The sequence below is a fragment of the Conger conger genome, chromosome 3 (genome assembly GCF_963514075.1).
Source record: "Conger conger chromosome 3, fConCon1.1, whole genome shotgun sequence".
In the NCBI taxonomy this organism is placed as follows: Eukaryota; Metazoa; Chordata; class Actinopteri; order Anguilliformes; family Congridae; genus Conger; species Conger conger.
Window position 1 is genome coordinate 14,029,517 of NC_083762.1, and position 144,179 is coordinate 14,173,695.

The following is a 144,179-nucleotide window of genomic DNA, read 5'->3' on the forward strand; positions in this document are numbered from 1 at the left end:
TTTACCTTTGTAAACTACCGCACTACATTTTACATTTTACATTTTTGTCATTTGGCAGACGCTTTTAATCCAAAGCGACTTAAAAGTGCATAGGTTCTACCACAAGTCAAAGCATCACATCCATAACGAGGAAAATACACATGGAATGCTGTGCTAAACATATCGTCGTCATCATAAGTGCCACTACCTCTTGCCTCATCTGTGCCACGTGTCCATAGCGCTGCATGACACACACACACACACACACACACACACACATATGCACAAATGTGCACACCCACACACATACACACACACACGCACAAACGTGCACACACAAACACACACACACACACACACACACAAACACATGCACAAATGTGCACACACACACACACACACACACACATGCACAAACGTGCACACACACACACATACACACACACATGCAAAAACGTGCCCACACACACACACATACACACACACATGCACAAATGTGCCCACACACACACACACACACACACATGCACAAACGTGCACACACACACACACACACACAAACACACACACATACACACAGATTATGTCTGATCAGGGCTCATATGAGGAAGCCCAGCTTTGGGGGATGTGGAGCTGTTGGTTCAGTGAAAGACACACTTCTCCCTCCTCTAATCCAGTCAAAATCTATGTGCAGCACAGGGAGACCACACTGGAGCTGATGATGCCCTTTTTACAGTTAAAAGGCTGAACCAACAGCCACTCTCATTACCATGTTAATTTTAATTCATAGTATTATCGTAAAGTATTAACTGTGTATTTTCACAAATAATCACAATAATCAAACTGGAAATAACATTTTCTCTTGTTGCACTGAGAGTGTTTGTACGCAGAACTTTGTCACCCAAAACATTACCTGTTTGAACAGCCAATTATATCTGCCCCTGACTTGTGACCTCCTACTGGAAAATGATCAGCTCAAGTCCTCCTACTCTGTACACTTTGAGTTTTACAGTGCAGGGTACAACAGGGTCTCAACCAGAGGAGAGACTCAAGGACAGAAGAGCTCAGATACAGCGATGGCAGTCCTCTGTGTTATTCTTGTGTTTTTCAGCAAACTGTGTAAGTGCATACTTGTTTCTGACTTATTGACCAAAATCATTTTACAATCATTTTAAGTAGTGTACAGAGAGTACACAGAGAATGGTGGATGTTTTTGCTTTGTTATTTGCCCCCATTGTCAGTGAAGTTGATATATTTCTTTCTGTTGGATTCCAGGTGGTCTGCTTGGGCAAATTGCAGTTCAGCCCAACGCTGTGGTGACAGCTCAGCTTGGAGACACCGTGACTCTCCCGTGTTTCTTTTCTGATATGGAAGGAGCGGCCACGATCAGATGGATAAAGCACCCACTTGGACAGAAGCCTCAGGATGTCGCAAAGATGGTGAACTATCAATCAGATGCTGTGTTTTTCAATGAGTTTAAAAACAGTGCACGTCTCAGAGCTAAGAAAGCAAAGGGAACCTTTAACCTGACTGTCTCACATGTAGAGCCATCAGATTCAGCAACATACTACTGCGCTTTTATTCACCTCTTCAATGAGATCAGCTTTGGAAATGGAAGTACCTTAATGGTGACGGGTAAGTATGAAACATATTTTATTTTTCCATAGCCTAACTTGTTGAAATTTTAATTTGTCATTCTACATTATAAAATGAAGTTATGCTTCTTTTTTCCTATATTTAAGTATTGATTCAATTAATCAGACAAAAACACTTTAAAGTCCCTTGCCATAAAATTGATATTTACAGTATGAACTGTTTATGGTGGTGCTTTCACCAGAAGCAGAGCTGCCATTTGCTGTACATCTTAAAGGCTACGTTTATATACTCACTGAGCACTTGACTAGACTTTTTTTAGACTTAATACGTCTTCTGCTGGTGTAGCCTGTCCATTTGGAGGATTGACATGTTATCGTTCAGCAATAAATCCATGAAACGTCACAATGAGAAAATATGAAATAAATATATAAATATAAAATCTCGTCGAGTCCGCTCGTATTTCCGGTTGGTTCTCCACATTGTTCTTTGCTGCTGCATCAGCTGCAGCCCTTTGTTTCTTTGCACATGAAATCAATCACTCAATATGCATTCACTGAAATTGCCCTAGTGATGAAGATGTTGAAGATTTGTGGGATTAATTATTGTGACTAAAATATAATTGGACGACTGATTACTCTTATTTTGTGATGTACATTGAATAATGATGTATGATGATTTGCATGATGTATATTACAAAGAAGTTTGAGAAAATTAGAAATTTTTACATTTTTTAAATAAAAAAAGAAAGCATTCAAAACTGATTGTAGAAATTGCATTTCTTTCTTGTTTATCTTATTAAGTTGCAGTGTGTCCCTGTCATCTTTTGTAGAGATATTAACCATTTCTGCTCTAGTGGAAAACATTGAAGCATTAAAAATTAATTGCTTCATTTTGTTATGTTTGCATGTGTAAAGACTGAACTAAAGTTAGGCTACTGTAGATACATAAATGAATGAATAAACAGACACGGTTAATTCACACGGGTAATTCATTCTCCATTTTATCTCTTCTCCAACTCTCACTCTCCTTCTGGACATTACATATTTACTATGCATATTGCGTTCTCGCCACCTACTGGCGAGTATTCAGAACACAACATTCCCCCCTTACGTAAACAATATTACCAGTAACTAGCATGGGGTTAACAACAGTGTATATCACCAGCAATAAGAATGATTAGGAGAGAATAGTGCATAACCTTAGCACTCAGAATATTAGTAGTAATACGTAGCAAAATGCATGACCTTTCGTTTTAAACATTTCACATGCATGTTTTTTTACATTATTGGCATTTGGCAGACGCTCTTATCCAGAGCGACGTACAGTTGATTAGACTAAGCCGGAGACAAACCTGCCCTGGAGCAATGCAGGGTTAAGGGCCTTGCTCAAGGGCCCAACGGCTGTGCGGATTTTATTGTGACAACACCGGGATTAGAACCACCGTCCTTGCGTGTCCCAGTCATTTATCTTAACCACTACGCTACAGGCCACCCTGTTTCAAAGCATCAACCAGTTATTACTAGGAATATCAAGAAGTAGAAAATGGAGCATGAAATAGAACTCTCTTCAGTATCATAACAAGACTGAAAATAGTGGTAAAACATCAGCAGAAGTCTCAGAATTTGTATCGGTATATATAGAATGATATCCATAGCCAAGGAACATTCGAACAGGCTATATGAACGCTTAGGTGTGTAAGTGTGTGCTTAAGTCACATCGTCCTCAAGCCAGCTCGGAGGCCATCTGACACGAGCAGGGGCCGTATGAGAGTCCATGGCCCCCGGGAGGTCAGACTCGGAAACTGTGGAGTCGTCACTCACTGCATCGTGTGGAGAGCGAGCAAACGTCTCAGGTGAAGCAGAAGCATGGTATCTAGCCAGCCGTGATGCATGCCATTTCCTACCATCTGACAGAAGAAAAGTGCTCTGACCAACTTGCCTCCTTATCACCAGTGGCTTGGAGTAGCGTGGATGCGCCTTTGGAACATGAAAGGGCTTCCGGACACGCACTCTGTCCCCTTCTTTGAAAACTGTACTGTGTGCTCCACGACGGGAGTCAGTGTATGACTTCATTTTAGCTTGTCGGGATGATACTCTCTGACGAAGCACATCCGTATCAATGCTTGTCAGTGGTGGGGCAAGGACATGGAGGTGTGTGCGCATTTTTCTTCCATGCAGTAACTCAAATGGAGAGAGTCCAGTGGTTGCATGTGGAGTGGCACGGTACACCTGTAAGGAGTCTGTAACTGTAGCTTTCCATGGCTTCTGTTGTAGGATAGCGGACTGTATGGATGCTCTCAGGACAGGGTGAAAGCGTTCAACTGCTCCATTTGCTGCAGGGTGGTAAACTGCTGTATGTATGTGCTTAATGTCACGCTCTTTCAAGAATGTAGCAAACTCTTTCGACGGGAATTGAGGCCCATTGTCTGATACAATGGTTCTCGGGTTACCTAATCTGCTGAACACTGAAGCCAGAAAAATAATGATGTTGGCTGAGGTCGCAGAAGGCGTGAAAGCAACCTCAGGCTACTTGGTGTGGTAGTCAGTCAGTGTGAGGGCAAAACGGCAGTCCGGAGTAGCAGTCTCAAACGGATCAACCACGTCAACGCCTAGCTTCTCCCACGGCTCTGCTGGAAAATGTACTGGTTGTAATGGTGCAGCAGAGGGCGCAGCAGACTTATCTGAAGACTGACATAGATAGCAGTTCTTAATCTGAGTGTTGACAAATTCATCCATACCTGGCCACCAGTAGATTTCACGGAAGCGTTGCTTGGTTCTCACAATACCTTGGTGGCCTTCGTGAGCCAGGCCGACCAGGGTGTGACGCAGGGTGACAGGAGCAATGAGCCGTAAGCCTCGGAAAGTGTAGTCGTTTTGCACAGACAGTTCATGGCGGAGCTTGTAGTATGGACGTATGATTGAACTTAAAGCGGCAGGAGAGGGAGGCCACAGATCAGCAATCTGTGCACGCAACGCACAGAGCTCAGGGCAGGAGGTAGACGCAGCAGCAAACTCACCAGTGGAGACAGCAGACAGGTGATCAGCCGACAGCATGGCCACAAACTCAGGTTCAGCCTCTGGTTCATCAGCAGCAGCAGGCAGAGGCAGACGGGAGAGGCAGTCAGCAGTATTGTTCTTTGAACCAGGCAGGTATGCAACATCATAACAGAAGCACAGCAGGCGTGCTGCCCAGCGTGCAATACGCATGCCAGCACAGTCAGCTCCTTTGGTAGTCAGGAGAGCGGTCAGTGCCTGGTGATCTGTACACAGGGTAAATCGCCGTCCCCACAAGTAGGTTCTCCATTTCTCTACAGCGCAAATGCATCCAAGGGCTTCTTTCTCAACTGTTGAGTATTTGCGTTCAGCAGGAGTCAGAGTCCTGGAAGCAAATGCAACAGTGCGCTCAGTGTGGTCAGACTGAATCTGACGGGGAACAGCACTGTGAGGGCCGACGGTCCAAGGCTAAAGTTAACTACTCGCGCACAGTAACGTTCCGTTCTTGTTAGCAAGGAAAAACCTCCACGGGACTCCGGTGTAAAAAGATGACAAACGAATATTTATTCACGATCCACCGCGAAATCTTCATACAGGAGTATTCAAAATAGGAATTTCCAAAACTATAACTTAGGCTGGCTCTTTATGCCACGTTACTAACAGCTACGGTAAGAAAACTGTTTAGCTTCAGTCTCCCAAGTCCCCGCCGACTCTACACTGACAAACTTAGCCGCTCCTGAACATGATTACAGAAAGGTGCGTTCTTCTTAAAGTGACGGTAGCCCTAATATTCTATTATGAGCTCTGAGCGAAATAAAACGTTTTCATATGCTTACCTAATTCAAAACACATCTTACCTTGGCTCCTATAAGCACCAAGGCCGTAGTCAGAGGCATCAGTGGAGACAATAGTAGGGAGGTCAGGGTTGAACAGTCTGGAAGCTGCGCTGTGCATCTTCTGACCAGCTAAACTCACTGGGTCTCATTCATGAAACGTTAGTAAATCAAGTAGTAAACGTCCACGCTACTAAAAACCTACTCCGGATTCATGAACGCCGCGGGAAACTCAGATCTGATCGTAAACACGTGTGTATGATCATGAATGCCAATCCATCGGAAAGTGAAAGCGCGCTCCCGGTAATCAGCAATTAGCATAAATCCCCGCCCATGAATAGACAATGATTACCATATAAGGAGGTGTAGACGCATCCAGTCGACCTGTCAGTCATCATGGCGCAAACAAGGAAAGGGAAAAAAAAAAATACTTTTCCGAAGCGGAGATCGAAATCATCTTGGGTGAAGTGGAGTCAAGAAAAAATATTTTATTTTCTTCTATCAGTAGTGGTGTTGTGACAGGGACAGGCAAAGCGAAGGCCTGGAAGGAGGTGACAGATGCTGTTAATGTTGCCTCTGTAGACAATAGAACCATATCCAAGGTTAAACGTAAATGGTTTGACATGAAACTGGAGACAAAGAAACGCATAAGCGCACAAAAAAAACATGCATCAGCCACAGGAGGAGGAGGCTCACAGGCACAAATATCACCTGCTGACGAGCGCATCGCTGGCATTATTGGGGAGACCTCTCTGTCAGGAATTATACCTGACGGAGACACCGACATGCCTCCACTGGAGACAACATCAAACCCAGATGGTAAGGTGATAATTGTTGTATCATAATACATTTTGAAAACCATCACTGATAGCTTAGTGGTTAGTATAGTTTAACCTAGGTCGTACAGTCCCACCAAACGAACAGAACATTTGTGGGGGTTTCTCTTCGGATTGAATGAAGTGGAAACGGGAAACCAGTAATGTTATATTGTGCGTAATGGTGCGTAATGGATATCAGTGTCGGAATGTTGAGCTATTTAACTTTCATTTCAAAAAGGATACGGATAACATTCAATTCTTCAAATTATTTGAATCTTAATAGCCTAAAGCTCTGTTTTATACTGCACAGCTCCAAATAAGTCAGTCTGCAGCCAACGTAAATTAAACATTTTTCAAATAAGATTTATTTAATGTTTCTTTCAAATGAAAAAAGAGCCACACATAAAACAAAAAAAAACAAACGTTGTCTCATATTTCCAGCTGGCGAATGCTCCTCCCATGATGTGGCTCCACCACCTGCTGCTGCTGCTCCTGCTGCACCCAGGTACCGAGGCCGAAGAGGTGATCCGGCTGTCCTTATGGATGAGGCTGTCCTTACGGATGAGGTCCTGAGGAATCAAGAAAGTCTACTTACAGCAGTCAACCAAATCAACACGTCCCTCATTAAGGAATTAACACCAGCTTGAAGGAAATCTGCAAGGCACTTTTGCGTCCGCAACAATAAAGTGTTATGTTGTCAGTATTGTGTGATGTCTGTGTTTATCCTGGGAAAATACTTATTTACTACAAGATAATCAAGCTACTCTCTTTTACTCTGATAATTAAATATAGCCTATTTGTATACATTTTAAAGAGCATGACATGAAAATGAACTGAGGTAGCCTACTGAAACAGGATGTTGTATATGAATATAAAATACAAATGAAACTAACTTTTAGCAAAGCTTGTCGGCCTAAAATGTGCACAGTTTATTCAGTCTTAGCAACACTTACCTTAAAATTGCTCTACAAGTCGCTGGCGTGTCTGTATAGCAGCCGCATTTCGAGGCCCAAGAGCTGGTTCCGGAGGCAGTCGTTCCTCTGCATTGGGGACTTCAGGCAGGGGAAGGCCCTGTTTAATGGCCACATTGTGCAGAACACAGCAGGCTAATATTACTTTGCACACCATCCCAGGTGCATAAGGAAGGGTACCACCTTTATTGTCCAGGCAGATCCATCTTGCCTTCAAGACCCTGTTTGTGCGCTCCACAACGGCCTGAATAGCAGCGTGTGCCTCATTGTATGCCAGCTCCTGTGGTGTCTGCGGGTTGGTCAGTGGGGTCATAAGCCACGGCGTCAGTGGGTAACCCCTATCCCCTATGGATATAGAAGGGTAAGTCCATATATAAAACACACATGCAACTGTATAGGCAGGCTATATTCTTACCAATGAGCCAGCCGTTCCTCACAGCTCCATCCTCCAAACGCGTGCCAACTGCGCTATTATGCAGGATAAATGCATCATGCGTCCCACCAGGCCACCGTGCCACAACGTTTAACAACATACACTTTGCATCACAGATCAGTTGCACATTAACGGAATGAAAGTTTTTCTGGTTTATGTAAGCAAATGCATCACAAAGAATGTGTAATCTATTGAGTCGATTTACATAGATAATTCACAATCATGAACCTAATCTGGATCTTAAACCTGCTAATTGCCAAATAATTTAACTAAATGTGTTATATTTTTAATTGTTTGTCATGTTCATATCACGTATTTCAAAGGCATCTGCGTATTGTTTACATAACAGAGCGCAATATGAATTAAAATGTAAATTTCCAATAATGATTTATGTGCATTCTTGAATTTACACAAGCACTACACATGGTCAGCAGCAGGTGTAGATTTTGTTAGTAGCAAAAAGATCGGAGCTACTAAAATATTTATGAATGCGAAAAACCCGTAAATTTCCCTCTACTCACATTTTACACACAAATTCGTTCTGCTCACGTTTCATGAATGAGACCCACTGTCCTGACGAATGCAGTTATGCAGTGGCTCCACAGCAGTAGCAAAGTTGGGAATAAACTTGTTGTACCATGATAAATGTCCCAAAAATGACCTTAACTTGCCTGCATCAGTAGGAGTTGGGGCATGTAGAACAGCCTTGATGTGGTCCTCGTCTGGCTGAATGCCTTGAGCAGTCACTGTATGTCCAAGGAAACGCAGACTTGACCTGTTGAAGTGGCACTTTGATGTATTCAGTTGTAGCCGGGCATCTTTAATCTGTTGTAGCACAGCTTCCAGTGTCTCATCATGACTGGCTGGTGTATGACCCCACAGAATCACATCATCCAAGTAATTAGCAATGTTAGGCAGGCCTTTAAGAATGGTGGCCAGCATCTACTGAAAGGCAGAGGGTGCAGAGGCCAGTCCATATGGGACGCGGCAAAATCTGAAAAGTCCTTCGTGAGTAATGAAGGCGGTCATGTCACGGCTTTCCTCGTGCAATGGCAACTGGAAGTAGGCACTTTCCAAGTCAATGGTGGAGCTAAGTGCAGCAGGCCCAGCATTTCGTCTATGTGTGGAAGAGGAAAGGAGTCCACAATCACAGCCTTGTTGGGCTCACGCAGGTCCACACACATTTGGACCTGATTTCTTTTGTACAACCACTATCGGGGAGACCCAGGAAGAAGCATCTACTCTCTCAATCAGACGCTGGATTTCACTACTCACAGCATTCCACACAGATAGGGGCAAGTGACGTAATTTCTGACGTACAGGTGTGACAGTCTGTGATACTTTCACTTCATGCACAAACCCTTTTGCGCAGCCAAGAGTGGCTGCAGACAGAGGAGCAGTGGCCATCACAGAAGCAGAGGTCATCAGGGTGGCAGGTTGGACAGTAGAGCCTTTAATGCACAGACTCAGGCCATTGGTCAAGTCCATGCCAAGCAGAGGAGTCCCAGACTCCACAATGAAGAAGGATGTTTTGCATGTAGCATTATTCCAGAACACAGTAACAGGTAAACAGCCAATACCTGGAATAGGAGCACGGGAGTAGGTCACTAACTTAGCAGTTGGAGGTAGTAGTTCTCCACCTTTTAAGTGCTTTTGGGAAAGGCATTTGGGCAGAATAGACACTGAGGAGCCTGAGTCTACAATCAGCTCCACTGGCACTGTAGTAGCAGTTGCAGCCTTAATGTTAACTGTGCATCGAATTTTATCAGACGCATTGTAATCATGTAAGTAAAGAATCTGAACCTCTGGCACATCAATTTCGCGCACAGAGAGAGTCTGTGTTGAACGGCACACTCTGGCAAAGTGTCCAATCTTATTACAGTTCTTACACTTAGCTGAGGCAGCAGGGCAGGATGGGTCATTTGCAAGATGTCTTTCAGTTCCGTAGCGGTAGCAGGTTCGGCTGGATGTATGACGAGAAGGAGCGGTAGACGGTGATGAAGACGGTGCAGACGAAAAAAGCGGGTTGCGGCGTGCAGATGTTGCAGCAGACACAGCTTGCACAGGCGCTGAGCGATCGCCAGCGATGAACCTAGCTTGCTCACTAGCAGCTTCTATCTGTGCAGCTAATGTGATGGCTCTCTGCAAGGTTAAGTCTGTTTCAAAAAGAAGTCGCTCACGTATGCGAGGATTGTTTACGTTTTCCACTAACTGATCACGCAGCATTTAATGGAAGGTCTCGCAAAGCTGCAATGTACTGTAGCGCTGATTCATGTGGAGCTTGTGCACGTTTTCGGAAAGCATGGCGCTCAGCCACTATGTTCCGACGTGGAATAAAGTATGTTTCTAGCAACAGCCTGCTCCAATGTCTCACCTTGATCAGGCAGTGTGTAAAAGATTATCTGTCCCGCTGTCCCAAGGCAGTGTAGAAGAAGTGCACGTTTACGAACGTCCGGCCATGCCTTTGTATTCGTTGCTACCACTAGCAAGTAGTTGTTGAACATTTTCATCCATGTATGGAAAGGCAGAGCAGGTTCTCCAGGGCATTGCAAAAACGGTGTAGAAAAAGGTGTAGAAAGAGCCATGCTTCGTAGTAGTGGGGAAGAACTCGTCATCAATTTGTTATGTTTGCACGTGTAAAGACTGAACTAAAGTTAGGCTACTGTAGATACATTAACTAATGAATAAACAGACAAGGTTAATTTACACGGGTAATTCATTCTCCATTTTATCTCTTCTCCAACTCTCACTCTCCTTCTGCACATTACATATTTACTATGCATATTGCGTTCTCGCCACCTACTGGCGAGTATTCAGAACACAACACATTTTAATATAATTTTTAAAATGTATTTAATACAATGGTTTTAGTTTCTAGTATAGTAAAAATTTCTAGTGCACAAACTGCATCTGAATCACACATATGTGCAAAAACATGCTGCACTTTATATTATAATAGTCATCTTCAGCTCTCTGTATAACCTACAATAATACAAAGCCATACTGCATTTATATGTAAACCTTACACAGTTGAATCCAAAGGACAATTCTGTATTGAGTGTAATGACTGCTAACTTTTGACAGGGCCAGAGTCCCAGAGCAGGACAGTAGTGCTGCAGCAGCCCGAGTCTGAGTCAGTGCAGCCAGGAGACTCTGTGACTCTGCAGTGTACAGTACACACTGAGACCTGTGCAGGAGAACACAGAGTGCACTTGTTCAGACCGGGCTCAGGAGAGTCCCCTCCAGGAATCATTCACACCCATGGACACAGGAGAGATGAGTGCCAGAGGAGCTCTGGGACTGTGTCTCCCACACAGAGCTGTGTCTACAACTTCCCCAAGAGGAACCTCAGCCTCTCTGATGCTGGGACATACTACTGTGCTGTGGCCACCTGTGGGGAGATCCTGTTTGGGAACGGGACCAAGCTGGATGTTGAGGGTAAGCCTTAAATATTAATTAATTCATTCATTCATTATCCTAACCCGCTTATCCTGAACAGGGTTGCAGGGGGGCTGGAGCCTATCCCAGCATACATTGGGCGAAAGGCAGCAATACACACTGGACAGGTCGCGAGTCCATTGCAGGGCACATACACCATTCACTCACACACTCATACCTACGGGCAATTTAGACTCTCCCATCAGCTAGACCTGCATGTCTTTGGACTGTGGGAGGAAACCGAAGTACCCGGAGCAAACCCACACGCAAACACGGGGAGAACATGTAAACTCCACACAGAGAGGCCCCGACCAACCGGGATTCGAACCCAAGACATCCTTGCTGTGTGGCGGCAGTGCTGCCCACGGCACCATCCGTGCCGCCCAGCTTTAAATATACAGTATTTAAATCCAGTATACAGTTTTTACAGTAATCCTACTTCAAAAAGTGCATATGCATTGGTTAATGCTATTTCACCCAGGAGGTGTGACCATCCTTTCCTGGCTGTCCATCCTGAGGACGGGGGTTCTTTTTGGCGTTGTGACAATATGTGTCATCATCTACCGTTTCAGAAGGCCAAGCTAAGATCAGAACGTAAGCTGCATACATACTTAAACAGTGTACAACTGCAAGCCCATGAACTGTTTTTAGTGCATACTGCATTGTATTACAAGGGGCTAACACAGTAGGGTCAGGCTGTATGATATTCCTGTGTTCAACATTTGCCTTGGGGACCTCTGCACAGTAGTATGGACTGTTAAATCAACTCCATTCTCAGATTTTGACTCGATTTGAGTAACATTGAATAATATTGACCCCATTTGCACACATTTTCACGCCTAACAATTACAAAAGGAAAATAATAAAACTAATAATAATAATAATAATAATAATAATAATAATACTCATCATCATCATTTCTCATTTAAAAAATCACTGCATTAATTATTTTGTATTTTTACTTTTTATTTTACTCAAACAGGGGCTGCATCAAAACCTAAAATAAAAAAATTCTCCTGTGAATATACTGTAATCATATGTGCTGAAATCATAAGTGCGTTTCCTTTTAGCATCAAGATGAAGCCATGAATTACGCTGCTTTGACTTTCACCACCAAGAAACCCAAAGTGAGGAGGAAGAAGAGGGAGGAAGAGAGAGAAACGGTTTATTCAGGTGTGACATTTAAAGACCACGAGTGAAGCTTTCCATCAAAATTCATCTTCGTTTGGGAGGGGCCATAAGCACTGGGGCCTCTGGTTTGGGAGGGGCCATAAGCACTGGGGCCCATGATTTAGGAGGGCCCATGGGCACTGGGGCCCCTGGTTTGGGAGGGCCCATGGGGACAGGGGCCACTGGTTTGGGAGGGCCCATGGGCACTGGGACTCATCTTACCTGTACATGTCACTGCTGAAGAAATTATGTTTAGGCTTCAGAACATCATTTCTGCCCAAGTTAAACATGAGAAGATTGAGGATCAGTTCAACTAATTAACTTTACCGATTATAGAAGCCCAACCCATGTCCCCCCTTTCATGCCAAAGCCCAGTCATGTGCCTTATGCACCCACATAAATCTCAGGTCATGACTAGGGTTGTGCTCCCAGGTCAAATGACACAGGTTTCCTCATTCACAGCAATGGCAAACACAGGTTCCTCATTCATTGCTTTAGTGTGAAAGAGGTATTAGATAATACCAGTTTGCCTCCCAGAGAGGCAGTTCTTGAACTCAGTTTCAGAACTTGCCTCCCCCTCACAGACAGAGAAGCCTAACAGACTCATGGGCATGACAGCACGCTGGCTCTGCTTCCACCATGCAGCACACCTCTCTGTATACCTTTCTACCACAACTGTTTCCACTTTTTACCTTTGTTGTAAAATTAAACTTTTTTTTTCCCACTACAACCGCACTACCTCTTGCCTCATCTGTGCCATGTGTCCATAGTGCTGCATGACATACAAATACACACGTTCACACACACAGACACATGCACAAACGTGCACAGACACACACATGCACATATACTTACACACACAAGCCCACACACATATTTACACACACATACACACACAGACGCACAAACTTGCACACACACATACACACACATGCATAAACATCCACAAAGATATACACATATACACACACATACACACAGACACACACTACACACTCACACACATATATTCACACACATACACAGAAACATGCAGAGAAACATGCACAGACACACACCACACACACACACACACACACACACACACCACACACACACCACACACACACACACACACACACACACACACACACTGTGTATTTTCACAAAGAAAAGAGATAGTGTGGTCAAGAGATCACCTGGTTGCTTTGCCTGAATGAATCTCCACCCCCTGAAGTGTCAATAGATTTTGAGGCTCAGTGTGCGTTTATTCTCAAAGTAATTTGAGACTTCCACACAACTCCAGTATGTAAATAACACATACCTATAATCAAACTGGAAATAACATTTTCTCTTGTTGCACTGAGAGTGTTCATACGCGGAACTTTGTCACCCAATACATTACCTCTTTGAACAGCCAATAATATCTGCCCCTGACTTGTGACCTCCTACTGGAAAATGATCAGTTGAAGTCCTCCTACTCTGTACACTTTGAGTTTTACAGTGCAGGGTACAACAGGGTCTCAACCAGAGGAGAGACTCAAGGACAGAAGAGCTCAGATACAGCGATGGCATCCCTCTGTGTTATTCTTGTGTTTTTCAGCAAACTGTGTAAGTGTTTACTTGTTTCTGACTTTTTGACCAAAATCATTTTACAATCATTTTAAGTAGTGTACAGAGATTACACAGAGATTGGTGGGTGTTTTTGCTTTGTTTTTTCCCCCATTGTCAGTGAAGTTGAAATATTGCTTTCTGTTGGATTCCAGGTGGTCTGCTTGGGCAGAGTGTAGTTCAGCCCAACGCTGTGGTGACAGCTCAGCTTGGAGACACCGTGACTCTCCCGTGTTTCTATCCGGATGATGGAGTGTCTAGAATCAGCTGGTTAAAGCAACCACTTGGACAGAAGCCTCAGCCTGTCGCAAGGATGCTGAATTATCAATCAGATGCTGTGTTTTTGAATGAGTTTAAAAACAGTACACGTCTCAGAGCTAAGAGAGCAAACGGAAGCTTTAACCTGACTGTCTCACATGTAGAGCCATCAGATTCAGCGACATACTACTGCGCTTTTATATTCTACCATGAGATCAGCTTTGGAGATGGGAGTACCTTAATGGTGACGGGTAAGTAAGAATTTTATTTTTCCATCGCTTAACTTGCCTAAATTGTAATTTGTCATTCTACATTATAAATTGAAGCAATGGTTTTGCTTCTTTTTTCCAATACTTTTACGAAAATTAAGTATTGATTCAATTTATCCGAGAAAAACACTTTGAAGTCCCTTGCCATGACATTTACAGTATGAACTGTTTATGGTGATGCTTTCACCAAAAGCAGAGCTGCCATTTGCTGTACATCTTAAAGGCTACGTTTATATATTCAGTGAGCACTTGACTAGACTTTTTTTAGACTTAATATGTCTTCTGCTACTGTAGCCTGTCCATTTAGAGGATTGACATGTTGTGTTCAGAGATGCTCTTCTGCATACCACTGTTGTAATGTGTGGTTATTAATGTGAGACCAAGGGGGTAACATCGTGCAGTGCTCAGTTTTACAGAATACTTACAAAAACTGTGTTTGATTCGATTTTGGTCAAAAATGAGATAAACGCAGATTTGGAATATTCAAACACTCATCTATCTTTCAACTATGAATCCCTAAAACGTCACAATGAGAAAATATGAAAAAATTAAAAGAAAAGAGTTGAAATATAAAATCTACCCGGGTCCGGTCGGGTCGTGTTGGTTCTCCACATTGTTCTTTGCTGGTGCATCAGCTGTAGCCCATTGTTTCTTTGAACAAGAAATCAATCACTCAAAATGCATTCACTGAAATTGCCCTAGTGACGAAGATGTTGAAGCTTTGTTAATAGCTTTTACATTTTTTGAATAAAAAAAGAAAGCATTCAAAACTGATTGAAGAAATTTAATTTTTTTCTTGTTTATCTTATTAAGTTTCAGTGTGTGCAGTGTGTCCCTGTCATCTTTTGTAGAGATATTAACCATTTCTGCTCTAGTGGAAAACATTGAAGCATTAAAAATGAATTGCTTCATTTGAATAAAATTTTAAAAATGTATTTAATACAATGGTTTTAGTTTCTAGGATAGTAAAATGCATGTAGTTAATCAATAGTGGTTTTAACATAACATTGCTGATCGACGTGATCATTTCTAGTGCACAAACTGCATCTGAATCACACATATGTGCAAAAACATGCTGCACTTTATATTATAATCGGTGGAGTCATCTTCAGCTCTCTGTATAAACTACAAAAATACAAAGCCATACTGCATTTATATGTAAACCTTACACAGTGGAATCCAAAGGACAATTCTGTATTGAGTGTAATGAGTGCTAACTTTTGACAGGGCCAGAGTCCCAGAGCAGGACAGTAGTGCTGCAGCAGCCCGAGTCTGAGTCAGTGCAGCCAGGAGACTCTGTGACTCTGCAGTGTACAGTACACACTGAGACCTGTGCAGGAGAACACAGTGTGCACTGGTTCAGACCGGGATCAGGAGAGTCCCCTCCAGGAATCATTCACACCCATGGACACAGGAGTGATGAGTGCCAGAGGAGCTCTGGGACTGTGTCTCCCACACAGAGCTGTGTCTACAACTTCCCCAAGAGGATCCTCAGCCTCTCTGATGCTGGGACTTACTACTGTGCTGTGGCCACCTGTGGGGAGATCTTGTTTGGGAACGGGACCAAGCTGGATGTTGAGGGTAGGAACAAAACAGGCACATTGTGAAATTTTGTTTTTAAAAGACATTGAAGACAAAGGAGTTATTGTGCATCTACTGTACATTACAATGTTCACTTAAGGACATTCTAATCAGGTATTTGTGATCTCCTATCTTGAAAGGTTAATGCTACTTGTGAAGAATTCTAAAATAAAATTTTGCTTCTAAAGCGTCAGGAAATGAAGCGTTCCTTTATTGCTTGGCGGGAGCTTTGGCGTTGAGTGTGATCCTACATATTGTCCTCGCTCTGAGCAGGAGAAAAAACGGTGAGAGCTGCAAAGGTAAGAGACCAAGGTATCAATGTGTGGTACATGTAATATGGATTATTTAACAGCTTATACACAATGAAATTTGTGTTGCATCAAAATGCATGATGCATAGACAATATTACAAATACTCAATAAGAGAGAATTTAGAAAATACAGTATGTTAAGTGTTTGTGTAAAATAGTTGAAGAAAATTGAGTACAATATTGTCAGGCCATTTTGTGAATAGCATGCAGTAATATTTATATGCAGTTCCTGTACAGTTCTGCAAAACAACAAGTAAAGCTACTCCATCAGTTCAGATTACTGTCTCACACTACTTGTGCTGTAGGTATGTGCACATCTAGTCATGCAGTATCACATGTAATGTAAAAGCCAAATCTCACTTGAATTTATGAAACTTCAGCTTCTGATATGGGCCCCAATATATACCAGCTGGCTTGAACTAAAGTATAGCCACTTGATATGTGAGGCAGCTGTGATGTGACAGTCCCTCATTGTGAAAATAAAATGGCTCTTGAGCGAAAGGTATGAAGAGAGTGCAGAATATTCTGACCACCAAAAAGTTTTTCTCCCTACTGTGGTGAATATGATGCTCAATATGAAAACAAATTGCTCTTATTGTTATGAATAAAATGACATACTGTAAGTTAAAATAATAACTGCATTACATGAATTGAATTTGGCTGACGCTCTTATCCAGAGCGATGTACCATTGATTAGACTAAGCAGGAGACAATCCTTCCCTGGATCAATGCAGAGTTAAGGGCCTTGCTCAAGGGCCCAACGGCAGTGAGGATCTTATTGTGGCTACACCGGGGATCGAACCACCGACCTTGCGTGTCCCAGTCATGTACCTTAACGACTATGCTACAGGCCACCCCTACAATAATCACAATAATAATAATAATAATAATAATAATAATAATAATAATAAAAAAAAGGAGAGGAAATATTTCTTACATATTTGATTACACATCATTAAAGTAGTTACAATTATATTAAGACTCTAGTGGTTTATATTTATTTGTAATTTGTTGTCATGCATTGTAATTTGTTGTAGCAAATGTTTCAGGAACTTTTGACTGGCTGCTGCCTATTTTGGCCAGGTTGCTCTTGAAAAAAGTGATTCTTAATCTCAATGAGCCTATCCTGGTTAAATATAGAATAAATTAAATAAATGAATAATTAATAAATTAATTAATAATTTTACTCAAACAGGGGCTGCATCAAACAACCAAGTGTCCTTGTCGGGCGAACAGGTACAAATATTATATTACATATTTTTAATAAACTAAAGCATAAATATCCTGCTAAAATGATCATCGGAATGAGGAGTAACCGTATGTGTTGTCGCATGCGTTTCCTTTTAGCATAAAGATGAAGCGATGAATTACGCTGCTTTGACTTTCACCACCAAGAAACCCAAAGTGAGGAGGAAGAAGAGGGAGGAAGAGAGAGAAACGGTTTATTCAGGTGTGACATTTAAAGACCATGAGTGAAGCTTTCCATCAAAATTAATCTTCGTCACAAGAATGATCACAATTTATGTCCTCCTTCGCAGTATCTGTAAACTGTAAATTTGCCATAAAAAACTAAAAGAGTCTCTTGGAGCGGTGCTTATTCTTAAATGTTTTTTCAAATAAACAAATTAAAACTTCTAAAATTGTGAACTGATGTGCTTGCATTTTAAGCATTGTGCAGTCTTTAGATTCTGCATACTCCCCTTGTCCTAAGGCAAAAATGGCCCCCTTTCACTCAACCCCTCAACCCCGAATGTATTTTGCATTAAGAAATGCCCCCTGACGAGGGGCGGAGGAAACTGAGTCTTCCACGCGGTGGCAAAGCAACGGGCTTTAGTAAAGTATTTACCTTAGAGAGCTGAGCATGATTATAACGTCTTTTGACTCTTACTCTACATGTGCAAAATTACTGGTATAAGACTGGTATAATGGCCATCACACAGAAATAAGATGACAAACATTTCAATTGCATGTGATTTTAGTGTTAACACATTGTTTTTGAACATACTCTTAATTGCATTTCATACATTGAACTATAACACACAAAGAAATGTCACAGAGTCAGAGTCATTAGACTGAATAAACAAGCACATACTGTTCTCAGCTAAGCCAACGGGTCTTTCACTCCAGGTTAACTTATACCAGTTCTATATGAGATTGTGAAAGAGTGTGTCTGCCATTGAGGTAACTTTGATTCCAGATATGTGTGACACTTTAAAAATAAATCCTGCTTCTAGCTACCTCATAGAAACTGCAACAAAATGTTTAAATTCACACATTTAAAAAAACTCTGACCTAAACCCCCATAAGAGGAAGTCTAGGGCACCAGTGAGTTCATCCCAAGGAACTTGATTCTGGTTGCTTGGATGGATCCAGACTGAAGGGGGAGCCCATCCTCCCCAGTCCTTCTGCTGACTGTCTTCTCTTGACCTAAATTCATATTATTTTCAGAAAATCTCCCAAAAATACATTTTTGTGTTTTTTTAGGATGATCTGGAGAGAAAATCAAACTTTTTGACTAAAGGCCACCCAAGTAAAATGGTGACAGTAAAAAAAAGCAGGCAGTAAATGTCACATGGACATACCTATTGCTGATACACTGCCTGTGATCAGATGTACTCTTTATTGAATTTGATACATTGAAGCATAACAGCTTCAAAAATGCTTCAAACAAGCACCAGCACAAGCAGTTATAAGAGACTATGCTATCAAGAAAGAGTGTGTCAGCCATTGGGGTAAGTTTGTAGGCAAAAATTAACTTGTTTCTAAAAAGCTCATAGAAACTGACAGAAATCTTTTACACACAGCTCTCTTTTTCATCAGTAGCACAATGCGTTTGTCCGTTTCAGGCTGTTCTGTTGTGGTGACAGGGGAGGTTCACTTATTTTCCACCCACAGCCTTATATATTCAGCTTTACTCAGACCAGAGCTACACAGGAAGACTGACCTGCAGTAGAGAGCTGTGTTCACACCTCCCTCTCTCAGCACTGGAACCACACTGGCACTCCCCCCCATGCCTCAGACCACCTTTCCATTTTTCAACTGTCTAGAAAAGAGCGGCTTTAAAACACTGCACAAACAACGTTTCAAAATACAAATAATGAAAAATCTGTTCCTGCATAAATTGTGCTTAAATTCTAGTGACAAAAGATTGGTATTGCCCTCTATAATTAAAGAGGGCTTTTAACTGTAATATTCTGTATTCATCATCATTCACATGTTTTCTTCTAAAACATGTGCAGTGCAAAACTTTTCAGAATGACACTATTTTGGTCTGATTATGCTGTTTTAGACATATGTTTTAAGCTTCCTTCATATTTCTGATATACTGCTTGCAATGATGAATATCATTTTCAATATCACAATAAAACCATTTTCAGGGCATTGTCAATATTAAGAGACCTGCTTGCTTGTCTCTCTGGCCATTGACTCAAAACAAAACCCTTGTGCTGCGCCGTGGTTTAGCATCTCTCTCTCTCTCTCTCTCTCTCTCTCTCTCTCTCTCTCTCTCTCTCTCTCTCTCTCTCTCTCTCTCTCTCTCTCTCTCTCTCTCTCTCTCTCTCTCTCTCTCTCTCTCTCTCTCTGCAATCAACTGTAATTGTAAATCTTAGACATCCTTATGGATTTTATAATGACTGTTATCAAGATTATTATTTTAGTGTCTACCTGGTGCTTCATTGAAACAGGGCGAGTGAGATGAAAGAGGAAGTCGCCATGATGGCGGCCATTGTGATGTCATCAAGGGTCAGACCCTCAGGTCTCTGATGATGACACATGTGCTTTGTCATGGACAAAATCCTGAAACTACTGACACCTCACCCTGGTTTCAGTGTAAAATTACAGCCTGAGCAATGTTTTTGCCAAATGAGGGACGTACACACAGTGATCACTTTAGGCAGACCTGTAAATCAGCGCTTTAATGCAAATATTTAATCAGCCAATCATGTGGCAGCAACTAAATGCATAAAAGCATGCATCGAATGGTGCGAAAAACAAAAAACATCCAGTGAGCAGCAGTTCTGCGGGCTGAAACTTACACATTGTTAATGAGAGAGGTCAGTGGAGAAAGGCCAGGAAGGTCCAAGCTGACAGGAAGATGACAGTAATGAAAATAACCACACTTTACAACAGTGCTATCTCTGAACACACAACGCATTATAACTGGACAGTCTACAGCAGCAGAAGACTTAAGTCTTAAATGCCGAACAAACTGCTAACTGTGTGTATATTCAATGTCAGTGTTAATTCCAGTGTTCATTGTTCATTGAAATTGAAATGTAATTTCAATTGTAATAGGGTTGCCCAGGCCCTAGTTTTGTCTTTTAGAATTTGGAAAGAGGAACCTGCAGTCCTCTCCCAGCAAACTCATGACATCCTGCATGATCCTTTATAGTGAATAGGATCATCAACATTACTCTGATCTACTCTTATACAGAACTGCTATAAAATTCACCCCTGGGCAACTGCAGCAGGATGTGAAATGAAATACCCTGGAAAACCTCACTTCCTGTTCCAGCAAAGTAGGTCTACTAGGGCCAACATGCTCTGCAAGGCCTTTTTGTCCTCGGCCATCAACTGTGAGACAGAATCAATATTTCATATCAAACTCTTTATTTAAATCAGTAGGTTTTTCAAAGGCATCTGATGAAGGAGGTGCCAACAACACATATGGCTTCCTCCTCTTCCTTTCCACAGCAGGGAAATTCAGAACCACGGATAGTGCCTGCAGGACCAGGAGAAACTTCAGCACCCTGCTCCTCAAGCCGGGACAGCCCACTTTCAGACACAAAAGCCAGGGATCACATGAGGTACCGAAACATGCGTTTGTCCCATTTAAACTCTTGTGTTCTATGGGCTCCTTACCATTCACTCAAGACCCAGGAGCCCAAAGTGAACTTTCATACATGTCCAGTGGCGGTGAGGGGCCATAAGCACTGGGGCCCCTGGTTTGGGAGGGGTCATAAGCACTGGGCTCCCTGGTTTGGGAGGGGCCATAAGCACTGGAGCCCCTGGTATGGGAGGGCCCATGGGCAGTGGGGCCCCTGGTTTGGGAGGGACCATAAGCACTGGAGCCCCTGATTTGGGAGGGGCCATAAGCACTGGGCCCCCTGGTTTGGGAGGGGCCATAAGCACTGGGGCCCCTGGTTTGGGAGGGGCCATAAGCACTGGGGCCCCTGGTTTGGGAGGGCCCATGGGCACCGGGGCCCCTGGTTTGGGAGGGCCCATGGGGACAGGGGCCACTGGTTTGGGAGGGCCCATGGGGACCGGGGCCCCTGGTTTTGGAGGGCCCATGGGGACAGGGGGCCCTGGCTTGGGAGGGCCCATGGGCACTGGGACTCATCTTAACTGAACATGTCACTGCTGAAGAAATTATGTTTAGGCTTCAGAACATCATTTCTGCCCAAGTTAAACACGAGAAGATTGAGGATCAGTTCAACTAACTAACTTTACTGAGTATAGTAGCCCAACCCATGTCCCCCCTTTCATGCCAAAGCCCAGTCATGTGCCTTATGCACCCATAAAAATCTCAGGTCATGACTAGGGTTGTGCTCCCAGGTCAAATGACACAGGTTTCCTCATTCACAGCAATGGCAAACACAGGCTCCTCATTCATTGCTTTAGTGTGAAAGAGGTATTAGATACCAGTTTGCCTCCCAGAGAGGCAGTTCTTGAACTCAGTTTCAGAACTTGCCTCCCCCTCACAGACAGAGAAGCCTAACAGACTCATGGGCATGACAGCACGCTGGCTCTGCTTCCACCATGCAGCACACCTCTCTGTATACCTTTCTACCACAACTGTTTCCACTTTTTACCTTTGTTGTAAAATTAAACATTTTTTTTCCCACTACAACCGCACTACCTCTTGCCTCATCTGTGCCATGTGTCCATAGTGCTGCATGACATACAAATACACACGCACACACACACACACACACACACATGCACAAACGTGCACAGACACACACATGCACATATACTTACACACACAAGCCCACACACATATTTACACACACATACACACACAGACGCACAAACTTGCACACACACATACACACACATGCATAAACATCCACAAAGATATACACATATTTACACACACATACACACAGACACACACTACACACTCACACACATATATTCACACACATACACAGAAACATGCACAGAAACATGCACAGACACACACCACGCACACACACACACACACACCACACACACCACACACACACACACACACACACACACACACACTGTGTATTTTCACAAAGAAAAGAGATAGTGTGGTCAAGAGATCACCTGGTTGCTTTGCCTGAATGAATCTCCACCCCCTGAAGTGTCAATAGATTTTGAGGCTCAGTGTGCGTTTATTCTCAAAGTAATTTGAGACTTCCACACAACTCCAGTATGTAAATAACACATACCTATAATCAAACTGGAAATAACATTTTCTCTTGTTGCACTGAGAGTGTTCATACGCGGAACTTTGTCACCCAATACATTACCTGTTTGAACAGCCAATAATATCTGCCCCTGACTTGTGACCTCCTACTGGAAAATGATCAGTTGAAGTCCTCCTACTCTGTACACTTTGAGTTTTACAGTGCAGGGTACAACAGGGTCTCAACCAGAGGAGAGACTCAAGGACAGAAGAGCTCAGATACAGCGATGGCATCCCTCTGTGTTATTCTTGTGTTTTTCAGCAAACTGTGTAAGTGTTTACTTGTTTCTGACTTTTTGACCAAAATCATTTTACAATCATTTTAAGTAGTGTACAGAGATTACACAGAGATTGGTGGGTGTTTTTGCTTTGTTTTTTCTCCCATTGTCAGTGAAGTTGAAATATTGCTTTCTGTTGGATTCCAGGTGGTCTGCTTGGGCAGAGTGTAGTTCAGCCCAACGCTGTGGTGACAGCTCAGCTTGGAGACACCGTGACTCTCCCGTGTTTCTATCCGCATGATGGAGTGCCTAGAATCAGCTGGTTAAAGCAACCACTTGGACAGAAGCCTCAGCCTGTCGCAAGGATGCTGAACTATCAATCAGATGCTGTGTTTTTGAATGAGTTTAAAAACAGTACACGTCTCAGTGCTAAGACAGCAAAGGGAACTTTTAACTTGACTGTCTCACATGTAGAGCCATCAGATTCAGCGACATACTACTGCACTTTTATATTCTACGATGAGATCAGCTTTGGAGATGGGAGTACCTTAATGGTGACGGGTAAGTAAGAATTTTATTTTTCCATCGCTTAACTTGCCTAAATTGTAATTTGTCATTCTACATTATAAATTGAAGCAATGGTTTTGCTTCTTTTTTCCAATACTTTTACGAAAATTAAGTATTGATTCAATTTATCCGAGAAAAACACTTTGAAGTCCCTTGCCATGACATTTACAGTATGAACTGTTTATGGTGATGCTTTCACCAAAAGCAGAGCTGCCATTTGCTGTACATCTTAAAGGCTACGTTTATATACTCACTGAGCACTTGACTAGACTTTTTTTAGACTTAATATGTCTTCTGCTAGTGTAGCCTGTCCATTTAGAGTCTTTACATGTTGTGTTCAGAGATGCTCTTCTGCATACCACTGTTGTAATGTGTGGTTATTAATGTGAGACCAAGGGGGTAACATCGTGCAGTTCTCAGTTTTACAGAATACTTACAAAAACTGTGTTCGATTCGATTTTGGTCAAAAATGAGATAAACGCAGATTTGGAATATTCAAATACTCATCTATCGTTCAGCTATGAATCCCTAAAACGTTACAATGAGAAAATATGAAAAAATAAAAAGAAAAGAGTTGAAATATAAAATCTACCCGGGTCCGGTCGGGTCCTGTTGGTTCTCCACATTGTTCTTTGCTGGTGCGTCAGCTGTAGCCCATTGTTTCCTTTAACATGAAATCAATCACTCAAAATGCATTCACTGAAATTGCCCTAGTGACGAAGATGTTGAAGCTTTGTTGATAGCTTTTACAATTTTTGACTAAAAAAAGAAAGCATTCAAAACTGATTGAAGAAATTTAATTTTTTTCTTGTTTATCTTATTAAGTTTCAGTGTGTGCAGTGTGTCCCTGTCATCTTTTGTAGAGATATTAACCATTTCTGCTCTAGTGGAAAACATTGAAGCATTAAAAATGAATTGCTTCATTTGAATAAAATTTTAAAAATGTATTTAATACAATGGTTTTAGTTTCTAGTATAGTAAAATGCATGTAGTTAATCAATAGTGGTTTTAACATAACATTGCTGATCGATGTGATCATTTCTAGTGCACAAACTGCATCTGAATCACACATATGTGCAAAAACATGCTGCACTTTATATTATAATTGGTGGAGTCATCTTCAGCTGTCTGTATAACGTACAATAATACAAAGCCATACTGTATTTCTATGTAAACCTTACACAGTGGAATCCAAAGGACAGTTCTGTATTGATTGTAATGAGTGCTAACTTTTGACAGGGCCAGAGTCCCAGAGCAGGACAGTAGTGCTGCAGCAGCCCGAGTCTGAGTCAGTGCAGCCAGGAGACTCTGTGACTCTGCAGTGTACAGTACACACTGAGACCTGTGCAGGAGAACACAGTGTGCACTGGTTCAGACCGGGCTCAGGAGAGTCCCCTCCAGGAATCATTCACACCCATGGACACAGGAGTGATGAGTGCCAGAGGAGCTCTGGGACTGTGTCTCCCACACAGAGCTGTGTCTACAACTTCCCCAAGAGGATCCTCAGCCTCTCTGATGCTGGGACTTACTACTGTGCTGTGGCCACCTGTGGGGAGATCCTGTTTGGGAACGGGACCAAGCTGGACTTTAAGGGTAGGAACAAAACAGGCACATTGTGAAATTTTGTTTTTAAAAGACATTGAAGACAAAGGAGTTATTGTGCATCTACTGTACATTACAATGTTCACTTAAGGACATTCTAATCAGGTATTTGTGATCTCCTATCTTGAAAGGTTAATGCTACTTGTGAAGAATTCTAAAATAAAATTTTGCTTCTAAAGCGTCAGGAAATGAAGCGTTCCTTTATTGCTTGGCGGGAGCTTTGGCGTTGAGTGTGATCCTACATATTGTCCTCGCTCTGAGCAGGAGAAAAAACTGTGAGAGCTGCAAAGGTAAGAGACCAAGGTATCAATGTGTGGTACATGTAATATGGATTATTTAACAGCTTATACACAATGAAATTTGTGTTGCATCAAAATGCATGATGCATAGACAATATTACAAATACTCAATAAGAGAGAATTTAGAAAATACAGTATGTTAAGTGTTTGTGTAAAATAGTTGAAGAAAATTGAGTACAATATTGTAGCATGCAGTAATATTTATATGCAGTTCCTGTACAGTTCTGCAAAACAACAAGTAAAGCTACTCCATCAGTTCAGATTACTGTCTCACACTACTTGTGCTGTAGGTATGTGCACATCTAGTCATGCAGTATCACATGTAATGTAAAAGCCAAATCTCACTTGAATTTATGAAATTTCAGCTTCTGATATGGGCCCCAATATATACCAGCTGGCATGAACTAAAGTATAGCCACTTGATATGTGAGGCAGCTGTGATGTGACAGTCCCTCATTGTGAAAATAAAATGGCTCTTGAGCGAAAGGTATGAAGAGAGTGCAGAATATTCTGACCACCAAAAAGTTTTTCTCCCTACTGTGGTGAATATGATGCTCAATATGAAAACAAATTGCTCTTATTGTTATGAATAAAATGACATACTGTAAGTTAAAATAATAACTGCATTACATGAATTGAATTTGGCTGACGCTCTTATCCAGAGCGATGTACCATTGATTAGACTAAGCAGGAGACAATCCTTCCCTGGATCAATGCAGAGTTAAGGGCCTTGCTCAAGGGCCCAACGGCAGTGAGGATCTTATTGTGGCTACACCGGGGATCGAACCACCGACCTTGCGTGTCCCAGTCATGTACCTTAACGACTATGCTACAGGCCACCCCTACAATAATCACAATCATAATAATAATAATAATAATAATAATAATAAAAAAAAGGAGAGGAAATATTTCTTACATATTTGATTACACATCATTAAAGTAGTTACAATTATATTAAGACTCTAGTGGTTTATATTTATTTGTAATTTGTTGTCATGCATTGTAATTTGTTGTAGCAAATGTTTCAGTAACTTTTGACTGGCTGCTGCCTATTTTGGCCAGGTTGCTCTTGAAAAAAGTGATTCTTAATCTCAATGAGCCTATCCTGGTTAAATATAGAATAAATTAAATAAATGAATAATTAATAAATTAATTAATAATTTTACTCAAACAGGGGCTGCATCAAACAACCAAGTGTCCTTGTCGGGCGAACAGGTACAAATATTATATTACATATTTTTAATAAACTAAAGCATAAATATCCTGCTAAAATGATCATCGGAATGAGGAGTAACCGTATGTGTTGTCGCATGCGTTTCCTTTTAGCATAAAGATGAAGCGATGAATTACGCTGCTTTGACTTTCACCACCAAGAAACCCAAAGTGAGGAGGAAGAAGAGGGAGGAAGAGAGAGAAACGGTTTATTCAGGTGTGACATTTAAAGACCATGAGTGAAGCTTTCCATCAAAATTAATCTTCGTCACAAGAATGATCACAATTTATGTCCTCCTTCGCAGTATCTGTAAACTGTAAATTTGCCATAAAAAACTAAAAGAGTCTCTTGGAGCGGTGCTTATTCTTAAATGTTTTTTCAAATAAACAAATTAAAACTTCTAAAATTGTGAACTGATGTGCTTGCATTTTAAGCATTGTGCAGTCTTTAGATTCTGCATACTCCCCTTGTCCTAAGGCAAAAATGGCCCCCTTTCACTCAACCCCTCAACCCCGAATGTATTTTGCATTAAGAAATGCCCCCTGACGAGGGGCGGAGGAAACTGAGTCTTCCACGCGGAGGCAAAGCAACGGGCTTTAGTAAAGTATTTACCTTAGAGAGCTGAGCATGATTATAACGTCTTTTGACTCTTACTCTACATGTGCAAAATTACTGGTATAAGACTGGTATAATGACCATCACACAGAAATAAGATGACAAACATTTCAATTGCATGTGATTTTAGTGTTAACACATTGTTTTTGAACATACTCTTAATTGCATTTCATACATTGAACTATAACACACAAAGAAATGTCACAGAGTCAGAGTCATTAGACTGAATAAACAAGCACATACTGTTCTCAGCTAAGCCAACGGGTCTTTCACTCCAGGCTAACTTATACCAGTTCTATATGAGATTGTGAAAGAGTGTGTCTGCCATTGAGGTAACTTTGATTCCAGATATGTGTGACACTTTAAAAATAAATCCTGCTTCTAGCTACCTCATAGAAACTGCAACAAAATGTTTAAATTCACACATTTAAAAAAACTCTGACCTAAACCCCCATAAGAGGAAGTCTAGGGCACCAGTGAGTTCATCCCAAGGAACTTGATTCTGGTTGCTTGGATGGATCCAGACTGAAGGGGGAGCCCATCCTCCCCAGTCCTTCTGCTGACTGTCTTCTCTTGACCTAAATTCATATTATTTTCAGAAAATCTCCCAAAAATACATTTTTGTGTTTTTTTAGGATGATCTGGAGAGAAAATCAAACTTTTTGACTAAAGGCCACCCAAGTAAAATGGTGACAGTAAAAAAAGCAGGCAGTAAATGTCACATGGACATACCTATTGCTGATACACTGCCTGTGATCAGATGTACTCTTTATTGAATTTGATACATTGAAGCATAACAGCTTCAAAAATGCTTCAAACAAGCACCAGCACAAGCAGTTATAAGAGACTATGCTATCAAGAAAGAGTGTGTCAGCCATTGGGGTAAGTTTGTAGGCAAAAATTAACTTGTTTCTAAAAAGCTCATAGAAACTGACAGAAATCTTTTACACACAGCTCTCTTTTTCATCAGTAGCACAATGCGTTTGTCCGTTTCAGGCTGTTCTGTTGTGGTGACAGGGGAGGTTCACTTATTTTCCACCCACAGCCTTATATATTCAGCTTTACTCAGACCAGAGCTACACAGGAAGACTGACCTGCAGTAGAGAGCTGTGTTCACACCTCCCTCTCTCAGCACTGGAACCACACTGGCACTCCCCCCCATGCCTCAGACCACCTTTCCATTTTTCAACTGTCTAGAAAAGAGCGGCTTTAAAACACTGCACAAACAACGTTTCAAAATACAAATAATGAAAAATCTGTTCCTGCATAAATTGTGCTTAAATTCTAGTGACAAAAGATTGGTATTGCCCTCTATAATTAAAGAGGGCTTTTAACTGTAATATTCTGTATTCATCATCATTAAAAATGTTTTCTTCTAAAACATGTGCAGTGCAAAACTTTTCAGAATGACACTATTTTGGTCTGATTATGCTGTTTTAGACACATGTTTTAAGCTTCCTTCATATTTCTGATATACTGCTTGCAATGATGAATATCATTTTCAATATCACAATAAAACCATTTTCAGGGCATTGTCAGTATTAAGAGACCTGCTTGCTTGTCTCTCTGGCCATTGACTCAATACAAAACCCTTTTGCTCCGCCTTTGTGATTTCCATAGTATGCATCTCTCTCTCTCTCTCTCTCTCTCTCTCTCTCTCTCTCTCTCTCTCTCTCTCTCTCTCTCTCTCTCTCTCTCTCTCTCTCTCTCTCTCTGCAATCAACTGTAATTGTAAATCTTAGACATCCTTATGGATTTTATAATGACTGTTATTAAGATTATTATTTTAGTGTCTACCTGGTGCTTCATTGAAACAGGGCGAGTGAGATGAAAGAGGAAGTCGCCATGATGGCGGCCATTGTGATGTCATCAAGGGTCAGACCCTCAGGTCTCTGATGATGACACATGTGCTTTGTCATGGACAAAATCCTGAAACTACTGACACCTCACCCTGGTTTCAGTGTAAAATTACAGCCTGAGCAATGTTTTTGCCAAATGAGGGACGTACACACAGTGATCACTTTAGGCAGACCTGTAAATCAGCGCTTTAATGCAAATATTTAATCAGCCAATCATGTGGCAGCAACTAAATGCATAAAAGCATGCATTGAATGGTGCGAAAAACAAAAAACATCCAGTGAGCAGCAGTTCTGTGGGCTGAAACTTACACATTGTTAATGAGAGAGGTCAGTGGAGAAAGGCCAGGAAGGTCCAAGCTGACAGGAAGATGACAGTAATGAAAATAACCACACTTTACAACAGTGCTATCTCTGAACACACAACGCATTATAACTGGACAGTCTACAGCAGCAGAAGACTTAAGTCTTAAATGCCGAACAAACTGCTAACTGTGTGTATATTCAATGTCAGTGTTAATTCCAGTGTTCATTGTTCATTGAAATTGAAATGTAATTTCAATTGTAATAGGGTTGCCCAGGCCCTAGTTTTGTCTTTTAGAATTTGGAAAGAGGAACCTGCAGTCCTCTCCCAGCAAACTCATGACATCCTGCATGATCCTTTATAGTGAATAGGATCATCAACATTACTCTGATCTACTCTTATACAGAACTGCTATAAAATTCACCCCTGGGCAACTGCAGCAGGATGTGAAATGAAATACCCTGGAAAACCTCACTTCCTGTTCCAGCAAAGTAGGTCTACTAGGGCCAACATGCTCTGCAAGGCCTTTTTGTCCTCGGCCATCAACTGTGAGACAGAATCAATATTTCATATCAAACTCTTTATTTAAATGAGTAGGTTTTTCAAAGGCATCTGATTAAGGAGGTGCCAACAACACATATGGCTTCCTCCTCTTCCTTTCCACAGCAGGGACATTCAGAAACACGGATAGTGCCTGCAGGACCAGGAGAAACTTCAGCACCCTGCTCCTCAAGCCGGGACAGCCCACTTTCAGACACAAAACCCAGGGATCACATGAGGTACCGAAACATGCGTTTGTCCCATTTAAACTCTTGTGTTCTATGGGCTCCTTACCATTCACTCAAGACCCAGGAGCCCAAAGTGAACTTTCATACATGTCCAGTGGCGGTGAGGGGCCATAAGCACTGGGGCCCCTGGTTTGGGAGGGGTCATAAGCACTGGGCTCCCTGGTTTGGGAGGGGCCATAAGCACTGGAGCCCCTGGTTTGGGAGGGGCCATAAGCACTGGAGCCCCTGGTATGGGAGGGCCCATGGGCAGTGGGGCCCCTGGTTTGGGAGGGACCATAAGCACTGGAGCCCCTGATTTGGGAGGGGCCATAAGCACTGGGCCCCCTGGTTTGGGAGGGGCCATAAGCACTGGGGCCCCTGGTTTGGGAGGGCCCATGGGCACCGGGGCCCCTGGTTTGGGAGGGCCCATGGGGACAGGGGCCACTGGTTTGGGAGGGCCCATGGGGACCGGGGCCCCTGGTTTTGGAGGGCCCATGGGGACAGGGGGCCCTGGCTTGGGAGGGCCCATGGGCACTGGGACTCATCTTAACTGAACATGTCACTGCTGAAGAAATTATGTTTAGGCTTCAGAACATCATTTCTGCCCAAGTTAAACACGAGAAGATTGAGGATCAGTTCAACTAACTAACTTTACTGAGTATAGTAGCCCAACCCATGTCCCCCCTTTCATGCCAAAGCCCAGTCATGTGCCTTATGCACCCATAAAAATCTCAGGTCATGACTAGGGTTGTGCTCCCAGGTCAAATGACACAGGTTTCCTCATTCACAGCAATGGCAAACACAGGCTCCTCATTCATTGCTTTAGTGTGAAAGAGGTATTAGATACCAGTTTGCCTCCCAGAGAGGCAGTTCTTGAACTCAGTTTCAGAACTTGCCTCCCCCTCACAGACAGAGAAGCCTAACAGACTCATGGGCATGACAGCACGCTGGCTCTGCTTCCACCATGCAGCACACCTCTCTGTATACCTTTCTACCACAACTGTTTCCACTTTTTACCTTTGTTGTAAAATTAAACATTTTTTTCCCACTACAACCGCACTACCTCTTGCCTCATCTGTGCCATGTGTCCATAGTGCTGCATGACATACAAATACACACACACACACGCACGCACACACACACGCACACACATGCACAAACGTGCACAGACACACACATGCACATATACTTACACACACAAGCCCACACACATATTTACACACACATACACACACAGACGCACAAACTTGCACACACACATACACACACATGCATAAACATCCACAAAGATATACACATATACACACACATACACACAGACACACACTACACACTCACACACATATATTCACACACATACACAGAAACATGCAGAGAAACATGCACAGACACACACCACACACACACACACACACACAGACACCACACACACACCACACACACACACACACACACACACACACACACACACTGTGTATTTTCACAAAGAAAAGAGATAGTGTGGTCAAGAGATCACCTGGTTGCTTTGCCTGAATGAATCTCCACCCCCTGAAGTGTCAATAGATTTTGAGGCTCAGTGTGCGTTTATTCTCAAAGTAATTTGAGACTTCCACACAACTCCAGTATGTAAATAACACATACCTATAATCAAACTGGAAATAACATTTTCTCTTGTTGCACTGAGAGTGTTCATACGCGGAACTTTGTCACCCAATACATTACCTGTTTGAACAGCCAATAATATCTGCCCCTGACTTGTGACCTCCTACTGGAAAATGATCAGTTGAAGTCCTCCTACTCTGTACACTTTGAGTTTTACAGTGCAGGGTACAACAGGGTCTCAACCAGAGGAGAGACTCAAGGACAGAAGAGCTCAGATACAGCGATGGCATCCCTCTGTGTTATTCTTGTGTTTTTCAGCAAACTGTGTAAGTGTTTACTTGTTTCTGACTTTTTGACCAAAATCATTTTACAATCATTTTAAGTAGTGTACAGAGATTACACAGAGATTGGTGGGTGTTTTTGCTTTGTTTTTTCTCCCATTGTCAGTGAAGTTGAAATATTGCTTTCTGTTGGATTCCAGGTGGTCTGCTTGGGCAGAGTGTAGTTCAGCCCAACGCTGTGGTGACAGCTCAGCTTGGAGACACCGTGACTCTCCCGTGTTTCTATCCGCATGATGGAGTGCCTAGAATCAGCTGGTTAAAGCAACCACTTGGACAGAAGCCTCAGCCTGTCGCAAGGATGCTGAACTATCAATCAGATGCTGTGTTTTTGAATGAGTTTAAAAACAGTACACGTCTCAGTGCTAAGACAGCAAAGGGAACTTTTAACTTGACTGTCTCACATGTAGAGCCATCAGATTCAGCGACATACTACTGCACTTTTATATTCTACGATGAGATCAGCTTTGGAGATGGGAGTACCTTAATGGTGACGGGTAAGTAAGAATTTTATTTTTCCATCGCTTAACTTGCCTAAATTGTAATTTGTCATTCTACATTATAAATTGAAGCAATGGTTTTGCTTCTTTTTTCCAATACTTTTACGAAAATTAAGTATTGATTCAATTTATCCGAGAAAAACACTTTGAAGTCCCTTGCCATGACATTTACAGTATGAACTGTTTATGGTGATGCTTTCACCAAAAGCAGAGCTGCCATTTGCTGTACATCTTAAAGGCTACGTTTATATACTCACTGAGCACTTGACTAGACTTTTTTTAGACTTAATATGTCTTCTGCTAGTGTAGCCTGTCCATTTAGAGGATTGACATGTTGTGTTCAGAGACGCTCTTCTGCACACCACTGTTGTAATGTGTGGTTATTAATGTGAGACCAAGGGGGTAACATCGTGCAGTGCTCAGTTTTACAGAATACTTACAAAAACTGTGTTTGATTCGATTTTGGTCAAAAATGAGATAAACGCAGATTTGGAATATTCAAACACTCATCTATCTTTCAGCTATGAATCCCTAAAACATCACAATGAGAAAATATGAAAAAATTAAAAGAAAAGAGTTGAAATATAAAATCTACCCGGGTCCGGTCGGGTCCTGTTGGTTCTCCACATTGTTCTTTGCTGGTGCATCAGCTGTAGCCCATTGTTTCTTTGAACAAGAAATCAATCACTCAAAATGCATTCACTGAAATTGCCCTAGTGACGAAGATGTTGAAGCTTTGTTAATAGCTTTTACATTTTTTGAATAAAAAAAGAAAGCATTCAAAACTGATTGAAGAAATTTAATTTTTTTCTTGTTTATCTTATTAAGTTTCAGTGTGTGCAGTGTGTCCCTGTCATCTTTTGTAGAGATATTAACCATTTCTGCTCTAGTGGAAAACATTGAAGCATTAAAAATGAATTGCTTCATTTGAATAAAATTTTAAAAATGTATTTAATACAATGGTTTTAGTTTCTAGGATAGTAAAATGCATGTAGTTAATCAATAGTGGTTTTAACATAACATTGCTGATCGACGTGATCATTTCTAGTGCACAAACTGCATCTGAATCACACATATGTGCAAAAACATGCTGCACTTTATATTATAATCGGTGGAGTCATCTTCAGCTCTCTGTATAAACTACAAAAATACAAAGCCATACTGCATTTATATGTAAACCTTACACAGTGGAATCCAAAGGACAATTCTGTATTGAGTGTAATGAGTGCTAACTTTTGACAGGGCCAGAGTCCCAGAGCAGGACAGTAGTGCTGCAGCAGCCCGAGTCTGAGTCAGTGCAGCCAGGAGACTCTGTGACTCTGCAGTGTACAGTACACACTGAGACCTGTGCAGGAGAACACAGTGTGCACTGGTTCAGACCGGGATCAGGAGAGTCCCCTCCAGGAATCATTCACACCCATGGACACAGGAGTGATGAGTGCCAGAGGAGCTCTGGGACTGTGTCTCCCACACAGAGCTGTGTCTACAACTTCCCCAAGAGGATCCTCAGCCTCTCTGATGCTGGGACTTACTACTGTGCTGTGGCCACCTGTGGGGAGATCCTGTTTGGGAATGGGACCAAGCTGGACTTTAAGGGTAGGAACAACACAGTCACATCGTGAAACATTGTTTTTGTACATTTAATTTTTAGTCATACTAAATTTCACAAACTGTTTTATGTTTAACAATTTTAGTTACAATGTAATCTCAATACAAATCCTTATTTGCTGCCCTCAATTTCTGAAATAATGGCTGGCAGGTTACCCAGAAGTTGTGAGCATCCTTTCCTGGCTGTCCATCCTGAGGACGGGGGTTCTTTTTGGCGTTGTGACAATATGTGTCATCATCTCCCGTTTCAGAAGGCCAAGCTAAGATCAGAACGTAAGCTGCATACATACTTAAACAGTGTACAACTGCATGCCCATGAACTGTTTTTAGTGCATACTGCATTGTATTACAAGGGGCTAACACAGTAGGGTCAGGCAGTATGATATTCCTGTTTTCAACATTTGCCTTGGGGACCTCTGCACAGTAATATGGACTGTTAAATCAACTCCAATGTCAGATTTTGACTTGATTAGAGTAACATTGAGTAATATTACAAAAGAATAATAATATAATAATAATAATAATAATAATAATAATAATAATAATACTCCTCATCATTTCTCATTTGAAAAATCACTGCATTAATTATTTTGTTATGAATTTCCTTTTTATTTTACTCAAACAGGGACTGCGTCAAAACGTAAAATAGACCATTTCTCCGGAAAATATACTGTAATCACATGTGCTGTAATCATATGTGCGTTTCCTTTTAGCACCAAGATGAAGCCATGAATTACGCTGCTTTGACTTTCACCACCAAGAAACCCAAAGTGAGGAGGAAGAAGAGGGAGGAGGAGAGAGAAACGTTTTTTTCAGGTGTGAGATTTAAAGACCACGAGTGAAGCTTTCCATCAAAATTAATCTTTGTCACAAGAATGATCACAATTTATCAAACATGTCCTCCTTCGCATCGGTGCACATTACAGGATATGAGCTGTAAACTGTAAATTTGCCTTTAAAAACAAAAAGAGTCTCTTGGAGCTGTGCTTATTCTTAAATGTTTTTTCAAATAAATTAATTAAAACTTCAACCTTAGTGTAGTCTTACGATTCTGCATACTCCCCTTGTCCTTAGGGTCACAAATGGCCCACTTTCACTCAACCCCTCAACCCCAAATGTATTTTGCATGAAGAAACAATCTGTCACTCATCACAAACGTCATCAAATTTAAAGTTGAAAAAAGAACAGTTAGGGAGTTTTCTCTGCTATTAAATACAGTGGTGGGTCATTTTTCACCCTTAAGACAACACAAGGTTTAAATGTCGTTCAATGTTGCTAAATCTGACACAGTTTAGGGCGGCAGTGTATTGCAGTGGTTAGGGAAGAATAGGTGACTTTCATTCAGGCCATGTTTTGCAAGAAGGCTGTTAACTTGAATGACTTCAGTGTATATTTAATATAAATTGTAGAATTGTGTAAGTCACTCTCGGTAAAAGAGCCTACTAAACGCCAGTAATGTGATATTAAACAGAGATGGAAAAGTGAAACATTAGGATGTCAGGGTTGGGAGGTAGTACCAGGCTTTATTATTTTCACCTGGCCCTCATTAGTGCCAAGGGTACCTTACCTCCTGAAGCTGTATATAAAGCACTCGCGGACAATCGGTCGACGCTTTGGTGTCACTGTTCGCTCTGTCACCAAGCTGGTAAAGCACACGGTAGACTCAGTGATTACATGAGTCAGGTATTGTGCTGGTTTTGGGTTTTTGCATTCATTTAAAAGGAAATAAGGTAAGGAAGGTGTTCTGCTCGCTAGTCTGTGTACACTGCGAACGCCTTCCTATAGGTTCTTTTGTTTTTCTCTTTTGTTTTCAAGCTCGGGTGAGCCTGTGGGTGAGGGACGTTGTCCCCGGTATGTATTTTTGTTTGTGCGTTTTCCTGAGCTGCGACTCACGGCTCTTTATTTTGCTTACCTAGTCTTTTATACTGGGTTGTACTTTTATTTTGGGATCCCCGGTCCGGGGTTGCAGTGCTCGCCTTTTAGCACTCATTTTGGTTGGGTTATTCGTTTTTGGGGCTATTTCCTTTATTTGGTCGGAGCTGCCCTAGTTACGGGGGGGGGGGGGGGGGTGTCCTTTTCTGGCTCCACTGCAAAGTTTTTTTGAAAATCTTTATGAAAACGCCTCTTTAAAATGCTCTAAACAAATAAAATACGATATATTTTTATGAAGTTTAATGCAGAATTATTTCTTATGGTAAATATTGTTCATGCCTTTTTGTTTGATGTTTCCATAGATCAGACAGTCAGGGTACATACGTAATTCCTATCACAATCCACCTTTCTGTATAAATACTGTCATTTGAAGTTTTACAGGGATATTTACTCCACATACAGCAGAGAGGCATGTGGAGATAATGTATCTTTGCACATCCACACCAGCGGTGCGTCTGGCATACAGTGCAAAATCTGCCACTTCTAAGCCAGGGTCACTGTGAATCTGTGTACTCTTCTGCATGTTTTACTGAACATGCTTTCTGAAGACAAGGCCTCCTGCAGCCAGAGCCCTCTCTGTACCTTCAATAGCCAAAGCACTTCCTGTATGCACAGCGACAGCTTTATTGCGTTGTCAGTTATTGATGATGCACAGTGTGTTTGAGGAGAACTGGACGCATTTTCTGACTGAATGACTCAGTGGCAGATACCTTCCTGTGTTCACAGGGTCTTATAATCTAGAGAACAAAGAGAGAGTAACGCCCTTACCCAGAATGGACTTTAGTAAAGTATTTACCTTAGAGAGCTGAGCATGATTATAACGTCTTTTGACTCTTATTCTACATGTGCAAAATTACTGGTATAAGACTGGTATAATGGCCATCACACATAAATAAGATGGTAAACATTTCAATTGCATGTTAATTAAATGTTATTACATTTCTACATGTTTTTGAACATACTCTTGATTGCATTTCATACATTGAACTATAACACATAAAGAAATGTCACAGAGTCAAACTCATTAGACTGAATAAACAAGCACATACTGTTCTCAGCTGAGCCAACTGGTCTTTCACTCCAGGTTAACTTATACCAGTGCTATACGAGATTGTGAAAGAGGGTGTCTGCCATTGGGGTAACTTTGATTCCAGATGTGTGCGACATTTTAAAAATAAATCCTGCTTCTAGCTACCTCATAGAAACTGCAACAAAATGTTTAAATTCACACATTCAAAAAACTCTTAAAAAAGCTTAGGGCACCAGTGACAAGAAAAAACTCCCTGGTGACAGAAGTTCATCCCAAGGAACTTGATTCTGGTTGCTTGGATGGATCCAGACTGTAGGGGGAGCCCATCCTCCTCAGTCCTTCTGCTGACTGTCTGCTCTTCACCTAAATTCATATTATTTTCAGAAAATCTCCCAAAAATACACAGTACATTTTTGTGGTTTTTAGGATGATCTGGAGAGAAAATCGGACTTTTTGAATAAAGGCCACCCTAGAAAAATGGTGACAGTAAAAAAAGCAGGCAATAAATGTCACATGGAGATACCTATTGCTGATACACTGCCTGTGTTGAGATCAAGTGTACTCTTGATTGAATTTGATACATTGAAGCATAGCAGCTTCAAAAATACTTCAAACAAGTTTTTAGGCAAAAATGAACTTGTTTCTAAAAAGCTCATAGAAACTGACAGAAATCTTTTACACACAGCTCTCTTTTTCATCAGTAGTACAATGCGTTTGTCCGTTTCAGACTGTTCTGTTGTGGTGGCAGGGGAGGTTCACTTATTTTCCACCCACAGCCTTATATATTCAGCTTTACTCAGACCAGAGCTACACAGGAAGACTGACCTGCAGTACAGAGCTGTGTTCACACCTCCCTCTCTCAGCACTGAAACCACACTGGCACTCCCCCCCCATGCCTCAGACCACCTTTCCATTTTTCAACTGTCTAGAAAAGAGCGGCTTTAAAACACTGCACAAACAACATTTCAAAATACAAATAATGAAAAATCTGTTACTGCATAAATTGTGCTTAAATTCTAGTGACAAAAGATTGGTATTGCCCTCTATAATTAAAGAGGGCTTTTTACTGTAATATTCGGTGTTCATCATCATTCACATGTTTTCTTCTAAAACGTGTGCAGTGCAAAACTTTTCAGAATGACACTATTTTGGTCTGATTATGCTGTTTTAGACATATGTTTTCAGCTTGTGTGCATCCTTCAGATTTCTGATATACTGCTTGCAATGATGAATATCATTTTCAATATCACAATAAAACCATTTTCAGTGCATTGTCAGTATTAATTATAGGCTGTTTCTAACTTTATAACATCCTGAGACCTGCTTGCTGGAAGAATGTTTGGCTCCGTGGTTTGGTCTCTCTGGCCATTGACTCAAAACAAAACCCTTGTTCTGCTCCTTTGTGGCTTAGCATGTATCTCTCTCTCTCTCTCTCTCTCTCTCTCTCTGTGTGTCTCTCTCTCTCTCTCTCTCTCTCTCTCTCTCTCTCTGCAATCAACTGCAATCGTAAATCTTAGACATCCTTATGGATTTTATAATGACTGTTATTAAGATTATTATTTTAGTGTCTACCTGGTGCTTCATTGAAACAGGGCCAGCGAGATGAAAGAGGAAGTCGCCATGATGGCGGCCATTGTGAAAATGTAATTTCAATTGTAATAGGGTTGTAATAGGGTTGCCCAGGCCCTAGTTTTGTCTTTTAGAATTTGGAAAGAGGAACCTGCAGTCCTCTCCCAGTAAACTCATGACATCCTGCATGATCCTTTATAGTGAATAGGATCATCAACATTACTCTGATCTACTCTTATTCAGAACTGCAAGAAAATTCACCCCTGGGCAACTGCAGCAGGATGTGAAATGAAATACCCTGGAAAACCTCACTTCCTGTTCCAGCAAAGTAGGTCTACTAGGGCCAACATGCTCTACAAGGCCTTTTTTGTCCTCGGCCATCAACCGTGAGACAGAATCAATATTTCATATCAAACTCTTTATTTAAATGAGTAGGTTTTTCAAAGGCATCTGATGAAGGAGGTGCCAATAACACATATGGCTTCCTCCTCTTCCTTTCCACAGCAGGGACATTCAGAACCATGGAAAGTGCCTGCAGGACCAGGAGAAACTTCAGCACCCTGCTCCTCAAGCCGGGACAGCCCACTTTCAGACACAAAACCCAGGGATCACATGAGGTACCGAAACATGCGTTTGTCCCATTTAAACTCTTGTGTTCTTGGGAAAGAATGGGCTCCTTACCATTTACTCAAGACCCAGGAGCCCAAAGTATACTTTCATACATGTCCAGTGGAGGTGATATAGGCGCAGCGCCACCTGGGCCCCTGGTTTGGGAGGGCCCGCGGGCACCGGGGCCCCTGGTTTGGGAGGGGCCATAAGCACTGGAGCCCCTGGTTTGGGAGGGGCCATAAGCACTGGGGCCTCTGGTTTGGGAGGGCCCATAAGCACTGGGGCCCATGATTTAGGAGGGCCCATGGGCACTGGGGCCCTTGGTTTGGGAGGGCCCATGGGGACAGGGGCCACTGGTTTGGGAGGGCCCATGGGCACTGGGACTCATCTTACCTGTACATGTCACTGCTGAAGAAATTATGTTTAGGCTTCAGAACATCATTTCTGCCCAAGTTAAACATGAGAAGATTGAGGATCAGTTCAACTAATTAACTTTACCGATTATAGAAGCCCAACCCATGTCCCCCCTTTCATGCCAAAGCCCAGTCATGTGCCTTATGCACCCACATAAATCTCAGGTCATGACTAGGGTTGTGCTCCCAGGTCAAATGACGCTGGTTTCCTCATTCACAGAGATGGCAAACACAGGTTCCTCATTCATTGCTTTAGTGTGAAAGAGGTATGAGATAATACCAGTTTGCCTCCCAGAGAGGCAGTTCTTGAACTCAGTTTCAGAACTTGCCTCCCCCTCACAGACAGAGAAGCCTAACAGACTCATGGGCATGACAGCACGCTGGCTCTGCTTCCACCATGCAGCACACCTCTCTGTATACCTTTCTACCACAACTGTTTCCACCTTTTACCTTTGTTGTAAAATTAAACAGTTTTTTTCCCACTACAACCGCACTACCTCTTCCCTCATCTGTGCTACGTGCCCATAGTGCTGCATGACATACAAACACACACACAAATGCACAAATGTGCACACACACACACAAACACATGCACAAACGTGCACAGACACACACATGCTGAGACGGGTGCGTGGGGGTTGGACCCAAAATGGACGACTCAGAAACAATAGTAATATAAAGACCCCTCAGGGCTTTATTCGGGACGAATCCCAGGAGAGTAGTCAACACAAGCAAAGTCCATACACGTAGATCCAGCCAAACAAAAAGTAAACAAACAAAAAGCACGGTGCCGAGGGAAGAGGCAAACTCGTAGTCGGTAGACGTGCAGGGAGGTCCGGTAGCAGGAGAGCTGTCAGCGGGGCAGATGAACAGACGGACGGCAGGCAGAGGCGTAGTCGTGGACGAAGCGGGAGTCGAAACCATGAAACAATCAGCGAAGCAAAAGTACAAAAACGGTAGGCAAGGACAAAGTCAAAAAACAAACGATGGTCACAAAACAGAAATCAATAAACAATGGTCGGTAAACAGGCGTGGATCGTAACGTGTAATCAAACAGTAAATAATGCTCAAGCGTTGCGTGGTAAACAGAGGCAGACAATTTCGCAGTGAACAGTTGCGCGACTGGGCTATAAATGCAGGTGTAGACAGGTGTAGACAATTAGTTAGAGCGTAGCAAGGAAATGGAAAACAGGTGCGATGGATGACAAGTTTAACAAGGAGATTAGTAATCGTTAGTAATAAACCTATCCTGCCCTAGCATTAGTAAATTAGTAAATGACATGCACGAGAAACGTAAGGTAACATGAACACATGATTAGTCTTGTTAGTTTCTACCCAATCCTGATCTAGCGTTAGTAGTTTTAGTAAATAGACAAATAGAAACACTAGGGGAGTGAAGGACAGAACGAGAGAGAGAGAGAGAGAGAGAAAAGGCGGAACGCAAGGTTTGCGGAAACACATGTAAAAGTGTATGCATAGCAACGACCAGTTAACGTAACAATAAACATGCATGGAAACATAACACAAAGCGAAACTAAGACGATAATCACTCAACATAACCAGGTAATATAATCGTAACGAAACATAACTAGACATGACGAGAAAATAAATCGTAACAAGAAATAAACTAAACAACATGACGAACCTAGACTAACATAATACATGATAAGACACTACGTGACTAAGACAACATGAAAAAACATAAATCAACATAAAACATGGTGAGACAGACCTGAAACGTGACACATGCACACATAATTACACACACAAGCCCACACTCATATTTACACACACATACACACACACATGCACAAACGTTCACACACACACATACACACACAGAAGCACAAACTTGCACACACACATACACACACATGTATAAACATCCACACAGATATACACATACACACACACACACACAGACACACACTACACACTCACACATATATTCGCACACATACACAGAAACATGCACACAAACATGCACAGACACACACTACACCCACACACACATATTTACACACACACACACACACACACACACACATACACAGAGGTTATGTCTGATCAGGGCTCATATGAGCTGTTCGAGGAAGCCCAGCTTTGGTGGATGTGGAGCTGTTGGTTCAGTGAAAGACACACTTCTCCCTCCTCTAATCCAGTAAAAATCTATGTGCAGCACAGGGAGAAAACACTGGAGCTGCCCTTTTAACAGTTAAAAGGCTGAACCAACAGCCACTCTCATTACCATGTTAATCGTAATTAATAGTATTATAGTGCAGTATTTACTGTGTATTTTCACAAAGAAAAGAGATAGTGTGGTCAAGAGATCGCCTTGTTGCTTTTCCTGAATGAATCTCCACCCCCTGAAGTCTCAATAGATTTTGAGGCTCAGTGTGTGTTTATTCTCAAAGTAATTTTTTTCAGACTTGCACACGACTCCAGTATGTAAATAACACATACCAATAATCAGACTGTAAATAACGTTTTCTCTTGTTGCACTGAGAGTGTTCGTACACGGAACTTTGTCACCCAATACATTACCTGTTTGAACAGCCAATAATATCTGCCCCTGACTTGTGACCTCCTACTGGAAAATGATCAGCTCAAGTCCTCCTACTCTGTCCACTTTGAGTTTTACAGTGCAGGGTACAACAGGGTCTCAACCAGAGGAGAGACTCAAGGACAGAAGAGCTCAGATACAGCGATGGCAGCCCTCTGTGTTATTCTTGTGTTTTTCAGCAAACTGTGTAAGTGTTTACTTGTTTCTGACTTTTTGACCAAAATCATTTTACAATCATTTTAAGTAGTGTACAGAGATTACACAGAGATTGGTGGATGTTTTTGCTTTGTTTTTTCCCCCATTGTCAGTGAAGTTGAAATATTGCTTTCTGTTGGATTCCAGGTGGTCTGCTTGGGCAGAGTGTAGTTCAGCCCAAGGCTCTGGTGACAGCTCAGCTGGGAGACACTGTGACTCTCCCGTGTTTCTATCTGGATGATGGAGTGCCTAGAGTCAGCTGGATAAAGCAACCACTTGGACAGAAGCCTCAGCCTGTCGCAAAGATGCTGAACTATCAATCAGATGCTGTGTTTTTGAATGAGTTTAAAAACAGTACACGTCTCAGTGCTAAGACAGCAAAGGGAAGCTTTAACCTGACTGTCTCACATGTAGAGCCATCAGATTCAGCGACATACTACTGTACTTTTATATTCTACGATGAGATCAGCTTTGGAGATGGGAGTACCTTAATGGTGACGGGTAAGTAAGAATTTTATTTTTCCATTGTTTCACTTGCCTAAATTGTAATTTGTCATTCTACATTATAAATTGAAGCAATTGTTTTGCTTCTTTTTTCCAATACTTTTACGAAAATTAAGTATTGATTCAATTTATCTGAGAAAAACACTTTGAAGTCCCTTGCCATGAAATTTACAGGATGAACTGTTTATGGTGATGCTTTCGCCAAAAGCAGAGCTGCCATTTGCTGTACATCTTAAAGGCTACTTGTATATACTCAGTGAGCACTTGACTAGACTTTTTTTAGACTTAATACGTCTTCTGCTGGTGCAGCCTGTCCATTTAGAGGATTGACATGTTGTGTTCAGAGATGCTCTTCTGCATACCACTGTTGTAATGTGTGGTTATTAATGTGAGACCAAGGGGGTAACATTGTGCAGTTCTCAATTTTACAGAATACTTAAAAACACTGTGTTTGATTCGATTTTGGTCAACAATGATATAAACGCAGATTTGGAATATTCAAATACTCATCTATCGTTCAGCTATGAATCCCTAAAACATCACAATGAGAAAATATGAAAAAAAATTAAAAATATAAAATCTAGAGTCCGGTCGCATTTCCTGTTGGTTCTGCACATTGTTCTTTGCTGGTGCATCAGCTGTAGCCCATTGGTTCTTCACACATGAAATCAATCACTCAAAATGCATTCACTGAAATTGCCCTAGTGACGAAGATGTTGAAGATTTGTAGGATTATTGTGACTAATATGGAATCGAATGACTGATTACTCTTATTTGGTGATGTATATTGTATGATGATGTATGATGATTTGTATGATGTATATCACAAAAAAAGTTTATAATAAATATAATAGCTTTTAAATTCATTAAATTTAATAAAAAAGAAAGCATTCAAAACTGATTGCAGAAATTGCATTTCTTTCTTGTTTATCTCATTAAGTTTCAGTGTGTGCAGTGTGTCCCTGTCATCTTTTGTAGAGATATTAACCATTTCTGCTCTCGTGGAAAACATTGAAGCATTATTTGAATATCATTTTTAAAATGTATTTAATACAATGGTTTTAGTTTCTACTATAGTAAAATACATGTAGTTGAGTTAATCAATAGACTTTTTAACATAACATTGCTTCTAGACGTGATCATTTCTAGTGCACAAACTGCATCTGAATCACACATATGTGCAAAAACATGCTGCACTTTATATTATAATCGGCGGAGTCATCTTCAGCTCTCTGTATAAACTACAAAAATACAAAGCCATACTGCATTTATATGTAAACCTTACACAGTGGAATCCAAAGGACAATTCTGTATTGAGTGTAATGAGTGCTAACTTTTGACAGGGCCAGAGTCCCAGAGCAGGACAGTAGTGCTGCAGCAGCCCGAGTCTGAGTCAGTGCAGCCAGGAGACTCTGTGACTCTGCAGTGTACAGTACACACTGAGACCTGTGCAGGAGAACACAGTGTGCACTTGTTCAGACCGGGCTCAGGAGAGTCTCCTCCAGGAATCATTCACACCCATGGACACAGGAGTGATGCGTGCCAGAGGAGCTCTGGGACTATGTCTCCCACACAGAGCTGTGTCTACAACTTCCCCAAGAGGAACCTCAGCCTCTCTGATGCTGGGACATACTACTGTGCTGTGGCCACCTGTGGGGAGATCTTGTTTGGGAATGGGACCAAGCTGGATGTTGAGGGTAAGCTTTAAATATTCATTAATGAATTAATTAATTCATCATCCTAACCCGCTTATCCTGAACAGGGTTGCAGGGGGGCTGGAGCCTTTCCCAGCATACATTGGGTGAAAGGCAGGAATACACCCTGGACAGGTCGCCAGTCCATCGCAGGGCACACACACCATTCACTCACACACTCATACCAACGGGCAATTTAGACTCTCCAATCAGCCTGATCTGTATGTCTTTGGACTGTGGGAGGAAACCGGAGTACCCGGAGGAAACCCACGCAAACACGGGATGTAAACTCCACACAGAGAGGCCCCGGCCGACCGGGATTCGAACCCAGGACCTCCTTGTTGTGAGGCGGCAGTGCTGCCCACGCCACCATCCATGCCGCCCAGCTTTAAATATACAGTATTTAAATCCAGTATACAGTTTTTACAGTAATCCTACTTCAAAAAGTGCATATGCATGGATTAATGCTATTTCACCCAGGAGTTGTGACCATCCTTTCCTGGCTGTCCATCCTGAGGACCGGGGTTCTTTTTGGCGTTGTGATGATATGTGTCATCATCTACCGTTTCAGAAGGCCAAGCTAAGATCAGAAGGTAAGCTGCATACATACTTAAACAGTGTACAACTGCAAGCCCATGAACTGTTTTTAGTGCATACTGCATTGTATTACAAGGGGCTAACACAGTAGGGTCAGGCTGTATGATATTCCTGTGTTCAACATTTGCCTTGGGGACCTCTGCACAGTAATATGGACTGTTAAATCAAATCCAATGTCATACTTTGACTTGATAAGAGTAACATTGATTAATATTGATCACATTTGAACACATTTTCACGCCTGACATTTACAAAAGGATAATAATAAAACAAATATATATAATAATAATAATAATAATAATAATAATAATAATACTCATCATCATCACTGCATTAATTATTTTGAATTTTTTATTTTTATTTTACTTAAACAGGGGCTGCATCAAAACCTAAACTAGACAATTTCTCCAGTAAATATACTGTAATCACATGTGCTGTAATCATATGTGTGTTTCCTTTTAGCATCAAGATGAAGCGATGAATTACGCTGCTTTGACTTTCACCACCAAGAAACCCAAAGTGAGGAGGAAGAAGAGGGAGGAAGAGAGAGAAACGGTTTATTCAGGTGTGACATTTAAAGACCACGAGTGAAGCTTTCCATTAAAATTAATCTACGTCACATGACTGATCACAATTTATCAAACATGTCCTCCTTTGAATTGATGCAGATTACAGTATATGAGCTGTAAACTGTAAATTTGCTTTGAAAAACCAAAAGAGTCTCTTGGAGCTGTGCTTATTCTTAAATGTTTTTTCAAATAAACAAATTAAAACTTCAAAAATTGTACACTGATGTGCAGCCCTGTTAACCGTAGTGCAGTCTTAAGATTCTGCATACTCCCGTTGTCCTTTGGGTCAGAAATGGCCCCCTTTCACTCAACCCCTCAACCCCAAATGTATTTAGCATGAAGAAACAATCTGTCACTCATCACAAAATACGTCATCAAATTTAAAGTTGAAAAAGGAACAGTTAGGGAGTTCTCTCTGCTATTAAACATAGTGGTTGGTCATTTTTCACCCTTAAGACTACACAAGCTTTAAATGTCGTTCAATGTTGCTAAATCTGACACAGTTTAACGTGGCAGTGTATTGCAGTGGTTAGGGAAGAGGCGGTGACTTTCATTCAGGTCATGTACCTTTGAGAAGGCTGTTAACTTGAAAGACTTCAGTGTATATTTAATATGAAACTGTACACATGTAGAATTGTGTAAGTCACTCTGGGTAAAAGAGCCTACTAAACGCCAGTAATGTGATATTAAACAGAGATGGAAAAGTGAAACATTAGGACTACAAAACAAGATCAGATTCACTGATTAGAAAAGATTATAGTGTTTAGGAATGTAGTTTTTGAGGTTTGGAAAGAGTCGATGATAAAATACATTCTTTTCTGGCTCCACTGCAAAGCATCTTTGTGAAAATGCCTCTTTAAAATGCTCTATACAAATAAAATATATATAGTTCTATTAAATTTAATGCTGAATTATTTGTTATAGTAAATATTGTACATGCTTTTTTCTTTGATCTTTCCATAGATCAGACAGTCAGGGTACATACATAATTCCTATCACAATCCACCTTAATGTATAAATACTGTCAAGTTTTACAGGGATATTTACTCCACATACAGCAGAGAGGCATGTGGAGATAATATATCTTTGCACATCCACACCAGTGGTGCATCTGGCATACAGTACAAAATCTGCCACTTCTAAGCCAGGGTCACTGTGAATCTGTGTACTCTTCTGCATGTTTTACTGAACATGCTTTCTGAAGACAAGGCCTCCTGCAGCCAGAGCCCTCTCTGTACCTTCAATAGCCAAAGCACTTCCTGTATGCACAGCGACAACTTTCTTGTGTTCTCAGTTATCGATGCTGCGCAGTTTGTTCTTGGAGAACTGGATGCGTTTTATGACTGAATGATTCAGTGGCAGATACCTTCCTGTGTTCACAGGGGCTTACAATCTAGAGAACGAGGAGAGAGTAATGCCATAACCCAGAATGGACTTTAGTAAAGTATTTACATTAGAGAGCTGAGCATGATTATAACATCCTTTGACTCTTATTCTACCTATTCAAAATTACTGGTATAAGACTGGTATAATGGCTATCACACATAAATAAGATGGCAAACATTTCAATTGCCTGTTATTTTAGTGTTAATACATTTCTACATGTTTTTGAACATACTCTTGATTGCATTTCATACATTGAACTATAACACATAAAGAAATGTCACAGAGTCAAACTCATTAGACTGAATAAACAAGCACATACTGTACTCAGCTAAGCCAACGGGTCTTTCACTCCAGGTTAACTTCTACCAGTGCTTTACGAGATTGTGAAAGAGTGTGTCTGCCATTGGTGTAACTTTGATTCCAGATGTGTGCGACATTTTAAAAATAAATCCTGCTTCTAGCTAGCTCATAGAAACTGCAACAAAATGTTAAAAAAATTTACTCTGACATAAACCCCCATAAGAGGGAGCCTAGGGCACCAGTGAGTTCATCCCAAGGAACTTGATTCTGGTTGCTTGGATGGATCCAGACTGAAGGGGGAGCCCATCCTCCTCAGTCCTTCTGCTGACTGTCTTCTCTTGATGTAAATTCATATTATTTTCAGAAAATCTCCCAAAAATACACAGTACATTTTTGTGGTTTTTCGGATGATCTGGAGAGAAAATCTGACTTTTTGACTAAAGGCCACCCTAGAAAAATGGTGACAGTAAAAAAAGCAGGCAGTAAATGTCACATGGACATACCTATTGCTGATACACTGCCTGTGCAGAGATCAAGTGTACTCTTGATTGAATTTGATACATTGAAGCATAACAGCTTCAAAAATGCACCAGCACAAGCAGTTATAAGAGACTATGCTATCAAGAAAGAGTGTGTCAGCCATTGGGGTAAGTTTGTAGGCAAAAATTAACTTGTTTCTAAAAAGCTCATAGAAACTGACAGAAATCTTTTACACACAGCTCTCTTTTTCATCAGTAGTGCAATGCGTTTGTCCATTTCAGACTGTTCCGTTGTGGTGACAGGGGAGGTTCACTTATTTTCCACCCACAGCCATATATATTCAGCTTTACTCAGACCAGAGCTACACAGGAAAACTGACCTGCAGTAGAGATCTGTGTTCACACTTCCTTCTCTCAGCACTGAAACCACACTGGCACTCCCCCTCATGCCTCAGACCACCTTTCCATTTTTCAACTGTCTAGAAAAGAGCGGCTTTAAAACACTGCACAAACAACATTTCAAAATACAAATAATGAAAAATCTGTCCCTCCATAAATTGTGCTTAAATTCATGTGACAAAAGATTGGTATTGCCCTCTATAATTAACTTTAATATTCTGTATTCATCATCATTCACGTTTTTTTCTAAAATGTGTGCAATTCAGAATTTTACCAGTAGGGAGCAGAACAGCATACAATGTAAAACTCTTCAGAATGACACCATTTTGGTCTGATTATGCTGTTTTAGACAAATGTTTTTAGCTTGTGTGCATCCTTCATATTTCTGATATACTGCTTGCAATGATGAATATCATTTTCAATATCACAATAAAACTATTTTCAGGGCATTGTCAGTTTTAATTAAAGACTGTTTCTAACTTCATAACATCCTGAGACCAGCTTGCTGGAAGAATGCTTGGCTCTGTGGTTTGGTCTCTCTGGCCATTGACTCAAAACAAAACCCTTCTGCTCCGCCTTTGTCGTTTCCATAGTATTGACCTCTCTCTCTCTCTCTCTCTCTCTCTCTCTCTCTCTCTCTCTCTCTCTCTCTCTCTCTCTCTCTCTCTCTCTCTCTCTCTCTCTCTCTCTTTCTTTCTCTCAAACTGCATTCTGGGTAGAATTTATGCTGTTATTTTTGTTTCATTGATTATGCTTAATGTGGCAGCAATTAAATGCATAAAAGCATGCAGAGATTGGTGAGCAGTTGTTATGTGGGCAGAAACTTACACATTGTTATTGAGAGAGGTCAGAGGAGAAGGGCCAGATTGGTCAAAGTTGACAGGAAAATGACAGTAATGAAAATAACCACACTTTACAACAGTGGTATGCAGAAGAGAATCTCTGAACACACAACGCATCAGACCTTTGAGTGGATTGGCTACAGCAGCAGAAAAATGAAGTCTAAAATAAAGTGATAACTGTGTGTCTATTCAATGCCATTTCCAGTGTTCATTGTGAATTTAAATTAAAATGTACTTGAAATCAGAAACTGATCCATGAAAATAAATATGCACAATATGTTTCCACTTAATATTGATATGCATAATCATTTCATATAACATACAGCATGGAACAATGGATGATTTTCATCGGTTGTTCTGACTCTAGTTTTGTCTTTTAGAATTTGGAAAGTGGAACCTGCAGTCCTCAGTGGTAACTTATCTAGTCTTGTCCGGTAACCCTGGTCTCCTCTGGTAACTCCTCTAGTCCTCCCAATTCACACATTTAAAAAACTCTGACCTAAACCCCCACAAGACTAGGGCACCAGTGGAAAGAATAAACTCCCTGGTGACAGAAGTGTGACAGAAGTTCATCCCAAGGATTCTTTACTGAAGCATGCTCTGGAGACAAAATCATTCAAGGTCATTGTGCTGACAGGGAAGCGTCACTTATTTTCCACTCACAGCCTTATATATTCAGCTTTACACAGGAAGACTGACCTGCAACACAGAGCTGTGTTCACACCTCCCTCTCTCAGCGCTGAAACCACACTGACGCTCCAAACTCGACCACCTTCAGACAACATTTCCATCACAACATTCTAGAAACCAGAGGCATTAAAACAGTGCACTTGTATTCCAAAATTCAAAAAATTAATATCTGTCCCCAAGATTCCAAATATAGTGCAGAAATTCTAATGACAAAAGATTGGTATTGCTCTCTTGAAGTAAGGAGGGCTTTTAACATCATTCACATGTTTTCTTCTAAAATGTGTGCAGTTCATCCCTGTTTCTAACTTCATAACATCCTGAGACCTGCTTGCTGGAAGAATGCTTAGCTCTGTGGTTTGGACTCTCTGGCCATTGACTCAAAACAAAACCCTTGTGCTCCGCCTTTGTGGTTTCCATGGCATGCACCTCTCTCTATCTTTCATTCTCACTCTTCTTTCTGCTCTCTCTCTTTATCTCTCTTCCTCTCTTTATTTTTGGTTGCATTGTTTCATTTTGTTTGGTTTTGAGGGGGTGGGGGATAGGTCTTCAAGTGTCAGACCCTCAGGCCTCTGATGATGACACATGTGCTTTGTCATGGACAAACTGCATTATGGGTAGAATTTATGAAGTTATTTATGTTTAATTGATTATGCTTGTTCAGAAAATGCTACACTTTTCAATTATGATTACAAAATCATGAAACTACTGACACCTCACCCTGGTTTCAGTGTAAAATTACAGCCTGAGGGACGTACTCACAGTGATCACTTTAGGCAATGTTATCAACTTTACTCTGATCTACTCGAATTCAGAACTGCAAGAAAATTCAGCCCTGGGCAACTGCAGCAGGATGTGAAATTAAATACCCTGGAAAACCTCACTTCCTGTTCCAGCAAAGTAGGTCTACTAGGGCCAACATGCTCTGCAAGGCCTTTTTTGTCCTCGGCCATCAACCGTGAGACAGAATAAATATTTCAGATCAAACTCTTTATTTAAATCAGTAGGTTTTTCAAAGGCATCTGATTAAGGAGGTGCCAACAACACATATGGGTTCCTCCTCTTCCTTTCCACAGCAGGGACATTCAGAACCACGGATAGTGCCTGCAGGACCAGGAGAAACTTCAGCACCCTGCTCCTCAAGCCGGGACAGCCCACTTTCAGACACAAAACCCAGGGACGGGTACCGAATGAGGTCCCGAAACATGCGTTTGTCCCATTTAAACTCTTGTGTTCTTGGGTAAGTATGGGCTCCTTACCATTCACTCAAGACCCAGGTGCCCAAAGTGTACTTTCATACATGTCCAGTGGCAGTGATACAGGTGCAGCGTCACCTGGGCCCCTGCTTTGGGAGGGGCCATAAGCACTGGGGCCCCTGGTATGGGAAGGCCCATGGGCACTGGGGCCCCTGGTTTGGGAGGGCCCATGGGCACTGGGGCTCATCTTAACTAGCTGCCAGCACTGTAAGTGTCACTGCTGAAGAAATCATGTTTAGGCCTCAGAACATAATTTCTGCCCAAGTTAAACACAAGAAGACTGAGGATCAGTTCAACTAACTAACTTTACCGAGTATAGTAGCCCAACCCATGTCCCCCCTTTTATGCCAAAGCCCAGTCATGTGCCTTATGCACCCACATAAATCTCAGGTCATGACTAGGGTTGTGCTCCCAGGTCAAATGACACTGGTTTCCTCATTCACAGCAATGGCAAACACAGGTTCCTCATTCATTGCTTTAGTGTGAAAGAGGTATGAGATAATACCAGTTTGCCTCCCAGAGAGGCAGTTCTTGAACTCAGTTTCAGAACTTGCCTCCCCCTCACAGGCAGAGAAGCCTAACAGACTCATGGGCATGACAGCACGCTGGCTCTGCTTCCAGCATGCAGCACATCTCTCTGTATACCTTTCTACCACAACCACAACTGTTTCCACATTTTACCTTTGTTGTTTTTCCACTACAACTGCACTACCTCTTGCCTCATCTGTGCCACGTGTCCATAGTGCTGCATAACACACACACATTCACAAACGTGCACACACACACACTTATACACACACAGGCACAAACGTGCACACACACATAGACACACCCACAGGCACGCACATATACAAAAATGTGCACACACACACATACACACATGCACAAACTTGCACACACACACACACACATGCATAAACATCCACACATAACTCCACACATCCACACACAAACTTTCACACACACACATATACTCATATGCACATACAGGGACACACACTACACCCACACACATATATTTACACACGCACACACACACACATACATACACACATACACACACACACACACACACACACACACACACATACACACAGGTTATGTCTGATCAGGGCTCATATGAGCTGTCTGAGGAAGCCCAGCTTTGGTGGATGTGGAGCTGTTGGTTCAGTGAAAGACACATTTCCCCCTCCTCTAATTTAGACTTGCACACGACTCCAGTATGTAAATAACGCATACCCATAATCAACCTGGAAATCACGTTTTCTCTTGTTGCACTGTTCGTGTGCGGAACTTTGTCACCCAATACATTACCTGTTTGAACAGCCAATAATATCTGCCCCTGACTTGTGACCTCCTACTGGAAAATGATCAGCTCAAGTCCTCCTACTCTGTACAGTTTGAGTTTTACAGTGCAGGGTACAACAGGGTCTCAACCAGAGGAGAGACTCAAGGACAGAAGAGCTCAGATACAGTGATGGCAGCCCTCTGTGTTATTCTTGTGTTTTTCAGCAAACTGTGTAAGTGTATACTTTTTTCTGACTTATTGACCATTTTCCAATCATTTTAAGTAGTGTACAGAGAGTACACAGAGAATGGTGGGTGTTTCTGCTTTGTTTTTCCCCCCCATTGTCAGTGAAGTTGAAATATTGCTTTCTGTTGGATTCCAGGTGGTCTGCTTGGGCAGAGTGTAGTTCAGCCCAAGGCTCTGGTGACAGCTCAGCTTGGAGACACCGTGACTCTCCCGTGTTTCTATCAGGATGATGGAGTGCCTACAGTCAGCTGGATGAAGCAACCACTTGGACAGAAGCCTCAGCCTGTCGCAAAGATGCTGAACTATCAATCAGATGCTGAGTTTTTGAATGAGTTTAAAAACAGTACACGTCTGAGAGCTAAGACAGCAAAGGGAAGCTTTAACTTGACTGTCTCACATGTAGAGCCATCAGATTCAGCGACATACTACTGTACTTTTATTCACTACCAAGAGATCAGCTTTGGAGAAGGAACTACTTTAATGGTGATGGGTAAGTTTGAATTTTTTTTTTTCATGGCTTAACTTGTCGAAATTGTAATTTGTAATTCTACATTAAGTATTCATTAAGTATTGATTCAATTAATTTGACAAAAACACTCTGAAGTCCCTTGCCATAAATTATATATTTACAGTATGAAATGTTTATGGTGATGCTTTCGCCAAAAGCAGAGCTGCCATTTGCTGTACATCATAAAGGCTACGTGTATATACTCAGTGAGCACTTGACTAGACTTTTTTTAGACTTAATACGTCTTCTGCTGGTGCAGCCTGTCCATTTAGAGGATTGACATGTTGTGTTCAGAGATGCTCTTCTGCATACCACTGTTGTAATGTGTGGTTATTAATGTGAGACCAAGGGGGTAACATTGTGCAGTTCTCAGTTTTACAGAATACTTAAAAACACTGTGTTTGATTCGATTTTGGTCGAAAATGAGATAAGCGCAGATTTGGAATATTCAAACACTCATCTATCATTCAGCTATGAATCCATGACACGTCACAATGAGAAAATATGAAAACATAAAAATAAAAAAGTAAAAATATAAAATCTACCCGGGTCCGGGCGGGTCCTGTTGGATCTCCACATTGTTCTTTGCTGGTGCATCAGCTGTAGCCCATTGTTTCTTTGCCCATGAAATCAATCACTCAAAATGCATTCACTGAAATTGCCCTAGTGACGAAGATGTTGAAGATTTGTGGGATTAATTATTGTGACTAATATAGAATCAGTTGACTGATTACTCTTATTTTCTGATGTACATTGTATGATGATGTATGATGGTTTGCATGCTGTATATTACAAATAAGTTTTAGAAAATGTAATCGCTTTTACATTTTTTGAATAAAAAAGATAGCATTCAAAACTGATTGAAGAAATTGCATTTCTTTCTTGTTTATCTTATTAAGTTTCAGTGTGTGCAATGTGTCCCTGTCATCTTTTCTAGAGATATCAACCATGTTTACTGTAGTGGGAAACATTGAAGCATTCAAAATTAATTGCTTCATTTGAATATAATTTTTAAAATGTATTGAATACAATGGTTTTAGTTTCTAGTATTGTAAAATGCATGTAGTTAATCCATAATCGTTTTAACATAACATTGCTTATAGACATGAAACTGGATCTGAATCACACATATGTGCAAAAACATGCTGCACTTTATATTATAATCGGTGGAGTCATCTTCAGCTCTCTGTAGTATAACCTACAATAATACAAAGACAGACTGTATTTCTATGTAAACACATGTTACACAGTGGAATCCAAAGGACAATTCTGTATTGAGTGTAATGAGTGCTAAATTTTGACAGGGCCAGAGTCCCAGAGCAGGACAGTAGTGCTGCAGCAGCCCGAGTCTGAGTCAGTGCAGCCAGGAGACTCTGTGACTCTGCAGTGTACAGTACACACTGAGACCTGTGCAGGAGAACACAGTGTGCACTGGTTCAGACCGGGCTCAGGAGAGTCCCCTCCAGGAATCATTCACACCCATGGACACAGGAGTGATGAGTGCCAGAGGAGCTCTGGGACTGTGTCTCCCACACAGAGCTGTGTCTACAACTTCCCCAAGAGGATCCTCAGCCTCTCTGATGCTGGGACTTACTACTGTGCTGTGGCCACCTGTGGGGAGATCCTGTTTGGGAATGGGACCAAGCTGGACTTTAAGGGTAGGAACAAAACAGGCACATTTTGAAATTTTTAAAAGACATTGAAGACAAAGGAGTTATTGTGCATCTACTGTACATTACAATGTTCACTTAAGGACATTCTAATCATGTATTTGTGATCTCCAATCTTGAAAGGTTAATGCTACTTGTGAAGAATTCTAAAATAGAATTTTGCTTCTAAAGCGTCAGGAAATGAAGCATTTCTTTATTGCTTGGCGGGAGCTTTGGCGTTGAGTGTGATCCTACATATTGTCCTCGCTCTGAGCAGGAGAAAAAACTGTGAGAACTGCAAAGGTAAGAGACCAAGGTATCAATGTGTGGTACATGTAATATGGATTATTTAACAGCTTATACACAATGAAATTTGTGTTGCATCAAAAAGTATGATGCATAGACAATATTACAAATACTCAATAAGAGAGAATTTAGAAAATACAGTATGTGTGTTTGTGTAAAATAGTTGAAGAAAATTGAGTACAATATTGTCAGGCCATTTTGTGAATAGCATGCAGTCATATTTATATGCAGTTCCTGTACAGGTCTGCTAAACAACAAGTAACGCTACTCCATCAGTACAGATTACTGTCTCACACTACTTGTGCTGTAGGTATGTGCACATCTAGTCATACAGTATCACATGTAATGTAAAAGCCAAATCTCACTTGAATTTATGACTTCAGCTTCTGATAATTTATTAATATAGATCAGCTGGCATGAACTAAAGTATGGCCACTTGATATGTAAGACAGCTGTGATGTGACAGTCCCTCATTGTGAAAATACAATAGCTCTTGAGAGAAAGGTATGAAGAGAGTGCAGAATTTTCTGACCGCCAAAAAGTTTTTCTCCCTACTGTGGTGAATATGATGCTCTATATGAAAGCAAACTGCTCTTATTCTCATTAATAAAATGACATAAGTTAAAATAATAATTGCATGACATTAATAGCATTTGGCTGATGCTCTTATCCAGAGCGACGTAAAGTTGATTAGAATAAGCAGGAGACAATCCTCCCCTGGAGCTATGAGAGGGTTAAGGGCCTTGCTCAAGGGCCCAATGGCTGTGCAGATCTTATTGTGGCTACATTGGGGATCAAACCACCGACCTTGCATGTCCCGGACATGTACCTTAACTACTATGCTACAGGCCACCCCTACAATAATAGCAATAATAATAATAATAATAATAATAATAATAATAATAATAATAAAAAGAAGAGGAAATATTTCTTACATATTTCATTCCACATCATTAAAGTAGTTGTATTAGTTGAACAATTATTTTCAGACTCTAGTTGTTTATATTTATTCATAATTTGTTGTTACATGTATTGTAATTTGTTGTAGCATATATTTCAGTAACTTTTGACTTGCTGCTGCCTGTTTTGGCCAGGTCGCTCTTGAAAAAGTGATTCTTAATCTCAATGAGCCTATCCTGGTTAAATAAATTAAATAAATGAATCATAAATGAATTAATTAATAATTTTACTCAAACAGGGGCTGCATCAAATAACCAAGTGTCTTTATCGGGCGAACAGGTACAAATATTATATTTCATATTTTTAATAAACTCAAGCAATTTCTGTGTTGAATATCCTGGTAAAATGATCATCGGAATGAGGAGTAACCGTATGTGTTGTCTCATGTTTCCTTTTAGCATCAAGATGAAGCGATGAATTACGCTGCTTTGACTTTCACCACCAAGAAACCCAAAGTGAGGAGGAATAAAAAGGAGGTGGAGAGAGAAATGGTTTATTCAGGTGTGAGATTTAAAGACCATGAGTGAAGCTTTCTATCAAAATCTTCAACATTTTCTCTTTTGCTTTGGCTTATACACTCAGTGAGCATTTTATTCGGTATTTATGAGACTGCTTTTTTAGACTGATTAGGTCTTCTGCTGCTGTAGCCTATCCACTTATAGGTTTGAGGCATCGTGTGCTCTTCTGCATACCACTGTTGTAATGTGTGGTTATTTGCGTTACTGTCACCTTCCGGTCAGCTTTGTCCAGTCAGGCCCTTCTCCTCTAAACTCCTCATTAACAAGGCATTGCTGCCCGCAGAACTACTGCTCTCTGGATGTTTTTTATTTGTCGCACCATTCTCTGCAAACTCTACAGACTGTTGTGCGTGAAACTCCCAGATCAGCAGTTCCTGAGATACTCAAAGCACCCTATCTGGCACCAACAATCATTCCACTGTCAAAGTCACATTTTTTCCCCATTCTGATGTTGTTGTGCTGGGGTGAACAGAGGAACCAAAAGCAGACAGTGGTGCAGAAAAATGGCAGATTTAATTTCAAAAGGGGCAGACAGAGCGGAGTCAAAAAACAGGCCAGGGTCAAAAACCAGGGGGTCAGTCCAAGAAGGTAGAGGTACAAATATCCAACAAGCAAAGAAGAGTCCAGGGAAGCAGGCAGGGGAACCGGAAATACTGGGAAAAAAACAAGGGCAAGGACTCGGGAACAAGGAGGCTAGAACCGGGGGAAGGAATACAGGGCTTGGGCTCAAGACAGGACAAGACGAACTAGCAGCGTGCAACTGAAAAGGACAGGTATAAATACATAGGGGAATGAGACAAACTAGGCGGGCCATGGGAGTGAGGGCGGTCTAACAAATAAACATGAGGTGAGACACATGAAAGGGTAATAGGACAATAATGAGGGGGAAATGAAAACGTGGACTGGATTCACAAAGACACACATGTAATACAAACGGCTCCAGACTAGAGAGTAGACAATTGCAGAGAATCAGGAGATGCAGAGATACAGAGAGACAGGTGCGAATACTTCGCTGAAACTAAGCAAGTAATCAGTGATAGAAAAGGGAGGCGAAGTTACAGAACAGAATTGAAACTGGAGATGCATTAGTAAGTTAGTTAAGTGATTTAAATTACAAATACCGAAAACTAGTGAATGCTAGTTTGTTAGTTTGACAAACATATTAGTGTGTTAGTATAATTAGTACTGTACAAATTCTATGTGAGTTGGGATTAGTATATTAGTGCTATGTACAAACATGAAATGGAGAGAAAGCAGGAAGTAAAGAATACAAGATTGGAAGGAAGACTGAACTACCTTAAACACCCGAATAGTGGGGCACTCAGACAAGGGAGTGACTGGGCGAGTAAACATTCAGAGTCAGACATCACAGGGGAAGACGAGTGCAAAGACGAATGACTATAAACAGAACACCAGATATGAAATATGAAAAATAATAAATTACAAGAATAATGATGATAAACAAAGATGAACTAACACAGGACAGAACACAGGAACATAACAGATGGTGAAAGTGACTGATTTTACTGAAGCTCCTGACCTGTATCTACATGATTGTATGCATTGCTCTACTGCCACACAATTGGCTGTTTAGATAATCACACAAATAAGTAGGTGTTCCTAATACAGTGCTCAGTGAGTGTATGTGGCTGTAAATGACTCAAAATCATGGGATTTTCCTTTTTTAATGCATAAATCGCACTGACCAAAGGTCAGTATTACACCCTGTAATTAAAACACATTTGTTGCCTTTCTGTATGCGCTGAATGTCATGTGAGCTTCTTCCCAAATGTGAGTAGTTCACAGTGTTGCCACTGGGAGGCAGAACAGTATGGTAATGATATTATTTGAAAGTTATGTAATTGCATCTGTATTATTGTGATGATAAATTATGATATTAAGATAAAAAATGTTCAAGAATCACCACATAATTCTTATGTAATATATTTAATTTCAGCTTATGTGCACATTTTTCGGTGATTGTTTCTGTAAATATTAGTAAATAAATTGTATGATTATGTATTTTACACTGTGGTAATAACACTTTTTCGATGTTGCCTTGTATTTTTGACATCTAATATCAGCCTGCTATGGTGTGCAGGAGTGAGTGCATGCGTGAGGGGGAAGTGCGTGTGTGTGTCTATGTGTGTGTGTATGTGTATGTGTATATGTGTGTATGTGTGTATATGTGTGTATGTGTCTATGTGTACGTATGTGTGTAAAAGGTAAATGTAAAATGGTAAATGGTTGGAATTTATATAGCGCCTTTATCCAAAGCGCTGGTGTGTGTGTGTATGTGTGTGTGTCTGTGTGTGTGTGTGTGTGTAAACAGCAGCAAACAGCAGCAAAGAGAGTACTATTCTTGTAATTTATGTTCCATTGGTTACTGGGGGTTGGGGGCAGGCTGCTAATGTTTTTGTTTCCTGTTTGTTACCGCTTACCATGTGAAAGCAGCCTAGTGAGCACAATCTGAGGTCCGATGGGGGTGGGGGGGGGTTTGCAGAATGTTGGGGCGGCAGGTATCTCTGTGGTTTGGTCTGACTCTCGGGCCATTGACTCAAAACAAAACTCATGTGCTCTGCCTTTGTGGTCCACAGCATGCCCCCCTTTGATATGTTACCTGCTCTCTCTCTCTCTCTCTCTCCCTCTCTCTCTCTTTCGCTCTCTCTCTCACTTGCTCACTCTCTTTCTCTTTTGCTCTCTCTCTCACACTCCTCACTTTCTCATTCTTGTTTCCTGCAGTACTTCAGGGAGTCAAAGCTTTGTTTGTGCTTTTGAAATAATCACTGACTACATGCAGTTTTTCTATTATTATTATTATTATTATTATTATTATTATTGTGGTGTTCACAAGCAGTCTTCGGCCATTAGGTTGATAATTACCCAGCTCAAACCACAATTTGACGTGTTTCTCTCAAACCATAATTTGACTTGAAAAGACTTTTTGCGTAGAACATTTTACAGAGGTACACATTTTGGAGCATTTTTGGTAAACCATGGTAAGGTTAGCATCCAAACACTCCTACAAACCAAACACATTTCCTACATCCTGATTGACCTGGAGATGAAGCGCTGGGTGTGGCCACAATCACGTGATGGCCAGCCAAAATGAAGTCATAAATACAACAATCCCGGAACTTTGAAAGAACAGCCACAACAAACAAACCCTCAAACAAAACATCATCCATTTGGAGAAAAAGTCGCCCAGTACAAGGCCCTTTCTTAAACACTACGAACATCAGCTGTGCCTACGTTATCGCTATCGCTGCATTTCCCTTATGTCGCAATTCACTCAAAATGTAGGACATTTATTGTAACGGGATAAGCCCCTTGAGAGGTATCCTCACGTTTTCGAGGGGTCGCATTAATCATTGTACTAACTACAGAATGTAATAGATCGACAAAAGAGGCTACCAATTATGGTATTATTATTCTTTTTTATGTCTGATGCATTTTCGTCATCATCGTTATTTGAGCTTGGTATTCTTTTTTTATCGTCCATCCATAGGTACTGTGTGCTTTGTAAATATTTATTTCAGCGACATCTTAAAAATGTAAAAACAAGCCAAGCAATAGAGCGACATTGTTAACGGTTGGCAGAAACGGCATGATGCTGCCAGTGTTCAGTCAATGCAAATAAAATGGACTGAGCTCACAAAATTATTTGTTTTACACCAAAGTGAATTATCCCTTCAAGGCTCAATGAAGGCAATGGATATCAGCTGGCATAATTCCAATGAGCTGCATCTCCCAGCCTGCCTGTGAGTGGGGCCACCGGTGTGGTCCATGGCCTTCCTTCACCCCCAGGATGCTGGGATGCATGGGTACTGATGGGACAGCACACCACAATCTACAGAGCTAAAATGTTCAATCAAATGGGCAGTTTAACGACAGTTCATCCATATCATTTTTAGTCTACTTTGCCATTTGCTTTAAATACAATCACCATTGATTGATGATCATTGACTTGAGACAGGGCCCATTTCGATAAAAGAGGAAGTTCCCTTAATGGGGTAATTGTGATGTCATCGAGTGTCAGAACCTCAGGGCTTTGATGTTGACACAGGTGCTTTGTCATGGGCAAACTGCATTATGGGTAGAATTGCTGAAGTTATTTCTGGTTTATTGCTTATGCTATGTTCGGAAAATGTTTCCCTTTTGAATTGTGAACTGTGTAATTAGAATGTTCTTAACTGAACAGTCAATTTCACAGGGACTAGGCTGACATAAAGAACACTGGAGTTTGGGAAAACGCCAGTCTCCCTGTTCATTAAACACTGTGTTGCTCTGAGCTCTGTCTGCTCCAATATTTCTTATTTCAGCCAACTCAGACAATTTGAAAACTGGGTAACATGCAGTCTCCTTTTGTAACTCCTCTTGTACTTCCTGGTAACACTTCTATTACTCCCTGGTAACTCCTCTAGTACTAACTGGTAACACCTCTAGTCCACTCTGGAAACTCCTCTAGTCTTCTCTGGTAACTCCTATAGTACTCCCTGGAAAATCATCTAGTACTCAATGGTAACTCCACTAGTCCTCTCTGGTAACTCTACCAGTATATGTAACTCATGAAATAATATGTGATCTTTTTGTTTGTATAATTGGCTCAGAAATATGGGCCTCTAATAATGCAATAAAATATGACTTGCTGTTACACAAAGTAGGTCTTCTGGGTTCAACATCCTGTCCAAGAACATTTTTGTCGTCAGCTATAAACCTTGTGTCAGAATCTAAATTTGATGGTGAAAAATCTGGGTCAAGGCAAAAGGTTACGGCAATACACATGTGCAAGTTTCACCCAATCAGGGGCTTGCATTTAATTTGGGCCAAGACCTATTTACTGAATCTGTGGGTTTTGGCAGGATGTGCGCTCATAATTCCTCTGAACTTATACGTCATTTCAAAAAGAGCACAAAGTTATGCTGTGAGCAAGGCCACGAGTGTAGTAAATAAAGGCACTATAAATGTAGGAACGATTTGTAGAAATATATTGGGTACTGCACTTATTTATTTCAGCGGAATTTATTTAAGGGGTTGCACTGCCACCTCACAGCAAGGAGGTCCTTGGTTCGAATCCCGGTTGGCTGGGGCCTCTCTGTGTGGAGTTTGCATGTTCTCCCCGTGTTTGCGTGGGTTTCCTCCGGGTACTCCGGTTTCCCCCCTCAGTCCAAAGACATGCAGGTCTAGCTGATTGGAGAGTCTAAATTGCCTGTGGGTATGAGTGTGTGAGTGAATGGTATGTGTGCCCTGCGATGGACTGGCGACCTGTCCTGGGTGTATTCCTGCCTTTCGCCCAGTGTATTAGGCTCCAGTGACCCTGTTCAGGATAAGCAGGTTAAGATGATGGATGGATGGAATTTATTCATGGTAGATAAATTGGTTTATCCAAATATCCAATATTCTGTGGGAATTCTATATTCTCCGGTCCATCTACAGGCTGTGCTGACTCCTACTGTCCCATTACACAGCAGGAAAATTCAGTGCCATTGATACATTTGTAGGGGTGCATTGCTCCAGGGGAAGATTGTCTCCTGCTTAGTCTAATAAACTGTACATCCCTCTGGATAAGAGCATCTGCCAAATGCCAATAATGTAATGTAATGTAATGCAATGTAATAAACCCTGCAGGACCAGGGGAAGCTTCAGCACCCTGCTCATCAAGCCGAGACAGCTGTATGAGGGACTATTGCTGAACCAGGCTGAAGCCAATTTAGATAACTGGCTGGCTCCCTGCCAGAGAGGACGTTCTTGGTTTCAGAACTCACAAACCTGTCTGCTTGCCTCGCCCTTACAGAAACTCATGGTCAGGACAGCACCCTGACATGGCTTCCACCACTCTCCTCTCACTCTCTTCACACAGTCTCTGCACATTATTTTTTTTTTCCTCCCAGAAGTCTCATCTGTGTCAGACCGCTGTAGTCCTGTCCACACACACGCACACACACACATACGCACACGCGCACCCACACACACACACACACACACACACACAGGCACATACGGAACTGCAGGTGGTGCCCTCTTTTATGTAAAAGGCTAAACCAACATCCACACTCATTATCTTCATAATCTTATAAATTAATCAATTTTGTGTATTAAATCTATTAAAGTTTTGATGGTGCATATTCATTAAGAAGTAAGGAGGTCAATCTGTCATCTTCCAGGTTACTTTACTTGAATGAATCCCGGCCCCCTGAAGTTTTATGATAAGTTGGTACACAAATGATCCTGTGGAATATGAAAGCAGGGGTTACATATCAGTAGGGACTGAGGTGAAGTTTCCATTGCCTAATCATTCTCAATGGAATCTATTTAAAACTTTAGGAGGTTCAGATGATTGCAATATATGAGTAACAACTGTATAGACATAACACATTGAAGTGAAGTGGGAATGATTCCAAGTATAAGGGTTTTCTTTTGTTCTTTGGGTGTTGAGTTATTGATATTTGCCCCAAATACTTTGCTTGTTTGAACAGCCAATCAAATCTGCTGCTGACAACTTACCTCCTACTGTTCTGAGAATCACTGGAAACTATTACGTCAAGTCCTCCGTCTCTGTACAGCTAGATTTTCAGGGGCATAGGGAGAGGACGGTCTCAAGAAGAGAATACAGACACAATGATGGCACCACTCTGTGCCCTTCTTGTGTTTTTCAGCAAACTGTGTAAGTGTATAAGTGTTCTTAACTTATTTATACAGCAATTAATGTTTTTTTCTCCCATTGTCAGTGAATTTGAAATATAGCTTTCTGTTGGATTCCAGGTGGTCTGCTTGGGCAGAGTGTAGTTCAGCCTAACGCACTGGTGACAGCTCAGCTTGGAGACACCGTGACTCTCCCGTGTTTCTATCCTGACGGTGAAGTGAAATATGTCGGCTGGTTAAAGCAACCGCTTGGACAGAAGCCTCAGCTTGTAGCAATGATATTGAACTATCAATCAGAGGCTGAATTTTTCAATCATTTTAAAAACAGCACACACCTGAGTGCTAAGACAGCGAAGGGGATCTTTAACCTGACTGTCTTGCAAGCAGAGAAGTCGGATTCAGCCACATACTACTGCACTTTTACATTCTTCAGAGAGATCATCTATGGAGATGGAACTACTTTGATTGTGACGGGTAAATATGAAATGTAGTTCATGAGTTACATTTGTTTTTTCATGTACAAGTTTTCAACAATTTACTTTCACACTGACACATTACCAGTGGAATCATATAGAACTGATGCATATGTATATAGACATCTATGAAATCTCCTGATCAATATTTTATTATAAATAACTTTAAATTCCTTTTAAATTTAAATTACCCTAAGAAAGGAAATATTTTTTGGGGTGTCATTCAAACTCTGCTTTGTGTGTCCTTGGGTTGTGTAAGTGTTAAGAAATTGAGATATACAGTATTATGGTATTATGGTTTGTTACTACTTATACTGTGTGTTAAGCCAAACATGTTAATTTGCATAATTCATTTTCTAAAGTCATTGATTATTGGTTATTTTTACATTACATTACATTTATGGCATTTAGCAGATGCTCTTATCCAGAGCGACGTATAACAAAGTGCATACCCATTAACCAGGGATAAGCGCGCTGAATGACCCTAGAGGGAAGTACAATTTCAACTGCTACCTGTACAACAAGGATAAGGACCAGGGCCTATTTGATTTTCTCTTTTGTTTATTTATTTATTAATTTATTTTTTAAAACAAACAAAACAAAGCAAAAGTGACCTAACTTAACTAGCCTAACACTGCTTACCTAGCCAAACTAAAAATTCCGATACACAAAAAAATAAATCACAGAAAGACAACAATTAAGGTTCACAGGGAGGTAGGGAGAGACGGGGAGAGGTGCTGCTTGAAGAGGTGCATCTTCAGTTTGCGCTTGAAGGTGGGGAGAGATTCTACAGTTCTGACCTCAAAGGGGAGTTTGTTCATATTTGGGAAGGTTGAAGACCAGACAAGCTGCTGCATTCTGGATAAGTTGGAGGGGTCTGATGGCAGACGCTGGGAGGCCAGCCAAGAGGGAATTGCAGTAGTCCAGGCGGGACAGAACCATCGCTTGGACCAGGAGTTCGGGCGAGTAGGGGGTGATAAGGGGCAGATTCTTCGTATGTTGTATCGGAAGAACCTGCATGACCGGGTCACCGCCGCAATGTTCTCGGAGAGGGACAGTCTGCTGTCCATCACCACGCCGAGGTTCCTTGCACTGGGCGATGGCATCAGTGAGGTATCCCCTCGGGAAATGGAGAGATCCAGATGGGGAGAGGTATTAGCAGGGATGAATATCATTTCAGTCTTACCTGGGTTGAACTTTAGATGGTGGTTGTCCATCCAGCTCTGGATGTCACTCAGGCAAGCAGAGATACGGGCTGAAACCTGTGTATCAGATGATGATAGATATTTACATTACTATCACCTTCCTGTCAGCTTCAACCAGTCTGGCCCTTCTCCTCTGACTTCACTCATAAAAAACACATTTCTGCCAGCAGAACTGCTACTCAGTGGAAGTTTTTTGTTTTTCACACCATTCTCTACAAATTATAGAGACATGCGTGAAGATCCCAAGAGATACTCAAACCACCCTGTCTGGCACCAACAATCATTGCACGGGCAGAGTCACTCAGATCAAATTTCTTTCCCATTTGGTCTGAAAAAGAACTGAACCTCTTGACCACATCTGCATACTTTTATGCATTTAGTATGATTGGCTGATTAAATATTTGCATTTACAATCTGGGGTACAGGTCTACCTAATTAAGCGGAAACTGAATGTATAATGATAGAATCCAAGCACATATCTATTCATAATTTTAATTATGAAACATATTTCTTCAGGGCCAGAGTCCCAGAGCAGGACAGTAGTGCTGCAGCAGCCCGAGTCTGAGTCAGTGCAGCCAGGAGACTCTGTGACTCTGCAGTGTACAGTACACACTGAGACCTGTGCAGGAGAACACAGTGTGCACTGGTTCAGACCGGGCTCAGGAGAGTCCCCTCCAGGAATCATTCACACCCATGGACACAGGAGTGATGAGTGCCAGAGGAGCTCTGGGACTGTGTCTCCCACACAGAGCTGTGTCTACAACTTCCCCAAGAGGATCCTCAGCCACTCTGATGCTGGGACTTACTACTGTGCTGTGGCCACCTGTGGGGAGATCCTGTTTGGGAACGGGACCAAGCTGGATTTTAAGGGTAGGAACAAAACAGGCACAATACATTTTGCTTTTAAAAGACATTGAAGACAAAGGAGTTATTGTGCATCTACTGTACATTACAATGTTCACTTACGGACATTCTAATCACGTATTTGTGATCTCCAATCTTGAAAGGTTAATGAAGAATTCTAAAATAGAATTTTGCTTCTAAAGTTTCAGGAAATGAAGCGTTCCTTTATTGCTTGGCGGGAGCTTTGGCGTTGAGTGTGATCCTACATATTGTCCTCGCTCTGAGAAGGAGAAAAAGCAATGTGAACTCCAAAGGTAAGAGACAAATTATCAATGTGTGGTATATGTCATGGGAATTACAAAAAAATTACCTAAAATCGCTTTTGAGCAAAAGGCACTAAAAGAGAGTGCAGAGTAAGCAGAATTTTCTGCCATCCAAAGAACTTAACATATTTTGCAACAGATATGTTTTCTCCATTGAAGCTGAGCCCTATTCCCTGGCGATTATACTATAATGTTAGTATATGTTCTCCCTACAAGTATTGTACTCATTGGGGCAACAATGTGATGATTATGATGTAATACATGAAAAACTACCACTACCACCACTGCTATGAATAATAATAATAATAATAATAATAATAATAATAATAATAATAATAATAATAATAACAACAACAATAATAATACAAGTAATAATAATAATTATGAAAAGAAGAAGAACATCTTTCTTATTTGATTATATACTCTTACACTGCATGCATCAGACAACCTGCAGTGGTTTACATTTGTATTTCACTCAAACAGGGGCTGTATCAAACAATCCACTGTTTAAAGAAGACTTGTCCAGCAAAAAGGTACAAATATTACGTTTTTAAGAATCCAAGCCAATTTCTGTGTTGAATTTCCTGGTAAAATGATCATCGGAATGAGGACTAGCCGTATGTGTTGTCTCATGCGTTTCCTTTTAGCATCAAGATGAAGTGATGAATTACGCTGCTTTGACTTTCACCACCAAGAAACCCAAAGTGAGGAGGAAGAAGAGGGAGGAAGAGAGAGAAACTGTTTATTCAGATATGAGTTTTAAAGACCACGACTGAAGCTTTCCATAAGATTTCATCTTCGTCACAGGAATGATCATAATTCATTGAACATTTCTCACTGGCATTGGTGAGCATTGTAATATGTAACTGACATACTGTATGGAACTAAGAGCCTCTTGGATCAGTACTTGTACTTAAATTTAAGCAGTTTTTTTAATAAACAAAGTAAAACTTTCAAAAGATGTGGTGCGCTTGTACCCTTGACAAGGCTCTTCATCTGAATGACTTCAGTGTATACTTAGCTATCTAATATGAAACTGTCCCTCGGGGTAAAATACCCACCCTGCCAAACGCCTTTAATGTGATGTTAAACAGAGATGGAAAAGTGAAACATTAGAACTACAAAACAAGGTCAGACTGCAAATGTGTCATCAGTGATTCACTGATTAGAAAGGATCATAGTGTTTTGGAATGTCGTTTTTGAGGTTTGGAAAGAGTCGGTGATAAAAATACATTCTGTTCTAGAGCCATTTATTTTAGGGTTAATAGGCCTAGTTTCTGCTGGGGACAGTAGTGTCATTTCCCAACTCTTTATGAAAGGTCAAATTCTGCCCTGACCTCTTTTTATATAAAATCATAGACATCGCATACAGCGGTGGTCAAAAGTTGTGCCACCCTGCTCCAATTTCATGTCTTGTTGATTTTATGAGTGAAAAGAAGTCTCATTCTTGCGTAAATACTACACCAAGTCACCCAGCAGAGGATAGCCCGGTTCCTCCTGAGATTTGTCTAGCTACTGTTTGGGTGTTTTTCTTCCTACTGGGGGGTTCAGATCAGGGTTTTGACAAATTTTATTTTCTGTTTTCCATGGTAAAGCATCATTGTGACAATGTCTCTGTAAATATGCTCTATAAAAATACATATCTCTGTTGCTGTAATGCACAATTGCTTTTCATGTGGAATATTTTGTTAATGCTTGTATGCTTTGCCAATCCCAGAGTCAGGATATTTAAATATGAAACTTTCCTTTCACAATCCGTCTTACTGTATTGTATTGTATATGTTTTAAATGGTAAATATCTGAATTTATATGGCGCTTTTATCCAAAGCGTTTTACAATTGATGTCGCTCATTCACTAATGGTGATAGACTGCCATGAAATGTGTCTATCAACTCGTCAGGTTAGGTGTCCTGCTCTGCTCTTCGACACACCGAGGGCAAGGGATTGAACCGATAACCCTCCAACTGTCCTTTGACTGTTACAGTACATGTGGAAGATTACTAGTATAACACTGCTGTAGTAGCCATCACACATAAATAAGATGGTAAACATTCAATTGCATGTTATTTTAGCATTAATATATTTCTACATGTTTTTCAAGCGTACTCTTGATTGAATTTGATACATTACATAACAGCTTCAAAAATGCTTCAAACAAGCACCAGCACAAGCAGTTATAAGAGACTATGCTATCAAGAAAGAGTGTGTCAGCCATTGGGGTAAGTTTGTAGGCAACAATTAACTTGTTTCTAAAAAGCTCATAGAAACTGATAGAAATCTTTTACACACGGCTCTCTTTTTCATCAGTAGTACAATGCGTTTGTCTGTTTCAGACTGTTCTGTTGTGGTGACAGGGGAGGTTCACTTATTTTCCACCCACAGCCTTATATATTCAGCTTTACTCAGACCAGAGCTACACAGGAAGACTGACCTGCATTACAGAGCTGTGTTCACACCTCCCTCTCTCAGCACTGAAACCACACTGGCACTCCCCCCTCATGCCTCAGACCACCTTTCCATTTTTCAACTGTCTAGAAAAGAGTGGCTTTCAAACACTGCACAAACATTTCAAAAAAACTATATAAAAAATCTGTCCCTAAGTTTACATTACATTAACGGCATTTGGCAGATGTTCTTATCCAGAGCGATGTACAGTTGATTAGACTATGCAGGAGACAATCCTCCCCTGGAGCAATGCAGGGTGAAGGGCCTTGCTCAAAGGCCCAACGGCTGTGCAGGTCATATTGCGGCTACACCACAGACCATGCGTGTCCCAGTCATGTGCCTTCAGCACTACGCTACAGGCCGTTTACAAATATAGTCCCAGAATTGCTGTGACAAAAGGTCAGCATTTCTCTCTGGAATTAAAGAGGACATTTCACATTTCTATTCTATAATCTATTCTATATTCATCATTTGCTTCTTAGTTGCCTTTTGATACACTGCATGGCCATCATGATCCTCTTTTAAAATGTGTGCTGTTCAGAGTTTCACCAGTAGAGAGCAGCACAGCATACTGAATGTATTACGTACAGTAGTTATTACAGTAGTAGTCTCTTCCTAGTTTTAGTCTCTAAAATCCCCCCCCCCCACAAAAAAAAAAAAATGTTCACAGAAAGCAGTGATGAAGGTTTTTGAAAAGGGATTTTCATGTACAACAGTCAGAGTTTTCAGAGAATGGTGCGAAAAACAAAAAAACCTCCAATGAGTAGCAGTTCTGTAGGAAAAACCCATTGTTAATGAGAGATGTTGGAGGAGAAGGGCCAGACTGGTCAAAGCTGACAGGAAGGTGACAGTACTGCAAAAAACCACACATTACAACACCGGTATGCAGAAGAGCATCTCTGAACACACAAACCTCTAAGTGGATAGGCTGCAGTAGCAGAAGACCAATAAGTCTAAAAAATTAAGTCTAATAAATGCCTAATGAAGTGCTCAGTGAGTGTTCCACTTTTACTTGGAATGAGCATCCAAGAAGGCAGAGGGGCTTATATTTCATTTGCGCCAAAACTTATTTACTCAGCCTGGGGTTTGGCAGGATGTGCCCTCATGACTTCTCATCAAAGACATCTAGACAAACACGCAAACATACAGCAGACGTGAAAAAAAAACCCACTGGAAGAAACACATGCACAGAAACACACACACATATATACAAAGGAACATAGATGGACACACACATACACACAGTCACACACACTCACTCACAGTCACACAGACATGCATATGCAGGCACATCGATGCACACACACACACACACACACACACACACAAATACAGACAGGCACATCGATGAACACACACACACACACAGAAATACACACAGGCACACAGGCACACAGGGACATCGATGCACGTGCACACAGCAACAGTAACAAACACACGCACACACACACACACACACACACACACACACACACAAACACACACACTGTGATGCCTCTCCTACTCTGTCTGCTGGGTTCTGCTGGGTTCTGCAGTTTGTTTGTCAGTTTCTTTCAGGAAGCCGGTGTTGGGGTTGCAAGGGTCTTTAGCTGAGGTGGCAAACCTGGGCAAGCCTGGCCCTGCATATACAGCGGGGTGTAAATATTTGGGCACCACTGGTTTAATGTCCGATACAATTAATCTGTATGTGAGGGGAAGCAAACCTGATCTGTAAATCTGTACTGAGACCTTTCTTTTTTTAAACAACATTGCTTTTTCTTTAAATTGTTTACAGTTTATAATTGATGAAAAAGGAAAAGGGCCCTGAGCAAAAGGTTGGGGATCCTTTTGGATTATTCCTTGTTACTTTTAAAAAAGATGATTACTAAGGCCCAGACCAGGTGATTTACTTGTTAGGGCTTCAATGAGTTTAGTGCATATAACTCCGGGGCTGAACTTTTTAATCTGAAGTAATTCTAGAGGCTAATTTTCAAAGGTCAGTACAGACACTGATGTGGAAGAGAGGGTGGATATTCCAGCCAGATATTTCTGAGCTAGAGTTGTTCTGCCAGGATAATTGAAAGACTCCTAGCTGTCTACAAGAAGTGTTTGCAAGCTGTTATATTTGGAGTACTAACTGAGAGGGTTCCCAAACTTTGCTTACTTCGTTTTATTTCTTCTTTTTTTTATATGTAAAAAAAAAGGTAAAAAATTTAAATAAAAAGCCACTTGCTTTAGATTTTGAAGAAATGTGTCATGTTTAACTTTGTACCACTTGGAGGTCAGGTTCGCTTCGATTCACCAAGATATTAATTGCAAGGCTTTTTTACCAAGGATGCCCAAATTTTTGTATATGACTGTAATGTGGCCAGTAGTGGGCTCAACTGGTTTTGTTTAATGAATTATGATCATCTGATGAGAGGAAAGCTGGGCTCAAGCACCACCAACATTTACAGGAGCACCAACTTGGGAAATGCAATGGCAGCCATTTTGCACCAGAATGCTCACCACACGTCAGCTAAGGTGGAGAGGAGAGAACAATATTTATTTGTTGCCAATTAAATCAGGGGATGATTAGGTGGCAGGCTGAGAGAGCCAGGTTGGAAATTTACTCAACACTTGCTCTTTGCTCTTTGTCAGGGACCTCTGTGAGTCAGGACTTATCTGAAAGACGGCATCTCCTAGAGCATAGTGTCCCCATCGCTACACAGGGGCATTTGTTTGACCAGAGAGAAGAATGCCTCCTACTGGCCCCAACACCACTTCCACCAGAAACTTAGTTTTCCCAGGAGATCTTTTTGAGTTTGAGTTTGTTCTCTTTTTCGCATACAGACACCTACACACACCTACACACACAGTTGCTATGCAGGGCTCTGTCTGATCAGCTGAGCCGTCTGAGGAAGGCCAGCTTTGCTGGTGGATGTGGAGCCACTGGTTCAGTGAAAGACTGACCTAACCGTCTTTTGGTTAAAATACTAAACTAAATGCTGTTCTTGTCCTCTGAATTGATCTTCTTCTAATGAAGTTGTTACGGTACATTTTCAGTAAGAAAAAAGGCACTCAAAACCAATCGCGGATTCATAAATGGCAAAACAGGTAGATTTAGTTTCAAGGTTATACAGCCTGAGTTCAATAGCCAGCAAACAGAAGTAACACAGACAAGGCAGTGAAGGCGACAGGCGCTGGTCAGAAACTGGGAAGACAGGGCACTGCAGAACAGACAGAACAAGGTCCAGAGCCAGCGAGAGTTGAAACCAAGAAGTCAGTCCAATGGGGCAGGAACGGGGAAAGAGCGGGAAGGAGGAAAGGAGGCTGACTGCTGGAGAGAGGAGGGGTAAGGAACCGGGAACACAGGAGCAGGACACAGGAACACAGGAACAAGTAAGCCGTGCACAGGAACAGCTAAGTCGTGACACAGGAAACAGGAAACAGGAGAACCCGCTGGAGCATATGGCAAGCAGGAAGCAGGGCACATAACAATCTGGCAGGGAACAGAAGGAAAGAGACAGACTATATACACACGTAACGAGACACAATGGGAACTTTTACTTAGTTATTTTTATTTGCTAACCCAAAAAGCACGGTTCATGCTCAACACTTGCAGAACAGACAAGGAGCATGTTTTTTAGGCATTCAACTTGAGAGCGCGCCAAATGCACAGGGTGGTGCTATTTAACCTGGCACGCTCAGCCAATCCTTATCCAAGGGCAAAGGTTATCCAATCATTAATTAATACATATTTTCTGTTGCCTACAGTATATAACACATTACATTGTCTGAGTTAATTCCCAAACCCTGATACTTTAGGCAGGAACAAAATGGAGTCAGTGGAATGTCCTGGCAGGGGTCACGTAACACGGATTGAAATGCAGTTTCCAATGTTACATTACATTATGTGGCATTTAGCAGACGCTCTTATCCAGAGCGACGTACAACAAAGTGCAAATCAATCACAAGAACAAGTGCAAAAGTAGACCTGAGAGGACAGTACATTTTCGAGTCCTAGTGTAAACATACAGAAATTCAGAACCCTTGAAGAGTACAATCAACATTCAAACTAGCATACCACTGTTGGCAGCTAGAATACAACAACAGCCAATAAAAACAACAATACAATACAAGTAACGATATCTATACATAAGTGTCATTACGGTCTAAATGTGTGTTTATACTCTATGTACTGTAAAATATTTCACACTTCATGCAGATTTCAGCATGTTTACAATACGTAATAAACAGATGTATTACTGTTAATAGACCCCGATTAACCAGAATGGTCTGTTATGAACAAATTCTCCTTTACCTCACTGGTTTTTGTTTTTTTTGCCTGTTGCACTGAGAGGGTTTTTTTGTGGATCTTCATCACATAGTAATCTGTTTGAACAGCCAATAAAAACTGCCCCTGACTTGTGACCTCCTACTGGAAAATGATCAGCTCAAGTCCTCCTACTCTGTCCACTTTGAGTTTACAGTGCAGGGTACAACAGGGTCTCAACCAAAGGAGAGACTCAAGGACAGAAGAGCTCAGATACAGCGATGGCAGCCCTCTGTGTTATTCTTGTGTTTTTCAGCAAAGTGTGTAAGTTTATTACTATTATTACCTTATCAGCCAGTTCCTTAGTATTTTCATTACCAGTGAAGTTGAAATATTGCTTTCTGTGTTTCAGATGGCCATCTTGGAAGCATAGTTCAACCTAACGCACTGGTGACAGCTCAGCTTGGAGACACCGTGACTCTCCCATGTTTATTATATCTTGAGAAAGCACCGCCAAATTTCAGCTGGATGAAACAATCTATTGGACAGAAGCCTCAGATATTAGCAAGGACATGGAACTATCAAACAGAAGCTACATTTTTCAATGAGTTTGAAAACAGTAAACGTCTTAGTGCTCAGATAGCAAATGAGACCTTTAACCTGACTGTCTCACATGTAGAGCTGTCAGATTCAGCCACATACTACTGCGCTATTACACGCTTCAGAGAGATGAGCATTGGAGATGGAACTACTTTAATGGTGCTGGGTAAATATGAAACTTAATTCCTTTTTCCAAAGCCTATTGTAATTGTAAATCGTCATTCTATAGCAGGGGTAACCAAACCATCTTTCTGATGCAACCATTACACACCCCACACGTAAAAGCTATTGGTACATTTATTTGAAGAAAGCCACAGAAAAAAAGAAGAATTTATTAAATTCATTAAACAAAAGCGCTCAAGAAAAATAAAATGGTGACAGAAATGTAATGAAAAATGCACCGCTTCAACTTTAAATGTGACACTCAAATGTTTTACCGCATACAGGTATATCACAGTTTTAGTGATATTTCACTGAAAAGCAGATCTTTCATTTGTTATTTGCACAACGGTGGTGACTGAAAATGATTGGGTACACTATTTTATCATGTTTTTAACGCTCCCATTCTGTTAAACCATCAATATATGCTCAGCCTAAGTACAAAATAGCAGTACCTGTGCTTTTTCCGCCAAAATAAAAAAGAAAGTTATTATATAGAAAAGAAAGTTATTATATAGATTGTTAAAGACTGAATGCAACATAAAAATAGAAACCATTACCAATTTCAAGCCTGTAGGATCATTCGATCATTTACATTATGTTAATAACTATAGAAAACAAAACCAAGCCATTGTCATTGCCAAATAACTAAAATCTTGTAGCTTTTACATTTTTTAACAATTAAAAAAGCAGGTACTAGCTTCACTGTATCTTGGTGATCTTTTTCCTAGAGATATTAACTGTTTCTGCTATGATGGAAAACATGATTGACAAACTATCAACTAAAATACAATAGTTGTGCAGTTAACAACCTTAGTACATAGTGGTGTTTTTTTATTTTTTATATTATAATTTATAGTGTCCAATGGACAATATAGTGCTGGATTTTCACTGAGACAAAATGCATTTGCTGATGCTTAACTAGTGGTAAAGAGAGGGGCAACAGCCTTATCTTACAGTTATCGCTCACCTCTTCGGCATCTTCTACTCCTCCACTTGTAAGCACCCCCTCAACCGTCAGTTGCTTTACAGTTTTAACCTTTCATGTTTTTTGTGTCTAAGATTCTGAGATTATAGACTGGGGGCTGTTCCATCACTGGTGTAACTCTAGTTTTTAGCTTTAAATTTGAGCGGTAATCTGTTGTAAAATTGAAGCAGTCGACACAAATGGAAGAACTCTCCTTTTGGCTGGCATGGTAAAGAATGCACACTCATCTAATCTTGCTTAATTACACATTATATTGACAAAATGTATTGATAAGAGATTTATAATTTAATAATAAAAATAATTGACACTGATAATTGCATTGATCCTGTACCCATAGACAAATAATTCTTATGGGAACAACAAAAAATGCAATTAACAGTATAGATGTGAAAATGAAAAACAGGCCTTAGTACATCTTAACCTGTATAACCTGAAATACTACAAGTCATATCTATATAGAAACCTACAGAACAGCCCCCAAGGGGCAACTTGTATTGATTGTAATGAGTGCTAACTTTTGACAGGGCCAGAGTCCCAGAGCAGGACAGTAGTGCTGCAGCAGCCCGAGTCTGAGTCAGTGCAGCCAGGAGACTCTGTGACTCTGCAGTGTACAGTACACACTGAGACCTGTGCAGGAGAACACAGTGTGCACTGGTTCAGACCGGGCTCAGGAGAGTCCCCTCCAGGAATCATTCACACCCATGGACACAGGAGTGATGAGTGCCAGAGGAGCTCTGGGACTGTGTCTCCCACACAGAGCTGTGTCTACAACTTCCCCAAGAGGAACCTCAGCCTCTCTGATGCTGGGACTTACTACTGTGCTGTGGCCACCTGTGGGGAGATCCTGTTTGGGAACGGGACCAAGCTGGACTTTAAGGGTAGGAACAACACAGTCACATTGTGAAACCTTGTTTTTGTGCATTTTTTTGTCATACTAAATTTTGCTACTAAAATATCAGGAAATGATGTCCTCCCGCTTTATTGCTTGGCGGGAGCTTTGGCGTTGAGTGTGATCCTAAACATCATCCTCGCTCTGAGCAAGAGAAAAAACAGTGAGAACTGCAAAGGTAAGAGACCAATTCATCAATGTGTGGTATAAGTCTGAAATCAGACTAGTCTGACACCTACAAGATCATAAAAATACTCAACATCTTAAAGCATCCCTGCACAGCTGTAAAATGACATCGCAAAAAGTTACTTTTAGGTTGGTGCAACTTATGTACACTGATTACATTTACATTTTAGTCATTTAGCAGATGCTTTTAATCCAAAGCAACTTAAAGTTAAAAACATCAAATCATGAGTGCAAAATTGTATTTATTCATTTTTTAATGGTAAATGGTTGGTATTGATATAGCACCTTCATCCAAAGTGCTGTACAATTGATGTTTCTCATTCACCCGTTCAAACACATACTAACACACCAACGGCAATTGGCTGCCATGCAACTTGTAGCAACTTGCCTTCCTGCCGTGGTGAATATAATTAGCTGTATGAATAACTACCACCACTACTGAAACGACTACTATGAATAATAATTAAAAAAAATATTAATGATAATAATCAAGCAGAAGAAGAAAAATAACTGCTTTCTTATTTGAATATACACCATAAAAAGACACTTCAAATTATTTTAATGAACCTTCAGTGGTTTCTTTATAATCTTCCTCAAACAGGGGCTGCCTCAAGCCAAGTGTCCAGAACAGACTTGAAGAGTAAACAGGTACAAATGCTGTATTATGTTGTGAAATTATATTAAAAAAAACTAAAATATACAATTCCTGTGGTGAATATTACATGATAATCAGAAGGAGGAATAATCATAATATATGCGCTGTGTCATGCGTTTGCTTTTAGCATCAAGATGAAGCGATGAATTACACTGCTTTGACTTTCACCAAAAAGAAACCCAAAGTGAGGAGGAAGAAGAGGGAGGAAGAGAGAGAAACGGTTTATTCAGGTGTGAGATTTAAAGTCCACGAGTGAAGCTTTCCATCAAAATTAATCTTTGTCACAAGAATGATCACAATTTATCAAACCTGTCCTCCTTCGCATTGGTGCAGATTACAGTATATGTAAACTGTAAATTTGCCCAAAAGAACTAAGAGTCTCTTGGAGCGGTGCTTATTCTTAAATGCTTTTTCAAATAAACAAATGAAAACTTCAAAAATTTTACACTGATGTGCTTGCATTTTAACCCTAGTGCAGTCTTACGATTAGGGTCAAAAATGGCCCACTTTCACTCAACCCCTCAACCCCAAATGTATTTTGCATGAAGAAACAATCTGTCACTCATCACAAAATTTGTCATCAAATTTAAAGTTGAAAAAAGAACAGTTAGGGAGTTTTCTCTGCTATTAAACAGAGTGGTTGGTCATTTTTCACCCTGAAGACAACACAAGGTTTAAATGTCGTTCAATGTTGCTAAATCTTACACAGTTTAGGGCGGCCGTGTATTGCAGTGGTTAGGGAAGAGGAGGTTACTGTCATTCAGGTCATGTACTGCGTTTGTACCTTTGAGAAGGCTGGTAAGTTGAGTGACTTCAGTGTATATTTAATATGAAACTGTACACATGTAGAATTGTGTAAGTCATTCTGTGTAAAAGAGCCTACTAAATGCCAATAATGTGATATTAAACAGAGATGGAAAAGTGAAACATTAGGACTACAAAACAAGATCAGACTTCTAATGTGTCATCAGTGATTCACTGAGTAGAAATGATCATAGCATTTTTGGAATGTCGTTTTTGAGGTTTGGAAAGAGTCAGTGATAAAAATACATTATGTTCTAGAGCCATTTATTTTAGGGTTAATAAGCCTAGTTTCTGCTGGGGACAGTAGTGTCATTTCCCAACTCTTTATGAAATGGAAAATTCTGTCCTGACCTCTTTTCATATAATATCATAGACCAGAAATACAGTGGTGTCCAAAAGTTTCGGCACCCAGGTCAATTGCATCTCTTGCTGATTTTATGAGTGAAAAGTAGTTTAATTCTAGTTTAACTATTACCTAGCAGAGGGCAGCTGAGAGTTTTTTCTTGTTACTATTGAGTGTTTTTATTCAGGCTAGGCAGGTTTTTGTTGGTGTGTGTGTGGGGGGGGACTCCTTTTCCTGCTCCACTGCAAAGCATCTTTACATTATTGGCATTTGGCAGACGCGACGTACAGTTAATTAGACTAAGCAGGAGACAATCCTCCCCTGGAGCAATGTACAAGGGCCCAACGGCTGTGTGGATCTTATTGTGGCTATACCGGGATTAGAACCACCAACCTTGCGTGTGCCAGTCATTTACCTTAACCACTATGCTACAGGCCACCCGTGAAAATGCCTCTATAAAATGCTCTATGTAAATAAAAAGTGATATGTTTCTACGAAGTTTAATGCTGAATTATTTGTTATGGTAAATATTGTTCATGCTTTTTTCTTTGATATTTCCATAGATCAGACAGTCAGGGTATATTCATAATTCCTATCACAATCCACCTTACTGTATAAATACTGTCATTTGAAGTTTTACAGGGATTGTGTGTTACTCCACATACAGCAGAGAGGCATGTGGAGATAATGTATCTTTGCACATCCACACCAGCGGTGCGTCTGGCATACAGTACAAAATCTGCCACTTCTAAGCCAGGGTCACTGTGAATCTGTGTCCTCTTCTGCATGTTTTACTGAACATGCTTTCTGAAGACAAGGCCTCCTGCAGCCAGAGCCCTCTCTGTACCTTCAATAGCCAAAGCACTTCCTGTATGCACAGCAACAACTTTCTTGTGTTCTCAGTTATCGATGCTGCGCAGTGTGTTTTAGGAGAACTGGACGCATTTTCTGACTGAATGACTCAGTGGCAGATACCTTCCTGTGTTCACAGGGACTCATAATCTAGAGAACAAAGAGAGAGTAACGCCCTTACCCAGAATGAACTTTAGTAAAGTATTTACCTTAGAGAGCTGAGCATGATTATAACATCCTTTGAGTCTTACTCTACATGCGCAAAATTACTGGTATAAGACTGGTATAATGGCCATCACGCATAAATAAGATGGCAAACATTTCATACATGTTATTTTAGTGTTAATACATTTCTACATGTTTTTGAACATACTCTTGATTGCATTTCATACATTGAACAAAAAGAAATGTCATTAACAAAGAAATGTCACACAGTCAAACTCATTAGACTGAATAAACAAGCACATACTGTTCTCAGCTAAGCCAACTAGTCTTTCTGGCCAGGTTAACTTATACCAGTGCTATACAAGATTGTGAAAGAGTGTGTCTGCCATTGGGGTAACTTTGATTCCAGATGTGGGCGACACTTTTAAAAATAAACCCTGCTTCTAGCTACCTCATAGAAACTGCAACAAAATGTTTAAATTCACACATAAAAAAAAAAACTCTGACCTAAACCCCCATAAGTGCTAGTCTAGGGCACCAGTGGCAAGACTCCCTGGTGACAGAAGTTCATCCCAAGGAATGATTCTGGTTGCTTGGATGGATCCAGACTGAAGGGGGAGCCCATCCTCCTCAGTGCTTCTGCTGACTGTCTTCTCTTGACCTAAATTCAAATTATTTTCGGAAAATCTCCCAAAAAAGTATATTTTTATGGTTTTTAGGATGATCTGGAGAGAAAATCTCACTTTTTGACTAAATGCCACCCTAGAAAAATGGTGACAGTAAAAAAAGCAGGCAGTAAATGTCACATGGAGATACCTATTGCTGATACACTGCCTGTGCAGAGATCAAGTGTACTCTTGATTGAATTTGATACATGGAAGCATAACAACATTCTTCAAACAAGCACCAGCACAGGCAGTTATAAGAGACTATGCTATCAAGAAAGAGTGTGTCAGCAATTGGGGTAAGTTTGTAGGCAAAAATGAACTTGTTTCTAAAAAGCTCATAGAAACTGGCAGAAATGTTTTACACACAGCTCTCTTTTTCATCAGTAGCACAATGTGTTTGTCTGTTTCAGACTGTTCTGTTGTGGTGACAGGGGAGGTTCACTTATTTTCCACCCACAGCCTTATATATTCAGCTTTACTCAGACCAGAGCTACACAGGAAGACTGACCTGCAGTAGAGAGCTGTGTTCACACCTCCCTCTCTCAGCACTGAAACCACACTGGCACTCCCCCCTCATGCATCAGACCACCTTTCCATTTTTCAACTGTCTAGAAAAGAGCGGCTTTAAAACACTGCACAAACAACTTTTCAAAATACAAATAATTAAAAATCTGTCCCTCCATAAATTGTGCTTAAATTCTAGTGACAAAAGATTGGTATTGCCCTCTATAATTAAAGAGGGCTTTTAACTTTAATTATTCATCATCATTCACGTTTTTCTTCTAAAATGTGTGCAATTCAGAATTTTACCAGTAGGGAGCAGAACAGCATACAAAGTAAAACTCTTCAGAATGACGCCATTTTGGTCTGATTATGCTGTTTTAGACATATGTTTTTAGCTTGTGTGCTTCCTTCATATTTCTGATATACTGCTTGCAATGATGAATATCATTTTCAAATAAAAAAACATTCTCAGTGCATTGTCAGTATTAATTATAGACTGTTTCTACCTTTATAACATCCTGAGACCTGTTTGATGGAAGAATGCTGGGCTCTGTGGTTTGGTCTCTCTGGCCATTGACTCAAAACAAAACCCTTGTGCTCCGCCATAGCATGCACCTCTCTCTATCTCTCATTCTCACTCTACTTTCTGCTCTCTCTCTCTCTCTCTCTCTCTCTCTCTCTCTCTCTCTCTCAGAATCCGCCCTCCCCACTAAAAACACACTGTTTCAAACTAACTTAGTCCTCCCTCCTGATCCCCATCCCTCCCCCCGGCCCTTTCCGATATCCCAATAAAATTGCACTTACAATGAATGTAACAATGATTGTTTAGAATTTATGAAGTTTTGAAGATTTCTGTTTCATTGGTTATGCCAATCATGTGGCAGCAACTAAATGCATAAAAGCATGCATTGAATGGTGCGAAAAACATCCAGTGAGCAGCAGTTCTGCAGGCTGAAACTTACACATTGTTAATGAGAGAGGTCAGTGGAGAAAGGCCAGAAAGGTCACCACACATTACAATAGTGGCATGCAGAAGAGCATCTCTGAATACACAACACATCATCACTCTAAGTGGACAGGCTACAGCAGCAGAAGACTTAAGTCTAAAAAATAAGTCTAAAATGCTAAATAAAGTGCCAGCTGTGTGAAGATTCAATCCCAGTGTCCATTCCAGAATTCATGAAATTTAAATGTAATTTCAATTGTACTAGGGTTGTAATAGGGTTGTCCTGACCCTAGTTTTAGAATTTGGAAAGAAGAACCTGCAGTCCTCTCCCAGTAAACCTAACTCATGACATCCTGCATGATCATCTATGGTGAATAGGATCAAAACTGTTATCAACATTACTGCGATCTACTCTGATTCAGAACTGCTAGAAAAGTCAGCCCTGGGCAACTGCAGCAGGATGTGAAATTAAATACCCCGGAAAACCTCACTTCCTGTTCCAGCAAAGTAGGTCTACTAGGGCCAACATGCTCTGCAAGGCCTTTTTTGTCCTTGGCCATCAACCGTGAGACAGAATCAATATTTCATGTCAAACTCTTTTTTTAAATGAGTAGGTTTTTCAAAGGCATCTGATTAAGGAGGTGCCAACAACACATATGGCTTCCTCCTCTTCCTTTCCACAGCAGGGGAATTCAGAACCACGGATAGTGCCTGCAGGACCAGGAGAAACTTCAGCACCCTGCTCCTCAAGCCGGGACAGCCCACTTTCAGACACAAAACCCAGGGATCACATGAGGTACCGAAACATGCGTTTGTCCCATTTAAACTCTTGTGTTCTTGGGAAAGAATGGGGTCCTTACCATTCACTCAAGACCCAGGAGCCCAAAGTGTACTTTCATACATGTCCAGTGTAGGTGATACAGGTGCAGCGCCACAAGGGCCCCTGGTTTGGGAGGGGCCAATGGGGACAGGGTCCCCTGGTTTGGGAGGGCCTATGGGCACCGGGGCCCCTGGTTTGGGAGGGGCCATAAGCACTGGGGCTCATCTTAACTAGCTGCCTGCACTGTACATGTCACTGCTGAAGAAATTATGTTTAGGCTTCAGAACAAAGACGAAGTTAAACACGAGAAGATTGAGGATTGGTTCAACTAACTAACTTTACCAAGTATAGTAGCCCAACCCATGTCCCCCCTTTCATGCCAAAGCCCAGTCATGTGCCTTATGCAACCACATAAATCTCAGGTCATGACTAGGGTTGTGTTCCCAGGTCAAATGACACAGGTTTCCTCATTCATTGCTTTAGTGTGAAAGAGGTATTAGATAATACCAGTTTGCCTCCCAGAGAGGCAGTTCTTGAACTCAGTTTCAGAACTTGCCTCCCCCTCACAGACAGAGAAGCCTAACAGACTCATGGGCAAGACAACATGCTGGCTCTGCTTCCACCATGCAGCACACCTCTCTGTAGACCTTTCTACCACAACTGTTTCCACTTTTTACCTTTGTTGTAAAATTAAACTTTTTTTTTCACTACAACCGCACATACACACACACATACACACATATATACACACACACATATACACACACATACACAAACGTGCACACACACACACACATGCACAAACATGCACACACACACACATGCACACACACATGCACAAACGTGCACACATGCACACACACACATGCACAAATGTGCACACACACACACACATATACACACACACATGCACAAACGTGCACACACACACACACATGCACAAACGTGCACACACACACACAAACACACATGCACAAACATGCACACACACACACACAAACACATGCACACATGCACAAATGTGCAAACACACATAAACACACATGCACAAACGTGCACACACATACACACACATGCATAAACATCCAAACAAACACACACAAACATAAACACATACACACACACACCAAACTTTCACACACATGTATTTACACATACACATCCACACATATACACACACAGGGACACACAGACACAAACATGAACAAACATATATTTATAGACACACACACACACATAAACACACGCACAGAAACACACACATTTATTTATACACGCACAGACACACACACACACACACACACACAAAGACACACACAAACATGCACACAAATATTACATTGCATTACATTACGTGGCATTTAGCAGACGCTCTTATCCAGAGCGACGTACAACAAAGTGCAAATCAAACACAAGAACACGTGCAAAAGTGGACCTGAGAGGACAGTACAGTCCAAGTGTAAACATACAGAAATTCAGAACCCTTGAAGAGTATAATCAACTTTCAAACTAGCATACCACAGTTGGCAGCTAGAATACAACAATACAACAGCCAATAAAAACAACAATACCTATACAAGTAACGATATCTATAGGTGTGGCGAGGGGGAGGCGCCAGAAGGCACGAAGTGGCAGAACGGAGGGGTCTTTTTGGTGTATAGGTCTTGATAAGGGATTGAATATATACATATATTTATAGCCATACACACACACACACACACATATACACACACAGAGAAAAACACACATATATTTACACACGCACACACACACACACACATACACACACATATACACACACACACACACATACACACACACAAACACACACACACACAAGTTATGTCTGATCAGGACTCATATGAGCTGTCTGAAGAAGCCCAGCTTTGGTGGATGTGGAGCTGTTGGTTCAGTGAAAGACACACTTCCCCCTCCTCTAATCCAGTCAAAATCTATATGGAGCACAGGGAGACCACACTGGAGCTGATGGTGCCCTTTTTATAGTTAAAGGGCTGAACTTTTTCACCCAAAACATTACCTGTTTGAACAGCCAATAAAAACTGCCCCTGACTTGTGACCTCCTACTGGAAAATGATCAGCTCAAGTCCTCCTACTCTGTCCACTTTGAGTTTTACAGTGCAGGGTACAACAGGGTCTCAACCAGAGGAGAGACTCAAGGACAGAAGAGCTCAGATACAGCGATGGCAGTCCTCTGTGTTATTCTTGTGTTTTTCAGCAAACTCTGTAAGTGCATACTTGTTTCTGACTTATTGACCAAAATCATTTTACAATCATTTTAAGTAGTGTACAGAGAGTACGCAGAGAATGGTGGATGTTTTTGCTTTGTTATTTGCCCCCATTGTCAGTGAAGTTGATATATTTCTTTCTGTTGGATTCCAGGTGGTCTGCTTGGGCAAATTGCAGTTCAGCCCAACGCTGTGGTGACAGCTCAGCTTGGAGACACTGTGACTCTCCCATGTTTCTTTTCTGATATGGAAGGAGCGGCCACGATCAGATGGATAAAGCATCCACTTGGACAGAAGCCTCAGGATGTCGCAAAGATGGTGAACTATCAATCAGATGCTGTGTTTTTCAATGAGTTTAAAAACAGTACACGTCTCAGAGCTGAGAAAGCAAAGGGAAGCTTTAACCTGACTGTCTCACATGTAGAGCCATCAGATTCAGCAACATACTACTGCGCTTTTATACACCTCTTCAATGAGATCAGCTTTGGAAATGGAAGTACCTTAATGGTGACGGGTAAGTATGAAACATATTTTATTTTTCCATAGCCTAACTTGTTGAAATTGTAATTTGCCATTCTACGTTATAAATTGACGTTATGCTTCTTTTTTACAATACTTAAGTATTGATTCAATTAATCTGATAAAAACACTTTGAAGTCCCTTGCCATAAAATAGATTTTTTCCAGTATGAACTGTTTATGGTGATGCTTTTGCCAATAGCAGTACTGCCATTTGCTGTACATCTTAAAGGCTAAGTGTATATACTCAGTGAGCATTTTTTTAAAACTTAATACGTCTTCTGCTGGTGTAGCCTGTCCATTTGGAGGATTGACATGTTATTGTTCAGCAATGAATCCATGACACGTCACAATGAGAAAATATGAAGAAAAAAAAAATATATATAAAATCTAGTCGAGTCCGGTCACATTTCCTGTTGGTTCTTCACATTCTTATTTGCTGATGCATCAGCTGTATCCCATTGTTTCTTTGCACATGAAATCAATCACTAAAAATGCATTCACTGAAATTGCCCTCGTGATGAAGATGTTGAAGATTTGTGGGATTAATTATTGTCACTAGAATCGGATGACTGATTTTGTGATGTACATTGTATGATGATGTATCATGATGGTTTGCATCCTGTATATAACAAAGCAGCTTTAGAAAATTGTATAGCTTTTACATTTTTTGAATAAAAAAAGAAAGCATTCAAAACTGATTGTAGAAATTTAATTTCTTTCTTGTTTATCTTATTAAGTTTCAGTGTGTGCAGTGTGTCCCTGTCATCTTTTGTAAAGATATTAACCATTTCTGCTCGAGTGGAAAACATTGAAGCATTAAAAATTAATTGTTTCATTTTGTTATGTTTGCACGTGTAAAGACTGAACTAAAGTTAGGCTACTGTAGATACATATACTAATGAATAAACAGCTCCAACTCTCACTCTCCTTCTGGACATTACATATTTACTATGCATATTGTGTTCTCGCCACCTACTGGCGAGTATTCAGAACACAACACATTTGAATACAAATTTAAAAAAATTTTTAATACAATGGTTTTAGTTTCTAGTAAAGTAAAATTTCTAGTGCACAAACTGCATCTGAATCACACATATGTGCAAAAACATGCTGCACTTTATATTATAATCGGTGGAGTCATCTTCAGCTCTCTGTATAACCTCCAATAATACAAAGCCATACTGCATTTATATGTAAACCTTACACAGTGGAATCCAAAGGACAATTCTGTATTGAGTGTAATGAGTGCTAACTTTTGACAGGGCCAGAGTCCCAGAGCAGGACAGTAGTGCTGCAGCAGCCCGAGTCTGAGTCAGTGCAGCCAGGAGACTCTGTGACTCTGCAGTGTACAGTAAACACTGAGACCTGTGCAGGAGAACACAGTGTGCACTGGTTCAGACCGGGCTCAGGAGAGTCCCCTCCAGGAATCATTCGCACCCATGGACACAGGAGTGATGAGTGCCAGAGGAGCTCTGGGACTGTGTCTCCCACACAGAGCTGTGTCTACAACTTCCCCAAGAGGATCCTCAGCCTCTCTGATGCTGGGACTTACTACTGTGCTGTGGCCACCTGTGGGGAGATCCTGTTTGGGAACGAGACCAAGCTGGATGTTGAGAGTAAGCCTTAAATATTAATTAATTAATTAATTCATTATCATAATCCGCTTAACCTGAACAGGGTTGCGGGGGGGCTGGAGCCTATCCCAGCATGTGGGAGGAAACCTGAGTACCCGGAGCAAACCCACGCAAACACGGAGAGAACATGCAAACTCCACACAGAGGCCCCGACCAACCGGGATTCGAACCCAGGACATCCTTGCTGTGAGGCGGCAGTGCTACCCACAGCACCATCCGTGCCGCGCAGCTTTAAATATACAGTATTTAAATCCAGTATACAGTTTTTACAGTAATCCCACTTCAAAAAGTGCATATGCATTGGTTAATGCTATTTCACCCAGGAGGTGTGACCATCCTTTCCTGGCTGTCCATCCTGAGGACCGGGGTTCTTTTTGGCGCTGTGATGATATGTGTCATCATCTACCGTTTCAGAAGGCCAAGCTAAGATCAGAACGTAAGCTGCATACATACTTAAACACTGTACAACTGCAAGCCCATGAACTGTTTTTAGTGCATACTGCATTGTATTACAAGGGGCTAACACAGTAGGGTCAGGCTGTATGATATTCCTGTGTTCAACATTTGCCTTGGGGACCTCTGCACAGTAGTATTAAATCTGTTAAATCAACTCCATTGTCAGATTTTGACTTGATTTGAGTCACATTGAGTAATATTGACCCCATTTGCACACATTTTCACGCCTAACAATTACAAAAGGAAAATAATAAAACTAATAATAATAATAATAATAATAATAATTATAATAATAATAATACTCATCATCATCATTTCTCATTTAAAAAATCACTGCATTAATTGTTTTGTATTTTTACTTTTTATTTTACTCAAACAGGGGCTGCAAAAATTTATCCGGTGAATATACTATAATCATATGTGCTGAAATCATAAGTGCATCTCCTTTTAGCATCAAGATGAAGCCATGAATTACGCTGCTTTGACTTTCACCACCAAGAAACCCAAAGTGAGGAGGAAGAAGAGGGAGGAAGAGAGAGAAACGGTTTATTCAGGTGTGACATTTAAAGACCACGAGTGAAGCTTTCCATCAAAATTAATCTTCGTCACAAGAATGATCACAATTTATCAAACATGTCCTCCTTCGCATTGGTGCACATGACAGTATATGTGAACTGTAAATTTGCCTTAAAATTGTTTCAAAGAAACAAATTAAAAATTGTAGACTGATCTGCTTGCATTTTAAGCATTGTGTTGTCTTAAGATTCTGCATACTCTCCTTGTCCTAAGGGTCAAAAATGGTCCACTTTCACTCAACCCCTCAATCCCAAATGTATTTTGCATGAAGAAACAATCTGTCACTCATCACAAACTTTGTCATCAAATTTAAAGTTGAAAAAAGAACAGTTAGGGAGTTTTCTCTGCTATTATACATACGGGTGGGTCATTTTTCACCCTTAAGACAACACAAGGTTTAAATGTCGTTCAATGTTGCTAAATCTGACACAGTTTAGGGCGGCAGTGTATTGCAGTGGTTAGGGTGGTAGGTGAGGTGACTCTCATTCAGGTCATGTACTGCGTTTGTACCTTTGAGAAGGCTGTTAACTTGAGTGACTTCAGCGTATATTAAATATGAAACTGCACACTTGTCGAATTGTGTAAGTCACCCTGGGTAAAAGAGCCAACTAAATGCCAGAAATGTGATATCAAACAGAAGTGAAATATTAGGACAACAAAACAAGATCAGACTGCTAATGTGTCATCAGTGATTCACTGATTAGAAAGGAATGTCGTTTTTGAGGTTTAGAAAGAGTCGATGATAAAAATATATTCTGTTCTAGAGCCATTTATTTTAGGGTTAATAGGCCTAGTTTCTGCTGGGGACAGTCGTGTCATTTCCCAACTCTTTATGAAAGGTCAAATTCTGCCCTGACCTCTTTTCATATAATATCATAGACATGAAATACAGTGGTGTGCAAACATTTGGGCAACCAGGTCAAAGATTGAGGATCTGTTCAACTAACTAACTTTACCGAGTGTAGTAGCCCAACCCATGTCCCCCCTTTCATGCCAATGCCCAGCCATGTACTACTTGAGTGTTTTTATTCCTGCTGGGAAGGAACTTCAAAGCATCTTTATGAAAATGCCTCTTTAAAATGCTCTATACAAATAAAATGTGATATATTTCCATGAAGTTTAATGCAGAATTATTTGTCATGGTAAATATTGTTCATGCTTTCCATAGATCGGACAGTCAGGGTACATACATAATTCCTATTACAATCCACCTTAATGTATAAATACTTTCATTGTAAGCTCACATATTTACTCCACATACAGCAGAGAGGCATATGGAGATAATGTATCTTTGCACATCCACACCAGCGGTGCGTCTGACATACAGTACAAAATCTGCCACTTCTAAGCCAGGGTCACTGTGAATCTGTGTACTCTTCTGTGTGTTTTACTGAACATGCTTTCTGAAGACAAGGCCTCCTGCAGCCAGAGCCCTCTCTGTACCTTCAATAGCCAAAGCACTTCCTGTATGCACAGCGACAGCTTTCTTGTGTTCTCAGTTATCGATGCTGCGCAGTGTGTTTTAGGAGAACTGGACGCATTTTCTGACTGAATGACTCAGTGGCAGATACCTTCCTGTGTTCACAGGGGCTTATAATTATAATTATTATTATGATTATAACATCCTTTGACTCTTACTCTACATGTGCAAAATTACTGGTATAAGACTGGTATAATGGCCATCACACAAAAATAAGATTTCAATTGCATCTGATTTTAGCATTCCTACATGTTTTTGAACATACTCTTGATTGCATTTCATTGATTGAACTATAACACATAAAGAAATGTCACAGAGTCAAACTCATTAGACTGAATAAACAAGCACATACTGTACTCAGCTAAGCCAACGGGTCTTTCACTCCAGGTTAACTTCTACCAGTGCTTTACAAGATTGTGAAAGAGTGTGTCTGCCATTGGGGTAACTTTGATTCCAGATGTGGGCAACACTTTAAAAATACATCCTGCTTCTAGCTAGCTCATAGAAACTGCAACAAAATGTTTGAAATCACACATTTAAAAAACTCTGACCTAAACCCCCATAAGAGCAAGAATAGGGCACCAGTGACAAGAAAAAACTCCCTGCTGACAGAAATTCATCCCAAGGAACTTCGGGCTGCTTGGATGGATCCAGACTGAAGGGGGAGCCCATCCTCCTCAGTCCTTCCGCTGACTGTCTTCTCATGACCTAAATTCATATAATTTTCAGAAAATCTCCCAAAAATACGCAGAACATTTTTGTGGTTTTTAGGATGATCTGGAGAGAGAATCTGACTTTTTGACTAAATATCACCCTAGAAAAATGGTGACAGTAAAAAAAGCAGGCAGTAAATGTCACATGGACATACCTATTGCTGATACACTGCCTGTGTTGAGATCAAGTGTACTCTTGATTGAATTTGATACATTGAAGCATAACAGCTTCAAAAATGCTTCAAACAGGCACCAGCACAAGCCGTTATAAGAGACTATGCTATCAAGAAAGAGTGTGTCAGCCATTGGGGTAATTTACTTGTTTCAAAAAAGCTCATAGAAACTGACAGAAATCTTTTACACACAGCTCTCTTTTTCATCAGTAGCACAATGCGTTTGTCCGTTTCAGACTGTTCTGTGGTGGTGACAGGGGAGGTTCACTCATTTTCCACCCACAGCCTTATATATTCAGCTTTACTCAGACCAGAGCTACACAGGAAGACTGACCTGCAGTACAGAGCTGTGTTCACACCTCCCTCTCTCAGCAGTGAAACCACACTGGCACTCCCCCCTCATGCCTCAAACCACCTTTCCATTTTTCAACTGTCTAGAAAAGAGCGGCTTTAAAACACTGCACAAACAACATTTCAAAATACAAATGATTTAAAATCTGTCCCTCCATAAATTGTGCTTAAATTCGAGAGACAAAAGATTGGTATTGCCCTCTATAATTAAAGAGGGCTTTTAACTTTAATATTCTGTATTCATCATCATTCACGTTTTCTTCTAAAATGTGTGATTTGTAAAACTTTTCAGAATGACACTATTTTGCACTGATTATGCTCTTTTAGACAAATGTTTTAAGCTTGTGTGCATCCTTCAGATTTCTGATATACTGCTTGCAATGATGAATATCATTTTCAATATCACAATAAAACCATTTTCAGGGCAACTTCATAACATCCTGAGACCCTCTTGCTGGAAGAATGCTTTGCTCTGTGGTTTGATCTCTCTGGCCACTGACTCAAAAGAAAACCCTTGTGCTCCACCTTTGTGGTTTCCATAGCATGCACCTCTCTCTCACTTTCTCTGTCTCTTCTTTCTGCTCTCTCTCTCTTTCTCTCTTCCTCTCTTTATTTTTGGTTCCTTTGTTTCTTTTTATTTGGTTTTGAGGGGGTGGGAGATGGTTTTTAAGGCAATTTTGGATGGTTGTGTGTTTCAATAAAGGAACATCAAAAGTCTCTCCCTCTTCTTTCTGCCCTCTCTATTTCTCTATCTCTCATCTCCTACAGTCCTTCACACAGAACTATGCATGCTCTTTTCAGATGAACAGTAATTACATGCATTTTCTTAATTTTTTTAACTGCACTTTAACTTAGACATCTAACTTAGACATCCTTATGGATGGTTATTAAGATGATTATTTTAGTGTCTACCTGGTGTTTCATTCAGACAGGGCCAGTGAGATGAAAGCGGAAGTCCCCTTAATGGGGCCATTGTGATGTCATCAAGTGTCAGACCCTCAGGCCTTTGGTGATGACACACATGCTTTGTCAAGGACAAACTGCATTATGCGAATAATTTATGCAGTTATTTCTGTTTCATTGATTATGCTTCATGTGGCAGCAATTAAATGCATAAAAGCATGCAGAGAATGGTGCGAAAAAACAGAAAAACATCCAGTGAGCAGTAGTTATGCGGGCAGAAACTTACACATTGTTAATGAGAGAGGTCAGAGGAGAAGGGCCAGATTGGTCAAAGCTGACAGGAAGGTGACAGTAATGCAAATAACCAGGCATTAAAACAGTGGTAGGCAGAAAAGCATCTCTGAACACACAACGCATCAGACCTCTGAGTGGATTGGCTACAGCAGCAGAAAGATGAAGTCTAAAAATGAAGTCTAAAATACCTAATAAAGTGCTAACTGTGTGTCTATTCAATGTCATTTCCAGTGTTCATTGTGAATTGAAATTAAAATGTACTTGAAATCAGTAACTGATCCATGAAAATAAGTATGCACAATATGTTTCCACTCAATATTGTTATGCATAATCGTTTCATAGAACATACAGCATGGAACAATGGATGATTTTCATTGGTTGTTCTGACTCTAGTTTTGTCTTTTAGAATTTGGAAAGTGGAACCTGCAGTCCTCAGTGGTAACTTATCTAGTCTTGTCCGGTAACCCTGGTCTCCTCTGGTAACTCCTCTAGTACTCCCAATTCACACATTAAAAAACTCTGACCTAAACCCCCACAAGACTAGGGCACCAGTGGAAAGAATAAACTCCCTGGTGACAGAAGTGTGACAGAAGTTCATCCCAAGGATTCTTTACTAAAGTATGCTCTGGAGACAAAATCATTCAAGGTCATTGTGCTGCTTATTGTTGTTGAAATCTTTTATGCACAGCTCTGTTTTTCATCAGTAGTACAATGTGTTTGTCTGTTTCAGACTGTTCTGTTGTGGTGGCAGGGGAGCATCACTTATTTTCCACTCACAGCCTTATATATTCAGCTTTACACAGGAAGACTGACCTGCAACACAGAGCTGTGTTCACACCTCCCTCTCTCAGCACTGAAACCACAATGACGCTCAAACTCCAATCAAACTCGACCACCTTCAGACAACATTTCCATAACAACATTCTAGAAAAGATAAGCATGAAAACGGTGCACTTGTATTCCAAAAAAAAAAAAAGAATAATCTGTCCCCAAGATTCCAAATATAGTGCAGAAATTCTAATGACAAAATATTGGTATTGCTCTCTTGAATTAAAGAGGGCTTTTAACATCATTCACATGTTTTCTTCTCAAATGTGTGCAGTTCATCCCTGTTTCTAACTTCATAACATCCTGAGACCTGCTTGCTGGACGAATGCTGGGCTCTGCGGTTTGGTCTCTCTGGCCTTTGACTCAAAACAAAACCCTTGTGCTCCACCTTTGTGGTTTCCATAGCATGCAACTCTCTCTATCTCTCATTCTCACTCTTCTTTCTGCTCCCTCTCTTTCTCTCTCTTCCTCTCTTTATTTTTGGTTGCATTGTTGCATTTTGTTTGGTTTTGAGGGGGTGGGGAATAGGTCTTCAAGTGTCAGACTGTCAGGCCTCTGATGATGACACATGTGCTTTGTCATGGACAAACTGCATTATGGGCAGAATTTATGAAGTTATTTATGTTTCATTGATGATGCTTGTTCAGAAAATGCTACACTTTTCAATTATGATTACAAAATCATGAAACTACTGACACCTCACCCTGGTTTCAGTGTAAAATTACAGCCTGAGCAATGTTTTTGCCAAATGAGGGACGTACACACAGTGATCACTTTAGGCAGACCTGTAAACCAGCGTGTTAATGCAAATATTTAATCAGCCAATCATGTGGCAGCAACTAAATGCATAAAAGCATGCATTGAATGGTGCAAAAAACATCCAGTGAGCAGCAGTTCTGCGGGCTGAAACTTACACATTGTTAATGAGAGAGATCAGTGGAGAAAGGCCAGAAAAGTCACCACACATTACAATAGTGGCATGCGGAAGAGCATCTCTGACTACACAACACATCATCACTCTAAGTGGACAGGCTACAGCAGCAGAAGACTTAAGTCTAAAAACTAAGTCTAAAATGCTGAATAAAGTGCCAGCTGTGTGTAGATTCAATGCCAGTGTTCATTCCAAGGTTCATTGAAATGGAATTTCAATTGTAATAGGGCTGTCCTGACCCTTGTTTTGTCTTTCAGAATTTGGAAAGTGGAACCTGCAATCCTCTCATGACATCCTGCATGATCCTTTCTAGTGAATAGGATCAAAACTGTTATCAACTTTACGCTGCTATAAAATTCACCACTGGGAAACTGCAGCAGGATGTGAAATTAAATACCCTGGAAAACCTCACTTCCTGTTCCAGCAGGTAGGTCTACTAGGGACAACATGCTCTGCAAGGCCTTTTTTGTCCTTGGCCATCAACCGTGAAACAGAATCAATATTTCATATCAAACTCTTTATTTAAATGAGTAGGTTTTTCAAAGGCATCTGATTAAGGAGGTGCCAACAACACATATGGCTTCCTCCTCTTCCTTTCCACAGCAGGGACATTCAGAACCATGGATAGTGCCTGCAGGACCAGGAGAAACTTCAGCACCCTGCTCCTCAAGCCGGGACAGCCCACTTTCAGACACAAAACCCAGGGATCACATGAGGTACCGAAACATGCGTTTGTCCCATTTAAACTCTTGTGTTCTTGGGAAAGAATGGGGTCCTTACCATTCACTCAAGACCCAGGAGCCCAAAGTGAACTTTCATACATGTCCAGTGTAGGTGATACAGGTGCAGCGCCACAAGGGCCCCTGGTTTGGGAGGGGCCATGGGCACTGGGGCCCCTGGTTTGGGAGGGGGCATGAGCACTGGGGCCCCTGGTTTGGGACGGGCCATGGGCACTGGGGCCCCTGATTTGGGAGGGGCCATGGGCACTGGAGCGCCTGGTTTGGGACGGGCCATAAGCACTGGAGCCACTGGTTTGGGAGGGACCAAAAGCACCAGGGCCCCTGGTTTGGGCAGGGGTATAAACACCTGGGCCCCTGGTTTGGGAGGGCCCATGGGCACCAGGGGCCCTGGTTTGGGAGGTGCCATGGGCACTGGGGCCCCTGGTATGGGAGGGCCAATGGGCACTTGGGCCCCTGGTTTGGGAGGGCCCATGGGCACTGGGGCTCATCTTAACTGTACATGTCACTGCTGAAGAAATTATTTTTAGGCATCAGAACATCATTTCTGCCCAAGTTAAACACGAGAAGATTGAGGATTGGTTCAACTTACTAACTTTACTGAGTATAGTAGCCCAACCCATGTCCCCCCTTTCATGCCAAAGCCCAGTCATGTGCCTTATGCACCCACATAAATCTCAGGTCATGACTAGGGTTGTGCTCCCAGGTCAAATGACACAGGTTTCCTCATTCACAGCGATGGCAAACACAGGTTCCTCATTCATTGCTTTAGTGCGAAAGAGGTATTAGATAATACCAGTTTGCCTCCCAGAGAGGCAGTTCTTGAACTCAGTTTCAGAAGTTGCCTCCCCCTCACAGACAGAGAAGCCTAACAGACTCATGGGCATGACAGCACGCTGGCTCTGGTTCCACCATGCAGCACACCTCTCTGTATACCTTTCTACCACAACTGTTTCCACTTTTTACCTTTGTTGTAAAATGAAACAGTTTTTTCCCACTACAACCGCACAACCTCTTCCCTCATCTGTGCCACGTGTCCATAGTGCTGCATGACATACAAACACACACACACACACACACACACACACACACACACATGAACAAATGTGCACACACACACACATACACACATACACACGAACACATGCACAAATGTGCACACATGCACATATACACACACCTGCACAAACATGAAACACACATATACGCACACATGCACAAACGTGCACACACACACACACACGCACACACACATGCACAAACACATGGATAAACGTGCACATGTCTACATATACACACACACACACATACACACCCACACATAGACTTACACACACACACACACGCATATATTTACACACACACATACATGTGCACAAACGTGCAAACTCATACATATACACACACATATACACACACACACACACACACATACATGCACAAATGTGCACACACACACAAACACATACACACATATACACAAACACATGCACAAATGTGTGCACACACACATATACACTCACGCACAAACGTGGACACACACGCATACACACACATGCACAAATGTGCACACACACACACACACACACACACATACACACACACATATTTACACACGCACACACACACACACACACACACACACACATACATACACACATACACACACACTCACACACACTCTCACACACACACACACACACACAGACTCATACACACAGGTTATGTCTGATCAGGGCTCATATGAGCTGTCTGAGGAAGCCCAGCTTTGGTGGATGTGGAGCTGTTGGTTCAGTGAAAGACACACTTCTCCCTCCTCTAATCCAGTAAAAATCTATGTGCAGCACAGGGAGAACACAGTAGAGCTGATGGTGCCCCTTTTTTTTTTTTGATGTCCTCCTTCACAGTATCTGTAAACGGTAAATTTGCCATAAAAAACTAAAAGAGTCTCTTGGAGCGGTGCTTATTCTTAAATGCTTTTTCAAATAAACAAATAAAAACTTCAAAAATTGTACACTGATGTGCTTGCATTTTAAGCATTGTGTAGTCTTAAGATTCTGCATACTCCCCTTGTCCTTAGGGTCAAAGGAGGTGAGCCTCATTCAGGTCATGTACTGCATTTGTACCTTTGAGAAGGCTAACAAGGTTAACTTGAATGACTTCAGTGTATATTTAATATGAAACTGTACACATGTAGAATTGTGTAAGTCACTCTGGGTAAAATTTTGAGGTTCAGTGTGTTTTTTTTCAGACTTCCACACGACTCCAGTATGTAAATAACACATACATATACACACACATAACACACACCTCTTATCAAACTGGAAATAGCATTTTCTCTTGTTGCACTGAAAGTGTTCGCGTGCGGAATTTTATCAAACAAATAAATTACCTGTTTGAACAGCCAATAATATCTGCCCCTGACTTGTGACCTCCTACTGGAAAATGATCAGCTCAAGTCCTCCTACTCTGTACACTTTGAGTTTTACAGTGCAGGGTACAACAGGGTCTCAACCAGAGGAGAGACTCAAGGACAGAAGAGCTCAGATACAGCGATGGCAGCCCTCTGTGTTATTCTTGTGTTTCTCAGCAAACTGCGTAAGTGTTTACTTGTTTCTGACTTATTGACCAAAATCATTTTACAATCATTTTAAGTAGTGTACGGAGAGTTCACAGAGAATGGTGGGTGTTTTTGCTTTGTCTTTTCCCCCCATTGTCAGTGAAGTTGAATTATTGCTTTCTGTTGTATTCCAGGTGGTCTGCTTGGGCAGAGTGTAATTCAGCCTAACGCACTGGTGACAGCTCAGCTTGGAGACACCGTGACTCTCCCATGTTTCTATCCGGATAATGGAGTGCCTACAGTCTGCTGGATAAAGCAACCACTTGGACAGAAGCCTCAGCCTGTCGCAAAGATGGTGAACTATCAATCAGATGCTGTGTTTTTGAATGAGTTTAAAAACAGTACACGTCTCAGAGCTAAGAAAGCAAAGGGAACCTTTAACCTGACTGTCTCACATGTAGAGCAATCAGATTCAGCAACATACTACTGCACTTTTATGGTGTTGGATGAGATCAGCTTTGGAGATGGAAGTACGTTAATGGTGATGGGTAAGTATGAATTTTATTTTTCCCTAGCTTAACTTGTCTAAATTCTACGTTATAAATTGAAACTATGCTTCTTTTTTCTAATACTTTTAGGAAAATTAAGTACTGATTCAATTCATCTGACAAAAACACTCTGAAGTCCCTTGCCATAAAATGTATATTTACAATATGAACTGTTTATGGTGATGCTTTTGCCAAAAGCAGAGCTGCCATTTGCTGTACATCTTAAAGGCTACGTGTATATACTCAGTGAGCACTTGACCAGACTTTTTTTAAACTTAATACGTCTTCTGCCTGTCCATTTAGAGGATTGACATGTTGTGTTCAGAGATGCTCTTCTGCATACCACTGTTGTAATGTATGGTTATTAATGTGAGACCAAGGGGGTAACATCGTGCAGTTCTCAGTTTTACAGAAAACTTAAAAACACTGTGTTTGATTCGATTTTGGTTGAAAATGAGATAAGCGCAGATTTGGAATATTCAAATACTCATCTATCGTTCAGCTATGAATCCATGACACGTCACAATGAGAAAATATGAAAAAATAAAAATAAAAAAGTAAAAATATAAAATCTACCCGGGTCCGGTCGGGTCCTGTTGGTTCTCAACATTGTTCTTTGCTGGTGCACCAGCTGTAGCCCATTGTTTCTTTGAACATGAAATCAATCACTCAAAATGCATTCAAAAATAAAGCATTCAAAACTGATTGTATAAATTGCATTTATTTCTTATTAAGTTTCAGTGTGTGCAGTGTATCTCTATCATCTTTTTTAGAGATATTAAGCATTTCTGCTCTCGTTGAAAACATTGAAGCATTAACAATTAATTGCTTCATTTGAAAAGAATTTTAAAAATGTATTCAGTACAATGGTTTTAATTTCTAGTATAATAAAATACATGTCGTTGAGTTAATCAATAATCGTTTTAACACAACATTGCTAGTGCACCAACTGCAGCTGAATCACACATATGTGCAAAAACATGTTGCACTTTATATTATAATCAGTGGAGTCATCTTCAGCTCTCTGTATAACCTACAATAATACAAAGCCATACCGCATTTATATGTAAACCTTATACAGTGGAATCCAAAGGACAATTCTGTATTGAGTGTAATGAGTGCTAACTTTTGACAGGGCCAGAGTCCCAGAGCAGGACAGTAGTGTCTGAGTCAGTGCAGCCAGGAGACTCTGTGACTCTGCAGTGTACAGTAAACACTGAGACCTGTGCAGGAGAACACAGTGTGCACTTGTTCAGACCGGGTTCAGAAGAGTCCCCTCCAGGAATCATTCACACCCATGGACACAGGAGTGATGAGTGCCAGAGGAGCTCTGGGACTGTGTCTCCCACACAGAGCTGTGTCTACAACTTCCCCAAGAGGAACCTCAGCCACTCTGATGCTGGGACTTACTACTGTGCTGTGGCCACCTGTGGGGAGATCCTGTTTGGGAACGGGACCAAGCTGGACTTTAAGGGTAGGAACAAAATCAATCATGAAATGAAAACTTTCTTGTGAGACTAGAGCAAAACAATTTATTAATATTTAGTTTAAACTATTAGAACATTCATCAAATGTAATTTGATCATTGTTTAACATTTGGCAATTTGTTATTTTGTCACTTTGTAATAGTTTTTATATCCTCCATCTTATTATTATCCAGATCAATTCATACTATTTTTGTCACTGTCTTATTATGATCTTCTTGAAGTTTTTATTTTTTCCCAAAAATTCCAAGTCAATGTTCAAGAACTATATTGCCTTCCATTATTTGTAATGATTGTGACATCAGCATTAGAATGTTCAGTTAATAACACTGTAATCACATACAGTATATGAGCTCACATATTAATTGGTTAATATTACTCGTTAAGTACTCTAAACTAAATCTTGTTTTAAAATATCGGAAATAGAAGTCCTCCCATATGGCTTGGTGGCAGCTTTGATGTTGAGTGTGATTGTGAATATCATCCTCACCCTGAGCAGGAGAAAAAACTGTGAGAACTGCAAAGGTAAGAGACCAAGGTACCAATGTGTGGTACATGTAATTTGTATTATTTAACAGCTTATACACAATTACACTCAATAAGAGAGAACAGTATGTTCAGTGTTTGTGTAAAGTAGTTTAACAAAATTGAGTACAATATTGTCAGGCCATTTTGTGAATAGCATGCAGTAATATTTATATACAGTCCCTGTACAGTTCTGCAAAACAACAAGTAAAGCTACTCCATCGGTACAGATTACTGTCTCACACTACTTGTGCTGTAGGTATGTGCACATCTAGTCATACAGTATCACATGTAATGTAAAAGCCAAATCTCACTTGAATTTATGACTTCAGCTTCTGATAATTTATTAATATATACCAGCTGGCATGAACTAAAGTATGGCCACTTGATATGTGAGACAGCTGTGATGTGACAGTCCCTCATTGTGAAAATAAAATATCTCTTGAGCGAAAGATATGAAGACAGTGCAGATTATTCTGACCAGCAAAAAGTTTTAATCCCTACTGTGGTGAATATGATGCTCTGTATGAAAACAAACCGCTCTTATTGTCATGAATAAAATGACATACTGTCAGTTAAAATAATAATTGCATTACATTAATTGCATTTGGCTGACGCTCTTATCCAGAGCGATGTACCATTGATTAGACTAAGCAGGAGACAATCCTCCCCTGGAGCAATGCAGGGTTAAGGACCTTGCTCAAGGGCCCAACGGCTGTGAGGATCTTATTGTGGCTACACCGGGGATCGAACCACCGACCTTGCGTGTCCCAGTCATGTACCTTAACGACTACGCTACAGGCCACCCCTACAATAATAACAATAATAATAATAATAATAATAATAATAATAATCATAATAATTATAATAATAATAAAAAAAAGAGGAAATATTGCATACATAGTTGATTACACATAATTAAAGTAGTTGCATTAGTTGAATAATTATTTTCAGATTCTAGTGGTTTATATTTATTCGTAATTTGTTGTCATGTATCGTAATATGTTGTAGCATATGTTTCAGTAACTTTTGACTTGCTGCTGCCTGTTTTGGTCAGGTTGCTCTTGAAAAAAGTGATTCTTAATCTCAATGAGCCTATCCTGGTTAAATAAAGATTAAATTAAATTAATGAATGATAAATATATAAATTAATAATTTTACTCAAACAGGGGCTGCATCAAACAACCAAGTGTCCTTGTCGGGCGAACAGGTACAAATATTATATTACATATTTTTAATAAACTAAAGCAATTTCTGTGTTGAACATCCTGGTAAAATGATCATCGAAATGAGGAGTAACCATTTTTTTTGTCTCATGCGTTTCCTTTTAGCATCTAGATGAAGCGATGAATTACGCTGCTTTGACTTTCACCACCAATAAACCCAAAGTGAGGAGGAAGAAGAGGGAGGAAGAGAGAGAAACGGTTTATTCAGGTGTGAGATTTAAAGACCACGAGTGAAGCTTCATCACATCCATCCATCTTCATCACAAGAATGATCACAATTTATGTCCTCCTTCACAGTATCTGTAAACGGTAAATTTGCCATAAAAAACTAAAAGAGTCTCTTGGAGCGGTGCTTATTCTTAAATGCTTTTTCAAATAAACAAATTAAAACTTCAAAAATTGTACACTGATGTGCTTGCATTTTAAGCATTGTGTAGTCTTAAGATTCTGCATACTCCCCTTGTCCTTTGGGTCAAAAATGGCCCACTTTCACTCAACCCCACAACCCCAAATGTATTTTGCATGAAGAAACAATCTGTCACTCATCACAAACTTTGTCATCAAATTTAAAGTTGAAAAAAGAACAGTTAGGGAGTTTTCTCTGCTATTAAACATAGTGGCAGGTCATTTTTCACCCTTAAGACAACACAAGGTTTATGTCGTTCAATGTTACTAAATCTGACACAGTTTAGGGCGGCAGTGTATTGCAGTGGTTAGGGAAGAGGAGGTGAGTCTCATTCAGGTCATGTACTGCGCTTGTACCTTTGAGAAGGCTGTTAACTTGAATGACTTCAGTGTATATTTAATATGAAACTGCACACATGTAGAATTGTGTAAGTCACTCTGGGTAAAAGACCCTACTAAACGCCAGTAATGTGATGTTAAACAGAGATGGAAAAGTGAAACATTAGACTATAAAACAAGATCAGACTGCTAATGTTTCATCAGTGATTCACTGATTAGAAAGGATCATAGTGCTTTGGAATGCAGTTTTTGCTGCTTGGAAAGAGTCAGTGATAAAAATACATTCTGTTCTAGTGTCATTTATTTTAGTGTTAATAGGCCTAGTGTCTGCTGGGGACAGTAGTGTAATTTCCCAACTCTTTGTGAAAGGTCAAATTCTGCCCCGACCTCTTTTCATATAATATCATAGACATGAAATACAGTGGTGTGCAAACATTTGGGCACCCAGGTCAAATTGCATGTCTTTTTTTATGAGTGAAAAGCAGTTTAATTATATTTCAACTATTACCTAGCAGAGGATAGCTAAGTTTTTTCTTGTTCCTACTTGAGTGTTTTTATTCCTGCTGGGAAGGTTTTTGTTGGTATGGGGGCGGGGGTGGGGGGGGGGGGGTCAGATCAGACAGCCAGGGTACATACATAATCACATAATCCTATCACAATCCACCTTACCACTCATTTTAAGTTTTACAGGGATATTTACTCCACATACAGCAGAGGCATGTGGAGATAATGTATCTTTGCACATCCACACCAGCGGTGCGTCTGGCATACAGTACAAAATCTGCCCCTTCTAAGTAAGGGTCACTGTGAATCGGTGTACTCTTCTGCATGTTTTACTGAACATGCTTTCTGAAGACAAGGCCTCCTGCAGCCAGAGCCCTCTCTGTACCTTCAATAGCCAAAGCACTTCCTGTATGCACAGCGACAGCTTTCTTGTGTTGTCAGTTATTGATGCTGCGCAGTGTGTTTTAGGAGAACTGGAAGCAAATTCTGACTGAATGACTCCTGTGTTCACAGGGACTTATACTCTAGAGAAACAGAGAGAGTAATGCCCTTACCCAGAATGGACTTTAGTAAAGTATTTAACTTAGAGAGCTGAGCATGATCATAACATCCTTTGACTCTTACTCTACATGTGCAAAATTACTGGTATAAGACTGGTATAATGGCCATCACACATAAATAAGATGGCAAACATTTCAATTGCATGTTATTTTAGTGTTAATACTGAGACGGGTGCGAGGGGGTTGGACCCAAAATGCACGACTCAGAAACAATGAGTAGATAAAGTCCCGTCAGGGCTTTATTCGGGACAAATCCCAGGAGAGTGGTCAACACAAGCAAAGTCCATACACGAAGATCCAGCCAAACAAACAATAAACAAACAAAAAGCATGGCGCGGAGGGAAGAGGCAAACTCGTAGTCGGTAGACGTGCAGGGAGGTCCGGTAGCAGGAAAGCTGGCAGCGGGGCTGAAGTACAGGCGGACGGCAGGCAGGGTCATAGTCGTGGGCGATGCGGAAGTCGAAACCATAAAACAAACAGCGAGGCAAAAGTACAAAATCGGTAGGCGAGGACGTGGTCAAAAACAAACGATGGTCAACAAAACAGAAATCAATAATCAATGGTCGGTAAAACAGGCTGGGATCGTAACCTGTACGCAATAATGCAAATGCTCAAGAGTTGCGTTGATAACAAGAGGCAGACAATTTTGCCAAACAGTTGCGCGACTGGGCTATAAATGCGGGTGTAGACAGGTGTAGACAATTGGTTTAGAGAGCAGAACGGAAATGAAAAACAGGTGCGTTGGATGACGAGTTTAATAAGATAATTAGTAATCGTTAGTAATAAACCTATCCTGCCCTAGCATTAGTAAATTAGTAAATGACATGCGCGAGAAACGTAAGGTAACATGAACACATAATTAGTTTGTTAGTTCTACCCAATCCTGATCTAGCGTTAGTAGTTTTAGTAAATAGACAAATGGAAACAATTATGGTGTGAATGACAGACAGAAAGAGAGAGAGAGAAAAGGCGGAATGCAAGGTTTGCGGAAAGACATGTAAAAGTGTATGTTTAAACAGTAACCAGTCTACGTAACAATAAACATGAATCAAAACGAAACTAAGATGATAACCACTCAACATAACAAGGTAATATAATCGTAACGAAACATAACTAGACATGACGAGAAAATAAATCGTAACAAGAAATAAACTAAACAACATAACGAACCTAGACTAACATAATACATAAGACAATACGTGACTAAGACAAAATGAATAAACATAAAACATGGCAAGACAGACCTGAAACGTGACAAATACATTTCTACATGTTTTTGAACATACTCTTGATTGCATTTCATACATTGAACTACAAGACATAAAGAAATGTCACAGTCAAACTTGTGCTATACGAGATTGTGAAAGAGTGTGTCTGCCATTGGGGTAACTTTGATTCCAGATGCATGCTACACTTGAAAGAAAATCCTGCTTCTTGCTAACTCATCGAAACTGCAACAAATGTGTTTCACACATTTAAAAAACTCTGACCTAAACCCTCATAAGAGCAAGCCTAGGGCACCAGTGGCAAGAAAAAACTCCCTGGTGGCAGAAGTTCATCCCAAGGAACTTGCTTCTGGTGTTTTGGATGGATCTAGACTGAAGGGGGAGCCCATCCTCCTCAGTCCTTCTGCTGACTGTCTTCTCATGACCTAAATTCAAATAATTCTAGAAAATTCTAATAATTGTGTCTATGTACGGAAAAATATCATGAAGATATCGTGACACACACATGCACAAACACATACACATACGCACACACACACAGAAAATCTCCCAAAAATACACAGTACATTTTTGTGGTTTTTAGGATGATCTGGAGAGAGATTCTGACTATTTGACTAAATGCCACCCTAGAAAAATGGTGACAGTAAAAAAAGCAGTCAGTAAATGTCACAAGCTATGGTCCAAGCGATGGTTCTGTCCCGCCTGGACTACTGCAATTCCCTCTTGGCTGGCCTCCCAGCGTCTGCCATCAGACCCCTCCAACTTATCCAGAATGCAGCAGCTCGTCTGGTCTTCAACCTTCCCAAATACTCACACGTCACCCCCCTGCTTACTTCCCTCCACTGGCTGCCTGTCATGGCTCGCATCAAATTCAAAACATTGGTGCTAGCCTTCCAAGCAGTTAAAGGGTCTTCCCCAGCTTATCTACAAAAAATCATCAGACCCTACACCCCTGCCAGACCTCTTCGTTCAGCCTCCACAGGCCGCTTGGCACCTCCCCCTCTCCGAACCTCCACATCACGCTCACGACTACTGTCTGTTCTGGCTCCTCGGTGGTGGAACGAACTCCCCGTTGAGGTCAGAACTGTAGAATCTCTCCCCACCTTCAAGCGCAAGCTGAAGACACACCTCTTCAAGCAGCACCTCTCCCCATCCCTCCCTACCTCCCTGTGAACCTTAATTGTTGTCTCTGTGACATGCTTTGTATATCGGTATTCTTAGTTGGCTAGGTAAGCAGTGTTTGGATAGTTAACTTTGGTCACTTTTGCTCTGTTTCTTTGTTTCTTTGTTCTCAAAAAAAAAAAAAAAAAAAAAAAAAAAAAAGGGCCCTTGTCCTTATCTTTGTTGTACAGGTAGCAATTGAAATTGTACTTCCCTCTAGGGTCTTAAAGCGAACTTGTCCCTGGTTATGGGTATGCACTTTGTTGTACGTCGCTCTGGATAAGAGCGTCTGCCAAATGCCAATAATGTAATGTCACATGGACATACCTATTGCTGATACACTGCCTGTGCTGTGATCAATTGTACTATTGATTGAATTTGATACATTGAAGCATAACAGCTTCAAAAATGCTTCAAACACGCACCAGCACAAGCAGTTATAAGAGATTATGCTATCGAGAAAGAGTGTGTCAGCCATTGGGGTAAGTTTGTTGGAAAAAATGTACTTGTCTCTAAAAAGTTTCTATGAGCAAACTCATAGAAACTGACAGAAATTTTTTACACACAGCTCTCTTTTTCATCAGTAGTACAATGCGTTTGTCCGTTTCAGACTGTTCTGTTGTGGTGACAGGGGAGGTTCACTTATTTTCCACCCACAGCCTTATATATTCAGCTTTACTCAGACCAGAGTTACACAGGAAGACTGACCTGCAGTACAGAGCTGTGTTCACACCTCCCTCTCTCAGCACTGAAACCACACTGGCACTCCCCCTCATGCCTCAGACCACCTTTCCATTTTTCAACTGTCTAGAAAAGAGCAAGTTTAAAACACTGCACAAACAACATTTCAAAATACAAATAAATCTGTTCCTGCATAAATTGTGCTTAAATTCTAGTGACAAAAGATTGGTATTGCCCTCTATAGTAAAAGAGGGCTATTTACTTAAATTGTTTATCATTATTCACGTTTTCTTCTAAAATGTGTGCAATTCAGAATTTTACCAGTAGGGAGCAGAACAGCATACAATGTAAAACTCTTCAGAATGACACCATTTTGGTCTGATTATGCTGTTTTAGACATATGTTTTTAGCTTGTGTGCTTCCTTCATATTTCTGATATACTGCTTGCAATGATGAATATCATTTTCAATATCACAATAAAACTATTTTCAGGGCATTGTCAGTTTTAATTATAGACTGTTTCTAACATCCTGAGACCTGCTTGCTGGAAGAATGCTTGGCTCTGTGGTTTGGTCTCTCTGGCCATTGACTCAAAACAAAACCCTTGTGCTCTGCATTTGTGGTTTCCATAGCATGTACCTCTCCTCTCTTTCTCTCTCTTCTTTCTGCTCTCTCTCTCTCTTTCTCTCTTCCTCTCTTTTTGTTTGGTTTTGAGTTTTAAGGTAATTTTGGATGGTTGTGTGTTTCAATAAAGGAACATCAAAAGTCTCTCCCTCTTCTTTCTGCCCTCTCTCTTTATCTATCTCTTATCTCCTACAGTCCTTCACACAGAACTAAGCATGCTCTTTTCAGATGAACAGTAATTGCATGCATTTTCTTAATTTTTTTAACTGCAGTAATAAATCTTAGACATCCTTATGGATTTTATAATGATTATTATTAAGATGATTATTTTAGTGTCTACCTGGTGTTTCATTCAGACAGGGCCAGTGAGATGAAAGAGGAAGTCCCCTTAATGGCGGCCATTGTGATGTCATCAAAACCAGAAAAACACCCAGTGAGCAGCAGTTCTGCGGGCTGAAACTTACACATTGTTAATGAGAGAGGTCAGTGGAGAAAGGCCAGAAAGGTCACCACACATTACAATAGTGGCATGCAGAAGAGCATCTCTGAATACACAACACATCATCACTCTAAGTGGACAGGCTACAGCAGCAGAAGACTTAAGTCTAAAAACTAAGTCTAAAATGCTGAATAAAGTGCCAGCTGTGTGAAGATTCAATGCCAGTCTATTCCAAGGTTCATTGAAATGGAATTTCAATTGTAATAGGGTTGTCCTGACCCTAGTTTTGTCTTTTAGAATTTGGAAAGTGGAACCTGCAGTCCTCTCCCAGTAAACATGACATCCTGCATGATCCTTTATAGTGAATAGGATCAAAACTGTTATCAACTTTACGCTGCTATAAAATTCACCACTGGGAAACTGCAGCAGGATGTGAAATTAAACACCCTGCAAAACCTCACTTCCTGTTCCAGCAAAGTAGGTCTACTAGGGCCAACATGCTCTGCAAGGCCTTTTTTGTCCTCAGCCATCAACCGTGAGACAGAATCAATATTTCATATGAAACTCTTTTTTTAAATCAGTAGGTTTCAAAGGCATCTGATGAAGGAGGTGCCAATAACACATATGGCTTCCTCCTCTTCCTTTCCACAGGGACATTCAGAACCACGGATAGTGCCTGCAGGACCAGGAGAAACTTCAGCACCCTGCTCCTCAAGCCGGGACAGCCCACTTTCAGACACAAAACCCAGGGATCACATGAGGTACCGAAACATGCGTTTGTCCCATTTAAACTCTTGTGTTCTTGGGAAAGAATGGGGTCCTTACCATTCACTCAAGACCCAGGAGCCCAAAGTGAACTTTCATACATGTCCAGTGGAGGTGAGATAGTTTTACAGTGCAGGGTACAACAGGGTCTCAACCAGAGGAGAGACTCAAGGACAGATAAGCTCAGATACAGCGATGGCAGCCCTCTCTGTTATTCTTGTGTTTTTCAGCAGACTGTGTAAGTGTATACTTTCTTTTTGATTTATTGACCAAAATCATTTTACAATCATTTTAAGTAGTATACAGAGAGTACACAGAGAATGGTGGGTGTTTTTGCTTAGTTTTTTCACCCCATTGTCAGTGAAGTGGAAATATTGCTTTCTGTTGGATTCCCTGTGGTCTGCTTGGGCAGAGTGTAATTCAGCCCAACGCTGTGGTGACAGCTCAGCTTGGAGACACCGGGACTCTCCCATGTTTTTATCTGGATGATGGAGTGCCTACAGTCAGCTGGTTAAAGCATCCACTTGGACAGAAGCCTCAGCCTGTCGCAATGATTTAAAACTATCAATCAGATGCTGTGTTTTTTAATGAGTTTAAAAACAGTACACGTCTCAGTGCTAAGACAGCAAAGGGAAGCTTTAACCTGACTGTCTCAAAGGTAGAGCCATCAGATTCAGCAACATACTACTGCACTTTTTTTCACGTCTTAGGTCAAATCAGCTTTGGAAATGGAAGTACATTAATAGTGACGGGTAAGTATGAATTATATTTTTCCATAGCTTAACTTGTCGAAATTGTAATTTGTCATTCTACATTATAAATTGAAGTTATGCTTCTTTTTTCCAATACTTAAGTATTGGATCAATTTATCTGACAAAAACACTCTGAAGTCCCTTGCCATAAAATTGATATTTACAGTATGAACTGTTTATGGTGGTGCTTTCACCAGAAGCAGAGCTGCCATTTGCTGTACATCTTAAAGGCTACGTTTATATACTCACTGAGCACTTGACTAGACTTTTTTTAGACTTAATATGTCTTCTGCTGGTGTAGCCTGTCCATTTAGAGGATTAACATGTTGTGTTCAGAGATGCTCTTCTGCATACCACTGTCGTAATGTGTGGTTATTAATGTGATGCTGCTTGACCAAGGGGGTAACATCGTGCAGTGCTCAGTTTTACAGAATAAAAAAAAAACTGTTTGATTTAATTTTGGTCAAAAATGAGATAAACGCAGATTTGGAATATTCAAATACTCGTCTATCGTTCAGCTATGAATCCATGACACGTCACAATGAGAAAATATGAAAAAATAAAAAGAAAAGAGTTGAAATATAAAATCTACCTGTGTTCGGTCGGGTCCTGTTGGTTCTCCACATTGTTCTTTGCTGGTGCATCAGCTGTAGCCCATTGTTTCTTTGCACATAAAATCAATCACTCAAAATGCATTCACTGAAATTGCCCTAGTGACAATGATGTTGAAGATTTGTGGGATTAATTATTGTGATTAATATAGAATCGGATGACTGATTACTCTTATTTTGTGATGTACATTGTATGATGATGTATGATGGTTTGCATGCTGTATATTTCAAAGAAGTTTTAGAAAATTTAATAGCTTTTACATTTTTTGAATAAAAAAGAAAGCATTCAAAACTGATTGAAGAAATTGCATTTCTTTCTTGTTTATCTTATTAAGTTTCAGTGTGTGCAGTGTGTCCCTGTAATCTTTTGTAGAGATATTAGTGGAAAACATTGAAGCATTAAAAATCAATTGCTTCATTTGAATATAATTTTTAAAATGTATTTAATCCAATGGTTTTAGTTTTGTAAGGCCGACTGACTGTGATAAAATTTTACAACCGCACCTGGGTTTCAAAACCTAGGATTCAACTCCTAGGTTCTCCAGAACGCAGGACGGGTAATCAAGGCATCTGTTTTCTTCCAAAGCAACCCCCTCTGTTATCTGATTGTTTGTTCAGGCCTCCAGCCGTTAAAACTCGTTAAAACTCATTACGACGGGGCAACATTGTTTGGGAGGGAATCCTGCCTGCCAGGCCCGACCTTCTCCTGAACCCTTTATTACTCTCCCTCTTGACTCAGACACTGAATGGGGTGTACAGCACTGGATGTTTCATGGCAAGGCCAATTATGATGAAATTCATGTTTGGTATCATTTTCCTTGGTTTAGTGTGATTGGTTTGCCTGGTTTGCTACTTAAGGGGAAGATACAAGGGGTCTGGGAGATCTGTTGCCAGACTCCCGCACCTGCCATGTGTGTAGAAACCCTTGCCAGGTATGACAATGCTTTTACTTTGTACTCTGTGGAAAAATTGTATTATATACTATGATTTGTAACTTTCTGTTTTGGTTTTAATTTGAAGACGTAACCTACCTGGCAAAATAAATTGTTAAACTTGATCTGTTTGGTTTTCGTTACTGACACTTAATGTTACACAGGGAATGTGTGGTTTACCCCCTCGAACTGGTCTAGGGAGGACGATTATTTCCACTTACTGTATCACGGCATATAGCACCCGTAGACCTATGTTGGTAAATCCCTCGCCTCCGCATGGTAGTTCATTCATGTCGAGCACAGCCGTAGCTATGTTGGTCTGCTTGGGTCCCTAGGCTGTAAACAGATATACCCGAGAGTAGCTATTCCTGCGACCTCTGTAATGACTACAGATAGCTAGTCAGTTCATGAGACGTGCACATAACGCGCGATGTGTCATGCAGTGGTACCAGCAGAGGATTGTTCAGCGAGTTTTTCTCAGTATAGGATTCCTGTAACAATCAAGTCCAAATTTAGATAATGACAATATTATAAATTGGGGTTAATTATATGAAACAGAGTCAAAGTGTATAGGAACTGTAAGATGCACCATTCCCGGAGTTCTGGGTCAGTCCATATCAGTTAAAAACGGAAGGCAGAGTGATACTGCTGTCTTTGTCCCTTGGTATTTCTCTGACTGATCTAGTTTCTCTACGGAATGGGTTCAATTAGGTAATAACATCAACCTCTTCCCAAACAGCACCTGAAGGACACACGCAGATACCTTACATTTTTACATTTTAGTCATTTGGCGGACGCTTTTAATCCAAAGCGACTTACAAGTGCATAGGTTCTACCACAAGTCAAAGCATCACATCCAGAACTAGAAAAATACACCTGGACTGCTGTTCTAAACATATAGTCGTCATCATAAGTGCAATTTTTTTTTTTTTTTTTTTTTTTTTTTTTGGGGGGGGGGGGGGGGGGGTTAGACAGGGATAGGGGTATCAGAAGGGGGGGCGGGGTAAATCAGGAGGGGGGACTAAGGTAGAGTTTGAAGAGGTGTGTTTTGAGTCTGCGTCGAAATAGGGGGAGGGATTCTGCTGTCCTGACAGTGGTAGGCAAGTCATTCCACCACTGAGGAACCAGAACGGAAAACAGGCGTGAACGTGCAGCTCGACCGCCAGGTGCCCGTAGAGAGGGAATCGTAAGGCGACCAGAGCTGGCAGACCGGAGTGGTCTAGCTGGGGAGTAGGGAGTGATCAGGGATTGTATGTAATGTGGGGCAGTCCCCTTAGCAGCCTGAAATGCCAACACTAGGGCCTTGAATCGGATGCGTGCGGCAATAGGAAGCCAGTGGAGGCCAATGAGAAGCGGGGTGACATGAGCCGACCTGGGCTGACTGGTGATCAAGCGGGCTGCAGCATTCTGGACCAGCTGGAGGGGCTTGATGGCGCACGCTGGGAGACCGGCTAGGAGGGAGTTGCAGTAATCCAGGCGGGAAATGACGAGCGCCTGGACTAGGAGCTGGGTGGCTTTCTCTGTCAGGAGATGACGGATGCGGCGTATATTAAACAGAAAGAACCTGCAGGTTCTGGCAGTGGAGGATACTTGTGGAGCCAGGGAGAGGCAGTTATCAAGAGTCACCCCCAGATTCTTTGCCGTACGGGAGGAGGAAACTACAAAGTCCTCCACAGTCAGTGAGAGGTCGATTGACGGAGAGGACTTAGCAGGGATGTAGAGAAGCTCAGTTTTGGCAAGGTTGAGCTTCAGGTGATGGGAAGTCATCCATGCAGAGATATCAGCCAAGCAGGCAGAGATCTGTGTGGTGATTTGGGTGTCATCAGCGTAGGAGTGATAAGAGAAGCCGTGGGAAGAGATAACAGAACCAAGAGACATGGTGTATAGCGAGAAGAGGAGAGGCCCAAGAACCGAGCCCTGCGGGACTCCAGTTCGTAGGGGTTGAGGGTCGGAGAGTGCGCCCCTCCAAGTCACCTGGTAGGAGCGACCAGAGAGGTAGGAGGAAAACCAAGCGAGTGCAGAACCTGTGACACCCATCCCAGACAGCGATGAGAGCAGAATCTCATGGTTGACTGTATCGAAGGCGGCCGACAGGTCGAGGAAGATGAGGACAGAGGAGAGGGATTTTGCTTTAGCAGAGTGGAGTGCCTCAGTGACCGCGAGCAGGGCGGTTTCAGTGGAGTGGCCACTCTTGAAGCCAGACTGGTTGGGGTCATGGAGATTGTTGTGGAGAAGATAAGTGGACAGTTGGGAGCAGACCGCCCGTTCCAGGGTTTTAGCAAGAAAGGGAAGAAGAGAGACAGGCCGGTAGTTGTTCAGGGCAGAGGGATCGAGAGTAGGTTTTTTGAGGAGGGGAGTGACTCTGGCCCTCTTCAGGGAAGAGGGCATGGTGCCGGAAGAGAGGGAGGTGTTGATTAGAGAGGAGAGAAAAGGGAGAATGTCCTCAGATATAGATTGTAGGAGGGGAGAGGGGATGGGGTCAAGAGGACAGGTGGTTGGGCGGTGGGAAGTAAGGAGTTTCAGCGTGTCGGCGTCAGAGAGGGGAGAAAAGGAGGTTAGGGAGTTGGGGAGGGTAGGAGGGTCAGCAGGGGTGGAGGGTTGGGAGAAGGAATTGCGAATAGCATCGACCTTCTTTTCAAAGAAGGAGACAAAGTCATCAGGTGTGAGTGATGAGGGGGGTGGGGGGGGGGGGGGGGGCCAGAAGAGAGGAGAAAGTTGAAAACAGTTTGCGGGGATTAGAGGCGGCCGCGTTAATTTTCGAGTGAAAGAAGGAAGATTTAGCTAGAGAGACAGAGGAATGGAAAGATGATAAGAGGGCATGGAAGGAAGCCATATCACTGGGGAGACAGGACCTTTTCCATTTTCTCTCCGCCGCCCGCAGTTCGGTTCGGACAGCTCGTAGAGCATCAGAAAGCCAGGGACTGGGGGGGGAGGCCCGAGCTAGTTTGGTGGTGAGGGGACACAGAGAGTCAAAGGAAGATGAGAGGGAGGACATGAGAGTTGTAGCCGCATCATCGGTAGACAGTCGAGAGAAAGACTCCGCAGATGGTAGGGAGGAGAGGATTGTAGATGAGAGGGTGGAGGAAGACAGGTGGCGTAGGTTCCGTCGACAGGTGACAGTGGATGGTGGGAGAGATGGATGGGTGTTAGAGGAGAGTGGAAGAGAGAAAGAGATGAAGGAGTGGTCAGATATATGGAGTGGTGTTACAGAGAGGTTGGTTGTTGTGCAGCTCCTTGTGAAGATGAGGTCAAGAAGGTTGCCTGCTTTGTGGGTGGGAGGGGAAAGAGTGAGGGTAAGGTCAAAAGAAGAGAGGAGGGAGAGAAAGGTAGACTGGGTGGACTCTGAGTTGAGGTTGAAGTCACCCAGGAGGATCAGGGGGGTGTCATTGACAGGTGAGGAGCTGAGGAGGATGTCCATCTCATCCAAAAAGTTCCCCAGAGGACCCGGGGGGCGATAAACAACAATGATAAACAGTTTGCACGGCAGAGTAACAGAAACCGCATGAAATTCAAAAGAGGAGAAGGAGAGGGATGAGGAGAAGACACTAGATCTCCATGAGGATGAGATTAGGAGACCTGTGCCACCTCCTCTGCCAGAGGATCTGGGTGTGTGGGAAAAAGAGAAGGCAGAGGAAAGGGCAGCCGGGGTGGCCGTGTTCTCAGGTGAGAGCCACGTTTCAGTTAAAGCAAGAAAGTCAAGGTTGAGGTGGGAGGCATAGGCAGATATGAAGTCTGCTTTCTGGACGGCGGACTGGCAGTTCCAGAGGCCACCAGCCACACAGAGATCAATACCAGGGGATCTGGGAGGGAAGATGAGGTTAGAGATATTCTGCCCATGTTGGCGGGAGGCGAACCTCCTACCTGACTGGGACCTGGGGAGAGGAGAGAGGACAGGGATGGGAAGGAAACACATGGAGGGAACTAGGGAGGACAAGGGGAATACTACACAGTGGAATGAGGGCAGGCAGCAAAAACAAAATCAAACATCAGGCTCTCGGACAGCCTCGATGGACACCCGTAGATAGACACCCCCGACTTTGTACACCTGCGACTTCGTACGCCGAGGCAAGTAGCCGAGGCTGCCGCACACAGCTGCCGCTGGTGCGCTACACAACAGCTTAAATAACACTGACGCTGAATACAGAAAATGCAACCAACCCACTGCAGAACACTACTTCGCCCTACACAGCTAACTTCGTCTTTGGGTTAGTGGGGGGCTTACAGTTTCTAGTATAGTAAAATGCATGTAGTTAATCAATAGTCTTTTTCACATAACATTGCTTATAGACGTGATCATTTCTAGTGCACAAACTGCATCTGAATCACACATATGTGCAAAAATATGCTGCACATCTTCAGCTCTCTGTATAACGTACAATAATACAAAGCCAGACTGCATTTAAATGTAAACCTTACACAGTGGAATCCAAAGGACAATTCTGTATTGAGTGTAATGAGTGCTAACTTTTGACAGGGCCAGAGTCCCAGAGCAGGACAGTAGTGCTGCAGCAGCCCGAGTCTGAGTCAGTGCAGCCAGGAGACTCTGTGACTCTGCAGTGTACAGTACACACTGAGACCTGTGCAGGAGAACACAGTGTGCACTGGTTCAGACCGGGATCAGGAGAGTGCCCTCCAGGAATCATTCACACCCATGGACACAGGAGTGATGAGTGCCAGAGGAGCTCTGGGACTGTGTCTCCCACACAGAGCTGTGTCTACAACTTCCCCAAGAGGAACCTCAGCCACTCTGATGCTGGGACATACTACTGTGCTGTGGCCACCTGTGGGGAGATCCTGTTTGGGAACGGGACCAAGTTGGACTTCAAGGGTAGGAACAAAACAGGCACATTGTGAAATTTTGTTTTAAAAGACATTGAAGACAAAGGAGTTATTGTGCAACTACTGTACATTACAATGTTCACTTAAGGACATTCTAATCTCGTATTTGTGATCTCCAATCTTGAAAGGTTAATGCTACTTGTGAAGAATTCTAAAATAGAATTTTGCTTCTAAATCATCAGGAAATGAAGCGTTCCTTTATTGCTTGGCGGGAGCTTTGGTGTTGAGTGTGATCCTACATATTGTCCTCGCTCTGAGCAGGAGAAAAAACTGTGAGAACCGCAAAGGTAAGAGACCAAGGTATCAATGTGTGGTACATGTAATATGTATTATTTTACATCTTATACACAATGAAATTTGTGTTGCATCAAAAAGTATGATGCATAGACAATATTACAAATACTCAATAAGAGAGAATTTAGAAAATACAGTATGTTAAGTGTAAAATAGTTAAATTAAAAAATTAAGTACAATATTGTCAGGTTATTTTGTGAATAGCATGCAGAAATATTCATATGCAGCCTCTGTACAGTTCTGCAAAACAACAAGTAAAGCTACTCCATCGGTACAGATTACTGTCTCACACTACTGGTGGTGTAGGTATGTGCACATCTAGTCATACAGTATCACATGTAATGTAAAAGCCAAATCTCACTTGAATTTATGAAACTTCAGCTTCTGATATGGGCCCCAATATATACCAGCTGGCATGAACTAAAGTATAGCCACTTGATATGTGAGACAGCTGTGATGTGACAGTCCCTCATTGTGAAAATAAAATGGCTCTTGAGCGAATGGTATGAAGAGAGTGCAGAATATTCTGACCACCAAAAAGTTTTTCTCCCGACTGTGGTGAATATGATGCTCAATATGAAAACAAACTGCTCTTATTGTCATGAATAAAATGACATACTGTAAGTTAAAATAATAATTGCATTACATGAATTGCATTTGGCTGATGCTCTTATCCAGAGCGACGTACCGTTGATTAGACTAAGCAGGAGACAATCCTCCCCAGGGTTAAGGGCCTTGCTCAAGGGCCCAACGGCTGTGAGGATCTTATTGTGGCTACACCGAGGATCGAACCACCGACCTTGCGTGTCCTAGTCATGTACCTTAACGACTATGCTACAGGCCAGCCCTACAATAATCACAATAATAATAATAATAATAATAATAATAAAAAAAAAAAAATAATAATAATAATAATAATAATAAAAATAAAAATAAAAATAAAAATAAAAAGAAGAGGAAATATTTCTTACATATTTAATTATATATCATTAAGGTAGTTGCATTATTTGAACAATTATTTTCCGACTCTAGTGGTTTATATTTATTTGTAATTTGTTGTCATGTATTGTAATTTGTTGTAGCATATGTTTCAGTAACTTTTGACTTGCTGCTGCCTATTTTGACCTGGTTGCTCTTGAAAAAAGTGATTCTTAATCTCAATGAGCCTGTCCTGGTTAAATATAGATTAAAATGAATAATTAATAAATTAATTAATAATTTTACTCAAACAGGGGCTGCATTGAGACGGGTGCGTGGGGGTTGGACCCAAAATGCACGACTCAGAAACAATAGTAATATAAAGACCCCTCAGGGCTTTATTCGGGACGAATCCCAGGAGAGTAGTCAACACAAGCAAAGTCCATACACGTAGATCCAGCCAAACAAATACAAAACAAACAAAAAGCACGGTGCCGAGGGAAGAGGCAAGCTCGTAGTCGGTAGGCGTGCAGGGAGGTCCGGTAGCAGGAGAGCTGTCAGCGGGGCAGATGAACAGACGGACGGCAGGCAGAGGCGTAGTCGTGGACGAAGCGGGAGTCGAAACCATGAAACAATCAGCGAAGCAAAAGTACCAAAAACGGTAGGCAAGGACGAAGTCAAAAAACAGACGATGGTCACAAAACAGAAATCAATAAACAGTAGTCGATGACGGGCTTGGATCGTAACGTGTAATCAAAACAGTAAATGCTCAAGAGTCGCCTGGAAAACAGAGGCAGACAATTTCGCAGTGAACAGTTGCGCGACTGGGCTATAAATGCAGGTGTAGACAGGTGTAGACAATTAGTTAGAGCGTAGCAAGGAAATGGAAAACAGGTGCGATGGATGACAAGTTTAACAAGGAGATTAGTAATCGTTAGTAATAAACCTATCCTGCCCTAGCATTAGTAAATTAGTAAATGACATGCACGAGAAACGTAAGGTAACATGAACACATGATTAGTCTTGTTAGTTTCTACCCAATCCTGATCTAGCGTTAGTAGTTTTAGTAAATAGACAAATAGAAACACTAGGGGAGTGAAGGACAGAACGAGAGAGAGAGAGAGAGAGAGAAAAGGCGGAACGCAAGGTTTGCGGAAAAACATGTAAAAGTGTATGCATAACAACGACCAGTTAACGTAACAATAAACATGCATCGAAACATAACACAAAGCGAAACTAAGACGATAATCACTCAACATAACCAGGTAATATAATCGTAACGAAACATAACTAGACATGACGAGAAAATAAATCGTAACAAGAAATAAACTAAACAACATGACGAACCTAGACTAACATAATACATGATAAGACACTACGTGACTAAGACAACATGAATAAACATAAAACATGGCGAGACAGACCTGAAACGTGACATGCATCAAATAACCAAGTATCCTTGTCGGGTGAACAGGTACAAATATTATATTACATATTTTTAATAAACTAAAGCAATTTCTGTGTTGAATATCCTGGTAAAATGATCATCGGAATGAGGAGTAACTGTATGTGTCCCATGTTTCCTTTTAGCATAAAGATGAAGCGATGAATTACGCTGCTTTGACTTTCACCACCAAGAAACCCAAAGTGAGGAGGAAGAAGAGGGAAGAAGAGAGAGAAACGGTTTATTCAGGTGTGAGATTTAAAGACCACGAGTGAAGCTTTCCATCAAAATTAATCTTCGTCACAAGAATGATCACAATTTATGTCCTCCTTCGCAGTATCTGTAAACTGTAAATTTGCCATAAAAAACTAAAAGAGTCTCTTGGAGCGGTGCTTATTCTTAAATGTTTTTTCAAATAAACAAATGAAAACTTCAAAAATTGTACACTGATGTGCTTGCATTTTAACCCGAGTGCAGTCTTTAGATTCTGCATACTCCCCTTGTCCTAAGGCAAAAATGGCCCACTTTCACTCAACCCCTCAACCCCAAATGTATTTTGCATGAAGAAACAATTTGTCACTCATCACAAATTTTTTTCACCCTAAAGAAAAGACAAGGTTTAAATGTTGTTCAATGTTGCTAAATCTGACACAGTTAAGGGCGGCAGTGTATTGCAGTGATTAGGGAAGAGGAGCTGACTCTCATTCAGGTCATGTACTGCGTTTGTACCTTTGAGAAGGCCTTTTCTGGCTCCACTGGAAAGCATCTTTAGGAAAATGCCTCTGTAAAATACTCTCTAGAAATAAAATATGATATATTTCTATGAAGTTCAATGGATAATTATTTGTTATGCTCAATATTGTTCATGCTTTTTTGTTTGATATTTGTTTAATGCTTTCTGAAGTTAAAGCCTCCTGCAGCCAGAGCCCTCTCTGTACCTTCAATCGCCAAAGCACTTCCTGTATGCACAGCGACAGCTTTCTTGTGTTGTCAGTTATCGATGCTGCGCAGTGTGTTCTAGGAGAACTGGACACATTTTCTGACTGAATGACTCAGTGGCAGATACCTCCCTGTGTTCACAGGGGCTTATAATCTAGAGAACACGGAGAGAGTAATGCCCTGACCCAGAATGGACTTTAGTAAAGTATTTACTTTAGAGAGCTGAGCATGATTATAACATCCTTTGACTCTTACTCTACATGTGCAAAATTACTGGTATAAGACTGGTATAATGGCCATCACACATAAATAAGATGGAAAACATTTAAATTGCATGTTATTCTAGTGTTAATACATTTCTCCATGTTTTTGAACATACTCTTGATTGCATTTCATAGATTGAACTATAACACATAAAAAACTGTCACAGAGTCAAACTCATTAGACTGAATAAACAAGCACATTCTGTACTCAGCTAAGCCAATTGATCTTTCACTCCAGGTTAACTTCTACCAGTGCTTTGCGAGATTGTGAAAGAGTGTGTCTGCCATTGGGGTAACTTTGATTCCAGATGTGTCCGACACTTTAAAAATAAATCCTGCTTCTAGCTAGCTCATAGAAACTGCAACAAAATGTTTAAATTCACACATTTAAAAAACTCTGACCTAAACCCGCATGAGAGGAAACCTAGGGCACCAGTGGCAAGAAAAAAACTCCCTGGTGACAGAAGTTCATCCCAAGGAACTTGATTCTGGTTGCTTGGATGGATCCAGACTGAAGGGGGATCCCATCCTCCTCAGTCCTTCTGCTGACTGTCTTCTCTTGACCTAAATTCAAATTATTTTCAGAAAATCTGCCAAAAATACGAAGTACATTTTTGTGGTTTTTAGGATGATCTGGAGAGAAAACTCCAGCACAAGCAGTTATAAGAGACTATGCTATCAAGAAAGAGTGTGTCAGCCATTGGGGTAAGTTTGTAGGCAAAAATTAACTTGTTTCTAAAAAGCTCATAGAAACTGACAGAAATCTTTTACAGACAGCTCTCTTTTTCATCAGTAGCACAATGCGTTTGTCTGTTTCAGACTGTTCTGTTGTGGTGACAGGGGAGGTTCACTTATTTTCCACCCACAGCCTTATCTATTCAGCTTTACTCAGACCACAGCTACACAGGAAGACTGACCTGCAGTAGAGAGCTGTGTTCACACCTTCCTCTCTCAGCACTGAAATCACACTGACACTCCCCCCTCATGCCTCAGACCACCTTTCCATTTTTCAACTGTCTAGAAAAGAACGGCTTTAAAACACTGCACAAACTACATTTCAAAATACAAATAATGAAAAATATGTTCCTGCATAAATTGTGCTTAAATTCTAGTGACAAAAGATTGGGATTGCCCTCTATAATTAAAGAGGGCTTTTAACTGTAATATTCTGTATTCATCATCATTCACATGTTTTCTTCTAAAATGTGTGCAATGTAAAACTTTTCAGAATGACACTATTTTGGTCTGATTATGCTGTTTTAAGCTTGTGTGCATCCTTCAGGTTTCTAACTTCATAACATCCTGAGACCTGCTTGTTGGAAGAATGCTTGGCTCTCTCTCTCTCTCTCTCTCTCTCTCTCTCTCTCTCTCTCTCTCTCTCTCTCTCTCTCTCTCTCTCTCTCTCTCTCTCCTCTCTCTCTCTCTCTCTCTCTCTCTCTCTCTCTCTCTCTCTCTCTCTCTCTCTCTCTCTCTCTCTCTCTCTCTCTCTCTCTCTCTCTCCTCTCTCTCTCTCTCTCTCTCTCAATCCCTCCCCATATTTTGACGCAGACTAAAAACACACTGTTTCAAGATTGAGGATCGGTTCAACTAACTAACTTTACCGAGTATAGTAGCCCAACCCATGTCCCACATGTCCCACCAATCTCAGGTCATGACTAGGGTTATGCTCCCAGGTCAAATGAGAAAGGTTTCCTCATTCACAGCAATAACAGGTTCCTCATTCATTGCTTTAGTGTGAAAGAGGTATTAGATAATACCAGTTTGCCTCCCAGAGAGGCAGTTCTTGAACTCAGTTTCAGAACTTGCCTCCCCCTCACAGACAGAGAAGCCTAACAGAGTCATGGGCATGACAGCACGCTGGCTCTGCTTCCACCATGCAGCACACCTCTCTGTATACCTTTCTACCACAACTGTTTCCACTTTTTACCTTTGTAAACTACCGCACTACATTTTACATTTTACATTTTTGTCATTTGGCAGACACTTTTAATCCAAAGCGACTTAAAAGTGCATAGGTTCTACCACAAGTCAAAGCATCACATCCATAACGAGGAAAATACACATGGAATGCTGTTCTAAACATATAGTCGTCATCATAAGTGCCACTACCTCTTGCCTCATCTGTGCCACGTGTCCATAGCGCTGCATGACACACACACACACACACACACACAAACACATATGCACAAATGTGCACACCCACACACATACACACACACACGCACAAACGTGCACACACAAACACACACACACACACACACACAAACACATATGCACAAATGTGCACACCCACACACATACACACACACGCGCACAAACGTGCACACACAAACACACACACACACACAAACACATGCACAAATGTGCACACACACACACACACACACTCACACACACATGCAAAAACGTGCCCACACACACACACATACACACACAAACACACACACATACACACAGGTTATGTCTGATCAGGGCTCATATGAGCTGTCTGAGGAAGCCCAGCTTTGGTGGATGTGGAGCTGTTGGTTCAGTGAAAGACACACTTCTCCCTCCTCTAATCCAGTCAAAATCTATGTGCAGCACAGGGAGACCACACTGGAGCTGATGATGCCCTTTTTACAGTTAAAAGGCTGAACCAACAGCCACTCTCATTACCATGTTAATTTTAATTCATAGTATTATCGTAAAGTATTAACTGTGTATTTTCACAAATAATCACAATAATCAAACTGGAAATAACATTTTCTCTTGTTGCACTGAGAGTGTTTGTACGCAGAACTTTGTCACCCAAAACATTACCTGTTTGAACAGCCAATTATATCTGCCCCTGACTTGTGACCTCCTACTGGAAAATGATCAGCTCAAGTCCTCCTACTCTGTACACTTTGAGTTTTACAGTGCAGGGTACAACAGGGTCTCAACCAGAGGAGAGACTCAAGGACAGAAGAGCTCAGATACAGCGATGGCAGTCCTCTGTGTTATTCTTGTGTTTTTCAGCAAACTGTGTAAGTGTATACTTGTTTCTGACTTATTGACCAAAAACATTTTCCAATCATTTTAAGTAGTGTACAGAGAGTACACAGAGAATGGTGGATGTTTTTGCTTTGTTATTTGCCCCCATTGTCAGTGAAGTTGATATATTTCTTTCTGTTGGATTCCAGGTGGTCTGCTTGGGCAAATTGCAGTTCAGCCCAACGCTGTGGTGACAGCTCAGCTTGGAGACACCGTGACTCTCCCGTGTTTCTGTTCTGATATGGAAGGAGCGGCCACGATCAGCTGGATAAAGCATCCACTTGGACAGAAGCCTCAGGATGTCGCAAAGATGGTGAACTATCAATCAGATGCTGTGTTTTTCAATGAGTTTAAAAACAGTACACGTCTGAGAGCTAAGAAAGCAAAGGGAACCTTTAACCTGACTGTCTCACATGTAGAGCCATCAGATTCAGCAACATACTACTGCGCTTTTATTCACCTCTTCAATGAGATCAGCTTTGGAAATGGAAGTACCTTAATAGTGACGGGTAAGTATGAAACATATTTTATTTTTCCATAGCCTAACTTGTTGAAATTTTAATTTGTCATTCTACATTATAAAATGAAGTTATGCTTCTTTTTTCCTATATTTAAGTATTGATTCAATTAATCTGACAAAAACACTTTGAAGTCTTGCCATAAAATAGATTTTTACAGTATGAACTCTTTAGGGTGATGCTTTCACCAAAAGCAGAGCTGCCATTTGCTGAACATCATAAAGGCTACGTGTATATAGTCAGTGAGCACTTGAATAGACTTTTTTTAGACTTAATACTTCTTCTGCTGGTGTAGCCTGTCCATTTGGAGGATTGACATGTTATCGTTCAGCAATAAATCCATGAAACGTCACAATGAGAAAATATGAAATAAATATATAAATATAAAATCTAGTCGAGTCCGCTCGTATTTCCGGTTGGTTCTCCACATTGTTCTTTGCTGCTGCATCAGCTGCAGCCCTTTGTTTCTTTGCACATGAAATCAATCACTCAATATGCATTCACTGAAATTGCCCTAGTGATGAAGATGTTGAAGATGTGTGGGATTAATTATTGTGACTGAAATATAATTGGACGACTGATTACTCTTATTTTGTGATGTACATTGAATAATGATGTATGATGATTTGCATGATGTATATTACAAAGAAGTTTGAGAAAATTAGAAATTTTTACATTTTTTAAATAAAAAAAGAAAGCATTCAAAACTGATTGTAGAAATTGCATTTCTTTCTTGTTTATCTTATTAAGTTGCAGTGTGTCCCTGTCATCTTTTGTAGAGATATTAACCATTTCTGCTCTAGTGGAAAACATTGAAGCATTAAAAATTAATTGCTTAATTTTGTTATGTTTGCATGTGTAAAGACTGAACTAAAGTTAGGCTACTGTAGATACATAAATGAATGAATAAACAGACACGGTTAATTCACATGGGTAATTCATTCTCCATTTTATCTCTTCTCCAACTCTCACTCTCCTTCTGGACATTACATATTTACTATGCATATTGCGTTCTCGCCACCTACTACTTGTATTCAGAACACAACATTCCCCCAATACGTAAACAATATTACCAGTAACTAGCATGGGGTTAACAACAGTGTATATCACCAGCAATAAGAATGATTAGGAGAGAATAGTGCATAACCTTAGCACTCAGAATATTAGTAGTAATACGTAAAAAATGCATGACCTTTCGTTTTAAACATTTCACATGCATGTTTTTTTACATTATTGGCATTTGGCAGACGCTCTTATCCAGAGCGACGTACAGTTGATTAGACTAAGGCAGAGACAATCCTCCCCTGGAGCAATGCAGGGTTAAGGGCCTTGCTCAAGGGCCCAACGGCTGTGCGGATTTTATTGTGACAACACCGGGATTAGAACCGCCGTCCTTGCGTGTCCCAGTCATTTATCTTAACCACTACGCTACAGGCCACCCTGTTTCAAAGTATCAACCAGTTATTACTAGGAATATCAAGAAGTAGAAAATAGAGCATGAAATAGAACTCTCTTCAGTATCATAACAAGACTGAAAATAGTGGTAAAACATCAGCAGAAGGCTCAGTAGTATCCATATCATAAGTCTCAGAATTTGTATCGGTATATATAGAATGATATCCATAGCCAAGGAACATTCGAACAGGCTATATGAACGTTTAGGTGTGTAAGTGTGTGCTTAAGTCACATCGTCCTCAAGCCAGCTCGGAGGCCATCTGACACGAGCAGGGGCCGTATGAGAGTCCATGGCCCCCGGGAGGTCAGACTCGGAAACTGTGGAGTCGTCACTCACTGCATCGTGTGGAGAGCGAGCAAACGTCTCAGGTGAAGCAGAAGCATGGTATCTAGCCAGCCGTGATGCATGCCATTTCCTACCATCTGACAGAAGAAAAGTGCTCTGACCAACTTGCCTCCTTATCACCAGTGGCTTGGAGTAGCGTGGATGCGCCTTTGGAACATGAAAGGGCTTCCGGACACGCACTCTGTCCCCTTCTTTGAAAACTGTACTGTGTGCTCCACGACGGGAGTCAGTGTATGACCTAATTTTAGCTTGTCGGGATGATACTCTCTGACGAAGCACATCCGTATCAATGCTTGTCAGTGGTGGGTCAAGGACATGGAGGTGTGTGCGCATTTTTCTTCCAGGCAGTAACTCAAATGGAGAGAGTCCAGTGGTCGCATGTGGAGTGGCACGGTACACCTGTAAGGAGTCTGTAACTGTAGCTTTCCATGGCTTCTGTTGTAGGATAGCGGACTGTATGGATGCGCTCAGGACACGGTGAAAGCGTTCAACTGCTCCGTTTGCTGCAGGGTAGTAAACTGCTGTACGTATGTGCTTAATGTCACGCTCTTTCAAGAATGCAGCAAACTGTTTAGACCGGAATTGAGACCCATTGTCTGATACAATGGTTCTCGGGTTACCTAATCTGCTGAACACTGAAGCCAGAAAAGTAATGATGTTGGCTGAGGTCGCAGAAGGCGTGAAAGCAACCTCAGGCTACTTGGTGTGGTAGTCAGTCAGTGTGAGGGCAAAACGGCAGTCCGGAGTAGCAGTCTCAAACGGATCAACCACGTCAACGCCTAGCTTCTCCCACGGCTCTGCTGGAAAATGTACTGGTTGTAATGGTGCAGCAGAGGGCGCAGCAGACTTATCTGAAGACTGACATAGATAGCAGTTCTTAATCTGAGTGTTGACAAATTCATCCATACCTGGCCACCAGTAGATTTCACGGAAGCGTTGCTTGGTTCTCACAATACCTTGGTGGCCTTCGTGAGCCAGGCCGACCAGGGTGTGACGCAGGGTGACAGGAGCAATGAGCCGTAAGCCTCGGAAAGTGTAGTCGTTTTGCACAGACAGTTCATGGCGGAGCTTGTAGTATGGACGTATGATTGAACTTAAAGCGGCAGGAGAGGGAGGCCACAGATCAGCAATCTGTGCACGCAACGCACAGAGCTCAGGGCAGGAGGTAGACGCAGCAGCAAACTCACCAGTGGAGACAGCAGACAGGTGATCAGCCGACAGCATGGCCACAAACTCAGGTTCAGCCTCTGGTTCATCAGCAGCAGCAGGCAGAGGCAGACGGGAGAGGCAGTCAGCAGTATTGTTCTTTGAACCAGGCAGGTATGCAACATCATAACAGAAGCACAGCAGGCGTGCTGCCCAGCGTGCAATACGCATGCCAGCACAGTCAGCTCCTTTGGTAGTCAGGAGAGCGGTCAGTGCCTGGTGATCTGTACACAGGGTAAATCGCCGTCCCCACAAGTAGGTTCTCCATTTCTCTACAGCCCAAACGCATCCAAGGGCTTCTTTCTCAACTGTTGAGTATTTGCGTTCAGCAGGACTCAGAGTCCTGGAAGCAAATGCAACAGTGCGCTCAGTGTGGTCAGATTGGATCTGACGGAGAACAGCACCAAGGCCGTAGTCAGAGGCATCAGTGGAGACAATAGTAGGGAGGTCAGGGTTGAACAGTGCTAGAGCTGGACTCTCCACTAACAGCTGTTTCACAGTCTGGAAGCTGCGCTGTGCATCCTCTGACCAGCTAAACTCACTGGGTCTCATTTATGAAACGTTAGTAAATCAAGTAGTAAACGTCCACGCTACTAAAAACCTACTCCGGATTCATGAACGCCGCGGGAAACTCAGATCTGATCGTAAACACGTGTGTATGATCATGAATGCCAATCCATCGTAAAGTGAAAGCGCGCTCCCGGTAATCAGCAATTAGCATGAATCCCCGCCCATGAATAGACAATGATTACCATATAAGGAGGTGTAGACGCATCCAGTCGACCTGTCAGTCATCATGGCGCAAACAAGGAAAGAGAAAGAAAAAAAAACTTTTCCGAAGCGGAGATCGAAATCATCTTGGGTGAAGTGGAGTCAAGAAAAAATATTTTATTTTCTTCTATCAGTAGTGGTGTTGTGACAGGGACAGGCAAAGCGAAGGCCTGGAAGGAGGTGACAGATGCTGTTAATGTTGCCTCTGTAGACAATAGAACCATATCCGAGGTTAAACGTAAATGGTTTGACATGAAACTGGAGGCAAAGAAACGCATAAGCGCACAAAAAAAACATGCATCAGCCACAGGAGGAGGAGGCTCACAGGCACAAATATCACCTGCTGACGAGCGCATCGCTGGCATTATTGGGGAGACCTCTCTGTCAGGAATTATACCTGACGGAGACACCGACATGCCTCCACTGGAGACAACATCAAACCCAGATGGTAAGGTGATAATTGTTGTATCATAATACATTTTGAAAACCATCACTGATAGCTTAGTGGTTAGTATAGTTTAACCTAGGTCGTACAGTCCCACCAAACAAACAGAACATTTGTGGGGGTTTCTCTTCGGATTGAATGAAGTGGAAACGGGAAACCAGTAATGTTATATTGTGCGTAATGGTGCGTAATGGATATCAGTGTCGGAATGTTGAGCTATTTAACATTCATTTCAAGAAAGGATACGGATAACATATAGCCCACTGCAATTTTGTAGGCATCGTCTTCAAATTATTTGAATCTTAATAGCCTAAAGCTCTGTTTTATACTGTACAGCTCCAAATAAGTCAGTCTGCAGCCAACGTAAATTCAACATTTTTCAAATAAGATTTATTTCATGTTTCTTTCAAATGAAAAAAGGCTAATATTATTTTGCACACCTTCCCAGGTGCATAAAGAAGGGTACCACCTTTATTGTCCAGGCAGATCCATCTTGCCTTCAAGACCCCGTTTGTGCGCTCCACAACGGCCTGAGTAGCAACGTGTGCCTCATTGTATGCCAGCTCCTGTGGTGTCTGCGGGTTGGTCAGTGGGGGCATAAGCCACGGCGTCAGTGGGTAACCCCTATCCCCTATGGATATAGAAGGGTAAGTCCATATATAAAACACACATGCAATTGTATAGGCAGGCTATGAGCCAGCCGTTCCTCACAGCTCCATCCTCCAAACGCGTGCCAACTGCGCTATTATGCAGGATAAATGCATCATGCGTCCCACCAGGCCACCGTGCCACAACGTTTAACAACATACACTTTGCATCACAGATCAGTTGCGCATTAACGGAATGAAAGTTTTTCCGGTTTATGTAAGCAAATGCATCACAAAGAATGTGTAATCTATTGAGTCGATTTACAAAGATAATTCACAATCATGAACCTAATCTGGATCTTAAACCTGCTAATTGCCACTAATTTAACTAAATGTGTCATATTTTTAATTGTTTGTCATGTTCATATCACGTATTTCAAAGGCATCTGCGTATTGTTTACATAACAGAGCGCAATATGAATTAAAATGTAAATTTCCAATAGTGACAAGCATTATTTATGTGCATTCTTGAATTTACATTTGCACTACGCGTGGTCAGCAGCAGGTGTAGATTTTGTTAGTAGCTACGAAAAGATCGGAGCTACTAAAATATTGATGAATGCCAAAAACCCGTAAATTTCCCTCTACATTTTACACACAAATTTGTTCTGCTCACGTTTCATGAATGAAACCCACTGTCCTGACGAATGCAGTTATGCAGTGGCTCCACAGCAGTAGAAAAGTTGGGAATAAACTTGTCGTACCATGATAAAAGTCCCAAAAATGACCTTAACTTGCCTGCATCAGTAGGAGCTGGGGCATGTAGAACAGCCTTGATGTGGTCCTCGTCTGGCTGAATGCCTTGAGCAGTCACTGTATGTCCAAGGAAACGCAGACTTGACCTGTTGAAGTGGCACTTTGATGTATTCAGTTGTAGCCCGGCATCTTTAATCTGTTGTAGCACAGCTTCCAGTGTCTCATCATGACTGGCTGGTGTATGACCCCACAGAATCACATCATCCAAGTAATTAGCAATGTCAGGCAGGCCTTTAAGAATGGTGGCCAGCATCTTCTGAAAGGCAGAGGGTGCAGAGGCCAGTCCATATGGGACGCGGCAAAATCTGAAAAGTCCTTTGTGAGTAATGAAGGCGGTCATGTCACGGCCTTCCTCGTGCAATGGCAACTGGAAGTAGGCACTTTCCAAGTCAATGGTGGAGAACACTGTAGCTAAGTGCAGCAGGCCCAGCATTTTGTCTATGTGTGGAAGAGGAAAGGAGTCCACAATCACAGCCTTGTTGGGCTCACGCAGGTCCACACACGTTTGAATATTACCTGATTTCTTTTGTGCAACCACTATCGGGGAGACCCAGGGAGAAGCATCTATTCTCTCAATCAGATGCTGGATTTCACTACTCACAGCATTCCGCACAGATAGGGGCAAGTGACGTAATTTCTGACGTACAGGTGTGACAGTCTGTGATACTTTCACTTCATGCACAAACCCTTTTGCGCAGCCAAGAGTGGCCGCAAACAGAGGAGCAGTGGCCATCACAGAAGCAGAGGTCATCAGGGTGGCAGGTTGGAAAGTAGAGCCTTTAATGCACAGACTCAGGCCATTGGTCAAGTCCATGCCAAGCAAAGGAGTCCCAGACTGAAGAAGGATGTTTTGCACGTAGCATTATTCCAGAACACAGTAACAGGTAAACAGCCAATAACTGGAATAGGAGCATGGGAGTAGGTCACTAACTTAGCTGTTGGAGGTAGTTGTTCTCCACCTTTTAAGGCATTTGGACAGAATAGACACTGAGGAGCCTGAGTCCACAGTCAGCTCCTCTGGCACTGTAGTAGCAGTTGCAGCCTTAATGTTAACTGTGCATCGAATTTTATCAGACGCATTGTAATCATGTAAGTAAAGAATCTGAACCTCTGGCACGTCCATTTCGCGCACAGAGCGAGTCTGTGTTGAACGGCACACTCTGGCAAAGTGTCCAATCTTATTACAGTTCTTACACTTAGCTGAGGCAGCAGGGCAGGATGGGTCATTTGCAAGATGTCTTTCAGTTCCGTAGCGGTAGCAGGTTCGGCTGGATGTATGACGAGAAGGAGCGGTAGACGGTAATGAAGACGGTGCAGACGAAAAAAGCGGGTTGCGGCGTGTAGATGTTGCAGCAGACACAGCTTGCACAGGCGCTGAGCGATCGCCAGCAATGAACCTAGCTTGCTCACTAGCAGGTTCTATCTGTGTAGCTAATGTGAAGGCTGTCTGCAAGGTTAAGTCTGTTTCAAAAAGAAGTCGCTCACGTATGCGAGGATTGTTTACGTTTTCCACTAACTGATCACGCAGCATTTCATCGAAGTTGGATGCAAACTCGTATGTAGCTGCAATGTACTGTAGCGCTGATTCATGTGGAGCTTGTGCACGTTTTCGGAAAGCATGGCGCTCAGCCACTATGTTCCGACGTGGAATAAAGTATGTTTCTAGCAACAGCCTGTTCCAATGTCTCACCTTGATCAGGCAGTGTGTAAAAGATTCTCTGACCCTCTGTCCCAAGGCAGTGCAGAAGAAGTGCACGTTTACGAACGTCCGGCCATGCCTTTGTATTAGTTGCTACCACTAGCAAGTAGTTGTTGAACATTTTCATCCATGTATGGAAAGGCAGAGCAGGTTCTCCAGGGCATTGCAAAAACGGTGTAGAAAAAGGTGTAGAAAGAGCCATGCTTCGTAGTAGTGGGGAAGAACTCGTCACCAATTTGTTATGTTTGCACGTGTAAAGACTGAACTAAAGTTAGGCTACTGTAGATACATTAACTAATGAATAAACAGACAAGGTTAATTTACACGGGTGATTCATTCTCCATTTTATCTCTTCTCCAACTCTCACTCTCCTTCTGCGCATTACATATTTACTATGCATATTGCGTTCTCGCCACCTACTGGCGAGTATTCAGAACACAACACATTTTAATATAATTTTGTATTTAATACAATGGTTTTAGTTTCTAGTATAGTAAAAAGTTCTAGTGCACAAACTGCATCTGAATCACACATATGTGCAAAAACATGCTGCACTTTATATTATAATAGGTGCAGTCATCTTCAGCTCTCTGTATAACCTACAATAATACAAAGCCATACTGCATTTATATGTAAACCTTACACAGTGGAATCCAAAGACCAATTCTGTATTGAGTGTAATGAGTGCTAACTTTTGACAGCGCCAGAGTCCCAGAGCAGGACAGTAGTGCTGCAGCAGCCCGAGTCTGATTCAGTGCAGCCAGGAGACTCTGTTGTAGCACAGCTTCCAGTGTCTCATCATGACTGGCTGGTGTATGACCCCACAGAATCACATCATCCAAGTAATTAGCAACGTCAGGCAGGCCTTTAAGAATGGTGGCCAGCATCTTCTGAAAGGCAGAGGGTGCAGAGGCCAGTCCATATGGGACGCGGCAAAATCTGAAAAGTCCTTTGTGAGTAATGAAGGCGGTCATGTCACGGCTTTCCTCGTGCAAAGGCAACTGGAAGTAGGCACCAAGTCAATGGTGGAGAACACTGTAGCTACGTGCAGCAGGCCCAGCATTTTGTCTATGTGTGGAAGAGGAAAGGAGTCCACAATCACAGCCTTGTTGGGCGCACGCAGGTCCACACAAATTTGAATATTACCTGATTTCTTTTGTACAACCACTATCGGGGAACCCAGGGAGAAGCATCTCTTCTCTCAATCAGATGCTGGATTTCACTACTCACAGCATTCCGCACAGATAGGGGCAAGTGACGTAATTTCTGACGTACAGGTGTGACAGTCTGTGATACTTTCACTTCATGCACAAACCCTTTTGCGCAGCCAAGAGTGGCTGCAGACAGAGGAGCAGTGGCCATCACAGAAGCAGAGGTCATCAGGGTGGCAGGTTGGACAGTAGAGCCTTTAACGCACAGACTCAGGCCATTGGTCAAGTCCATGCCAAGCAGAGGAGTCCCAGACTCCACAATGAAGAAGGATGTTTTGCATGTAGCATTATTCCAGAACACAGTAACAGGTAAACAGCCAATACCTGGAATAGGAGCATGGGAGTAGGTCACTAACTTAGCAGTTGGAGGTAGTAGTTCTCCACCTTTTAAGTGCTTTTTGGAAAGGCATTTGGGCAGAATAGACACTGAGGAGCCTGAGTCCACAGTCAGCTCCTCTGGCACTGTAGTAGCAGTTGCAGCCTTAATGTTAACTGTGCATCGAATTTTATCAGACGCATTGTAATCATGTAAGTAAAGAATCTGAACCTCTGGCACGTCCATTTCGCGCACAGAGCGAGTCTGTGTTGAACGACACACTCTGGCAAAGTGTCCAATCTTATTACAGTTCTTACACTTAGCTGAGGCAGCAGGGCAGGATGGGTCATTTGCAAGATGTCTTTCAGTTCCGTAGCGGTAGCAGGTTCGGCTGGATGTATGACGAGAAGGAGCGGTAGACGGTAATGAAGACGGTGCAGACGAAAAAAGCGGGTTGCGGCGTGTAGATGTTGCAGCAGACACAGCTTGCACAGGCGCTGAGCGATCGCCAGCAATGAACCTAGCTTGCTCACTAGCAGCTTCTATCTGTGTAGCTAATGTGATGGCTCTCTGCAAGGTTAAGTCTGTTTCAAAAAGAAGTCGCTCACGTATGCGAGGATTGTTTACGTTTTCCACTAACTGATCACGCAGCATTTCATCGAAGTTGGATGCAAACTCATATGTAGCTGCAATGTACTGTAGCGCTGATTCATGTGGAGCTTGTGCACGTTTTCGGAAAGCATGGCGCTCAGCCACTATGTTCCGACGTGGAATAAAGTATGTTTCTAGCAACAGCCTGTTCCAATGTCTCACCTTGATCAGGCAGTGTGTAAAAGATTCTCTGTCCCGCTGTCCCAAGGCAATGTAGAAGAAGTGCACGTTTACGAATGTCCGGCCATGCCTTTGTATTAGTTGTTACCACTAGCAAGTAGTTGTTGAACATTTTCATCCATGTATCGAAAGGCAGAGCAGGTTCTCCAGGGCATTGCAAAAACGGTGTAAAAGAAGGTGTAGAAAGAGCCATGCTTCGTAGTATGCAGACACGGTTAATTTACACGGGTAATTCATTCTCCATTTTATCTATTCTCCAACTCTCACTCTCCTTCTGCGCATTACATATTTACTATGCATATTGCGTTCTCGCCACCTACTGGCGAGTATTCAGAACACAACACATTTGAATATCATTTTTAAAATGTATTTAATACAATGGTTTTAGTTTCTAGTATAGTAAAATTTCTAGTGCACAAACTGCATCTGAATCACACATATGTGCAAAAACATGCTGCACTTTATATTATAATAGGTGCAGTCATCTTCAGCTCTCTGTATAACCTGCAATAATACAAAGCCATACTGCATTTATATGTAAACCTTACACAGTGGAATCCAAAGGACAATTCTGTATTGAGTGTAATGAGTGCTAACTTTTGACAGGGCCAGAGTCCCAGAGCAGGACAGTAGCGCTGCAGCAGCCCGAGTCTGAGTCAGTGCAGCCAGGAGACTCTGTGACTCTGCAGTGTACAGTACACACTGAGACCTGTGCAGGAGAACACAGAGTGCACTTGTTCAGACCGGGCTCAGGAGAGTCCCCTCCAGGAATCATTCACACCCATGGACACAGGAGTGATGAGTGCCAGAGGAGCTCTGGGACTGTGTCTCCCACACAGAGCTGTGTCTACAAATTCCCCAAGAGGAACCTCAGCCTCTCTGATGCTGGGACTTACTACTGTGCTGTGTCCACCTGTGGGGAGATCCTGTTTGGGAACGGGACCAAGCTGGATGTTGAGGGTAAGCCTTAAATATTAATTAATTCATTCATTCATTATCCTAACCCGCTTATCCTGAACAGGGTTGCAGGGGGGCTGGAGCCTATCCCAGCATACATTGGGCGAAAGGCAGCAATACACACTGGACAGGTCGCGAATCCATTGCAGGGCACATACACCATTCACTCACACACTCATACCTACGGGCAATTTAGACTCTCCCATCAGCTAGACCTGCATGTCTTTGGACTGTGGGAGGAAACCGGAGTACCCGGAGCAAACCCACACAAACACGGGGAGAACATGTAAACTCCACACAGAGAGGCCCCGACCAACCGGGATTCGAATCCAAGACATCCTTGCTGTGTGGTGGCAGTGCTGCCCACGGCACCATCCGTGCCGCGCAGCTTTGAATCTACAGTATTTAAATCCAGTATACAGTTTTTACAGTAATCCTACTTCAAAAAGTGCATATGCATTGGTTAATGCTATTTCACCCAGGAGGTGTGACCATCCTTTCCTGGCTGTCCATCCTGAGGACGGGGGTTCTTTTTGGCGTTGTGACAATATGTGTCATCATCTACCGTTTCAGAAGGCCAAGCTAAGATCAGAACGTAAGCTGCATACATACTTAAACAGTGTACAACTGCAAGCCCATGAACTGTTTTTAGTGCATACTGCATTGTATTACAAGGGGCTAACACAGTATGGTCAGGCTGTATGATATTCCTGTGTTCAACATTTGCCTTGGCGACCTCTGCACAGTAGTATGGACTGTTAAATCAACTCCATTCTCAGATTTTGACTTGATTTGAGTAACAATTACAGTAACAATTACAAAAGGAAAATAATAAAACTAATAATAATAATTATTATTATTATTATAATAATAATAATACTCATCATCATCATTTCTCATTTAAAAAATCACTGCATTAATTCTTTTGTATTTTTACTTTTTATTTTACTCAGACAGGGGCTGCATCAAAACCTAAAATAAAAAATTTCTCCTGTGAATATACTGTAATCATATGTGCTGAAATCATAAGTGCGTTTCCTTTTAGCATCAAGATGAAGCCATGAATTACGCTGCTTTGACTTTCACCACCAAGAAACCCAAAGTGAGGAGGAAGAAGAGGGAGGAGGAGAGAGAAACGGTTTATTCAGGTGTGACGTTTAAAGACCACGAGTGAAGCTTTCCATCAAAATTCATCTTCATCACAATTTATCAAACATGTCCTCCTTCACATCGGTGCGCATTACAGTATATGAGCTGCAAACTGTAAATTTTCCTTTAAAAACAAAAAGAGTCTCTTGGAGCTGTACTTATTCTTAAATGTTTTTTCAAAGAAACAAATTAAAACTTCAAAAATTGTACAATGATGTGCTTGCATTTTAAACATTGTGTAGTCTTAAGATTCCGCATACTCCCCTTGCCTAAGGGTAAAAAATGGTCCACTTTCACTCAACCCTCAACCCCAACTGTATTTTGCATGAAGAAACAATCTGTCACTCATCACAAACTTTGTCATCAAATTTAAAGTTGAAAAAAGAACAGTTAGGGAGTTTTATTTGCTATTAAGCATAGTGGTTGGTCATTTTTCACCCTTAAGACAACACAAGGTTTAAATGTCGTTCAATGTTGCTAAATCTTACACAGTTTAGGGCGGCAGTGTAGTGCAGTGGTTAGGGAAGAGGAGGTGAGTCTCATTCAGGTCATGTACTGCGTTTGTACCTTTGAGAAGGCTGTTAACGTGAATGACTTCAGTGTATATTTAATATGAAACTGTACACATGTAGAATTGTGGAAGTCACTCTAGGTAAAAGAGCCTACTAAACGCCAGTAATGTGATCTTAAACAGAGATGGAAAAGTGAAACATTAGGACTACAAAACAAGATCAGACTGCTAATGTGTCATCAGTGATTCACTGATTAGAAAGGAATGTCGTTTTTGAGGTTTGGAAAGAGTCGATGATAAAAATACGTTCTGTTCTAGAGCCATTTATTTTAGGGTTAATAGGCCTAGTTTCTGCTGGGGACAGTAGTGTCATTTCACAACTCTTTATGAAAGGTCAAATTCTGCCCCGACCTCTTTTCATATAATATCATAGACATGAAATACAGTGGTGTGCAAACATTTGGACACCCAGGTCAAAGATTGAGGATCGATTCAACTAACTAACTTTACCGAGTGTAGTAGCCCAACCCATGTCCCCCCTTTCATGCCAATGCCCAGCCATGTACTACTTGAGTGTTTTTATTCCTACTGGGAAGGTTTTTGTTGGTGGGGGTGGTCTTTTTCTGGCTCAACTGCAAATCATCTTTTTGAAAATGCCTCTTTAAAATGCTCTATACAAATAAAATATGATATATTTCTATGAAGTTTAATGCAGAATTATTTGTAATGGTAAATATTGTTCATGCTTTTTTCTTTGATATTTCCATAGATCAGACAGTCAGGGTACATACATAATTCCTATCACAATCCACCTTACTGTATAAATACTGTCATTTTAAGTTTTACAGGGATATTTACTCCACATACAGCAGAGAGGCATGTGGAGATAATGTATCTTTGCACATCCACACCAGCACGTCTGGCATACAGTACAAAATCTGCCATTTCTAAGCCAGGGTCACTGTGAATCTGTGTACTCTTCTGCATGTTTTACTGAACATGCTTTCTGAAGACAAGGCCTCCTGCAGCCAGAGCCCTCTCTGTACCTTCAATAGCCAAAGCACTTCCTGTATGCACAGCGACAGCTTTCTTGTGTTGTCAGTTATCGATGATGCACAGTGTGTTTGAGGAGAACTGGACGCATTTTCTGACTGAATGACTCAGTGGCAGATACCTTCCTGTGTTCACAGGGGCTTATGTAACATGGTTAGCTCAGCTAGTTCGCTAGTAAGCACGGATCGTGCAGTGAAAGCGAAGGCTGGTAGCAGGTTACCGTGACAACACTCCCCAATGACGTAACCCTCAAATTCAAAAGAACGTTGTTGCCCTTGGCTAGTGGTGAGTTCGTCTTTAGCTGACTGGTAACGCGTTCGTTCAACAAATAATATGGTACAAGTGAGAGGCCGGGGTTCAAATCCCACCTCGGACTCAGGCAAATTTCTCACCGGTGACATTGGTGCCGTGACCCGGATCTGGGTGGGAGTAAAAAAAATAAAATAAAATAAAAATAAAAAATTAATAAAAAATGGTTGCTGCGGAGTTTCACATGGAGGGGGATTCAAAGGGGGGTGAGTGTAACATGGTTAGCTCAGCTAGTTCGCTAGTAAGCACGGATCGTGCAGTGAAAGCGAAGGCTGGTAGCAGGTTACCGTGACAACGCTCCCCAATGACGTAACTCTCAAATTCAAAAGAACGTTGTTGCCCTTGGCTAGTGGCGAGTTCGTCTTTAGCTGACTGGTAACGCGTTCGTTCAACAAATAATTTGGTACAAGTGAGAGGCCGGGGTTCAAATCCCACCTCGGACTCAGGCAAATTTCTCACCTGTTACACTTATAATCTAGAGAACAAGGAGAGAGTAACGCCCTTACCCAGAATGGACTTTAGTAAAGTATTTACCTTAGAGAGCTGAGCATGATTATAACATCCTTTGACTCTTATTCTACCTGTGCAAAACTACTGGTATAAGACTGGTATAATGGCCATCACACATAAATAAGATGGCAAACATTTCAATTGCATGTTATTTTAGTGTTAATACAATTCTTCATGTTTTTGAACATACTCTTGATTGCATTACATACATTAAACTATAACACATAAAGAAATGTCACAGAGTCAATCTCATCAGACTGAATAAACAAGCAGAAACTGTACTCAGCTAAGCCAACTGGTCTTTCACTCCAGGTTAACTTATACCAGTGCTATACGAGATTGTGAAAGAGTGTGTCTGCCATCGGGGTAACTTTGATTCCAGATGTGCGCGACACTTTAAAAATAAACCCTGCTTCTTGCTAGCTCATAGAAACTGCAAAGCACGCAGTAAATGTCACATGGACATACCTCTTGCGGATACACTGCCCGTGCAGAGATCAAGTACACTCTTGATTCAATTTTATAGATTGAAGCTTCATAAATGCTTCAAACAAGCACGAGTGTGTCAGCCATTTGGGGTAAGTTTGAAGGCAAAAGTTAACTTGTTTCTAAAAAGCTCATAGAAACTGACAGAAATATTTTACACACGGCTCTTTTTTCATTAGTAGTACAATGTGTTTGTCCGTTTCTGACTGTTCTGTTGTGGTGACAGGGGAGGTTTAGCTATTTTCCACCCACAGCCTTATATATTCAGCTTTACTCAGACCAGAGCTACACAGGAAGACTGACCTGCAGTACAGAGCTGTGTTCACACCTCCCTCTCTCAGCACTGAAACCACACTGGCACTCCCCCCCCATGCCTCAGACCACCTTTCTATTTTTCAACTGTCTAGAAAAAAGTGTCTTCAAAACACTGCACAAACATTTCAAAATAACAATATAAAAAATCTGTCCCTAAGTTTACATTACATTGACGGCATTTGACAGACGCTCTTATCCAGAGCGACATACAGTTGATGAGACTATGCAGGAGACAATCCTCCCCTGGAGCAATGCAGGGTGAAGGGCCTTGCTCAAAGGCCCAATGGCTGTGCGGGTCGTATTGCGGCTACACCACAGACCATGCGTGTCCCAGTCATGTGCCTTCAGCACTACGCTACAGGCCGTTTACAAATATAGTCCCAGAACTGCTGTGACAAAAAGTAAGCATTTCTCTCTGGAATTAAAGAGGACATTTATATTCTATATTCATCATTAGCTTCTTAGTTGCCTTTTGATACATTGCATGGCCATCATGATCCTCTTTTAAACTGTGTGCTGTTCAGAGTTTCACCAGTAGAGAGCAGCACAGTATACTGAATGTATTACATACACACAGTATGCCCCCCCCCCCCCCCCCCCCCCCCCCAAAAAAAAACAGCAGTGATGTAGGTTTTTGAAAAGGGATTTTCGCCCACAACAGTCTCTTGAGTTTTCAGAGAATGGTGCAAAAAACAAAAAAACATCCAATGAGTAGCAGTTCTGTAGGCAAAAACGCATTGTTAATGAGGGATGTTGGAGGAGAAGGGCCAGACTGGTCAAAGCTGACAGGAAGGTGACAGTAATGCAAATAACCACACATTACAACAACGGCATGCAGAAGAGCATCTCTGAACACACAATGCGTCAAACCTCTAAGTGGATAGGCTGCAGTAGAAAAAATAAGTCTTATAAATGCCTAATAAAGTGCTCAATGAGTACAGGGCTCACACTTTTACTTGAAATGAGCATCCAAGAAGGCAGAGGGGCTTATATTTCATTTGCGCAAAAACTTATTTACTCAGCCTGGGGTTTGGCAAGATGAGCCCATCAAAGACACCTAGACAAACACGCAAACATACAGCAGACGTGAAAAAAAACCCACTGGAATAAACACATGCACAGAAACACACACACATATATATACACAGGGACATAGATGGACACACACATACACACAGTCACACACACACACACACACATACACGAATACACACAGGCACACAGGCACATCAATGCACACACACACACACACACACACACACAGGCAAACAGGCACACAGGGACATCGATGCACGTGCACACAGCAACAGCAACAGTAACACACACACACACACACACACACAAACACATACAAATACACACAGGCCCAAAGGGACAAAGATGTACACACACACACACGCAAATACACACAGACACATCGATGCACACACACACACACACACACACACACACATACACACAGGTACACAGGCACATCGATGCACACGCACACACACACACACACACACACACACACAAAAATGCTCACAGGCACACAGGCACATCGATGCACGCGCACAGCAACAGTAACACACACACACACACACACACACACAAACACACACACACTGTGATGCCTCTCCTACTCTGTCTGCTGGGTTCTGCTGGGTTCTGCAGTTTGTTTGTCAGTTTCTTTCAGGAAGCCGGTGTTGGGGTTGCAAGGGTCTTCAGGTGAGGTGGCAAACCTGGGCAAGCCTGGCCCTGCATATACAGCGGGGTGTAAATATTTGGGCACCACTGGTTTAATGTCCGATACAATTCATCTGTATGTGAGGGAAAGCAAACCTGATCTGTAAATCTGTACTGAGACCTTTCTTTTTTTAAACAACATTGCTTTTTCTTTAAATTGTTTACAGTTTATAATTGATGAAAAAGGAAAAGGGCCCTGAGGAAAAGGTTGGGGATCCTTTTGGATTATTCCTTGTTACTTTTTAAAAAGATGATTACTAAGGCCCAGACCAGGTGATTTACTTGTTAGGGCTTCAATGAGTTTAGTGCATATAACTCCAGGGCTGAACTTTTTAATCTGAAGTAATTCTAGAGGCTAATGTTCGAAGGTCAGTACAGACACTGATGTGGAAGAGAGGGTGGGTATTCCAGCCAGACAATGATCCAAAGCATACCTCAAAATCAACCATGAAGTACCTCCAGGAAAAAAAAAAAATTAATCTGTGGAAAGATCCCAAAAATGCCAGGAGGCCAAGGAATATTTCTGAGCTAGAGTTGTTCTGCCAGGATAATTGAAAGACTCCTAGCTGTCTACAAGAAGTGTTTGCAAGCTGTTATATTTGGAGTACTAACTGAGAGGGTTCCCAAACTTTGCTTACTTCGTTTTATTTCTTCTTTTTTTTATATGTAAAAAAAAAATGTTAAAAATTTTAATAAAAAGCCACTCTTGCTTTAGATTTTGAAGAAATGTGTCATGTTTAACTTTGTACCACTTGGAGGTCAGGTTCGCTTCAATTCACCAAGATATTAATTGCAAGGCTTTTTTACCAAGGATGCCCAAATTTTTGTATATGACTGTAATGTGGCCAGTAGTGGGCTCAACTGGTTTTGTTTAATGAATTATGATCATCTGATGAGAGGAAAGCTGGGCGCAAGCACCACCAACATTTACAGGAGCACCAACTTGGGAAATACAATGGCAGCCATTTTGCACCAGAATGCTCACCACACGTCAGCTAAGGTGGAGAGGAGAGAACAATATTTATTTGTTGCCAATTAAATCAGGGGATGATTAGGTGGCAGGCTGAGAGAGCCAGGTTGGAAATTTACTCAACACTTGCTCTTTGCTCTTTGTCATGGGACCTCTGTGAGTCAGGACTTATCTGAAAGACGGCATCTCCTAGAGCATAGTGTCCCCATCGCTACACAGGGGCATTTGTTTGACCAGAGAGAAGAATGCCTCCTACTGGCTCCAACACCACTTCCACCAGAAACTTAGTTTTCCCAGGAGTTTGAGTTTGTTCTCTTTTTTGCATACAGACACCTACACACACCTACACACACAGTTGCTATGCAGGGCTCTGTCTGATCAGCTGAGCCGTCTGAGGAAGGCCAGCTTTGCTGGTGGATGTGGAGCCACTGGTTCAGTGAAAGACTGACCTAACCGTCTTTTGGTTAAAATACTAAACTAAATGCTGTTCTTGTCCTCTGAATTGATCTTCTTCTAATGAAGTTGTTACGGTACATTTTCAGTAAGAAAAAAGGCACTCAAAACCAATCGCGGATTCATAAATGGCAAAACAGGTAGATTTAGTTTCAAGGTTATACAGCCTGAGTTCAATAGCCAGCAAACAGAAGTAACACAGACAAGGCAGTGAAGGCGACAGGCGCTGGTCAGAAACTGGGAAGACAGGGCACTGCAGAGCAGACAGAACAAGGTCCAGAGCCAGCGAGAGTTGAAACCAAGAAGTCAGTCCAATGGGGCAGGAACGGGGAAAGAGCGGGAAGGAGGAAAGGAGGCTGACTGCTGGAGAGAGGAGGGGTAAGGAACCGGGAACACAGGAGCAGGACACAGGAACACAGGAACAAGTAAGCCGTGCACAGGAACAGCTAAGTCGTGACACAGGAAACAGGAAACAGGAGAACCCCCGCTGGAGCATATGGCAAGCAGGAGGCAGGGCACATAACAATCTGGCAGGGAACAGAAGGAAAGAGACAGACGATATACACACGTAACGAGACACAATGGGAACTTTTACTTAGTTCTTTTTATTTGCTAACCCAAAAAGCACGGTTCATGCTCAACACTTGCAGAACAGACAAGGAGCATGTTTTTTAGGCATTCAACTTGAGAGCGCGCCAAATGCACAGGGTGGTGCTATTTATCCTGGCACGCTCAGCCAATCCTTATCCAAGGGCAAAGGTTATCCAATCATTAATTAATACATCTTTACTGTTGCCTACAGTATATAACACATTACATTGTCTGAGTTAATTCACAAACCCTGATACTTTAGGCAGGAACAAAATGGAGTCAGTGGAATGTCCTGGCAGGGGTCACGTAACACGGATTGAAATGCAGTTTCCAATGTTACATTACATTACGTGGCATTTAGCAGACGCTCTTATCCAGAGCGACGTACAACAAAGTGCAAATCAATCACAAGAACAAGTGCAAAAGTAGACCTGAGAGGACAGTACATTTCCGAGTCCTAGTGTAAACATACAGAAATTCAGAACCCTTGAAGAGTACAATCAACATTCAAACTAGCATACCACTGTTGGCAGTTAGAATACAACAACAGCCAATAAAAACAACAATACAATACAAGTAACGATATCTATACATAAGTGTCATTACGGTCTAAATGTGTGTTTATACTCTATGTACTGTAAAATATTTCACACTTCATGCAGATTTCAGCATGTTTACAATACGTAATAAACAAATGTATTACTGTTAATAGATCCCGATTAACCAGAATGGTCTGTTATGAACAAATTCTCCTTTACAATGACGACCTCACTGGTTTTTGTTTTTTTTGCCTGTTGCACTGAGAGGGTTTTTTTGTGGATCTTCATCACATAGTAATCTGTTTGAACAACCAATAAAAACTGCCCCTGACTTGTGACCTCCTACTGGAAAATGATCAGCTCAAGTCCTCCTACTCTGTACACTTTGAGTTTTACAGTGCAGGGTACAACAGGGTCTCAACCAAAGGAGAGACTCAAGGACAGAAGAGCTCAGATCCAGCGATGGCAGCCCTCTGTGTTATTCTTGTGTTTTTCAGCAAAGTGTGTAAGTTTATTACTATTATTACCTTATCAGCCAGTTCCTTAGTATTTTCATTACCAGTGAAGTTGAAATATTGCTTTCTGTGTTTCAGATGGCCATCTTGGAAGCATAGTTCAACCTTACGCACTGGTGACAGCTCAGCTTGGAGACACCGTGACTCTCCCATGTTTATTATATCTTGAGAAAGAATCGCCAAATTTCAGCTGGATGAAACAATTGGACAGAAGCCTCAGATATTAGCGAGGACATGGAACTATCAAACAGAAGCTACATTTTTCAATGAGTTTGAAAACAGTAAACGTCTTAGTGCTCAGATAGCAAATGAGACCTTTAACCTGACTGTCTCACATGTAGAGCTGTCAGATTCAGCCACATACTACTGCGCTATTACACGTTTCCGAGACATGAGCATTGGAGATGGAACTACTTTAATGGTGCTGAGTAAATATGAAACTTAATTCCTTTTTCCAAAGCCTATTGTAATTGTAAATCGTCATTCTATAGCAGGGGTAACCAAACCATCTTTCTGATGCAACCATTACACACCCCACACGTAAAAGCTATTGGTACATTTATTTGAAGAAAGCCACAGAAAAAAAGAAGAATTTATTAAATTCATTAAACAAAAGCGCTCAAGAAAAATAAAATGGTGACAGAAATGTAATGAAAAATGCACCGCTTCAACTTTAAATGTGACACTCAAATGTTTTACCGCATACAGGTATATCACAGTTTTAGTGATATTTCACTGAAAAGCAGATCTTTAATTTGTTATTTGCACAACGGTGGTGACTGAAAATGATTGGGTACACTATTTTATCATGTTTTTAACACTCCCATTCTGTTAAACCATCAGTATATGCTCAGCCTAAGTACAAAATAGCAGTACCTGTGCTTTTTCCGCCAAAATAAAAAAGAAAGTTATTATATAGAAAAGAAAGTTATTATATAGATTGATAAAGACTGAATGCAACATAAAAATAGAAACCATTACCAATTTCAAGCCTGTAGGATCATTCGATCATTTACATTATGTTAATAACTATAGAAAACAAAACCAAGCCATTGTCATTGCCAAATAACTAAAATCTTGTAGCTTTTACATTTTTTAACAATTAAAAAAGCAGGTACTAGCTTCACTGTATCTTGGTGATCCTTTTCCTAGAGATATTAACTGTTTCTGCTATGATGGAAAACATGATTGACAAACTATCAACTAAAATACAATAGTTGTGCAGTTAACAACCTTAGTACATAGTGGTGTTTTTTTATTTTTTATATTATAATTTATAGTGTCCAATGGACAATATAGTGCTGGATTTTCACTCAGACAAAATGCATTTGCTGATGCTTAACTAGTGGTAAAGAGAGGGGCAACAGCCTTATCTTACAGTTATCGCTCACGGCATCTTCGGCATCTTCTACTCCTCCACTTGTAAGCGCCTCCTCAACCGTCAGTTGCTTTACAGTTTTAACCTTTCATGTTTTTTGTGTCTAAGATTCTGAGATTATAGACTGGGGGCTGTTCCATCACTGGTGTAACACATTACACACACACACACACATTATATTGACAAAATGTATTGATAAGAGATTTGTAATTTAATAATAAAAGTAATTGACACTGATAATTGCATTGATCCTGTACCCATAGACAAATAATTCTTATGGGAACAACAAAAAAATGCAATTAACAGTATAGATGTGAAAATGAAAAACAGGCCTTAATACATCTTAACCTGTATAACCTGAAATACTACAAGTCATATCTATATAGAAACCTACAGAACAGCCCCCAAGGGGCAACTTGTATTGATTGTAATGAGTGCTAACTTTTGACAGGGCCAGAGTCCCAGAGCAGGACAGTAGTGCTGCAGCAGCCCGAGTCTGAGTCAGTGCAGCCAGGAGACTCTGTGACTCTGCAGTGTACAGTACACACTGAGACCTGTGCAGGAGAACACAGTGTGCACTGGTTCAGACCGGGCTCAGGAGAGTCCCCTCCAGGAATCATTCACACCCATGGACACAGGAGTGATGAGTGCCAGAGGAGCTCTGGGACTGTGTCTCCCACACAGAGCTGTGTCTACAACTTCCCCAAGAGGAACCTCAGCCTCTCTGATGCTGGGACTTACTACTGTGTTGTGGCCACCTGTGGGGAGATCCTGTTTGGGAACGGGACCAAGCTGGATGTTGAGGGTAAGCCTTAAATATTAATTAATTAATTAATTCATTATCCTAACCCGCTTATCCTGAACAGGGTTGCGGGGGGGCTGGAGCCTATCCCAGCATGTGGGAGGAAACCTGAGTACCCGGAGCAAACCCACGCAAACACGGAGAGAACATGCAAACTCCACACAGAGGACCCGAACAACCGGGATTCGAACCCAAGACATCCTTGCTGTGTGGCGGCAGTGCTGCCCACGGCACCATCCGTGCCGCGCAGCTTTAAATATACAGTATTTAAATACAGTATACAGTTTTTACAGTAATCCTACTTCAAAAAGTGCATATGCATGGATTAATGCTATTTCACCCAGGAGTTGTGACCATCCTTTCCTGGCTGTCCATCCTGAGGACCGGGGTTCTTTTTGGTGCTGTGATGATATGTGTCATCATCCACCGTTTCAGAAGGCCAAGCTAAGATCAGAACGTAAGCTGCATACATACTTAAACACTGTACAACTGCAAGCCCATGAACTGTTTTTAGTGCATACTGCATTGTATTACAAGGGGCTAACACAGTATGGTCAGGCTGTATGATATTCCTGTGTTCAACATTTGCCTTGGGGACCTCTGCACAGTAGTATGGACTGTTAAATCAACTCCATTCTCAGATTTTGACTTGATTTGAGTAACATTGAGTAATATTGACCCCATTTACACACATTTTCACGCCTAACAATTACAAAAGGAAAATAATAAAACTAATAATAATAATTATTATTATTATTATTATAATAATTATACTCATCATCATCATTTCTCATTTAAAAAATCACTGCATTCATTATTTTGTATTTTTACTTTTTATTTTACTCAAACAGGAGCTGCATCAAAACCTAAAATAAAAAATTTCTCCTGTGAATATACTGTAATCATATGTGCTGAAATCATAAGTGCGTTTCCTTTTAGCATCAAGATGAAGCCATGAATTACGCTGCTTTGACTTTCACCACCAAGAAACCCAAAGTGAGGAGGAAGAAGAGGGAGGAGGAGAGAGAAACGGTTTATTCAGGTGTGACGTTTAAAGACCACAAGCTTTCCATCAAAATTCATCTTCATCACAAGGATGATCACAATTTATCAAACATGTCCTCCTTCACATCGGTGCACATTACAGTATATGAGCTGTAAACTGTAAATTTTCCTTTAAAAACAAAAAGACTCTCTTGGAGCTGTGCTTATTCTTAAATGTTTTTTCAAAGAAACAAATTAAAACTTCAAAAATTGTACAATGATGTGCTTACATTTTAAACATTGTGTAGTCTTAAGATTCCGCATACTCCCCCTGCCTAAGGGTAAAAAATGGCCCACTTTCACTCAACCCCTCAACCCCGAATGTATTTTGCATGAAGAAACAATCTGTCACTCATCACAAACTTTG

The 144,179-nt window shown here is 41.4% G+C and overlaps 7 protein-coding genes and 1 long non-coding RNA gene across 8 annotated transcripts; all 8 read left to right on the top strand.

Annotated features, from left to right (window-relative positions):
• Positions 1-14,134: 14,134 nt before the first annotated feature.
• LOC133123221 (uncharacterized) lies at positions 14,135-17,591 on the top strand. The gene is made up of 4 exons (XM_061233561.1): positions 14,135-14,330; positions 15,582-15,929; positions 16,124-16,228; positions 17,587-17,591. Exons 1-4 carry the CDS (start codon positions 14,135-14,137, stop codon positions 17,589-17,591), a joined length of 654 nt encoding a protein of 217 aa, XP_061089545.1.
• Positions 17,592-19,953: 2,362 nt separating this feature from the next.
• Positions 19,954-25,079, top strand: LOC133123223 (uncharacterized). Its single transcript, XM_061233563.1, has 5 exons — positions 19,954-19,980; positions 20,932-21,044; positions 22,938-22,945; positions 23,101-23,454; positions 24,700-25,079. Exons 1-5 carry the CDS (start codon positions 19,954-19,956, stop codon positions 25,077-25,079), a joined length of 882 nt encoding a protein of 293 aa, XP_061089547.1.
• Positions 25,080-29,037: 3,958 nt separating this feature from the next.
• On the top strand, positions 29,038-34,178 carry LOC133123224 (uncharacterized). The gene is made up of 5 exons (XM_061233564.1): positions 29,038-29,064; positions 30,016-30,128; positions 32,037-32,044; positions 32,200-32,553; positions 33,799-34,178. Exons 1-5 carry the CDS (start codon positions 29,038-29,040, stop codon positions 34,176-34,178), a joined length of 882 nt encoding a protein of 293 aa, XP_061089548.1.
• A 4,550-nt stretch (positions 34,179-38,728) lies between these two features.
• Positions 38,729-45,751, top strand: LOC133123226 (uncharacterized). The gene is made up of 6 exons (XM_061233567.1): positions 38,729-38,769; positions 42,460-42,467; positions 42,623-42,976; positions 44,323-44,676; positions 45,245-45,266; positions 45,733-45,751. Exons 1-6 carry the CDS (start codon positions 38,729-38,731, stop codon positions 45,749-45,751), a joined length of 798 nt encoding a protein of 265 aa, XP_061089551.1.
• Positions 45,752-52,665: 6,914 nt separating this feature from the next.
• On the top strand, positions 52,666-56,554 carry LOC133123227 (junctional adhesion molecule A-like). Its single transcript, XM_061233568.1, has 5 exons — positions 52,666-52,708; positions 52,859-53,212; positions 54,535-54,888; positions 55,072-55,182; positions 56,544-56,554. Exons 1-5 carry the CDS (start codon positions 52,666-52,668, stop codon positions 56,552-56,554), a joined length of 873 nt encoding a protein of 290 aa, XP_061089552.1.
• Positions 56,555-63,580: 7,026 nt separating this feature from the next.
• Positions 63,581-71,524, top strand: LOC133123228 (uncharacterized). Its single transcript, XM_061233569.1, has 6 exons — positions 63,581-63,779; positions 65,647-65,853; positions 66,030-66,140; positions 66,633-66,682; positions 66,797-66,842; positions 71,406-71,524. The coding sequence occupies exons 1-6, from the start codon at positions 63,581-63,583 to the stop codon at positions 71,522-71,524; spliced, it is 732 nt and encodes a 243-aa protein (XP_061089553.1).
• Positions 71,525-71,843: 319 nt separating this feature from the next.
• On the top strand, positions 71,844-83,655 carry LOC133123229 (uncharacterized). Its single transcript, XM_061233570.1, has 6 exons — positions 71,844-71,954; positions 73,333-73,594; positions 75,100-75,453; positions 75,535-75,642; positions 81,271-81,383; positions 83,644-83,655. The coding sequence occupies exons 1-6, from the start codon at positions 71,844-71,846 to the stop codon at positions 83,653-83,655; spliced, it is 960 nt and encodes a 319-aa protein (XP_061089554.1).
• Positions 83,656-85,495: 1,840 nt separating this feature from the next.
• LOC133124870 (uncharacterized) lies at positions 85,496-87,957 on the top strand. Its single transcript, XR_009708352.1, has 2 exons — positions 85,496-86,244; positions 86,716-87,957. It is a non-coding gene; the product is annotated as an uncharacterized LOC133124870 (long non-coding RNA).
• Positions 87,958-144,179: the final 56,222 nt, after the last annotated feature.

Excerpts from the sequence above, each read along its gene's own strand:
- LOC133123221 (XM_061233561.1), top strand. The coding sequence starts at position 14,135 with ATGCTGAATTATCAATCAGATGCTGTGTTTTTGAATGAGTTTAAAAAC. Across the intron at positions 14,331-15,581 it reads GAGTACCTTAATGGTGACGG|AGTCCCAGAGCAGGACAGTA; the intron begins GTAAGTAAGAAT and ends TGACAGGGCCAG. Across the intron at positions 15,930-16,123 it reads GACCAAGCTGGATGTTGAGG|GAAATGAAGCGTTCCTTTAT; the intron begins GTAGGAACAAAA and ends CTAAAGCGTCAG.
- LOC133123228 (XM_061233569.1), top strand. The coding sequence starts at position 63,581 with ATGATATTGAACTATCAATCAGAGGCTGAATTTTTCAATCATTTTAAA. Across the intron at positions 66,141-66,632 it reads AAGCAATGTGAACTCCAAAG|GGGCTGTATCAAACAATCCA; the intron begins GTAAGAGACAAA and ends TCACTCAAACAG. Across the intron at positions 66,843-71,405 it reads TGCTTTGACTTTCACCACCA|ACACCTACACACACCTACAC; the intron begins AGAAACCCAAAG and ends TTTCGCATACAG.
- LOC133123224 (XM_061233564.1), top strand. The coding sequence starts at position 29,038 with ATGGCGGCCATTGTGATGTCATCAAGG. Across the intron at positions 29,065-30,015 it reads CCATTGTGATGTCATCAAGG|CAGGGACATTCAGAAACACG; the intron begins GTCAGACCCTCA and ends TCCTTTCCACAG. Across the intron at positions 32,554-33,798 it reads GAGTACCTTAATGGTGACGG|GGCCAGAGTCCCAGAGCAGG; the intron begins GTAAGTAAGAAT and ends AACTTTTGACAG.
- LOC133123229 (XM_061233570.1), top strand. The coding sequence starts at position 71,844 with ATGGGGCAGGAACGGGGAAAGAGCGGGAAGGAGGAAAGGAGGCTGACT. Across the intron at positions 75,454-75,534 it reads GACCAAGCTGGACTTTAAGG|GAAATGATGTCCTCCCGCTT; the intron begins GTAGGAACAACA and ends CTAAAATATCAG. Across the intron at positions 75,643-81,270 it reads AAACAGTGAGAACTGCAAAG|CAGGGGAATTCAGAACCACG; the intron begins GTAAGAGACCAA and ends TCCTTTCCACAG.
- LOC133123223 (XM_061233563.1), top strand. The coding sequence starts at position 19,954 with ATGGCGGCCATTGTGATGTCATCAAGG. Across the intron at positions 19,981-20,931 it reads CCATTGTGATGTCATCAAGG|CAGGGAAATTCAGAACCACG; the intron begins GTCAGACCCTCA and ends TCCTTTCCACAG. Across the intron at positions 23,455-24,699 it reads GAGTACCTTAATGGTGACGG|GGCCAGAGTCCCAGAGCAGG; the intron begins GTAAGTAAGAAT and ends AACTTTTGACAG.
- LOC133123226 (XM_061233567.1), top strand. The coding sequence starts at position 38,729 with ATGAAAGAGGAAGTCGCCATGATGGCGGCCATTGTGAAAAT. Across the intron at positions 42,977-44,322 it reads GAGTACCTTAATGGTGACGG|GGCCAGAGTCCCAGAGCAGG; the intron begins GTAAGTAAGAAT and ends AACTTTTGACAG. Across the intron at positions 44,677-45,244 it reads GACCAAGCTGGATGTTGAGG|AAGGCCAAGCTAAGATCAGA; the intron begins GTAAGCTTTAAA and ends CTACCGTTTCAG.
- LOC133123227 (XM_061233568.1), top strand. The coding sequence starts at position 52,666 with ATGGCAGCCCTCTGTGTTATTCTTGTGTTTTTCAGCAAACTGT. Across the intron at positions 52,709-52,858 it reads TGTGTTTTTCAGCAAACTGT|GTGGTCTGCTTGGGCAGAGT; the intron begins GTAAGTGTATAC and ends GTTGGATTCCAG. Across the intron at positions 54,889-55,071 it reads GACCAAGCTGGACTTTAAGG|CGTCAGGAAATGAAGCATTT; the intron begins GTAGGAACAAAA and ends TTGCTTCTAAAG.